General features: G+C 46.4%; 1 protein-coding gene across 1 annotated transcript; it reads left to right on the forward strand.

Moving 5' to 3' along the window:
• Positions 1-24740: 24740 nt before the first annotated feature.
• LOC138740733 (proteolipid protein DM alpha-like) lies at positions 24741-100476 on the forward strand. The gene is made up of 7 exons (XM_069893804.1): positions 24741-24911; positions 57798-57984; positions 75123-75279; positions 76962-77130; positions 78380-78453; positions 87081-87146; positions 99981-100476. The coding sequence occupies exons 1-7, from the start codon at positions 24908-24910 to the stop codon at positions 100059-100061; spliced, it is 738 nt and encodes a 245-aa protein (XP_069749905.1). The 5' UTR covers positions 24741-24907; the 3' UTR covers positions 100062-100476.
• The last annotated feature ends 43703 nt before the right edge of the window (positions 100477-144179 follow it).

Here is a 144179-nt window from a genome sequence, read left to right on the forward strand (position 1 = left end):
AGCCTTACATTAAATACAATAGCGAAAACCTACCGGGGACAAACATTACCTAAGTTGATGGAAGGAGAAGGAAAGAAAAGAATGGACTCAGTAGAATTTCTGGTGTATTTTTGTTGAATGACAACATTGTCTGATTGGCTTATTGCAACCTAGATTGTATACCTAAAATGGATGAGAGGGGGGGGTGGGGGGGTGGCTTGGGAGGAGGGGGGGGGGGGAGAAAAAGTCACTGTATATGTGTGAAAAAGAAATAGTGTATATCATGACTAATGTGATTTATGGTGTGAAGAATAAAAATTTTTAAAAAAAACAAAATAAAACACTGATCCAACAGTTCTGGCTTAGACCTGTTAATCCTTTGTGGTGTCATGGACAAGCCTGTACCTCGCATTGATTACCACAGTCATACCGGCCTGACACAATTCGGACCAGCACCACTCATCAATCATTAATCCCAAATCCGAACCCCACCTCTATCTCGCTTTATGAAGACCCCATTTGGAGCAGGAAATACATTGTTGAAATTGTGTGATTCCCCTTCAAATCATGGTCTCTATGTCACTGCCTAAGCTGTTCAAATGACATTAATTGTCCCTGCTTGTAACAGTCCTCTACACTGATGTCATTCTGACGCCAGGTGTCCAGGGTCTTGTTACCTACTGGTTTGGAGTCAGTGGCATTTTTGGGGACAGTCGAAATTTTATTCCTAAAGATTGATCAATGTTATTCCAAATATGAATAATTTGCTTTTATCTGGGGCTGTCTGTTTTTCCAGATATCAATTTGGCATCCCATTTGTAAATAAAGTTCTCTGCTACCCTCTCGCCCCCCATGTGCAGCCCAATTTGTACCAGGATGGTATCTCTCCCCCACCACCCACTCCAAAGAGTGAGATGTACCTCGACTGAGCTGCCCAATAACATTTTTCAAAGTTTGGCATCCGCAATCTGCCCAGACTATAATCCCAGGTAAATTTCTCCATAGAGACCCTGGGTATCTTTCCATTCCATTCTTAACCGTGAGATCAGGGTTTGGAAAAAAAATCCCTCGCCAATGCCACAGGCAAGGTCTGAAAAGGATACTGGAGCCTTGGCAACAAGTTCATTTTCACGCAGCTGACCCTGCCCACCAGCATTATGGGCAGGGACACCCAACTGTTTAGATCCTCCTTGACCTTTCTCAGCAAGGGGGTATAATTTAATTTGTACAAATTATTTAGATCATTATCTACTCTGACTCCTAGGTTCTTAATCCTGTTTTGGGGCCACTTTAGATAACTGTTTTTTTTTGTTTGCATTGGCTATAATCACTTCCTATAAGTGGCATAGTCTCAATCTTGTCCCAATTAATCTTGTTCCCAGAGACTTCCAGAGTAGAGCACATCTTGGGGAACGAGTTTACTGGGTCTGTCAAATATATCAGTACATCATCGGCAAATAAACTGATGGTGAAAAATGTTTGAAAGTGATTAAACTCGCACCATTCTGTGAAAAGTGATGGAATGCAAAGTATGTAGATTAGAGCTTGAGAGTAGACAGTACTGGCTAATGGGCCCCTTCTTATCTCGAGCCCCAAGGATGCAAGGATCTGGTTCAGGCTGTTACAGTGACCTAAGGTAGTCAATAGCAAGTACTGCGCTTGCTTAATAGAGACATGCATATTAACTTAGATGCCCTTAAGGAGGGAATGAACTAATTAACATAACATGTGACGTTTGAAGAGGGAGGAACTGAGTGATACCTGGATTGATGGCAGGGAGAAGGAGAATGTTGTAATGTATTGGGATTTTGATTGGAAGAAGGTAAATGAAGGTGGGGTGATGTTGAGCGCGGGACTGTACAAAGGAGTGATGATTCTGAACCTCCGGTATGTCTCCAGACCAGGGACACCCGACTTTGCAGACTCAAAATAAAGCTGAACCTGTTCTCCAAGACTTTGTCTCCAGAGTAGTGATTGTGAACACTTTATATTTCACAAGCTTGGGGACTCATCCGGGATCCTCAACTCCCACCGCTTGATGACTGGCTATCGAAGAATGAGAAGGTGCACCCCACTGATTTCAATGGTCTCCGATTTCCTTGCTTGCCGTCAGCAGTTTGAGCGAGTGAGGAGACTCTGGAGAACAGGACCTACGAAAGCTCTGGAAGAGGGAGTAGTTCGGTCGGGGCAACTCTCGTGCAGGGTAAGAAAAATTGACTATTAAGTACTACTCGGGCAACTGGGATTCTGTCAGGAGTGAGTGATCTGACAGGGATATGGGTAATAAGTGTTCCCGAGAGAAGAAGGGACTCCAGAGTAGGGGGGTCCCGGGATTGACATTCAGCCTGATAATCCATGGGGCGGATGTTAGGAAACTGGTGTCAGGGAAGGACCCAAGGAAAGACTAAGGAAACTATGATAAAGTTTTGTTATTACAAATGGCCTCAGACTCCGATTCTGGGGTCTTCGGTTTGGTGGCCCTGAAGATGAAGATTGGATATGTCAGAAATTAAATTGATTTGTAAATGAAAGAAGCCCTCCAGACCTGAAGGAGTCAGATTATGCAGCGTGTTGGATCCGAGTGACCGAATTGTTTAAGGTTGCTGTGAAAAAATGAGGAGGAAGACCTACCTCCTTGGGATCCTTTGAAGCACCTGCCCCCACTGTATGACAGTCAGAGGGGAGGGGAGAATCACCAGGATGCTGGTGATATCCCTCCCGAGGAACACCAACAGGTGAGAGAGACTGATGAGGGGTAGAGGCCTGTGCCCCAGAGCTGGAGGAGGCAGGACAGAAGAGCTCAGACAGGCAGGAAAAACATGAGAAAAATAGAAACAGACCTGTAAAAGGATCAGGTCAGAGACCAAGGAATGTCTCCGGGGAGATTTCAGGGAACTCGGCAGTCCAGGACCGTGGTTGAATAAGAGCTCAAGGAGCTCAGTTAAGAGTCCAGGGAACTAGTCCGGTCAGGGACCGTTAGAGTTTTTCTGTGTATGTGTTCTTGGGGAGCTCAGGTTTTGGGAACCTGAGGTACAATGGGGAATTGTGTAGATACAACTATCTGGAGGTTGAAGATATAATTAGACAAGTTTCTGAGACATACTAGGGAGAGAAGGCTGGCCGTTGGGGGGGTACTTGGGATGATGAATTCATTAAAGAGCTCAATGGAAAATGGCGCCTGTTAGCACAAGAAAGAAAAGAGATAGGCTTGCAGGTTGCCAAACTAATGCTGTAAAACTTGCAGAAGGGGAGACAGTAATTCCAGAAAGAATGTGCACATAGAAAGGAGCAGGACAGGAAAAATCAAGAAAGGAAAAAGCAAAGGGTAGGCAGGAGAAGCCTCCTACACAGGAGGATAAACAAAGACTACGTAGTCAAATGAAAGTCCTAAGGCTGATGGAGCAGGGAGAGATGAGTGACCCTGAGTACTCCTTGGTGACCCCTAAGGACCACCACTAGCATATCATCTGCCTGTATCTAGACACCCAAAGTATTTTCGGATACTGTTAGTGCTCGAACCCAGAGCAATAATAAATCATCTGGCCACTGTAACAAAGAAGTTAAGATTTAAAGTCTGTGGAAAATTCTAGAAGCTTTTGTTAAAACACGTTTGTCTGTATTGGTACAGTTAAAAAATTAAGCTGTTCTCAGTGAGGACAGAGAGAACTCAGCATAAAAATATAAGATATGAGCCAGGCAAATTGGCAGGAAGCCCAGAGGAAGAGATAACACAGCCAGTTTGTGCAGAATACTACAGAGCAGAGAATGAAGACAGCCAGGAATACTCTTAAGGAGGCCACACAAGATACTAATTTGTTTGCAATTTAAAGTGAGCACATACCCATGATAAAGATGTGATTTCTTAACTTAATGAGGCAGCAGATAAAATATCTACAGGGTTATCAAGATTGGGACCCCAAAGATTTAGTTCAACATGAGTTCTCTTCAATGAGCCTTATACCTTCCATCCAGAAGATTTGACTCCACCAGAGAGATGCCTCTGATAGAGAAATTGAGCGATGGAAATGTTCCGGTTGTTATTATATTGATGTACTTGAGTTTTGGGTAACCCCAGCAGGCAGGGTGTTACTATTGTGGGAAAGTGAGGCATTTAAAACAGGAATGTCCCAAATTAAAGAGGGAAAGGGATGTTATCCCTCTGATGACTTTTGGGGAGGATTAAATGTATCAGGGGTTTCTTCCAGCTGGGACCCAACAAAGAGGATGCCGTTTTTCTGGTGGACACAGAGGCCACTGGATCATCATTAAACGTTATACTGGAGGGAGTTAGATTCACTAGTCCACAATTAAAGGTATCAAGAGTAGGGGGGGGGGAGTCATGAAGACCCCTCTGATCAAGGGGGTTTGTGTGAAGAGTATTAACAGAGGGAGGCAATTGAAGACCTGATTCTGGTTCCTCAAGCTGGGGTGAATCTGATGGGATGAGATATGCAAATTAGACTAGGAGTCGGTACCGTATAATGGTGAAATTGTACCCGTTGAGGGAAGATGATATCTAGGACATTTGGGACATTTGGGACTGTGTCTGGGCCGGAGAGGGAAACAGGGGAGGACTGCAAATAACCCCACTCAAAATAACCCTAAAGGAGGAGTTCCAGCCAGTACAAGTGAAACAGTATCCTATTTTGGTAGAAGGACGAAGAGGTCTTCAGCCGGTTATTGAAAATTTGCTGCGAGATGGAATGCTAGAAAGTTACATGTCCCCTTATAACACCCCTGTCCTCCCTGTACGGAAAATGGATGGGATATTTCTGCTTCGTCCAGGATCTACGAGAATGAAATAAGTTTGTTCAGACTTGACATCCAGTAGTCCCAAACCCCGATAACATATTGAATCGAATTCCCCCGGAACACGAGTGGTTTAGTGTTGCAGATTTGAAAGATGCATTTTGGAGTTGCCCCTTGGATGAGAATAGTTGGGACTTGTTTGCATTCGAGTGGGAGGACCCTCACTCGGGAAGAAAACAGCAGTATCGATGGACAGTCCTCCCCCAAGGGTTTACAGAATCTTCCAATCTATTTGGACAAGTTTTAGAGCAAGTATTAGAAGAACACTCAAGCACTACAGGAACAGTTAATACAGTATGTAGATGACCTGTTGATTTCAGGAACATAGGAAAATGAAGTTTGTAAATCCACCATTGAGTTGCTAAACTTCTTGGGAGAGAAAGGGCTAAGAGTTTCTAACAACAAGTTGCAATTCGTAGAACAGGAAGTAAAGTATTTAGGACACTTCATTAGTCAAGGGAAAAAGAGAATCGGACCTGAACGAATTGCTGGTATCACCTGTCTGCCTATACCTAAAAATCAGAAGGAAATAAGGAAGTTCCTCGGATTAATTGGGTATTGCCAACTGTGGATAGATAAATACGCACAGAAAGTCCGATTCTTATATAAAAAACTAGGAAGCGTAAAAGAAAATGTGGAGTGGAACCTAAAGGAACAACAGGAATGTAATCGCTTGAAGAAAGACTTGATTAATGCTCCAGTCCTGGCTTTGCCTGATATTAATCAGCCTTTCCACTTGTTTGTAAATGTGTAAAAAGAGATAGCTTTGGGAGTGCTAGCTCAGAAAAGAGGAGGCCAGAGACAACCTGTGGCATTCCTCTCAAAAATGTTGGACCCAGTGTCACGAGGGTGGCCGGAATGCATTCAAGCAGTAGCAGCTATGGCAGCATTAGTGGAAGAAAGCCAAAAATTTACCTTTCGAGGGAGTCTGATTGTATTCACCCGCCCACACTGTCAGAACCATTTTAACTCAGAAGTCTCACAGATGGTTGACAGACTCGAGAATTTTAAAGTATGAGGCAATCTTAATGGAAAAAGATGACAACAGATAAAAGTCTGAACCCTTCACAGTTCCTGTACTCGTCAGGAGAAGATAAAGAATCAGAGGACTCAGGGCACAACTGTAGTGAGGTGGTCGAGCTGCAAACGAAAAGTCGAGATGACTTAGAAGAGGAGCCCCTCTCGGAAGGACAACGGTGGTTCATAGATGGATTATCAACCTGTATAAATGGGTAGAGATGCAGTGGATATGCTATCATTGATGGAGTTACCGGAACCGAAGTGGAAACTGGGCGTCTGCCCGGCAGCCTGTCTGCTCAGTCCTGCGAGTTGTATGCCCTAATGAGAGCCCTGGAACTGTTGGAAGAGCAGGAAGGTACCATATATACAGATTTGAAATATGCGTTTGGAGTGGTACACACATTTGAGAAAATTTGGAAAGAACAAGGGATGATAACAGCAAGAGGAAAAGAACTGGTTCATGAGCAACTAATTGTAAAGACTTTAGAAGCATTAATCAAACCAGAAAGAATTGCCATAGTACATGTACCAGGACATCAGAAGGGGAACTCACCGATAGCTCTTCTCAGAATTCGGACAGCCCCATGACAAGAGATTAGAATATCCCCTTACGAGATGTTATTTGGACTCCCATATTTGCGGCGGGTAGAAGGAATACCTACAGTCGAAAGTAATGATGTGTTTTTTAAGGAACTATTTACTGGCAGTCTCTCGTTCTCTTGCAGATTTAAATGCCAAGGGTCTGTTGGTGCAGAGCCCTCCTCTGGATTTCCCTATCCACTCTGTGATTGCTGGTGACTAGGTCCTGATCAAATCGTGGAAAGAAGAAAAGCTTCAGCACCAGTGGAACAGACTATTGTCCACTGTTGTCCACAGAAACAGTGGTCCAAACGAAGGAAAAGGGGTGGACATACGCTTTAAGAATAAAGGGATGAGTGGACCCATCACCAGCCACAGAGGAAGGAAAGAGGAGTAAAAAGGGACAGAAAAGAAAACTACAATAATGAAACTTTTACGCTTACTATTTCAATTTGTACTTATATATATCATAGCTTTGCGTGTATAACCTAAAAATTATTTTATCTCTCTCTGTACTAATTATGCTAAGAACCAAAATCATACAGATTGTTGGGTATGTGCGAAAATACCACACTATGTCAAGTCAGGAGTCCCCTTAGTAGCAGTCCCTCTCTCCCCACACAAATTATTTGATATATATACCTTGCCCAGCAACAGGGATGCAACCACTGAAGATAAATACAAAGGGTGGTCTATATGTCCAAAACCAACAAAGTCAGCAACTACTCAGTCTGGAGAGTTGCTTCCTTTTGAGGAACCAACTAGGAGTTTCCAATTGCATGCAGAATTGGACCGTCACAAGACTGCGAATCCCGCAGCCTGTAAGTAGCACATATTGGGTGTGTGGTCATAAAATTTATTCATGGTTACCCGGGGAAAAGGAATGTTGGGATCGGACAAAATTTTTTAAAGTGGATGTTGTTTCCTGGCCTATTTAATTCCCCATGTCCATGTTCTTAACCAGCTACCTGCAATAGTCTCGTCCCATGGGCAAGGCAAAAGAAAGGTGACTGAAGGCGATCGTCTCATGTGGATGTTTTTCCCAACATATGGAGCCACATGAGCTGGGGTTGAGATTCAAGAATTAGCAATCACCCGAGATGAACTAGTAAATGATACGGACCTGGCACCTGGGGAAGTCCAATCCCAAGTCTAGGCAATAACTACAGAAATGGCCACCATGCAACTTATAGTCCTCCAAAAATGCATGGCCCTTGATTTTATTTTAGCAGAGAGAGGGAGGACTTGTGCTTTAATTGGCTCTGAATATTACACATACATCCCGGATGAACCAGCTAATATCTTGGATTTGGCGGTCCATATTAAAAAGTATAGAGAGAAGATCCGGGAGGCTGGAGACAAATATCAAAAAGGAGGTGTATGGGGTGATTGGACATGGGGAGAATGGAATTTTAGAGGTTGGGGGCCATGGTTAATGCACCTTGCTATATATGGTTTAATGATTCTAGTGGGCTTATTTATTGGATTAGCCATTCTATAATGTATTATCACTGGAGTATTTTGCTCAGCTACTGGAGCGAAGCAGGTGGTATTAAAAAACCCCATGGCAGATGAACAACGACAAATTCAACTCATGTTACAACAATTTGAGGAAACAAAAGGTGAACAATAATGCAGTTTAATCAGAAATATATGGTAAAGAGAAAAAAGGAGGAATTATGAAAAATGTTTGAAAGTGATTAAACTCATACCATTCTGTGAAAAGTGATGGAATGCAAATTATGCAGATTAGAGCTTGAGAGTAGACAGTACTAGCTAGTGGGCCCCTTCTTATCTCGAGCCCCAAGGATACAAGGATCTGGTTCAGGCTGTTACAGTGACCTAAGGTAGTCTATAGCTAGTACTGCACTTGCTTAATAGAGACATTAATATTAACTTAGATGCCCCTAAGGAGGGAATGAACTAATTAACATAACATGCAATATATGAAGAGGGAGGAACTGAGTGATACCTGGATTGATGGAAGGGAGAAGGAGAATGTTGTAATGTATTGGGATTCTGATTGGAAGAAGGTAAATGAAGGTGCGGTGATGATTTTGAACCTCTTGTCCAGACCAAGGATACCTGACTCTGCAGACTCAAAATAAAGCTGAACCTGTTCTCCAAGTCTTTGTCTCCAGAGTAGTGATTGTGAACACTTTATATTTCACACTGATCTTGTGTTCTTCCTGGCCTACTTGAAAACCCTTAATGTCTGGATGCTGCAGAATGGCCTCAGCCAATGGCTCCATAACCAGTACAAACAGAGCTGGAGATAGTGGACAAGCCTGTCTGGTTGATCTTGTGAATGGGAAGGCTGAAGAAATTTGCTCGTTGGTCACAAATTTTGTCTTGGGCGCATGATATAGCACCCTTATCCAATTAATAAAAGTTGGTCCTAACCCTAATTTCTCCAGAACTTTAAATAAAAAGTCCTACTCTAATCTAGCAAATGACTTTTCTGCATCGATAGCCATGGCGAGACTCCTCTCATTTCTGGTTTGTGCCAGATGTATTATGCTTAGTAGTCTGCCCACATTGTCAGCCTCCTGTCTTTTTTGTACAAAGCCCATTTGATATTTGTTAATTAGTTCTGCAAAAATACTTCACCAATCTATTTTCCAGGGCTTTGGCTATTATCTTATAGTCTGTGTTTAATAGCAAAATAGGTCTATTAGAGGACGACTTTAATGAGTACTTACCTTTTTTCAAAATTGTCAAAATGATTTCTGTCGAGAAAGGTTCTGGGAGTTTGAGTCTCTGTTGCTTTATCTATCACCTCCATATAAAGAGTTATCAACAGATCTTTGAATCCCTTGTAGAACTCAGGTGGAAACCCATCCTCACCTGGAGATTTGTTGATTCGAAACAAATTTAATGCGCTCACTATTTCTTCTTCTATGAAGGGACAGTCTAGGATTTCCTGTCCTTCTGGATCCAAGTTTGACAACTCTATTTAGACAGGAACTCCCCAATTTTATTCAGCCTCCCTTCTAATTCTGATCTATATAAACCTTCATAAAATTTCCAGAAGGTGTCATTAACTTCCTTTGGTTTGTAAGAGATCCTGCCATCCCCTGTTTGTATTACATTGATTGTTCTTGAGACTTTCACTGTTCTCAACTGCCATGCCAGGACCTTATGGGCTCTCTCCCCCAATTCATAGTATTTTTGCCTTGACCGAATTATCACTTTTCAATACTTTATGTTTGGAATGTGGTACACCTCATCTTCGTATTTGTTAAAACTCTATATTGGTCTTCTGAGCCCAATTTTTTGAAAGTTTTTTTCGAGTCAAGCGATTTCTTGTTCCAATGTGCTCATCTCCCTCTCATATTCTTTCTTTATTGGTTTAGTATATCCAATTATTAGAACCCTCAAATATGCTTTGAGGGTGTCCCATAAAAGGAATTTTATTGTAGTGGAGGTGCAGTTGGCCTCACAAAACAGATCTACTTGTGTTTTTATAAAACTACAAAACTCCGGTTTCTTTAACAGCAGTGCATTAAGATGCCATGTGTATACCATCTCCTGCTTATCCAGCATCTCGATCTTGATTACTAAAGGCAAATGATCTGAGAGTAGCCTTGCCATGTATGCACCTTCCATTATCCTACCCTCTCTATGAGCTCAAACCAGGAAAAAATCTAATCTAGAGAAGGAGTCATGTTGCTTTGAGTAGAAGGAACAGTCCCTCCCCCTCAGCTGCTTCCAACTTCACACATCTATTAGATTCAGCTCTCTCATACCGCCAATAGCGGCATGATCTCCATTTGTTTTCACTATTCTTTTTGTTGGCTTGTCCAAAACAGAATCCAGACAAAAGTTAAAACCACCCCCAATTAGAACATTCTCTTTTAATCTCAGGAAAATGTCCTGCATAAATTCATTAGGGTCCATTATGAGTATATTATGAATCTACCAGTTTTATCTACTGTCACACTTTTCCCTATCAGAATTGCCACCCCCTTGCTTTCGAACCAAATGAGGAGGCCAACACCTGGCCCACCCCTCTCTCCTTAACTTTTGGTACTCTGCTTCTGTTAAATGAGTTTCCTGGAGGAAGGCCAGGTCCACTTCTATTTTCTTTATGCGTGCCAAGATTCTTTTTCTCTTAACCATACTATTCAGACCTTTCACATTAAAACTTGTGAACCAGGGGTTATCATAACAGTATTTTCATTGTACCTCTGCCACCCTTAGACCCCTCTGCCATCCTTAGACCCCTCCTCATCAGCCATTTTCCCCCAAGCACTTGAACCGTACCAGACCCTAGGGGGTAAAACCTAAAACTAAAATAACTAACCACTCTAAAGTAAGACACATATACAACTTAAGGTAACATGTTTCACTAATAAGAGACAACGGCAACAACAAGGACAAAGGTAAAAACTAAGGTAATGAACCAAAAGAAAATAAAGAGAGACACAAACACCATTTACAGTCATGCATTTTCTTAGTCCCCTATTACCCTTCCATCACAGCTTTTTCAGTTGTTACAACAGCAGGTTGTGCAGTTCACCCCACTCAGTCTCCTCCAATCCCTCAAGAAATTGCAATTGTAACATTCACTTCTGTTTTCCATAACCTCATTTTTCAAATCTTCCTTTTGCTTAAACACCAGAATAAATTACAGTTCACAATAAGTCCATATATCTCTTAAAGATAGTTATTGTCTCGATTTTGGCTCTTCTTTTTACTGTTAGTGTGGGTAAATCTGCCATTTGTTGTGCTTTCTCTAGGTCGGTGTCCTGGGTAAACTTGTACCTCTCACTTTGTTCGCTTTAGATTGGTCACAGTGTTTGAGCTACCGAAAGAAAACAGAGACACACTGAGAGCACTTCAGTTTATACAAATCTTTATTACAAAATCTTAAGCTGATTTCAAACTACAATATGCAAGCCCTTCCCAATTATACTTATCAACGCCTGAACTGGTCCCAACTCCAAAAGCAAGGCAACGACCGCACACTTGTAGCAGCTTCTCCACTTCCCCCAACCAGGATGTTCGTTGGACTCTAGAAGTTCTTCTTCTTGCTGAGAGACTTTACCACCCCTCAGAGAGTCTGAAACTTCAGCAGCGGGACCACGGCTTATATTACCTATTCTAGCTTATCACTTTGAATACAAGGATTTACTTAACTTCAAGGCCTCGCCTGATAGTCTGCAGCCAACAATCCCATCAATCTCAAACAGCAACCGGCTAACAAACAGGAAGATTAAACGTTCTTGGTACCAGATGTCTTTTTGTCAGATAACTGCATCTCTGGGCCCCATGGTGGAATTTAGCTTTTGCCTGCTGATTCTTACATTATTCTCAAAGAAGGTTACTGATACTCAGCCTTGCACAAGCAAAAGCAAGGTCTAAATTCTCCATTACATTCCACCCCTTGGTTGCAGTCTGTCACTTACGAGACCTAACAAGCATTCAAGTACAGAAGGAGTGAAAAAGAGAAACCAAAACTACAATAATCACAAAAATAAGCAATAATGCGAGCAACCAATGGAGAATAGTGTGGGCCAATCCCTCAAATGTTCCAGTTAATCATGAAAAGGATTCCAACCAAGGATTAAACTATCCTTGTGGGCCACAATACCCAGACGCTGAAGCTCACGAACAGATTTTGAAACATGCTGAACAATATCAGAAATATTAATGGAGAAATCGGGCCGTGTCCCCCACGGGCAGCTCCCTCAGAACGTCCATGACATTACAAATCCAATTGCTGGCATCAAAGCAGCTGCTAAGCCAGATCAGCAGGAGCACAAGATGGAGGACCTGGAACAAAGAAGCCTGACATATGTCACTCATGATGCCATAAGTGTTCAGTATTTAAACAAATTAAACCATCCTGTCCCTCAATAGCTATCCACCGAGTGTTACCCTGAGCAGGTGTCAGTATTTCCTCTTTTGCAGGAGGGCCACTACCTGGTGGTGCCACCCATACCTTTTGTCCAGCATTCTCTAGCTCAGAAATGGGGGGCAATGACTGTTATTTCCTCTGGAATAGGCTGTAGTTCAGAAGCGTGAAGAAGTCGGTGGAAAGGTATACCTCCCTTTAAAGGGCGATTATTCAAATTGTCGACTGCCTGCTGCAGCACATGGCACCACCCCTTCAGGGTCCCCAGAGGTGTTAACAAATGAATTTGTTCCTTCAATAAGTCGTTCATTTGTTCAACTAACCCGGGAGTTTGCGGGTAATAAGCAATATGGTGGACCCATAAGATACTGTTGTCATTTGCCCAATCACAGATTGCCTTCCCGGAGAAGTGCGAGCCATTATCAGACTGAATCTCCTCTGGTACATCATAACGTGAAATTAAATGGTTTAGTCCTTGGATAGTGCTAGCTTGGTCAGCCGTCTTGGTGGGAAAAGCAAAAAACCAGGCCCGAAAAGGTGTCAACCATTACTAGAACGTAATATTTACCCATACAGTCTGGCATGGGGCCCATGTAATCAATTTGCCAGACCTCAGCTGAGCGAGCTCCCCATCTTATTCGGCCATGTGGACCAGGAGGAAAGGTGCGGGACTTTACAAGCTGGCATGCTGGGCATGTATGCATGACCATGCAGACATCATCCTGATGGACAGGTAAGGCATTTGTACGGGCCCACATAGCTAATCCCTTCTCCCCCAAATGGCCACTCTGTTCATGTGCCCATGAGCCAGGGGGACAGTATTGGCGCAGCTGATAGTGGCAAGCTGATCTGCTACTGCATTATTTTGTGCCATGTTCGTTGTCACATTGGTATGGGCATCAACGTGATATACGGTTATCTCACGGTGGTGGGAAGCATCCCACAACAGCTGCCACTGTTTGCCCCATACTGGGTGGTCATGTATCAGCCAGTCGTTCTTTTGCCAATTAGACATCCATACCACTAGTCCATTAACCACAGCCCAGGAATTGGTAAACAGGTGAAGAGGGTGATCATGGGGATCTAGTGGTAAAGTGACTGCTTTCAACTCAGCATACTGGCTGGAGCCACCATACCCCTCCTCCGATAAGCGAGTTCCTGACCTGGGATGGTAAGCCACCGCCTTCCACTTCTGTTTTCGTTGCACCCACCGGCTGCTACCATCAGTAAACTAGGCGTCCTCTCGTTCTGCTGGAGTGAGCAAATCATATGGTTTACCCCACTGAACTGGGGAAGGGGGTAGGGGAGGGGGCAAGGTGGGTTCAACGTCCTCATGATGAGACTGAAGATCAGCCACCTGTTCGTGTATGCGGCACATCCCTTCAGGCCCTCTGGTCGCGCGACTCTGAATATACCACTTTCATTTAACAATAGAAGACTGCTGAGCCCGCCCAATCTTTAGATTAGCTTCATTAGCCAGGACCCAGTTCATTATTGGAAGTCCAGGTCGCAACTGAACATCTGCATTGCCTGTCATTCTTTTAGTCTCCAGCAGGGCCCAGTAACAAGCCAGTAACTGTTGTTCAAAAGCAGAATAACGAGTGACAGCCTCAGGCATGGTTCGTGATCAGAATCCCAGTGGGACTCAGTGGCCCTCTTGTTTCTGCCAGAGGCTCCAGGAGGCCACATCATCAGTAACGGAGACCTGTAGTTCGTAGGTGGTATTTGGGATGTGGGGAGAAATGGGCAGGGCCTGAAGAATAGCCTGCATGGCGGACTGGAACGCCCTTTCTTGATCATTACCCCATAAAAAGTCTGTTTTATTTCGGGTAACTTTATATAGAGGATGTAAAAGCAACGCCAAATGTGGAATATGGCATCGCCAGTATCCCAATAACCCTAGGAAATGCTGGGTCTCCGTTTTACTAGTAGGAGTGGCCAAGACTGCAATCTTATTGCGATCTTTATCGGGAACTACCTGTTCTCCAGCATGCCACTGAATTCCAAGGAAAATAACCATCTGGGACAGGCCCTACACCTTGGCAGGGTTAATGGCCCACCCTCTTTGCATCAGGGTATCTTGAACACTCTCCATACCTTCCTGTACCATCTCTTCTCTGGCCCCTTGAATCATCACATCATCAATATAATGGTGAATCGAGAGAGAAGGCGATATTGGCACCGCCTCCAAATCACAGGCAATTAAGCTGTAGCAAATAGTGGGAGAGTGTACATAGCCCTGAGGAATGCGGGTGAAGGTATACTGGCACCCCTTTCAGGTAAAGGCGAACTGATCCTGTGAGACCTCAGCTATAAGAATACTGAAGAAGGCATTAGTGAGATCAATGACAGCATACCATGTTCCCGAGTTCCCAGTAGCAATGTTTTCAATAAGGGTAACAATGTCTGGAACTGCCGAAGCAAGTGGTGGGGCATGTTTGTTCAAAAAACGATAATCAACTGTCATTCTCCAGGAGCCATCCAGCTTCTGGACCAGCCAAATAGGGCTATTATTAAAGGGTGGCGTTGTAGGCCTCACTATCCCTTCTTCTTACAAAGCATCGATGGTGGCAGTAATGTCTTCCTGCCCTCCAGGGAGGCGATATTGTGGAATGCATACTGGTTTCGGTGGGGGGAGGCACCATCACAGGATCCCACTTAGCCCGACACACCATTAGTCTTTTTGTAATAGTCCGAATTCCAAATGCAAATCTCCCTTGGCTAATATTAAGGGCCATATTGATTACCCAGGATGCACTCGTCAGTGGCAGCCACCAGAGCATGTAACCATACAGGGGAAGGGACATCACCCACCGTGGCGCGGACTTTTATTTCCTTTGCCAGGGTGATCGCTCCTCCCATCCCCTCTATTCAAAATGTCGGCCCAGTCCAGAGGACGGGGTTATCAGGAATCACCGACTGCTCTGGACCGGTATCGACCAAGGCCAAATTTTGGCGTCGTTACCCCCACTCCAATGGTATGTAGGGCCACGGGTCCCCGTGTATCTGCCGTATCTCAATGGAGTGGACATGGGAATCCCGCATGCACCCTCTTAGTAGGATTCGGGAGCTTCCAGGACCACATGCTCTCTTATCCATAAGAGCCTTTTTAACCAATTGTTATATCTCATCGTGGGTAACTGGAGCAAGGGAAGCTGGCTCGATAGGAGCAGCAGTGGGAGCAGAAGGCACAGCTGGGCATGGAGGACTCAACAGCTGGGGATGATGTTCCCCTGCCTTCCTCTTATAAAGGCCATAAAGGACTGCAGTAGGTTTCCCATCAATATCACTTTTAGGTACGCCTAACTTTAACAAGGTTAGAAAAAAGTCCTTCCTTGTCGGTCCGTTATTAGCAGCAGCCCCTCTCCTTTCATCCTGCTTGTCTGATTTAACCTGGGCTGTACGTGAGTGGATTTTACCTCCCAACTCTAATTCTCGAAGCCCAGATAAGGCGTGCACTGCCTCAGACACAGGGTGCCCAATTAGCGGAGTAGTTATGGACAGAACAAGTCCCCGTACAGTGGGTTGGGCGGAACTAACCAATCAGGTAGGCATTCAGGCCGTGAACATCTCTTCGTCAGGGCTCCCCCGCCATGTACCCACAGCTTCAAACACCCTGCATACAAGGCAGAGGTCAGGGCCTGTTGACGAATTACTGCTATACCCTCCTCTGGGGTGCCCCAATTATTATGCAAATGTAAATCCCAATCTACTGGTGACAGGTATACTCGTAACAGGGCATCCCCTAGAGTGGCAAGTAAGTAATCCACCCCTCTCCTTCTACCCCGTAGCTCAGCAGTGACCCGGATATCAGTAGTCAATATTTCTAATCCCAACAATTCCTCAGGGGTCAAATATACATTACCTCCTCTATGTTCCCAAACACGCAGGAGCCAGGCCGCCAGAGTTTCTCCCGCCTTTTGCCTAAATCGATCTCCAATGTCGGCCAGCTCTTTTATAGAGAAGTCTCATATCATTGACTGCTCCCAACCCTTGTTCCCACTTTGGCCCACAGGGCCCCCTACCCAGTGGACGGAAGGAGGCTGAGGCCATTCCATAGTGGGGGCCATTGAGAATAAGCAGGGGTTCGTGTACCTTCCCCTGAGTCCGCTTGGGAGGCGGGGCATCTATCCCTTCAATCTCTTCAATTACATCATCCCTCTTTCCATCTTCGTTTGTTTAGGAAGTCCACTGCCTTACGGGGTGGGCGTGAACAGTGGGTGGAGAGGGGAGTACGTCAGGAACATGCCGAGGGGTATCTGCATTATTACCATGGTCATCATTCTAGATATTCCCATCCCAATCATCAATTACATCAGGATCGTCACCGTTCCTTATCATGGCATGAATACGATGTGGATCGGGTTCGACCCCTTGCCTTTCCTTATCTGCACAGAGCTGCTGCCGGAGTTTAATATTACAGCAGATCGTTTGGACATGCTTATCTTCCCATTCTTTGGCTCAGTCCTGAATGGTGCGAACAATCTCGCTCATTATGGAACAGCGTTGTCACATGGCTTCTATCTCCTCCTCTAGTTGCTCTCTCGTGCTGGGATTCTACTTCTCGCTGAACTAATTCTGCTTCACACTGAACAGCACAGTGTAAGGTTGTGGCCAGCAGCCAAAAACCGTCCGTCAGCGTCTCCTTTTTTATCAGGAAATTTACTTTCTCGAAGGAGAGTGGCAACCCGCTCTCCCAGAGGCGCACTTGATGGATCTAACCTCTCATTCCAACTAATGGGTGGTCCCAACAAAAACAGGGTTTTGGCCAACATGCCAGACCCATCGTCTTTGGAAGTCCATCCTGGAATCAAGAACTGCTCAGGGCTCACCTCTTTCTTTCGGTGAAACATCTCGAGACCAATCCTGCTGACTACGCCAATTGTTCTGGGTAAACTTGTACCTCTCACTTTGTTCATTTTAGATTGGTCACAGTGTTTGAGCTACCGAAAGAAAACAGAGACACACACCAAGAGCACTTCAGTTTATACAAATCTTTATTACAAAATCTTAAGCTGATTTCAATCTACAATATGCAAGCCCTTCCCAATTATACTTATCAACGCCTGGACTGGTCCCAACTCCCAAAGCAAGGCAACGACCGCACACTTGTAATAGGTTGTCGGGACACCGGTAGCAGCTTCTCCACCTCCCCTGACCGGGACGTTGGTTGGTCTCTAGAAGTTCTTCTTCTTGCTGAGAGACTTTACCACCCCTCAGAGAGTCTGAAACTTCAGCAGCAGGACCATGGCTTATATTACCCATTCTAGCTTATCACTTTGAATACAATGATTTACTTAGCTTCAAGAGCTCGCCTGACAGTCTGCAACCAACAATCCCATCAATCTCAAACAGCAACCGGCCAACAAGCAGGAAGATTAAATGTTCTTGGTACCAGATGTCTTTTTGTCAGATAACTGCATCTCTGGGCCCCATGGTGGAATTTAGCTTCTGCCTGCTGATTCTTACATTATTCTCAAAGTAGGTTACTGATACTCAGCCTTGCACAAGCAAAAGCAGGGTCTAAATCCTCCATTACAGTCGGTAATAAATTTCATTCCCCCTCCCACCCCAGTAACACCATTTCAGGGTGCCTCAGCACATACTTATGACCCTTCTGTTTGATTAGCCTTTTTGCTGGCTCTGGCACCTTTCTCGCCTTTAAGAGGGTCACACTGATGTCGGGGTAAAAAAAAAATCATTATTCCCCTCTATTTCCAAGGGATTCCTCTCTTTTTTTTTTATAGCCCCAATTGTCGCTGCCCTCTGTATTTCTTCCCTGTCCTGGTACCGCAGTAATTTTACCAGGACAGAGCATGGACCTGGTTTTGGAAGGAGGGACCTCTTTCAACCCCACTATTTTAATATTGTTACTTCTACTGAGGTTTTCAAGGGCATCTTTCCTCCCAATAGCCAGTCTCTTTCCTTCATCATGGTATTTCTTTCCCTCCCCATACTATTAATGATATCGGTTTCCCCCACTCTTTCCTCAACCTCTGATCCCCTTCCCATTAATCCTGAAATGGCTCCCTGCATTTTATTCAGTTTTCCCACCAGCCATTTTCTCCATTGAATGGGAAAGCCCATCTTCCATGAGGTTGAGTGCTTTAATTGTAGTACACAGCGAGGCTGTGACCCTCCCTGTCTGCTTTGCCTCATTGAGGCTTTTCTCCTGAGTCCCAGGGCTCCTCAGGGGCTCCCTTCTCCAGCTCCATTGTTGCTTGGTATCTCACCACGGATCCCGACCAACTCATTCCTGTTGCTGTCACTCTCCTCCTCTGCTGGAATTCACCTCCACAGCCAACCTGACACTGCCTGAATTGGCCTCAGCCGTAGCTCCACTTGACCTACGGCTGGATCAGTTGCCAGGATTCATCTCCACGTCAGGCCCGGCACTGCCTTGCTCCTCTCCATCCACCGCTCCACTTGATCCAGGGTTCGACCTGCCGCCGAAGGTCAGGCAAGCTCTGGCATTTTCCTCGAGGTCGGGCCTATTAATTACTCCTCTCAACCCCTCTGTGTGTTGGCTCAGGCTCATCTCTGCAGTTCTCGGCCCCCCCACCTCGCGCCTGTCACACCTGTCGGAACCGCCGCTTGGATCCCCTGCGCTACAGGGATACATGCTCCAATGCTCCTGCTGCAGTAGGTGGGAGGGATTCAAAACCTCTCTCTCCCTCCACTTCCTGACCTGGGACTTTCTACCACTGCCTGACAGCCTGGGGCTACGTCCGCTCTCAGGACTGGGCCCTCCTGCTGAGCAGCAGGCTGCACACTTGAAGTGGCCTTTCTTTCCGTGAGCCTTGACACAGTCCCACCATTTTCCTTTTAACGAGGCTCCTCCACACTCGTCTTCTGTATCAAAGTTGCTTTGTTACCATCTTTTGATGTGGACTTGCCTTTCTTCATCATTTTTATATTCTCAGTGTGTTTCCACATCATTTCTAGTGATTCTTCTGGTTTCCTTCCGTTAATTTTCTTTCTATCTTGGGAGCTCTGGGATTCTGCCTCCTATTCTCTCCATTTCATGTGACCTCCTCCTGGGTGAGAGGATTTAAATCAGAGCACTATAACACCAAAGACAGTATAAATGAGTAGTTTATGGTCAATATGGACTGTGGGCCAACTTCCTTACTCTGTCTAATCTGTGTATTGCTGTTCTTGGCCCTCGGCTGAGTTGACAGTGGTGTAGATGCTTGTGACCTTGCAGTGATGTGGTTTAATATGAACTACTGGTTTTCTCTGATCCCATTCACACTCTCATCTCCTACATCCATCAGTCAGGAGATGCAGGAGTTTGAAAACACAAGCTCTCAGCTTCAAGGACAGTTTCTTTTCCATTTTATTAGACATTTGAACTGGCAGGTGATGCTCTGATTAACTGCACTTTTCTCTGATGCCGTTGTTACGAGACCAGAGGACCCCAAAACCCAGCAGCAATAGATATTCACCAAGACAAATGGTTACTTAAACAAAAATTGCTTTTAATTATTTTTAAACATGAAAATAGAATCAAACTTTAACTTATCACTATTGACTTACTTAACCTAACTTAACCCCCTTCTAATTCTAAGCACATATGTATGTAATATGTGTGTAAGTTCAGAAAAGTTCTTTGGTTCACAGTCCAATCTCACTTCTCATTCCTCCAAGTTCACTGGTTGCAGGCAATTCTTATACTGTGCACAGAATTTAATATTTATGAAGTTCACCAGGCTTTGGTGTTTGAAAGGTAAATGGATAGCACTCAGGAAGGTTCTTGTCGGTTTACAGAGATATATTTGTTGTTCTAGGACATCCACAACTGATGTACTTCCATCAGCCACTTCAGTGTCTTGCTGATGAAACTTGCCCCTTCAGGGTTCTCCAGATGATAACCTCTTCTTTCAGGTCACGATAGAGTTCCTATTTGTTTCCCTTATTCCAAGTGAAACATTAGACAACCTGTCCTCTCCTCTTGCATGAACCACAAAGGCTTGACCAGACCATCTTCCAAATAAGGCTTTCCACAAGCTTGCCAGCTTGTCCTGTTCCAATCCCAGCTGTTTCTGCTGGCTGTAACACTGTAGAACTCTCTCTCTCTCTCTCTCTCTCTCTCTCTCTCTCTCTTAGAGAGAAAGACTGTTTAACTCTCCCTGCTTGAAAAACTACATGACCCTCTTAGAACAGCAAGTTCTCTTCCAGGCAATCTGCAGCTCTAACATGATCTTTCATCTGTTGGCTTTTGTAAACAACAATCTATTAGTGAAGTCTCTTGAGCACTCTCCAAAACTTTTGCAAAAGATGTGTAGCCGATATGTCTAGCATTAGACATAGCATAAGCTCCAGTATTTCAAATAAGATCTGTTTTATAATGTTTGTTTGTGACCTACTCTAACAAACCTTTCCTAATTTATCTCCCAAAAACATACTCTGTCACACCATATACCCTGAACTTTAGTTTTATTGCAACATAGTTTTTATTATAACATAGTTTTTATTTTTCCACTACCTGGCAGGATAGCACATAAAACAAAGTTTCTCACTGCATCTCAGTCAAAGTGATGGGGACTGGACCTATGTCTCACCCATCACCCTCCTCCCAGGAGAACCAGAGATAATGGGAGGCCATTCAGCCCCACATTCTACTGCCTTTCATGGAAGAGTGAAGCACAGGAATAAACCCTTCAGCCGGAACATGATGATCAAGTTAATCTGAATCTCCATTGCACTGCACTGCATATGCACTCCATATTCCTCCTGCCCCTGCACAGTCATGTGTCCATCTAGAATCCTCTTAACCATAACTATTGTGTCTGCTTCAACCTCTTGTCGATTCCCCTGAACTGCTGGCCACTTCATCGTCCATTCACAACATTTACTCCGCATCCCTTTTAGCAGAGCCATGAAGCCATCAAATTATACAGCACTGAAAGAGGCCCTTCCACTCACTCAGCTTCTGTTGGCCATCTAATACAGTTTAACACTGATCCCAATTTCTATTCTCCCCATTTTCTCATCACCTCCCCTGGGGTTCCACACACATACTGCTCTTTATGGTGGCAAATTAATTCACTGACATGCACATCTTTGGGGTGTGGTGGGAAATTCACACAGTCATGGGGAGAACATGCAAACATCTCCCAGACAGTGCCAGAGATCAGGTTCGAACCTGAGTTTCTGAAGCCAAGATGCAGCTGTGCATCAGTTTAGAGATCACAGAACCCTAAGGCATGAACTAATTTACCAAAGAAAAACTGGTCTGATAAGAAACTGTTAACAGCAAATGAAAATGGGCTTCCAAGAGTTATTTTTGGAAGGGTGTTGGACCTGTTTCCATGGTATCCCGTTCAATGCAGCTTGGAGCAGCTTTTCTTGTCTGTAAGTTCAGTCCCAGAGTTTTCATTGAAGAGGCCAATAAAATGGACACCATGGTAACATTGCATGTGAAGAACAAGAATGAGCCTGTAAGAATGCAATGTTCCCACTCTGCACACCCAATGAAAGCACCCAAAATGTTATCAGTGTTGATCCCTGCAACAGACCGTGACTGACCTGATGTTGCCCGACCCACATTAGCCTGGGTTTTCTTGGATTTTCCATTCTGCCTTTAAAAGGATGAACATTCACATTTTTTTGGAGCAGAAGTGTCCAAAGGCTAAGAACCCTTCAAGAGAGGAAAATCCTCCACACCATAGTTTAAATTGGCTGACCCTTTATTGGGGGACAGACAGCTATGTATCCAAACTTGAGTATGGCTCAATGTTCAGCTGGTGGAGTGTCCATAAGCATTGTTAGTGCTGTGTTCCATTAGTAAATTGTTGCATCAGTACTGTGTTCCATCGGTGCTGTGCATCTTTGGTGCTGTGTTCCAATGGTACTATGTTCCATTGGTGCTGCGTATCTTTGGTGCTGTGTTCCATTGGTAAAGTGTAGCATTGGTACTGTGTTGCATTGGGGCTGTGTATCTTTGGTGCTGTGTTCCATTGGTACTCTGTATCTTTGGTGTTGTGTTCCATTGGTGCTGCGTTCCATTGGTGCTGCCTTCCATTGGTGCTGCGTTCCATTGGTGCTGCATTCCAATGGTGCTGTGATCCACTGGTGCTGTGTTCCATTGGTGCTACATTCCATACGTGCTGCATTCCATAGGTGCTGCATTCGATTGGTGCTGTGTTCCATTGGTGCTGTGTTCCATTCTTCTTTGGCTTGGCTTCGCGGATGAATATTTATGGAGGGGTATGTCCACGTCTGCTGCAGGCTCGTTGGTGAATGACAAGTCCGATGCGGGACAGGCAGGCACGGTTGCAGGGGTTTCAAGGGAAAATTGGTTGGTTGGGGTTGGGTGTTGGGTTTTTCCTCCTTTATCTTTTGTCAGTGAGGTGGGCTCTGCGGTCTTCTTCAAAGGAGGTTGCTGCCCGCCGAACTGTGAGGCACCAAGATGCATGGTTGGAGGCGATATCAGCCCACTGGCAGTGGTCAATGTGCCAGGCACCAAGAGATTTCTTTAGGCAGTCCTTGTACCTCTTCTTCGGTGCACCTCTGTCTCGGTGGCCAGTGGAGAGCTCGCCATATAACATGATTTTGGGAAGGCGATGGTCCTCCAGTCTGGAGATGTGACCCACCCAGCGCAGTTTGGTCTTTAGCAGCATGGATTCAATGCTTGCGGACTCTGCCAGCTCGAGTACTTTGATGTTGGTGATGAAGTCATTCCAATGAATGTTGAGGATGAAGCAGAGACAGAGCTGATAGAAGTGTTCTAGGAGCCGTAGGTGATGCAGGTAGAGGACCCATGATTTGGAGCCGAACAGGAGTGTGGGTATGACAATGGCTCTGTACACGTTGATCTTTGTGTGTTTCTTCAAGTGGTTGTTTTTCCAGACTCTTTTGTGTAGTCTTCCAAAGGCATTATTTGCCTTGGCGAGTCTGTTGTCTATCTCGTTGTCGATCCTTGCATCAGATGAAATGGTGCAGCCAAGGTAGGTAAACTGGTTGACTGTTTTGAGTTCTGTGTGCCCGATGGAGATGTGGGGGGGGGGGGGGGCTGGTAGTCATGGTGGGGAGCTGGCTGATAGAGGACCTCAGTTTTCTTCAGGCTGACTTCCAGACCAAACATTTTGTCAGTTTCCTCAAAACAGGACGTCATGCGCTGGAAAGCTGGCTCTGAATGGGCAACTAAAGTGGCATCGTCTGCAAAGAGTAGTTCACGGACAAGTTTCTCTTGTGTCTTGGTGTGAGCTTGCAGGCGCCTCAGATTGAAGAGACTGCCATCCGTGTGGTACCGGATGTAAACACCGTCTTCATTGTTGAGGTCTTTCATGGCTTGTTTCAGCATCATGCTGAAGAAGATAGTAAAGAGGGTTGATGCGAGGACGCAGCCTTGCTTCACGCCGTTTTCAATGGAGAAGGGTTCAGAGAGCTCCTTACTGTATCTGACCTGACCTTGTTGGTTTTCGTGCATTTGGATAACCATGTTGAGGAACTTGGGGGGGCATCCAAGGTGCTCTAGTATTTGCAAAGCCCTTTCCTGCTCACGATGTCAAAGGCTTTGGTGAGGTCAACAAAGTTGATGTAGAGTCCTTTGTTTTGTTCTCTGCACTTTTCTTGGAGCTGTCTGAGGGCAAAGACCATGTCAGTAGTTCCTCTGTTTGCGTGAAAGCCACACTGTGATTCTGGGAGGACATTTTCGGCGACACTAGGTATTAGTCTATTAAGGAGAATCCTAGCGAAGATTTTGCCTGCAATGGAGAGCAGCGTGATTCCCTTGTAGTTTGAGCAGTCTGATTTCTCGCCTTTGTTTTTGTACAGAGTGATGATGATGGCATCACGAAGGTCCTGAGGCAGCTTTCCTTGGTCCCAGCAGAGCATGAAAAACTCATGCAGTTTGGGATGCAGTATTTTGCCACCAGCCTTCCAGACCTCTGGGGGGGATTCCATCCATACCTGCTGCTTTGCCATTTTTCAGTTGTTCAATCCCTTTTCAGTGCCAACCGCTCAGTCCAAAAATCCACCCTGCTCCAGCTCCCTCAACAACCCTTGAGTCTAGAGCTGGATGAGGTCCTTACTCGGGAAGAGTGTTCCATTGGTGCTGCATTAAATTGGTGCTGTGTACCTTTTGTGCTGTGTATTTTTGGTGCTGTGTTCTATTGGTGCTGTGTATCTTTGATGTTGTGTTGCATTGCTGCTTCGTTCCATTGGTGCTGCCTCCCATTGGTGCTGTGTATCTTTGGTGCTGTGTTCCATTGGTACAATACTGTAGTAGTTCTTGTGGTAATTGGCGTGGTATTGATCAGAACGTTGTGTCCATAGTCAGGGTTTAGTGGTGCCGTGACGGTGCCAGTGTGGGTACCGTGTCGTGTTGGTTCTGTGTTCCATTGGTGTTCTGTTATGTCGATCAGTCTTTGCTTAGGGCTGATCAGTGACCTGTCCTGTTGGTGTACCGGTGGGGTTGTACTCTTCTGGTACTGTACATGGGTTGTGAGTCGTGCCAGGCTGTGTTGCAGTGTGTTCTGGAGCTCCGTCCTGCTGGTCCTGTGTTTTCTGTAGGGACGGTCGCCGTGTTTCGCTGGGCTGAGTCAGTGGCAGGAGTGAAGTGTTTCACTGATTCTGGTCAGGTTCGCGGCTGAGGGCCAGGCTTGCTCATGAGTTGTGAGCAGTAAGTGTGCGAAGGGATCGAGCGGCTGGGACATGGGTAAGTGGGGACGGGGTTACGGTGTCTTCAACTAACTTTTCTCTGCATTGTACGGAATCGCACGTCCCCACTCCATCCCACCATCCCCTTCCATCCCCCGTCTCCCCCACCCCCTCTCCCCCACTCCGTCTCCCTTAACACCCCCACCAACGTCGCCCCACCCCCGCTCTCCGTTTGCCCTCTCCCCGTCTCCCCACCAACATCTCCCATCTTCCTCGTCTCCCCCACCCCTCCCAAACATTCCCCGTCTCTTCCAACCACTCCCAAACCTTCCCCGTCTCTCCAACACCTCTCCCTGTCTCCCCGCCCCCTCTCCCCTCCTCCCCCAGCCCATCTCCCACCATCCCCCTCTTCTACATTCCCCGTCTCCCCACCAACATCTCCCCGCTTCCTCGTCTCCCCCACCCCCTCCCAAACCTTCCCGTCTCCCCTAACACCTCTTCCTGTCTCCCCACCACATCTCCCCTCTTCCTCATCTCCCCCACCTCCTTCCAAACCTTCCCTGTCTCCCCACCCCCTCCCAAACCTTCCCTGTCTCCTTTGCCCCTCATCTCCCTTCTCCCCATCTAATTTCTCCCCATTTCCCTTCCCCGTCTCCCTTGCCTTTCTCCCCATCTCCCTTCTCTCCCACGTCTCCCTTTCCCGTCTGCCTTCTCTCCCCGTCTCCCTTCTCTCCATCTCCCTTTTCCCCATCTCCCTTCTCCCCATCTCCCTTCTCCATCTCCCTTCTGCCCGACTCCCTTCTCCCCATCTCCCTCCTCCCCGTCTCCCATCTCCCTTCACCCCCGTCTCCCTTTGCCCACCTGTCTCCCTTCACCCCCCGTCTCCCTTCGCCCCCCTGTCTCCCTTCGCCCCTCCGTCTCCTTTCCCCATCTCCCTTCACCCCGTCTCCCTTTACCCCATCTCCCTTCACCTATCTCCCTTCTCTCCCCATCTCCCTTCTCCTCCAGTCTCCCTTCTTACCCCCTCCTCCCTTCTCCCCACCTCCCTTCTCCCTGCCTCCCTTCTCCCCATCTTCCTTCTCCCCATCTGCCTTCTCTCCCCGTCTTCTTTCTCCCCGTCTCCCCATCTCCCTTCGCCCCCTCTCCCTTCGCCTCCCTGTCTCCCTTCGGCCCCCGTCTCCCTTCGCCCCGTCTCCCTTCGCCCCCTGTATCCCTTCACCCCCTGTCTCCCTTCACCCCCATCTCCCTTCCCCCATCTCGCTTCTCTCCCCTTCTCCCTTCTCCCCCTGTCTCCCTTCTCCTCCCCTCCCTTCTCCTCCCGTCTCCCTTCTTACCCCCACCTCCTCCACATCTCCCTTCTCCCCTACCTCCCTTCTCCCCATCTTCCTTCTCCCCGTCTTCCTTCTCCCCGTCTTCCTTCTCCCCCATCTTCCTTCTCCCCATCTCCCTTCTCCCCATCTCCCTTCTCCCCGTCTCCCTTCTCCCTGTCTCCCTCCCCCTGTCTCCCTTCTCCCCTGTCTCCCTTCTCTCCCGTCTCCCTTCACCCCCGCCTCCCTTCACCCCTGTCTCCCTTCACCCCTGTCTCCCTTCCCCGTCTCCCTTCCCCCATCTCCCTTCTCTCCCATCTCCCTTCTCTCCCATCTCCCTTCACCCCCGTCTCCCTTCACCCCCGTCTCCCTTCACCCCTGTCTCCCTTCCCCGTCTCCCTTCCCCCATCTCCCTTCTCCCACCATCTCCCTTCTCCCACCGTCTCCCTTCTTTCCCCATCTCCCTTCTCTCCATCTCCCTTTTCCTCCCATCTCCCTTCTTACCCCCGCCTCCCTTCTCCCTGCCTCCCTTCTCCCTCGCCTCCCTTCTCCCTCGCCTCCCTTCTCCCCTGCCTCCCTTCCCCATCTCTCTTCTCCCCCCACCGTCTCTCCCCTCCCCCATCTCCCTTCCCCCCATTTCTCTTGGAGGGGATGTGTGGTATATGAGGAATAGCAGAGTTGATGAACAGTCTGGGCAATCATCACCACTCTCTGCAGCTTCTTGTTTTCCTGGGCAGAACAGTTTCTTTCCATGCATTGACATACCCCGACGGAATGAAGAGGTTGTTGAGGGCTGCAGGAGACATGGTGAATTTTGCAGCCTTCTGAGGACACTGGTGCACTTTCTTGGCCAGTGTCAATGTGGATGAAACAGGACTGGTCACTGGGGAATTTAACTGTTGGTAACTTCAACCTGCCGACGATCTTCACCTGGGTCCTGTTTGTTTGGGCTTGGGTGTGACCTCCACACCTCCCCAGGTCTAGTGGCTTGGTCTGACATTGAGGGAGAGTTTGTTGCCCTGGTACCATCACTTGTCCCTGTATTTCCCTCTGTCCTCCAACTCCCGTGGGTGGATACCCATTCTCGTTCCAGGAGGAATGGGATCATTCCACTGGACATGCTCGAGCCCATGCCAACAATAGCCTCTGTCTGTCTGCCCCTTCTCCTTCTTTGTCAGGTCTCTCAATCCTAATGTTGCTTGCCCTTGAAGCACACCAGCCCCACCTTCCTCCAAGTGATCTCAGGGAGAGTGGAGCACTGCCTTGCCAGAACCTTATTCCAACACTGAGCTGGGCAAAGGTTTTCCTTGCGGAGGCCCTCACTCGGGCAGATTAGCTTTTGCTCCTGATTCCAGTCTCTCGAGAGTCACAGTTCTTTCCTCTCTGGAGTGGACAGTGGGGCCCTGTGAGTGTGTGCGAAGGGCAGGTGTTTGTGGCTGGCTAACTATCCCACAGAGTGCTGCCTTGTTGAAGGAACTGATATGCCAGGGAGTTGTTGTGTGGGCTCTCTGTGCCTCGGATGGAACTGTTGAATGTTGACTTGGAGATGGGACCCCTGGTTCTGCTCTGGGCAGAATCCCAATAGTTTCTGAACTAAATTATGCTCTTTGTTTGTTGTCATGATTCCCATAATGCAGAGGGACCCTACCAGAACACTGAATAAAGGAATTGTTCAGGATGTGACAGACCAGATTTTGGGAGTGCAGTTGCTGGGGCATTAACCCTTCACTAACTGAACTTGGGGCAGCAGGGGGTGGCGAGATGCTTTCTAAAATCAGAATTGTGGAACTGGGGTTCCATGTCAGGGTTATTCCATCATTTCCCTCTCAGCTACTGCCATTCCCAAATCAGGAGTTCCCAATGGGAATCTGGTGCTGGCGGCTGGAATCAAGGGAAGGACAACAACATGGGAGAGGGCAGGAGAGGGTGAGGTGACTTGGGAAACGTGTCCCACATGCTGGAGAGCATCACTCATCTGTGGATCGTCCAGTGTGAGAGGAGGGGGCTAGGAGGAGAGAGGGAGGGGGAGAATAAAAGGGGAGAGAGAGAGCGAAAAGGGGAGATGGAGAGAGGGGAAAGGGGAGATAAGGGGTGAGAGTGAAGAGGAGTGAAGTGGGAGAGAGGGAAGAGGAGAAAGGACAGGTGAGAGAGGGAAGGGGAGAGGGAACAGAATGACAGAGGGGGGAGAGAGGGAGAGAGAGCACACAAACGGCAAGAGGGGGAGGAAGGGAAGGGGAGAGAGGGGATGTGAGTATTGGAGAGAGGGAGGAGGCAAGAGGGATGAAGAGAGACAGAGAGGCAGAAGGAGAGGAGAGAGGGAGGAGAAAAGGGGAAAAGATGGGGAGAGAGGGAGTGAGAGAGGCAGAGAGAGAGGGGAGGGGAAGAGAAAGAGAGAAGGAGAGGGAGGGGAATAAAGGGGGGAAAGAGGGGAGGGAGAGAAGGAGGGAGGGGATAAGGGGATAGGGGAGAGAGAGAGGGAGGGAGGGGGAGAGAGGGAGGGAGTGGGGAGGTGAGATACCACCCAGTGCAGAGTAAAGTTAGTTTAAGACACTGTAGCCCCGTTCCAACCCACTCTGCCTCTCCCACTCCCTTTTTGCTCTCGAGAGGGAAAGGGGTAGGGAGAGCTAAGAGGGGAAGGGGGGAGAGATAAGGGGTGAGAGGGGTGAAGCAGGAGAGAGGGAAGGGGAGAATAGGTGAGAGAAGGAAGGGAAGGAGAGAGGAAGGACAGAGGGGAGGGAGAGAGAGAGAATGGAGGTGGAGAGAGAGGGGTCAGGAAAAGGTGGAGGGGAGAGGGGGAGAGTGTAGAGACTGCATAGTGGAAAGGGAAGGGGAGAGAGGGAGGAGGAGAGAGGGAGGAGGGGTGGGGATGAGAGGGAGAGGGAGATAGAAGGGAGAAAAGAGGGAGGGGAAGAGGGAGGGGAGACCATGAGTGGGAGAGGAAGAGAGAGAAGGATGAGGGGAAGAGAGAAAGAGAGGGGGAACAGAGAAAGAGGAGGAGAGATAGAGGAAGGGGAAAGTGGGAGTGGGAGAGGTAGAGAGAAGAGGAGAGGGAGGAGGGGAGAAGAGGGGAAAAAGGGGAGGGAGGTAGAGAAAGATGAGCATTATGCCATGTGGGGGGATAGGCAGAGGGAGCGAGAAAAAGAAGGGAAGAAGCAAGAGGCAGGAAGGAGAAAGAGAAGGAGGGTTGGAGATGGAGGAGAGTGAGGAGGGGAGGATAGACCAGAGGGTTGGGGAGAGGAGCAAAGTGTGAGGGATGGGAAGTTTCTGGGAGAGGGGCAGAGAGCAAAGGGTCTGGGATGCCCTCTCTGGTGTAAGAATGGAGTGAATCTCCCACCCTGCCTCTGCAGCATATTGAAACTTATAACCACATAATGATTACAGCATGGAAACAGGCCATCATGGTCCTTCTTGTCTGTGCCAAAACATTTACCCTCTCCTACTCCCACTGACCTGCATTCTGCCCATAACCCTCCATTCCTTTTACATCCAGATACCTCTCCACATTTTTCTTAAAAGATAATATAGTCCCTGCCTCCACCCCCTCCACTGGAAGCTCATTCCAAACAGACCCTGCTCTTTGAGTAAAGAACCTTCTGCTTGTGTTGCACATAAACATTTGTCCCTATTTGTCCTCTAGTTTGAATCTCCCCTCTAAATGGAAAGAGTCTATCCTCATCTACTCTCTCTATCCCCCTCAACATTTTAAAGACCTCTATCAACCACCCCACCACCCCCCCCCCCCCCCCACCCCCTCAGCCTTCTATGCTCCAAAGAATAAAGATCTAACTTGTTTGACCTTTCTCTGAGGTTATCCATTTTGGGGGCAATAATAGGAAAGCTGAGTATTATTTAAATGGAGACAAGCTAGGGAGTGGGGAGGAGCAAATGGATCTGGGAGTACTTGTTCACCGGTCACTGAAGACTAGCATGCAGGTTCAGAAAGCTGTGAAGAAGGCAAATGGCATGTTGGCTTTCATAAAGAGGGGATTGGAGTATAGGAACAGAGATGCCCTTCTGCAGTTGTACAGGGCCCTGGTGAGACCCCACCTGGAGTAATGCGTCCAGTTCTGGTCTCCAATTTTGAGGAAGGACATACTAGCTATAGAGGGTGTGCAGCGCAGATTTACAAGGTTAGTTCCAGGGATGGCGGGGTTGACATATGCTGAAAGGCTAGAAAAACTGGACTTGTATCCGATGGAGTTTAGAAGGATGAGTGGGGACATGATTGAGGTATACAAAATTATCAGGGGGATAGACAGGGTGAAGTCGGATTACTTGTTCCCAATGATGGGGGAGACGAGGACTAGAGGGCATAGTTTAAGAATACAGGGTAGGCCCTTTAGGACGGAGATGAGAAAACATTTTTTTACCCAGAGAAGTGTGAATCTGTGGAATTCTCTGCCACAGAGGGTGGTAGAGGCAGATTCGCTGATTATGTTCAAAAGAGAGTTAGATAAGACTCTAGTGGGCAAAGGAGTTAAGGGTTATGGGGATAAGGCTGGAAAGGGGTACTGATGGTAGTGATCAGCCATGATCTGTAAAATGGCGGTGCTGGCTTGACGGGCCGAAGGGCCTACTCCAGCTCCTATTGTCTATTGTCTATTGTCTATAACTTAGGAGCTGAAACCCAGGTCTCATCTGGTGAATCTTCTCTCTATTCTGTTCATGCCCTTGCTATGATATGGTGACCAGAACTGAACACAATATTCCAAATGTGGCTTCACCAATGCCTTGTACAATTTTAACATTACCTCCCAACTCTTCTACTCTATGCTCTGATTTGTAAAGTCTGGAATTCCAAAGACCTTCTTCACTACTCAACCCACCTGAGATTCCATTAACTGTGGACCATTATTCCTTGATCTCTCTGTTCAATTGCATTCTTTAATGCCCCATTATTCACCATGTATGTCCTATTTTGATTAGTCCTACCAAAATGTAGTGCCTCACACTTGTCAGCATTAAATTCCATTTGCCAACTTTCAGCCCACTCTTCTAACTTGCCCAAATCTCTCTGCAAGATTTGTAAACCTTCCTCATTATCCACAACACTACCTATCTTATTATCATCTGCATACTTACTAATCCAATTTCCCACCCCATAATCTAGATTATTAATGCATATTACAAACAACAATGGACCCAGTACAGATCCTTGATGGACACCACTATCCACTGGACTCCAACCTGACAAACAGTTCTCCACCACCACCCTCTGGCATCTTCCATCCAGCCTCTGTTGAATCCATTTTACTACTTCAATATTCACACCTAACCATTGAACCTTCCTTACTACCCATCCGTGTGGGACCTTGTCAAAGGTATTACTGAAATCCATATAGACAACATCCACACCTTGCCCTTGCCAGATTTCCTTCTAAAAATTCAATAAGATTTGTCAAACATGAGCTTCCAGCACAAATCCATGTTGAACAACATATTGAAACTTCTCCTTTCTCAGGAGATCAGGACCAGGTCTCATTCAGTTCTCGCTGCTGTGAATATGATATTTTGAGATTTCCTGTGCAATTTTATACAAAATGAAGGGGAATTTGTTGGTCATTTCTGTTTAACCAGGCATAACATGGACTGCAGAGCATGTACTGTGACAGGACCACAGTAGGTCGAGCAGCATCCGTGAGAGTGGATGAACAGTCAATGATCCAAGGTGCATCTCGACCTTCTGAGTTCTCTGCTCCAGATTCCAGTGTCTGCAGTCTCCTGATTCAGTCCTCACTGGATAAAGTTCTTTAAACAGTGCCGAGATGGAATAATTTCACTTCTGAGAGTGTGATCATTTATATGGCTCCTTGTCATCAGACAAATTATCCAGAGGAATTTTACGGAAGCATGGGAAATATTCTCCCTTCAGTCAGAGAAATATCAGACAAACTGAAAGGGGCGATGAAGGGGTGGGAGCTAAAAGCTTGATCAACGAGAGAGGGGATTAAAACATGATGGTCGAGTGCAACACAAATGTGCTGGTGAAACTCCACAGTCCCACTCCGTGGGAAGTAAAGGTCCCCTGACGCCTTTGTCAGGAATGTGGAAAATCAAGCAGATACCTGAATGAAAGGATGTGGGTGGAGGGAAGGGGAAGGGAGAGGAGCACAGGCGAGATACAGGTGGGATAGTAGAAGAGAAAGATGCTGCAAAATGATAGTGGGAGGGGGGCAGAGGGGGCAGAAAGACGCTCTCTGATAGAAGGGAGGAAGGAGGCTAGTGAGGTGGGAAACAAGAGGGATTGGGAGAGGGGGCATCGGACATGGGAAAAGTTGATACGATACAATGTGGTTAGAGAAAGCCTCCCTCCCCCTCTCCAATTTGCAGGTGGTCTTGATTTGGTAGTGCATGAGGCCATCTCAATGTGTCAGAGAGGATCTAAAGCAAGATTAATTAAAATGAAAGGAGCTGGGATGAGGTTTCAGGAGGGAATGCCAAAGCTTTGGGCCCCAACAGCTGTAGGAACATGCTGCTGATGGGAGTTAGGATCTTTGAGTGATAGAGGCAACCACTTCTACAGAGAGTGCTCCACCCTTCTGCTCTACACACATTTATCTGGCCTCCTGGCCCTCAGCCCCCTTGGCACCTCTTGCCCCCTCAGCCCTCGGCCCCTCCTGCCCCTCGCCCCTCCTTCCCCTTCTACTCAGCAAGTGTATTCGATTCCAACTTCTCTCGGGTGAAAGATTGCTCCCTCTGTTCCCTTCTGAATTCCTGCCTCCCATCTGAAATCTCTGACTTTATCCACTAGAGAAAGGTTCTTAGATCGATAGAATTGAATTCATTGAGATTTATTGTCGCCAGCACCAAGATGCATTAAAAAATCTTATGAAATAGAAAAAAATCTATTATAAAATCTTTTATCCATAATATACAAATCTATCAAGTAAAAATATACAGTTAAAAAAAAACAGTCTATCCCCTGGTTTGGATCGTCAGGTGGCAAAAGGTGAAGGGGTATTGGGATCAAGTGGAGGAGCAGGTAGTGTTGAGGAAACAGGGCAGATGCAAAAGGATTTGGACAGATTAGGAGAATGGGCAGAGAAGTGGCAAATTAAAAATACTGTCGGATAGTGGACGGTCGTGCACTTTGGTAGAAAATATAAACAGGAGGACTATTTTTTAAATGGGGAGAAAATTGAAAATACAAAGGAACCTGGGAGTCTTCAAATCTGGAGGTGATCTTGCAGGTTGAGTTGTGAAGAAGGCATTCATTTCTAGGGAATAGAATATCGGAGCAGGGAAGTGATACCAAGGCTTTATAAGGTCCTGGTGAGACCTCACGTGGAGTATTGTGAATGGTTTTGGGCTCCTCATTTAAGAAAGGATATTCTGATGTTGGAGAGGGTTCAGAGAAGGTTCAGATGAATGATTCTGGGAATGAAATGTTTATAGCACGAGGAGCATTTGCCAGCTCTTGGCCTGAATTAATTGGAATTTAGGAGAATGATGGGGATCTCATTAAAACATTTTGAATGTTGAAAGGCGTGGACAGAGTAGAAGTAGAAAGGTTGTCTTGGACAAGATGGCACAACTGCAGGATTAAAGGGTGTCCACTTAGAACAGAGATGTAGAGAAATTTCTTCAGCCAGTGGGTGGTATATCTGTGAGGGTGGTGAATCTGTGGAGTTTGTTGCCACAGGCAGTTGTGGAGGCCAAGTCTTTCAGGGAGAGATTGATAGGTTTTTGATTAGCCAGGGCATCAAATGCTATGGGGAGAAGACCGGGCTGTGGGAAAATGGATTAATTCATGATTAAATGGCAGGGCAGACTCGATAGGCTGAATAGCCTATTTCTGCTCCTAAGTCTTATAGTCTTATGGTCAAAGGTCTGGAGAAGGTTACTTTTCTGGTTGGCAGTGGGGATGGGAGGGGGTGACCTGTTGCCAGTGGGGATGGGAGGGTTGACCTGTTGCCAGTGGGGATGGGGGGATTGGCCTGATGCCAGTGGGGATGGGAGGGGGTGACCTGTTGCCAGTGGGGATGGGGTTTGACCTGTTACCAGTGGGGATGGGAGGAGGTGACCTGTTGCCAGTAGGGGGCGGGGAGGTTGACCTTTTGCCAGTGGGAATGGGATAAGGTAGCCTGGCTGATGAGCTGCCACACAATGGAACTTTGGATGAGCTAAATCTCAAAAAGGGTCCTGAGTCACATACTGGGGAAAAAACCCTTCAGCCCAACTTGCCCATACTGACCAAAGTATCCCACCCACTCTAGCCCCACCTGCCTGTGTTTGACCCATGTCCATCTATGCCTGTCCTAGCCATGTACCCATCCAATCTTTTCTGAAATGTTGCAATAGTACAGGCCTCACCCATCCCCTCCTGTCACACCTACCACTCTCTGTGTAAAATCATTAGCCCTCAGGTTCCTGTTAAATCTCTCCCCCTTACCTGGTTTCAGATTCCCAACTCTGGCCATAAGACTCTCTGCGTTCACACCGACTGTCAAGTTTTGCTCTCTCGACCCCAGCATCTGTGACGTTCTTGTTCAACTCCATTCAGATGCTCCACTGTGAAGTCTCTTTGAGGGATGCCTATCCTGAAGAGGTTCTCCTCCTCTCTTCGAAGGGAGTTCTCTGAGCGTGCCTCTCACTGGTTTCCCCCCTCTGTTATCCCCATTGCTCCCACGTTGGACGCTGCGTGACCTGCTGAATTTCTGCAGCACGTTCCTGTGTTGCCCCTGACCCCAGCATCTGCGGACTTTCTGGTTTAGTTCTCTGCATGCACTGATCTCCTGATTTTGTACAACTCTGAGATCACCCCTTGTTTTCCTGAGCCTTTTGTATTTGGGCATCTGCTGATTTTTGGTACTCCCAAAGGGCCCATGCCTGAAACACTGGTTACTTTTTATGTTCTATGGGTGCTGCGTGACCTGCTGTGTTTCTCCAGCATGTCTGCAGACTGCACTAGACCTCAGACTTCAGACTGCAGACTGGAGACTGCACTAGGACCTCAGCAAGTGAGGTTCTTGTTTACCTTGTGACCTACCTCCAGCTATTTGTCTTCACAGAAATGTTGCATCAAAGGTGGCCTCTGCTTTCAGAGAATAACTTTCCAGAGGGGAGGGGGACAATTGATGCATTAGGAGGAGGGTGCAGCGGGGGAGGGGGGTGGCAAAGACTGAGATCTGTCAGAGTGCAGAGTGCGTGAGCATTATTCTCATGCAATGTTCTGTTATTTTGAGGTATTTCAGGGAAGGTCAGAATGTGTGAGAGAGGGAGGGCTCCCTATCCCTGAGCCCACCAGGCACTTTTCCCAGTGAACACATCTTGCCTGCGTATAACACAACCCTTCATTGCTGAGGTACCTGTTCCACAGGTTTTCCTGCACACCAGCCTGTGCACAATGCAAATATTGGGCCCTCTTGGCAATCTGTATCCTGTCGCAGAGATGGTTGTGTGCTCTCAGTGCTCCGGAACAGATTACTGGGAGCGAAGGTCAGGCACGAATGGGGAATTCTTGCTCATTCTGAAACCCTTCACTCCAAATGCACTGGGTTCAGGTTAATCAAAGGTAGATGGATTGATCGTGAGTTCTATCTGGCCCAATATGCAAACTCTCAGAACATTTACACCAATCCCATTAGACCTCGATGCAATGTGTTTTCTCTCCCATAGGAACATACACCACAGAAGCAGACATTTTGACACACCTTGTCTGTATCAAACTATTATTCTGCACCCAGTCCATAGCCCTCCCATTCATGCAGATGTCCAAATTATTTTAAATGTTAAAATTGAGCCCGCATTCAAAACTTCAGCTGCTCATTCCACACTCCTACCACCCTCAACGTGAAGTTCTCCCTAATGTTCCGCTTAAACATTTCATCTTTCACCTGAAACCCATATCCTCTCATTCTTGTCTCACCCAACCTCAGTGCAAAAAGCTTGTTTGGTTTTACCATATCCATACCCCTCATAATTTTGTATACCTGACCCCTTGGTCCATGCCAAGTGAGGTGGTCCAGGCTGTGTCTGATGAGGGGTCCAAGCCCAGTGAGGGGGACTAGACTGTGTCTGATGAGGGGTCCATGCTAAATGAGGGGGTCCAGGCTGTGTCTGATAAGGGGTCAATGCCAAATGAGGGGGTCTAGGCTGTGTCTGATGAGGGGTCCATGCCAAATGAGGGGGTCAAGGCTGTGTCTGATGAGTGGTCCATGCTAAATGAGGGGGTCCAGGCTGTGTCTGATGAGTGGTCCCTGCTAAATGAGAGGGTCCAGGCTGTGTCTGATGAGGGGTCCATGCCAAATGAGGGGGTCTAGGCTGTGTCTGATGAGGGAGTCTAGGCTGTGTCTAATGAGGGATCCATGCCAAATGAGGGGGTCCAGGCTGTGTCTAATGAGGGGGTCTAGGCTATGTCTGATGAGGGGGTCCAGGCTGTGACTGATGAGGGTTGCATGCCAAGTGAGGGGGTCTCGGCTGTGTCTGATGAGGTGTTCATGCCAAATGAGAGGGTCCAGGCTGTGTCTGATAAGGGGATCATGCCAAGTAAAGGGGTCCAGGCTGTGTCTAATGAAGGGTCCAAGCCAAGTGAGGGGGTCTAGGCTGTGTCTGATGAGGGGTCCATGCCAAATGAGGGGGTCCAGGCTGTGTTTGATGAGGTGTCCATCCCAAATGAGGGGGTCCAGGCTGTGTTTGATGAGGTGTCCATCCCAAATGAGGGGGTCTAGGCAATGTCTGATGAGGGAGTCTAGTCTGTATCTAATGAGGGATCCATGCCAAATGAGGGGGTCCAGGCTGTGTTTGATGAGGTGTCCATCTCAAATGAGGGGGTCTAGGCTATGTCTGATGAGGGAGTCTAGGCTGTGTCTAATGAGGGATCCATGCCAAATGAGGGGGTCCAGGCTGTGTCTGATGAGGGGGTCTAGGCTATGTCTGATGAGGGGGTCCAGGCTGTGACTGATGAGGGTTGCATGCCAAGTGAGGGGGTCTCGGCTGTGTCTGATGAGGTGTTCATGCCAAATGAGAGGGTCCAGGCTGTGTCTGATGAGGGGTCCAGGCTGTGTCTGATGAGGGGGTCTAGGGCTGTGTCTGATGAGGGGGTTCAGGCTGTGTCTGATAAGGGGTCCATGCCAAGTAATGAGTCAAGACTGTGTCTGATGAGGGGGTTTAGGCTGTGCTTGATGGGGGATCCATGCCGTGAGGGGGTCTAGGCTGTGTCTGATGAGGGGGTCTAGGCTGTGTCTGATGAGGGGTCCATGCCAAATGAAGGGGTCCAGGCTGTGTCTGATGAGTGGTCCATGCCAAATGAAGGGGTCTAGGCTGTATCTGATGAGGGGTCCATGCCGTGAGGGGGGTCTTGGCTGTGTCTAATGATGGGGTCAAGGCTGCGTCTGACGTGGTGTCCATGCCATGTGAGGGGGTCTAGGCTGTGTCTGATGAGAGGTCCATGCCAAATGAGGGGGTCTAGGCTGTGTCTGATGAGGGGTCTGTTGCCATTGAGGGAGTCTAGGCTGTGTTCCATAATGCAGGGATATAAGATTGTCATGTGCTGGGAGGAGAGCAGAGAGAGTGATTGTGAGAGTCCGGCTGGCACAGGTGGTGCAGACCTGAGCAATGGTTCCTCAGCCTCACCACAGGCTGACACGGCCACTGCTGGAGTTCTGATTGCACATTTGCTCTCTGCATCACAGGGCACAGGGGACACGCAATCGGGTTGGTGTAGGGTTGTGGTGTCTCCCCAGGACCTCTTCCTGCTGTCTGACCAGGTCACCAAGCAGAAGGAGCTGTGAGTAAGGAGTGAGGCCTGGCCGTGTGGTTCGAGGGACGCTGAACTTCAGGGGGATGTCAGAAACACTGCATAGGGTTGAGAGGGAAGTGCATGGATGAGCTTACAATGGACAAACACATGGAAATTCTTACTTGCTGCAGCCAAACATATATTTGAATAAAAAAACACAACTGAAAATAATAATTACAGTATTGTATTTTATGGGATTAAAAAGAGTCAATAAACACAAAGACAGTAAATATTCACAGCCTGATGGTAGCTGTGAGAAGAAGTATATTCATAACCGACCAGGTAACGGTGAGGAGTTCTAAAGGCTGTTTATGTGTCTGCTGCAAAGATGTGTAGGTGTACATCAGGAGGAGCTGGTGTCTCCACTCCTCATCCCACATCAGCTCACTCCCACCCATCTCACATCAGCTCACTCCCACCCATCTCACATCAGCTCACCACACATCCCACACCAGCTCACCCCCACACATCTCACACCAGCTCACCCCCACACTCCCCCATCTTGTCCCACACCAGCTCACCCCCACACTCCCCCATCTTGTCCCACACCAGCTCACCCCCACCCATCTCACATCAGCTCACCCCCACCCATTCCACACCAGTTCAACCCCCACCCATCTCACACCAGCTCACCCCCACACATCCCACATCAGCTCACCCCCACACTCCCCCATCCTGTCCCACACCAGCTCACCCCCACCCATCTCACATCAGTGCACCCCCACCCATCTCACATCAGCTCACCCCCACCCATTCCACACCAGCTCAACCCCCACCCATCCCACACCAGCTCACCCCCACACTCCCCTGTCCTGTCCCACACCAGCTCACCCACACCCATCTCACCAGCTCACCCCCACACCGGCTCACCTCAATCCCATCAGCTCATCCCCAAACCTCCCCCCAGTCCTGTCCCACACCAGCTCACAGCTCATCCTCATCCCATCATCTCACCTCCACCCATCCCACAGCAGCTCACCACGACACCCCCCATCTCATCAGTTTAACTCAACTCTCCCATCCCACACCAGCTCACCCAGGACTCACCCCCCATACCATCCCACACCAGCTTGTCCCCCAGTCCCACCAGCTCACCCCCACCCATCCCACACCAGTTCACCCCAACATCCCCCATCCTGCACCAGCTCACCTCCCGCATCCCACCAGCTCACCCCCACACTCTCTGTCCCCCTCCAGCTCTCCCAGGATACGTGCTGGGTTCTTGAGCAAACAGCAAGGAGCTGGAAAGACTCAGTTGTTTGGTCAGCCTCCGGGGTTTTGGAGTCACTCCCCTGAATGGTGAAGAGTTCCTATTGGAAATGTTGACCACACCCCTCCCTGGATGTTGCCTGACCTGCAACAGCTCCTCGCAGTTTGTTCTGGATCCCATCACCTATGGCCTCTGTGACTTGCTGCATATTGAGTGCTGACATGTTTGCATTTGGAACTGACCCCACCAGGAGGGCTGGAGTGGTCATATGTCTGGACTTTGGGGGCAAGGACTGTGGCACAAGTAGCTGGGGGAGTTGTAACCCTCCTCCCCTGGAAGTGTCTGAGGCAGGCGGAGACTGGTGCCATGCAGTATGTCACATTGCTGACTGCCCCTCTCTCACTGAGTGGCGCTGCCTTGACCTGCTGTTCAATGGTGCTTTTGTCGAGGGTCAGGGTTCAAAATCAGCCACCTCCCCTTCGATGAGCACTGTTTACCCTCTGCAACAGAGCTCCTCAGTCCCTGCACTCCCTCAAACAAAGCTCATTCTTCCTTGGGACCTGCCCAACTCCGCCCAGCCCGAGTTATGCATGCAGCTTCAAATATGTTCATTCATCTCCCCAGCTCGTCCCCGCATTTGAAGAGAAACTGTGCCTTCTTTCCCGACGATGGAAGTGCCCTTTAGCTGCTGACCTTCTGCTTTCCCCTGACCTGCTTTTTCGAGGCCCTCATCATTTTGACACTGGATTTCTTCTGTGCACCTCCACGTCTCCATCACCCTTTGTCAGTCTTGGGGTAAGGTGAGATGAGAGGTATTGCAGCTGGAGAAAATGTGGGGATCTTCATTACGATAATTGACTGTCTCTCTCTCCATGGATGCTGTTCTCATTTTCTGTATTCTGCATACGTTTGGCTTGATGGGCAGGTGCCATTGTTGACATCACACAGGACGAGAACAGAGAACATTACAGCACAGTGGAGGCCCTTCAGCCCACAAGGCTGTGCCGGCCCATGTGAACCTACTCCACAACAATCTGACCCTTCCCTACCTCACACCCATCACCCTTTGTTTTCCTTCCATCCATAAGCCTGTTGTACCAGCCTCCACCATCACCCTGGCAATGCATTCCATGCAGCCACCACGCTCTATATATAAATAAAACATACCTCTGACATCACCCCTAAACTTTTCTGCACCCACTTTAATCAAATATATTTTTTTAAAATTTAAACAGGCCCTTCCAGCCCACGAGTCTGTATCACCCAATTTTTGCCCATTTAACTTACAGCCCCATCAAGTTTCAAACGGTGGGAGGAAAACCCACACAGACATGAGGAGAATGTCCAGACAGCACGGGATCCGAACCCTGGACCCATGCACTGACGTGGTAAAGGCATTGCCAACCTCAGGAATTTGCTATTATCGGTCCAGAAAAAAGGTGTTGGCTGTCCAGCCCATCCATTAAGTCCCTCATTAAGTCTCTTATTGTCCTTTGCCACTCTAAATAGAATAGCCCCAGCTCTGTTAACCTTTCATGTGACATGTTCTCCAATCCAGGCAACATCCTGCTAAATCTCCTTTGCTCCTTCTTCAAAGCATCTACATCTTCCAGATGCAACATAGAACACAGAACACTACAACTCAGTACAGGCCCTTCAGCCCTTGATGTTGTGCTGACTCGTATATCCCTAAAAAATGTACTAAACCCTCCCTACCCCGTAACCCTCTATTTTTCTTTCATTCAGGTATCTGTCTAAGAGGATATTCAATGCCCTTAATGTTTCAGCCTCCACTACCATCCCTGGCAAGGTATTCCAAGCACCCACAAACCAACGGGCCCATCCTTCCACCTCTTCATCCAGGTCATTTATAAAAATCACAAAGAGCAGGGGTCCCAGAACAGATCCTTGCAGCCACTAGTCACCAACCTCCAGGCAGAATACTTTCCTTCCACTACTTTGCTTTCTTCCTACAAGCCAATTATTTATCTACACAGCCAAGGTTCCACTGATCTCATGACTTTCTGGATCACAAAGCCATGCTGACTATCCTTGAGTAGGCTGGACTTCTCCAAATGCTCATAGATCCTATCCTTAAGAATTATCTCCATTAGTTTTCACACCACTGACATTAGACTTACTGGTCTGTAATTCCCAGGATTCTCTCTATTACCTTTTTTAAACAAAGGGACTATATTTGCCATTCTCCAATCCTCCAGAACCTTGCATGAAGCCAGAGAGGATTCAAAGATCATAGATATTGCCCCAACTATCTCTTCTCTGACTTCCCACAGCAGCCTGGACCCAGGAACTGATCAATCTTGATGTTTTTAAGAAGATCCACACTTCCTCTTCCCTAATCTCCACATTTTCCAGCCCACAGGCCTGTTCAAATTCAACCTCATCCTGATCAAAGTCCTTTACTTTTGCGAATACTAGACACAAGGTATTCATTTAGGACCTTATCAACCTCTTCCACCTCCAGGCATATGTTGCCTCCTTTATCATTTAGTGGCTCCACCTTTATTCTCCTCATCCTTCTGTTCTTTGCATATGCATAGAACACCTTGGGCTTCTCCTTAATCCTACATGCCAGGGCCTTCGAGCTCTCCTGTTCTTTCTTAAGCTCTTTCCTGTCTACCATATACTCCTCATGAGCTCTTCCTGCTTCTTATATCTAATGTACAGCATTAAAAGGCATTAAAAGAGAAATTAGAAAAGCGTGCAATAAGGGAGCAGCTGTCATTATGGGAGACTTTAATTTGCATATAGATTGGACTAGTCAAATTGGTAAAAATACAGAGGAGGAGGAATTCCTTGAATGTTTACGGGACGGTTATCTAGACCAATATGTCGAGGAACCAACTCGGGAGCAGGCCATTTTAGATTGGGTATTATGCAATGATAAGGGGCTAATCAGCAATCTTGTTGTGCGAGGCCCTTTGGGTAGGAGCGATCACAATATGATCGAATTCTCACTCGACATGGAGAGTGATGAAATTAAAACCGAGACTAAGGTCCTGAATTTAAATAAAGGGAATTATGATGGTATGAGACGGGAGTTGAGTAAGATTGATTGGGTGGTGTTTATGGGGGAGTTGACTGTGGATAGACAATGGAAAGCATTCACAGATCTAATGGAGAAATTGCAAAAATCGTTTGGCATAAAAATAAACCAAAAAAGGTGACTCAACCGTGGATAACAAGGGAAATTAGAGACAGCATTGGGTCCAAAGAGAGAGCATATCAATTGGCCAAAAAAAGTACCGCAACTGAAGATTGGGAGCAGTTCAAGATGCAGCAAAGGAGGACAAAAGGATTAATCAAGAGAGCAAAAATAAATGACGAAAGTAAGCTTGCGGCAAATATAAAAACCGACTGCAAAAGCTTTTATAAATATGTCAAGAGGAAAAGATTGGTGAAATCCAGAGTAGGTCCTTTGCAGTCGGAATCAGGGGAATATATAATGGGGAATAAGGAAATGGCAGACCAATTAAATTCTTACTTTAGTTCTGTTTTTACAAGAGAGGATACAAATAACCTCCCAAGGATGTTGGGAAACATAGAGACTAATGCAAGGGAGGAGCTGAAAGAAATCAGTATCTCTAAGGACATGGTCTTAGGGAAATTGATGGGATTGAAGGCAGATAAATCCCAAGGTCCTGATAATCTACATCCTAGGGTACTTAAGGAAGTGGCCATTCAGATAGCAGATGCTTTAAGAATTATTTTCCAGAACTCGATAGACTCAGGATCAGTACCCATGGATTGGAGGGTAGCTAATGTTACCCCACTATTTAAAAAGGGGGGGTAGAGAAAAAGCGGGGAATTATTGGCCAGTGAGCCTTACATCAGTAGTGGGCAAAATGATGGAATCCATTATTAAGGATGTAATAGCGGAGCATATGACTAGCAGAGAAGGGATCAGACGGAGTCAACATGGATTTACAAAAGGTAAATCGTGCTTGACAAATCTATTGGAATTCTTTGAGATGGTGACAGGTAAAATAGATGGGAGAGAGCCAGTGGATGTGGTGTACCTGGACTTCCAAAAGGCCTTCGATAAGGGCCTGCATAAACGACTGGCTTCCAAAATCAAGGCTCATGGGATTGGGAGCAAAGTATTGATGTGGATTGAGAACTGGCTGGCAGGTTGAAGACAGAGAGTTGGGATAAATGGCTTGTTTTCTGAGTGACAGGCGGTGACCAGTGGGGTACCACAGGGATCTGTACTGGGACCCCAGCTGTTCACAATTTACATTAATGATCTGGATGAGGGGATTGCAGATGACACTAAGCTAGGAGGGGTTTTGTGCATGGAAGAGGGGGTCAGGAAGCTCCAGTGTGATTTGGATAAATTGAGGGACTGGGCAGATACATGGCAAAGGCACTACAATGTGGATAGATGTGAGATTATCCACTTTGGTCATACAAACCGGAGGGCAGATTACTATTTGAATGGCAATAGATTAAGAGATGGGGAAGTGCAGAAAGACCTAGGGGTACTTGTACATCAGTCTCTGAAGGCGAGCATGCAGGTACAGCAGGCGGTTAAAAAGGCAAATGGTATGTTGGCCTTCATATCAAGAGGGTTTGAGTATAGGAACAAGGATACCTTACTGCAGCTGTACAGGGCCTTGGTGAGACCACACCTGGAGTATTGTGTGCAGTTTTGGTCACCTTATCTAAGGAAGGATGTTCTTGCAATGGAGGGAGTGCAGAGGCGATTCACCAGGCTGATACCTGGAATGGCAGGAATGACTTATGAGGAAAGATTGCGCAAATTGGGATTGTACTCCCTGGAGTTTAGAAGATTGAGAGGGGATCTCATAGAGACATATAAAATTCTGGCAGGACTGGACAGAATGGATGCAGATGGGATGTTTCCAATGATGGGAAAATCCAGAACCCGGGGCCATGGTTTGAGGATAATAGGCAAACCATTTAGGACCGAGATGAGGAGGAATTTCTTTACCCAGAGGGTGGTGAATCTGTGGAATTCATTGCCACAGAGGGCAGTAGAGGCAGGTTCATTAAATATATTTAAGAGGGAATTAGATCTATTTCTTCCGTATAAGGGTATTAAAGGTTACGGAGAGAAGGCGGGGACGGGGTACTGAACTTTAAGATCAGCCATGATCTCGTTGAATGGCGGAGCAGGCTTAAAGGGTCGAATGACCTACTCCTGCTCCTATCTTCTATGTCTATGTCTACACTTCCTTCACCTTCTGGATTAGTTGCCTCACCAGTTTCATCAACCGCGGTTTCCTTTTTCTACCATCTTTTGCTTGTCCCAGTGGGACAAACCTATCCTGAATCCTGCACAAGTGATCACTAAACTTCCTCCACATGACTTCTGTCCTTTCACCCTTGAGCATCTGTTTCAATTTACTCTTGCTAGTTCCTGCCTCATCCCTTCATAATTAGCCCTCCCCCAGTTAATCAATTTCCTAGTTTGACTGTTTTTATCTTTTTCCATAGCTATGTTGAAATTAAGGTTGTGGTCGCGATCACTGAAGTGCTCCCCTACCGAGAGGTTCACCACCTGACTAGGTTCATTCCCCAGAACCAGATTCAGTGTGGCCTCTCCTCTAGTCAGCTGGTCCATGTACTGTGTCAGGAATCCTTCTTCTACACACCTGACAAATTCAGCCCCATCTATCAGTCAGTAGGTGCCAGTCAATATTGGGGAAGTTGAAATCACCCATAACTACACCCCTGTATTTCCCACACCATTCTAAAATCTGCCTGTTTATCTGCCCCCTTGGTATCACTGGGGCTATTTGGGGGCCTATAGACCACTCCCAGCACAGTGACAACTCCCTTCCTATTTCTGACTTCCACCCACACTGACTCAGTGGACAATGCTCCAAGTGTGATCGAAGCAGAGTTTTATAGAGCTGCAATATTTCCTCATGGTTCTTAAACTCAGCCTCCCGACTAATGAAGTCCAATTTAATCACCCTTTCAACTTTCATGGTGATACACCATCAATGACTCCAAAAGACTGAAGGTGAGCAAACTGATAGGCTTTTATTTACTATAGAAAAGTCATGTCCATGTTGCTCAATTGTCCTGCACTGGGGAAGGGGCAGTGGAACAGGTACAGGTACAGGTACAGTCAGTCAATGGATGAGCCCAAACAGATAAACATATTCACCTCTTGTTTTTTTAAGAGTCCGGAAGGGTGAAGAGGTGATGATACAGTTACAGATTAAGTCTTTCAGGTGGTCTGGTTTCTCGCCATGACCGTCGTAATTTGGGCACAGTGGCGAAGGCCTGTGCCGTATGGAGCACCTGTGTGCAATCATTGGCATTGGGCTGGTGGGTATGTGGTGACGAGTCTGCTGTATCCTCTGTAGGGGGTGAGGAAATATGCCATGGCCCTGGTGCATTGTGGGTAGGGGTGAGAGGGTTGGTGTAGGGTGATCAGTGATTATCTCCTGAGTGCAAAATCCCTAATGGAGACAGTGTCCTCATGCCTGCCAGGGTTCGCCACGTAGGCGTATTGGGGACTGGTGTGGAGGAGGTGGACCCTTTCAACTGAGGGCCAGACTTATGGCTTTTCTGAGGCTTCTGGAAGTAGAACTAGCCCTGAGGACCACGCCAGCAGCATGGTCCCTGTCGCAGATTTCCTGGGAAAGGAAAACAAACGTTTGGGCAGTACTACATTCGTGGCAGGGACCTGATGGAGTGGAGCACCTCTGGGAGAACCTCTTGACAGAGGGTGACTGGGAGGCCCCTAGACTGTGGGGCTAGGAGGACAGCCTTCAAGGTTGTGGCGTTCTCCCTTGTCACCTGCCCATTTCCCCGGGGGTTGTAACTGGTGGTCCTGCTCATGGCAATGCCTCTGGCCAACAGGTACTGGCTCAGCTCGTCACTCATAAAAGTGGACCCCTGCTCACTATGGATATAGCTGGGGAAGCCGCATAGAGGGAAGAGACTGCGCGGGGCCTTGGTGACTGTGACAGCTGTTATGTCAGAGCAGGGGATGGGAGTACTCATCAATAACATTGAGGAGGTACTCATTGCAGGGGACCTTTGAAGTCGATACTCAGTGTTCAAGGAATGGGTGGCCTTTATCAACTGTGCCCTGTCTGACCAGTAGAAGCGTGGTTTGCGCTCAGTGCAGATCTGGCAGCTTTTGGTCATCAACCTGTTCTCTTCAATAGAGTACAGCAGATTATGGGCATTGACTAAGAGGAAAAACCTGGTAACTCTGGGGTGGCAGAGATCATTGTGAAGGGCTTAATTGTAGGTGGACAGTTCAATTCTCCACCTCAGTATCTTGTCATTCTTGATCTGTCCCTGCTGCTGATTGTTGAACATGAATGCCACAGCCCAATTGTCAGTCAACAGGTTGACTCGTTTACCATCCAGGTAGTGTCTCCAGTGCCGCACTGTCTTGACAATGGCGTGGGCCTTCTTCTCAACAGAGGAGTGTCAAATTTCAGGGCCCTGGAAGGTACACAAAAAAAAAGCGACTGGTCTGCCTGCAGGGTAGCAGCCAGAGGGAAGTCTGACTCATAGTAGCCGCTGCATCTCCGCCCGAATAATCTGCGGCCCTACTACACCATCTACTTTAGGTGACAACGGATTTACGGTCAGGGGTGAGATTGGCGAACAACGGTGGAGGGGTGATTTTGACCCTGGAAAGTCTGCGGATGGTGCATGATGAGTGACTGGGTTGCTGGCTGTGTGCGATGGTTGGGGCTCCTGAAGGGTAGGTGGACTGCAGAGGGGTGATTTGAGAAATGCTGGTGACAGACAGTGAGGGGTGGATGGGACTCATCAAACTCCATCATTAGGCTTTTAAGGTGTCATTGAGAATCAAATCCCAGAAGCACGGCAGCGCAGAGCTGCGGCATCACCAACAGTTTTCTTTAGTCCAGACATGGAAGTTACAGAAGTCAGCAAGATCCACAGCCAGTGGAGATTTAAATATGAAACTGATTGTAGAAACCCAGTGCCTTTTTGCCCGTGTCATAATTTGGGCCCAGACACACTCTGGTGGCTCGGATACGTGCTCTCTGGGGGCTCAGACACGTGCTCTCTGGGGCCCTGTGAGGAAGATGGGTTCTTGATCAGGGAAGATTGGAGGATTAAGTGAAAATGCAGGAGAATGGAGATTAAAGGGATAGAGGCTGACTTGCGGAATTCCTCCCACAGTTTTTTTCCTCCAGATTCCAGCACCTGTAGCCTTGTGACTGACTGATGACACACATTTCTGGCTCAATATTGCTGATCTATTTTCCTGTGAACTAAGTCCACAGATTTCCTGTAGAGTGCGTTATTCCTACAAACCTCAGTATAAAAGCCTGAGGAAAAATCTGTAAACAAGTGGAATCACAGCCAATGGCTGACTTCACTTGCTTGTACCTTGATTCTTCCTCAGGAGTTTGTGGAGGAGCGAGTTGAGTTGTTCAAGTGAACTGGTACGGACTTGAAGGGCCAACATGGCCTGTTTCTGTGCTGTAAACAGCTATATGGTTATATGTTTAGTTAATAGAATGGAAGGGCAGTCTCAATGGGTCGAATGGCCTAATTCCAGTCACTTGTCTCACAGTCTGTCACTGCTCCCAGATTTGCCCAGGAGAAGAGGTTGCAGCTTTCCTTTCTTCCGACTTTCAAACCTTGCAACACGCTTCATTTTAATTGATAATTGTTCTCACTTATTGTCATACACAGTGTACAACAGATGCACTGACATTTTTACTTGCTGCAGCTGTTAAAAGAACAATAATCGTAAACTAAATTTAATTTAAAAAGGCAATAAACACAAAAGACGATAAATATTCACAGTAATCTAGTGAAACATGGAAGTCTGTGACTCTGTGATTGTAGTAAACACACTGAAATGCTGGAGGAACTCAGCCGGTCTTTTCAGTGTCCATAGGAGATGAAGATATATTGCCGACGTTTCGGGCTTGAGCCCTTCTTCAAGGAATAACCTAGTACATGAATTGGGAGGATTAATGCTCCTAGATTTCAAAAAATACTTTTGGGCAACCCAATTGAAGTTTGTAACCTCCCTCTTTGATGGAGGTATAGCGGCCCACTAACTGGGACACAACCCAGTACCCAAGATGGCTGACAAATGCGCAGACCCTGTGGGGCCAATGACCTTCATCCCAGGTAACCACACGCACAACGGGAAACAATGAGCAATGGTGGGAATGCTGACAATCCGAGGATGGCACTGCTGTGATGTCACTCCTTTCGTTGGCAGCGGGCAGAGAATATAAGCAGAGCTGCCAGTGCAATAAACTAGTCTTCAACTTTTACTTCTTGGGTGTGTGCCATTCTTCCCACATTACATTCGTGTCCCCAGCAGGTCCAACTACCAGTTGGACCCGAAGACATCGGATCAAGTGGCTCTTCATGCAGTTTCGTTGAAGTTGCCAATGTTCTGGGTGTCAATCACCACTGACAACATGTTATTACTATGTGGTGAGCTCGCTCGACCAAGACATGGCAGCAAGGGTCGTTGACTTCCTGCAGCAGCCTCTGGAGCAAGACCAATACGATGCCCTCAAGGAGCTATTAATCCGATTGTTTGGGCTCTCATGGAACGATCATGCCGCCCGATTGTGGCGTATGGGCGGTTTTGCCCTCATGAGGGAAAAGCTTGCTTTTGTTGAGGTTAACAGGCCTTGCCTGCTCTTTGAGCAGATTTTCCTGGAGCAGGTGCCTGAGGATATCCAACTCTTGCTCGCCGATGAGGACTTCAGCGACCCCAGGAAAGTCGCATGATCGTTCCATGAGATCCCAAACAATCGGACGTGCTTTGGAGAGTGAAGAAAGAAAATGGCACCTCATTGGAGCAGATTGCTAGGCCCCATACACAGCCAGCAGCAAGACCACAGCAAACACAGAGGCAAGTGGACCCCTCCCTGACTGAACAGTATTGCTACTATCACCAACGATGGGGTGTGGGGTCTGTTGATGCTGCCCACCCTGTGCTTTCCAGGGAAACACCATGGCCAACTGCCATTAATGGCTGCAGCAGTTGGCCAATGTGACAGCCTCCTCCATGTGTGGAACGTGCTTCCTCATTGACACCGGCGCTGAAATAAGTGTCCTCCCCTCCACCTCGGCCTACGACACCTGGAATGGCAAACCGGGCCCGGTACTGAGGGCAGCGAACAGCACCACCATACGAATGTTTGGCACCTGTTCTGGCACAATTGCTGCTGTGGCACAACTGCTCCTGGGAGCAGACTTCCTGTGAGCCCACTTCCTGCTTAGTGGACCTTAAAGGGCAGCGATTAGTGCATGCCAGGGCTTTTCAAACAACGCCCTGCCCTCCCCCCCCCCGCCCCCACCTCGACTCTGTTACTCTGTCTGACAGTGCATTCACGAGAATCTTAGCGGAGTTCCTTTGATCGAAGCAGCATAGTTTTCCTCTGCTGAACCGAAGCATGGGTAAAGGCACCAGATCCTCACCAAGGGCCCCCTACTCCATGCCAGGCTGTGCCGCCTTCCCCCCCGAGAAGCTTACCCTCACCAAGGGGGTTTAAAAAATGGAAGAGCTGGGAACAGTGCGGCATTCCGACAGCCCTTGGGTATTGAAGACAGCAGGAGGATGGAGGCCATGTGGTGACTATCACCACATTAATGAGGCCACCACATCCAACATGTGCCCAGTGTCTCGCATCCAAGACTTTACCACCAACATATAAGGGGCACTTGTAAAAGTTGACCTCATCAGGGGCTATCACCACATCCCAATCCATCCCGATGACATCCCTAAAACCACCATCATTACCCCTTTCAGACTCTTTGAATCCGTGTCATTTAAATGACCATACATGACCACCGTGACCAGCAACATGCCAACAGTGTCCACACTTCCCCAGGACTGTGAGGAGCATGGGGCTATCCCAGGGTTAGGAGAGGCACCATGTAAATGCAAACACTGCTCTGTGTGGTGAAGTGGTGTTTAAGTTGGCATTTCTGGCTCCTGTTAATCTCTATCCAAACTGTTTTAAATTCCTTGCACACTGAGTCCTGAGGGGGCCGATAACCCATGACCAGAAGCTACCCTGCAGTGCCGATCTTCTCCTGGGTTTGTGGGATGGAGGACAGGACTACTTTGTGTTTGACTAGCCTATATGTGCGTTGCTGACTATAAGGAGTTAGTGCATCCTTCTACAGCAGCCCGCAGGCTCCCCCTGCTGACAGTCATGTGGTTAGACCCGCAGGCCTGTCGAGGATTGAAACTGGTCTCTGCTGACCATTTTACTCACCAGCCCTCAACCCTTTTTCCCACATTCAGACTTTTATCTCTTGCATGTTGCCTTGGTTCCTCTGAAACATGTCGGACTTCACACCTCATAATTTCAAGTCACCTCTCAGCCTCTTTCACTCCAACACAAGCCCAGTTGATCCAAGCTCTCCCCCATGATAATTGTCCTCCAATGCAGACTGCATTCTGGTGAATCGCCTATGTACCCTCTCCAGTGTAACCACATCCTTCATCTTGTGAGGTGACCAGAACTGCACATTGTTTCTATTCGGGGGGAGGGAGGGTCACTAGGGAATCTAATGGGGGGAGTCACTACGCGGGGGATATGATGGAGGGGCAGTCATTTCTCAGGAATCAGGCATGTTTTTCTGGCAGACGTTGAACCTTTGGATGTTGCTTGCTTCTTCCATGGGACAGCACTATGGTGCAGTGGGTCGAGCCCCTGCCTCGCAGGTCCAGGGTTCCTGTTTCCATCCTGACCTCGGGGGCTGTTTGTGTGGAGTTTGCACATTCTCCCTGTAGTTGTGTGAGTTTTCTCCAAAGTCGAACGGGGTGGGGAGGGGAGAAAGTTAAATTTGTTGAAATTTGGGAGAATGAGGGGGGATCTCATGGAACCATTTTGAATGTTGAAAGGTGCAGACAAAGTAGACGTTGAAAGGCGCAGACAGAGGAGGCTTTATTTAAGATTTTCAAATTACATAGAAATAATACATAAAAGTTAAAACAAAAACACTAAAAACCCACCCCTCTTCCCTCCCTCCTTCAGCTGTAAAAAAAAACATATCAAATAATTACAAACTTAAAAACAAACTGTACAATATTTCAAGATATTTCTAAACCCATACATTAGAAATAATACATAAAAGTTAAAACAAAAACACTAAAAACCCACCCCTCTTCCCTCCCTCCTTCAGCTGTAAAAAAAAAATATCAAATAATTACAAACTTAAAAACAAACTGTACAATATTTCAAGATATTTCTAAACCCATACATTAGAAATAATACATAAAAGTTAAAACAAAAACACTAAAAACCCACCCCTCTTCCCTCCCTCCTTCAGCTGTAAAAAAAACATATCAAATAATTACAAACTTAAAAACTTAAACTGTACAATATTTCAAGATATTTCTAAACCCATACATTGAAAGTAAGGTGACCACATCTGAGCAAAAAAGAATAATTATCATGCAAATTATTTTTTCCATATAAATATAAGATCTCAATTCATTATGCCAATGAGCTACATTAACTTCTACATTATCTTTCCAAGTAATTGCGATACATTTCCATGCCACTGCCATTGCTAAATGAACAAAACCTATCTGAAAGTTATCCAACCCCAACCAATCAGCAATACAATATAACCCAACAAAAAAAATTCTGGGTCTAACGGCAATTTAATCTTAAATAATTTTTCAAAAAATACTCTAAATTTTTCCCTATTTATCACAAGACCAAACTGCATGTAAAAATGTTCCAGTATGTAGTCCATATCTAAAACATAAATCCGAATTATTAAATCCATATTTTTTCAATTTCTCAGGGGTCAAATACAATTGATGTAAAAAATTAAAATTAACCAAACTATATTTTACATCAAGTAATTTAGTCACCCCATCATGACACATAACCTCCCAATCCTCCTGAGGTATATAAGATAAATTACCTTCCCATTTATTTCTAGATTTATCTAAATTTTGTTTATTCATATTATCTTATAATAACACATCAGAAATAATACCCTTTTTTAATGTATGAGAAATCAAAAACTCAAACTTTGTTAATTCAGGTAATTTAATTTCCTTTCCATAATTAACTCTTATCAAAGCTCAAACTTGATTATATACAAATAAAGAATTAAATGGTATTCCAAATTTTTCTCTAAGTTGATTAAAATTGACCTTCAATTTGTGTGTTTTTCAAAGTCTGATGTGTAGTGGAATAAAGGGAATTACCGCAGCAAGAGAGAGGAACTGGCCAAAGTGGATTGGAAGGAGGCTGTACTGGGAAAGATGTCAGAGCAGCAATGGATGGAGTTTCTGCAAGAAATGAGGAAGATAAATACAGACCAAAAAAGAGGAAATATTTGAATGCAAAAATGTCACATCTGTGGTTGATGAGGGAAGTCAAAGCCAATGTGAAAGCAAAAGAGAGGGCAGAGAGGGGAAGAAAAATGAGTGGGAAGATGGAGGATTGGGAAGTTTTTAAAAACTTGCAGAAGGCAATGAAAAAACTCAGGAGGGAAAAGATGAAGTATGAAAGAAGGCTCACAAATAATATCTAAGAGGATACAAAAAGCTTCTTCAACTACTATATCTGCATAGGAGATGTAGGAGCAATAGAAAATGATGCTGGGGAAATGAGGAGACTGGAGTGGCAAATGAAATATAATGTTGGAAAATGGATGCTCATGCACTTCGGTAGAGAAAGTAAACAGGCAGACTAGTTTCTAAATGGGGAGAAATTGAAAATCCCCAGATACAAGGGGATCTGGGAGTCCTCGTGCAGGGGAACTTGCAGGTTGAGTCAGTGGTGAAGGAGGTAAATGTAATGGATTCATTTCAAGGGGAATAGAATGTAAGAGCAGGAATGTGATGTTAAGGTTCTATAAGGCACTTGTGAGGCATCACGTGGAGTATTGTGAACAATTTTTGGCTTATCATTTAAGAAAGGATGTGCTGACATTGGAGAGGGTTCAGAGGAAGTTTTCACAGATGATCAAGGAATGAAAAGGTTATCAAATGAGCAGTGTTTGACAGGCCTGTCTTCATCGGAATTTAGGAGAATGAAGGGGGATCTCATTGAAACATTTTTAACTTTGAAATATATGGACAGAGTAGATATTGAAAGGTTGTTTCTCATGGTGGGAGAGTCTAGGACAAGAGGGCACAACTTCAGGATTGAAGGGTGTCCGCTTAGAACAAAGATGCGGAGAAATGTATTTAGTTGGTAGTTGGCAAATCTGTGGAATTTGTTGCCACAGGCAGTTGTAAAGTGCCAGGTCATTGGCAGCTCTTGATTAGCCAGAGCATCAAAGGTTTTGGGGAGAAGGTGGGTCAGTGGGGTTGAGTGGGAAAATGGATCAGCTCATGATTAAATAGTGGGGCAGACTCGATGGGCTCAATGTCTATTTCTGCTCCTGTATCCTGTGGTATTGTAAGCAAAATCAGGCAGGTGTCTGAATAAAAAGATGGGGTTTGGGGAGGAATGAAAGTGCTGGGGGAAGAGCACAATCTAACATGCAAGAGTTCATGGGTGTATTTATGCGAAGGTAGAAGAAAAAGCGGAGAAGTTATAGGGGCGAGGATTAGGGAGCTGGAGGGCCAGAGAACAACTAGGTGGAGAAACAAACCCTTTGGCCCTTCTAGTCTGTGCCAAATAATTATTCTCCCTAGTTTCACTGAGCTGTACCCTGACCATAGCTCTCCATATTCCTCCAATCCACGTACCTGTCAAAATACTTCTTAAAAATGAAAAGTGAGCACGCATTGACCACTTCAGCTTCTTTGTGAAGAAATTTCCCCAATGTTCCTTCTAAACCTTTCCCCTTTCACATTTAGACCCATGTCCTCTGGTTTGTATCTCACGTACCCTCAGTGGAAAAAGCCTATCTTGACCCCCTACAATTTTAAATACCTCTATCAAATCTCCCTTCATTCTTCTATGCTCCAGGGAATAAGTCCTAACCTGTTTAACCTTTTCCCTGTTACTCAGTTTCTGGAGTCCAGGGGACATCCTAGTAAATCTTCTCTGCCCTCTCTCAATCTTATTGATGTCTTTCCTGTAGTTAAGTGACCAAAACTGCACACAATACTCCAAATTTGGCCTCACCAATGTCTTATAGAACTTCACCATAACATCCCATCTCCTGTACTCAATACTTTGATTTATGAAGGCCTATATGTCAAAAGCTCTCTTTTCAGGGAATTATGAATCTGTATTCCAAGATCCCTCTTTTCTACCGCACTCCTCAATGCTCTACCATTTACAGTCTATGGTTTGTCCTTCCAAAATGCCACACTCTTATCTGTATTAAATTCCATCTGTCATTTTTCAGCTCATTTTCCAGCTGGTCCAGATCCCTCTGCAAGTTTTGAAAACCTCTTCACTGTCCACAACACCTCCATTCTTTGCATAATCTGTAAACTTGCTGATCCAATTTACCACATTATCATCCAGATCATTAATATAGATGACAAACAACAATGGTCCCAGCAGCGATCCCTGAAACAAACCAGAGGTCTCCAGTCTGAGAAGCAATCATCCACCACTACTCTCTGGCTTCTTCTGTCCAGCCATTGCTGAATCCAGTTCACTATGAATACCTTGCGTCTGAACCTTCCTGATTAACCTCCCATGTGGGACCTTGTCAAAGGCCTTATTAAAGTCAATGTAGACAACATCCACAGCCTTTCCTTCATCAACTTTCTGGGTAACCTCCTCAAAAATCTCTATAAGATTGGTTAAACATGATATATCACGTACAAAGCCATGTTGACTATCCCAAATCAGTCCCTGGCTATCCAAATACTTGTATACCTGATCCCTAAGGACACCTTCCTCTGACTTAACCTACTACTGTTGTCAGGTTCACTGGTCTATAATTTCCAGGGTTACTGTTGGAACTTTTTTTAAACAATGGAACAATGTGAGCTACCCTTCAATCCTTCGTCATAACATCCGTGGCCAAGAACATTTAAAATATTGAAGCCAGGGCCGCTGTAATTTCTACACTAGCCTCCCTCAAGGTCTGATGAAATATCTTGTCAGGCCCTGGGGATTTAGCCACCCTTTGGTTACCTCCAAGACCTCTGGGTGTCTCCAGCATGTTTGTGTATTGCACCTGACCCCAGCATCTCCAAGTTTTGTTGTTCAACTCAGTACCTTGTCCACTGTAAGTAGTTTTGGCCTCAAGCCACTCAGGAGGCAGGAGACCCTGAGGTATGAGGACTGAGTTCTTTGCTGGGTGGGAGATACTGGAACATCCAGATACCTAAACACTCCAAAGAGCCTGGCTGTGCGAAGAAGGCAGTGGTAAGTTTCCTCTCTGTCTCTGTCCAGAAGTGGCTGCCAAGATATAGGAAATGATCTGTATTTTCCAGGGCATTATCAAGGCTTAGATCAGCCACTGTCTATTTTTGTTCAGTGTGGGTTCTTTCCTTGTTTGGGAAGGCTGAGTATTTATTATTAGTTCAAAAATAACTTCTGCCCATAGATGGAACTTTTGCTTTTTAAAAAATTTAGCCTTGAAACTAAAATGTTAATGACAGTAAAGTTTCCCAAAATGTGAGGCACTGACCATTCCCCCAACTTGCATTGCCTATCTTTGCTCCTGTACAGGGCTGCATTACACACTCAGCAATGCGTGGTAGCAGCCAGCAGAGGGTGCTGTATTTCTGAAATATCATCAGAGTAAAATGTCATTTCTTCTGGGAAAGAAAATAAAATTTCAAAATCCTCCACTTTTTTTTTGCTTATGACTGGTTAAATCTGCAAAACTGAAGCAATTATCAAATGACACATATTTAGGCTCTGGAACAGTGTGAAAGGAGAAAATATTCCTTTAAAAATGTCAATGATGGTGTTCAGAGACAGCAACTGATGAATTGTTACAAATGGATAGGTTGAGTTCAGAGTCTTCCTGTATTTGAAGGAATGTAAGATCTCACCAAGAGCACGGCTTACAGTGTTGTGCTCTCTTTAGCTGTGAAATCGGAAGACCCCTGATGAGAAGTTGCATGAGAAAGATGAATGAGAGGTGATGATGTTCACAATAGGAGTGATGCAATGAATGCTGGCAGGTTCACACCTGGGGTGATGGGATCAATGCTGGATGTTTGACTCCTCAGAGCCTGCAGTAATGGAAAAAGTGTATCCACTCAATGTTGTCAATCCCCTGAGTTCCCACTCTAATGCTGAGAATGGGGTCCCTCGTTGGAAGGTGCAGTGGGTGTCAGACAGGGCTCTTGATGAGAACAGACTGTCCTCATGGTCCTCATGGTCATTTGCCTTAGTTTGGGGTGTGGGGCAAGATGGTTAAGGGGAAGTGCTAGTTCCTGTGATCCAGCATATGCTGTGGTTGATATGGTGGGGGGTGGGAAGGTGTGTGTGGAGGATGGAACCAATACGGGTGGGTTGGCAGAACCTTCGTTCCAAGCATCACCTCCATTTTCCAAACCAAGCCTTTCACACAGAGTAGGGAATCAGTAATGAGAAGTCAGAGATTTTAGGTGAAGGGGTTGGGGGGAGAGGTTTTCAAGACACAAACATGCTGGAGAACTCAGCAAATCATGCAACATCTATTGGAAATAAAGGACAACTAATGTTTTGGCCTGGACCTTTTGTCAGCTACAAGGAAGAACAGGCAGGCAGGCAAGGGAGAGGGGATGAGGTGAGGTATGCCATCTGTGCTCTATGATTAGCATGGGATTGCTTAAGGTGAGCTGCGAGTGGGAAGGTAAAGTTGAGAATTGTTACTGAAACATTTAGCTTGAGAAAAATTGTCATTGGTCCATTTCCTTTGGAGTTATGAAACAGTGCACATAATGAGTCAATAAAAGACGATTAAAACAATGGTTTTCAAACTTTTTCTTCCCACCCACATCCCACCTTAAGCAATCCTTTACTAATCACAGAACACCGATGGCATAGGGAATATTTAAAGTGGGATGTGAGTGGAAAGAAAAAGGTTGAGAACCACTGAGGAAGGGTGAAGAGCACAGGCCAACAGGAGAGATTTAACAGGAACATGGAATGTTACAGCACAGCAGAGGCCATTCAGCCCATGATGATATACTGACCTCTGCAAAGCTACTCTACAACAATCTAAACCCATTCTAGCTCACAGCCAAAGTTATGGTTTTTCTTTCATCCATCCAAGCGCTTATTTTTTAATGTCCCCATTGTACAAACCCCCATTACAAACCCTAGCAATGGCTTCCAGACACCCACCACTCGGTAAAATATCGTACCACTGACCTTAGGTGGGTGTATGGATCGGGCTGTGGCATGAGGCGAGGCATGGAGGGAGAAGGAGGTGAGGCATGGAGGGAGGAGATGATGAAGCATGGAGGGGGAGGTGGTGAGGAATGGAGGGAGGTGATGGTGGGACATGGAGGGAGGAGGAGGTGAGGCATGCAAGGTGGAGGTGGTGAGGTGGAGGGAGGAGGTGGTGAGGTATGGAGGGAGGAGGAGATTAGGCATGGAGGGGGAGGTGGTGAGGTATGGAGGGAGGAAGAGGTGAGGCATGGAGGGAGGAGGTGGTGAGTCAGGTATGCTTGCAACATTTAGGAAACATTTCGATGGATTCATGGATAGGATAAGTATAGAGGGATGTGGGCCAAGGTGAGACTAGTGTGGGGGGGGGACATTTTGATTGGTCGGGCTGAAGAGCCTGTCCCACACTGTGTGATGATGACTGTGCTGGCCTCCCTTGCAGGTTGCTCGCAGTGTTGTGCACGCTGTCTCAGGGGGGCCCCCTACGCGTCCCTCATCGCCACCATCCTGTGCTTTGTAGGTGTGGCCGTGTTCTGTGGCTGTGGTCACGAGGCCCTGACTGGGACTGAGAAGCTAATCGGCCAGCACTTCTCTCAACATTTTGTGGACTATGCTCTCCTGGCGACTCTGTGAGTAGCTCAGCCTTGTTCCCACTGCCTCACCCCCGGAGCAAGGGAGGGAGGGAGAGCTCCAGGAGCAAAGCGAAATCCATTTTTTTAAAAAGGAGGGGATCAAAGTGAGAGTGGGGGCATGGCAAGATGGCATAGGGTGAAGACGTAGGAGCCTATCTCTCCTCAGCTTGAAAGTTCAGAACCTGAATTTAAAAACGTAATATATGTTTGAAAACTTTACGAAAAGACTATATGATATGAGAAGAAATTGATTAAGAGAAAACAAGTTTGTTAGAAATTAATGTACCTTTAAAGGAATTACTCGAGACAAAAATTGAGAACAAAGAACATTTATTACAACAACAATGCAAAGTTGGGTGCTTCCCCTTACCCTGGGAATACACACACATACTGGGGCTCACCCAACTTTTATACAGTCAATTTCAGTATCAAAGTGCCCTCCCCCTTACATTCTTCTGCCCCCTGGATGGGTTTGGCATAGGTAATCCTTCCTGCCTACGTGCAGTTTCAGTACACTTGGAGGACCAGGGGGTATCCTGTGGGTGTCCCATCATGTCATTGTCCTTATTCACACCTTCCTGATTCTCGGGGCTACAGTCTCTTGGTATGCAGAGTTGACTCATCCTATCTAGGGTTGGCTAATTTAATATGTATAAATCTGTGTAAGGTTAGCTAATTAGATATGTAGGACTTGGTACTTCTATCTAGGGCTAGGAGACCTTTATCTGATCCAGACTACCTCAACTTCCTACATTCTATTGTACCTTACCATTCCTTTTCTTAGTCTTATGGTGGCTCTTGTCACAAAGAAGATTCTTATGTTAATCGTGCTGACTCTGCTTTCCTGCATCCTAATCCCCAAGCTCATCCTGTTTGTACTGGTTACAGCCATTAACTGATGAATTTTAGTTTCTTCCACGTTCATAATTTTAGATCAATTTTCCCATCTCTCACAATCCTCACTTTTCTTTTAGATCAGTAATACTGATCTTTCAAGTGTAAGGTGTTGTTTTACCCAGCTGGTCAATAACCGAATTGTAATACCTGTGTAAAGTCTTTAGGTAGGGGAGCACCATGAAGGTCAGAGTAGCGAGTCCAGCTGCTTATTAGGGTTGCGAGTATCAGGCTCCAGTTCTCAGTAAAGAGTCTAGTCCATCCCACATCAGTCCGAAGTTGCCACGTCTGAACATGGGCATGGGCAGATTCACGTTGAAACATTGAAGCAGTGTCTTTTAATCACCCGACTTTGGTAAGCATTGTCCTGACGAAGTCTGTGAGAAACGCTGCCTTCAGCAGCGAACGAGTAGCAGTAGTCAGGCGGTTCCGTTGAATTGTGGCTAGTATCTGATGTCCTCTTCAGCCCCAAACCCTAGGGCCACCGATCTCCAAAGGCTGTCTGGAGTCTGATATTGAGGTGCCAAGCAGCTCACGTTGTTGGTAACTGGTGCTCCCCTTCACGGGGTGATGAAAAGAGACCAAGCTGGGGGGGGATTGTTTCTCTTGATTTAATTGTGTTTTGCAGCTTGCCTGTGAGTCTCTCCCTGTGTGTGAAATGTACATTGATTAATCACTATGTAGGCTGTTAACTGACTATCGCTACTGTGTTCCCCCGGTCCGTATTGAAAATGCCCTAAATCTATGCCCTGTCTACACTATAAAGTAGCACAATTGTAACCTCTGCTGCCCCTATTCCAGGAGGACTTAAAACATAGCGAGTACTGAAGTGACATATACAGTTAACAAACAATACCCCAATAAATTAATAAACAGTTAAAAAAATAAACAGTTAAAAATACAACAATAAATGTAACATTACGGCACTTTGTCACGGCGCAGTGTAAGTTTCAGGTCTGAAGGATGAGGAACTGCACGCCAGGTTGAGGGTTGAGTCTGTGTGTTGTGATGTTGTGGTTCGGAAGCTGGTTTGCTTCTTTGAATGTGGGTCCAGCCTTTCTCTCTTGTTCTTACTGCGGTGTCTGTAATTAAAAGTACACAGTAGGGACCATCCCAGGCAGGTTTTAGTTGATCCTCTTACCATGCTTTTACATATAACCAATCACTAGATTTTAATAAAATGAATAACAATCTGACTTTCCTTTGTGTTAGTGTAAAAATTGTAAAATGAAACACAAACCATATTTGCATGGGTTTTGAATATGTTAGACCTTATTAAAATGCAGTTGGAGCTGCTTGTCTGTATGGGGCACAACCCTCCAATTTGTTAGAGTGAGTACATAACAGACATTGCAGCACAAGAGCCCCTGCAAGAGAACTTGAAACATATTCAACCTTTAGTTCTGCCTTCAGAACACAATTAGCCATAATGATTGGGTGAGTGATATTAACTGTATTGTAACTGAATTTATTTTAAAATAGCCGAGTGGGAATAAGACATGTCTTTGTTACTGCCGACGGCAATGGATTTGACGATTATTTAACATCGCTATTGTAACAACCATATTCCATATAATAACCATATAACAATAACAGTACGGAAACAGGCCATATTGGCCCTTCTAGTCCGCACCGATTTACATGATACTCCAACTAGTTCAACCTACCTACTCCCTGCCCATAACCCTCCAACCCCCTCACATCGATGTACTCATCACTGCCACTGTAATATAGTTGAACTAACCGCTACACTACCCAAAGTGAAACAAGAGCCCATGCATTTTCTGACTAAAGGTCACAAGTGCAGCCAACAGACTACTTCAAGGCACTTTCAGCCTTGCTCCTCTGTGCAGCCATGTAATCTTTGAGAAGAGGCAAACATAACCAAGGGCATTAAGAGGGTAAAAATCTGGCAATTTTCTCTCCACAGAGAGCATTGGGGAGCTTCGAACCGATTGTTGATTTTGTAAAATGAAGTTGAACAGGCTTGTACACATTTTCAGACTACTTGTGCAGTGAGTGCCATACACCATGGTCTTCTGATTCATTGGTGAGGAGGTGATCAGTAAGATGCAGCATGGAAGCGCTTGCTCAAAGGCTGGAGGAAAATTAGACTTAGACCTAGATTTGTCAGAATGATAAGAGTTTATCTAAAGCTGGCTGTAGATAGAAGAACATCACAGGTGCTCCTCAAAATACGATAGGGTTGCGTTCCAGCAGACCCAGCATAAGTTGAAAAAAAATCTTAATTGGAGACGTACCTTGTCTAACATTGACAGCACTGTATCAGTCCTCATACTGATCCCGCTGCCCCACTCTCTAACCACAGCGCTGTATCAGTCCCCATACGGATCCCGCTACCCTGCTCTCTCCCAACAGTCCCTGTAAGCTTTCCGAAAATGTGATTAACCAACGAGGCTACAAAAAATTCACCGTAGAGGAATTATCAAAGTTTATTGGAAAAATCAACGATGCTTGTGATGACTTTTAACACATTATATGAAAGTAAATGACAGTCATGATATTGTGTCATCGTAAAATCATAAGTAGGGGAGCACCTGTATTACCTTTCATATTTTTCCAATGTTGATTGCACACACAATCATTTAAGTACCGGCTAGTTTCTATAATATTGTACTTAAAGTTTTGCTGCATGAATCCTGGAGCTTGTGGAGTCATTAGTGAATCAAGAAATATTGGTGCCATGCCAATTTCTCTGTACCATGCCAATTTCCCAGTCCTGAAGCCGGGACGTAGTGAATAGTATCAGGTACAAGATCTGTGAGTAATTAATGCTATTATTATTCCTATGCGCCCAATTGTTCTGAACGATGCCACCAATGTAAATCATATTCCACCTATTGCAGTACTCACACACCACCATAGACCAGTTCGCAGGTTTATTTCTCCATTAACCTGAATCCAGTCGCGCAAGGTTTACCTCCGTGATTATTTACAATGTAACTTCCGCACTACCGGATTTAAATATAAACCTGATGAATGGGGGAAAGTTATCATGAATTAAATAACAGTGGCAATACAGAGAAATTGTGCTGAGGCATTAATTTCACTCCGGAGGAAAATGCACCAGAGAAATGAATGATTAAACTTATAGGAATCCCCATAGGAATCCCCAGAGGTATCTTTATTCTCCAGAGGTGGGTGATCTTTAAACTCACGGACCTTGACTGCTGAATGTGTAGAAGAAATGTACTAAATCTATTGATAGGGCTCCATACCTCTAACTGCAAGACAAGAGCCTGAAGCCTCAATTTCAAGTGCCACAGTGCACTTAAAGGGACATGCACACTCCCCCTTCAACTGGCTGATCCAGCCACTTTACACATCAGATCCTTTCTTTATCTTACATACACTTAAAATAAGATGTGTAGAACTCACCCTATTTGCGCAAACATTTCTCCCTGCAAATGTTATAACATCACTCAACTCTCAGGTACTCCCTGTGCAAAATCACATTTGAATACAATTTATTTCATAAATTGGAATTAACTGGTAGTTAAATTCGCTAATTCTACAGTATTGAAAAACGATCATTTATGACATTTAATTTTTTAGCATGAATTTTAATCAATATTGGTCAGTGATTGAAGTGGGAAGTCGTGATTTATGAAATTATCTCTGGTCTCTACTCTCCCACTCCCGACGCTTCTCCGAACATTCAGGAGCTGGCACACAGTCCCTGCCTTTTTCATGTTACTCATCTACTATTCCTTTAACTGCTTGCATCAAAATGTTAGCCTTTGCTTTCTGCTTATCCTCAGATGTCTGGACAAATGCTTTTTGTGTGATCTGTAGAAGCTGGGTTATTCCCTGCTCATGCCAATTTTCTGTCTTTTGTAATTTTCTCCTAATGTCTGGGGCTGAGTTGGTAACAAAACCTGTTAGTACCAATTGTTCCCCTGCTGGGGATTCTATGTCGAGACCCCCATATTGCATACATATTTGGTTCCAAAAATTGGTCTAACTGTTCGGCACATCCCTGGGGATCTTCTATCAGGGAGGTCAGTTCTTTCTTAAAGTTATGCACTTCAGTCACATTTACAAAACCGAAACCCCCTCCCATGGGAACCTCCCGCAGGGGTCTCATCCAGCTAACTTCTAGCTTATTATTTCTGACACTGCCCTTTCTTCCAGTAGGTTACGTACCTCCGTACTGGTCAAGGGCACATTTACCTTCGTACTGGTCAAGGGCACATTTACCTGCCCTTTCTTCCAGTAGGTTCTCACTCTGTTCTAAATTACAACAATCTCTCTCTCCTGTCAACGGAGATGGTAATCGAGCACTTTGTGAGCGAGTTACCATACCACTCCTATTCTCTTCTCTTTTCTCTAGCTGTGGGGGATGAGGGGAAGGTGCAGAAGGGTAGGTCATAGGAGGGGAAGGAAAGATAGGAGGAGCCGGCATAGGAGGAACATAAGGTGAAGGGAGGGAATGTAACACATCCCACCCCTGTGATTCAGGGACAAAAGGTTCCTCCTCTCTCTTATCCCTGAATTCTTTCTCATTCAAAACCAGTTGTTCAATGGGTCCCTTGAGCCAGCAGGCTGCATATTCCCTGCTCTCAACATTGTCTCTCTGGTTTTGATAGAGCCAGATGTTCAAAGCTTGACACATCCATTCATCCTCGTATCCGAACTTTGGCCAGTACACGGAGCTCCCTTTAACCGGGCATTTAACCCATTCAATACAACAATACCTGACCATTGTCAGTTTGTCTTTCCCACGGGTCTTTCCCGTGCCCCACTCAGATAACATCAACCCAAGCAGGCTGTACGTAGCTATCTGGTGTTCACATCCTGAACCAGGCCTCTCTTCCTTGCTACTCATTATTCCCATACTTACAAACAAGTAAAATTCCTCTTACCGAGTTCCAGTAGCAATGCTCTAGCGCGCTTCCTCCCGTCGTTTGTTCTCAATGCCTCTTCTCGGATATCACTCGCTTCTTCCACTGACCAGCCACCCGTCGCCCGTGAGTCCAGCTGAATCAGCCGGGGTGCACCTACTCTCGTTGTCGGGGTACTCTGTCAGTGGAGGAAGTGTGATCCCGGACGAGCCCCCATTTGTTAGAAATTAATGTACCTTTAAAGAAATTGCTCGAGACAAAAATTGAGAACAAAGAACATTTATTACAACAACAATGCAAAGTTGGGTGCTTCCCCTTACCCTGGGAATACACACACATACTGGGGCTCACCCAACTTTTATACAGTCAATTTCAGTATCAAAGTGCCCTCCCCCTTACATTCTTCTGCCCCCTGGATGGGTTTGGCATAGGTAATCCTTCCTGCCTACGTGCAGTTTCAGTACACTTGGAGGACCAGGGGGTATCCTGTGGGTGTCCCATCATGTCATTGTCCTTATTCACACCTTCCTGATTCTCGGGGCTACAGTCTCTTGGTATGCAGAGTTGACTCATCCTATCTAGGGTTGGCTAATTTAATATGTATAAATCTGTGTAAGGTTAGCTAATTAGATATGTAGGACTTGGTACTTCTATCTAGGGCTAGGAGACCTTTATCTGATCCAGACTACCTCAACTTCCTACATTCTATTGTACCTTACCATTCCTTTTCTTAGTCTTATGGTGGCTCTTGTCACAAAGAAGATTCTTATGTTAATCGTGCTGACTCTGCTTTCCTGCATCCTAATTCCCAAGCTCATCCTGTTTGTACTGGTTACAGCCATTAACTGATGAATTTTAGTTTTTTCCATGTTCATAATTTTAGATCAATTTTCCCATCTCTCACAAGTTCAACATTCGAAAAAATTACAGTTTAAGAAGTTGGAAAAGTTGAAAAAATGGGCCTGACTGAAGATTTGGAATCTTGAACTCAAGTGGAGATGGAGCTGAAGAGTCAGCGACCTGTGAGAAACAGAAGTACCTTCACAGAATTTGCTTGAGACAAAAATTGAGAACAAAGAACATTTATTATACAACAATGCAAAGCTGGGTGCTTCCCCTTACTCTGGGAATACACACACACACTGGGGCTTACCCAACTTTTATGCAGTTTATTTCAGTGTAGAAGTACCCTCCCCCTTACATTCTTCTGCCTCCTGGATGAGTTTGGCATTAGGCAATCCTGTCTACCTACATGTTTCTGTGAACTTGGAGGACCAGGGGGTATCCTGTCTATGTCCCATCATGTCATTGTCCTTGTCCTTATTCACACCTTCCCAACCCTCAGGGCTTACTAACTATTATATACCTTAGACCTTTATCTTATTCAGACTTAACTTTACTTCCTACATTCTATTATCTACCCTTATCCTATTTATACTGGCTTTATTCATTACACATATATCCATACTAGCTTTCTTCATCTCTCATATTTTTATATTAGTTTTACTCATCTCTCACAATCCTCACTTTTCTTTTAGCTATGCTTCGTGAATTCTCAACTGGAATGTATTACTTGTAAACTTGGTCTTTTTCCCAGCAAGTCAGTAAACGAACTGCAGTCTCAGCATCATCAGACAAAATTTGGGAACCATACGTCCTTTGGGTTATAGTGATCTGACGAGGGGTCCGTTGAATTAAATACTGCACACAAGTCTTTAGGCAGGGGAGCAACATAATGGCCAGAATATTGAGTCCAGCTGCTATAAGGGCTGTGGGTATCAGACTCCAGTTACCAATAAAAAGTCTATTCCATCATACACCGGACCAAGGTTGCCAAGTCTGAACCTGGGCATGGGAAGATTTTCTCCTGAAGAAGTGTCTTTAACTGCCTGATCATTGTGAGCATTGTCATTAACCAGTCTTTCACAAACGCTGCCTTCAGCAGCCAACGAGTAATCGAGAGCCAGGCGGTTTTGTTGATCTGTGGCTCGTATCTGTCGTCTTTCTTCAGCCCATAAATTCAGGGCCATCTCTGTCTGTTCGGTGATGATCTCCAAGGCTGCCTGGAGTCTGATTAAATGATTTAAATGCCAACCAGCTGTGCTGTTCTGGAGCAGCTTACGTTGTTTACAACTGGAACTCCCCTTACAGTGGTGGTTCTTAACATTCTGAATGTCTGTGTGACCCAAAGGATGATTTACAGGAGACCAAGTTGGGGAGGGGTGTTTCTTGTCACTTAACCTGTGAGTTGCAGCTTGTCTGCGAACATAAGCATAAGTATCACTGAACCTGTGAGTTGCAGCCTGTCTGTGAACATTAGCATATGTATTCACTCTACCTCTGCTACATGTACAATCCTGACTAACATTCTGTCTGTCATTGTCCCACCATCTTCTTTGTGCTATCCCTTTAAAACTCCTCTTTTTAATATCTGTAGAGGCCGGAATACAAACCAAGTCTACTCCCCTAGGGCCGTTCTATTCCCCTGGTCCATGTTGGGATCCTATATTAACCCATACTAAATAAGGTACCCCACTATGACTATACTCTATACCTGCGCCCTGTCTGCATTCTATTTTTTTTTTTTTTTAATTTTTTTATTTTTCACACCATAAATCACATTAGCCATGATATACACTATTTCTTTTTCACACATATACAGTGACTTTTTCTCCCCCCCCCCCTTTCCTCCCAAACCACCCCCCCACCCCCCCCTCTCATCCATTTTAGGTATACAATCTAGGTTGCATTAAGCCAGTCAGACAATGTTGTCATTCAACAAAATTACACCAGAAATTCTACTGAGTCCATTCTTTTCTTTCCTTCTCCTTCCATCAACTTAGGTACTGTTTGTCCCCGGTAGGTTTTCGCTATTGTATTTAATGTAAGGCTCCTATACTTGCTCGAATATTTCAATATTATTTCTTAACCTATCTGTTATTTTTTCTAATGGAATACATTTATTCATTTAAATTTAGTAGTTTCTTCCTTTTAATTTGGTTATGTATTCCATTAATATTTAAAGACATATAGTTCAGCGTAGCCCTTTTATATTTTGTTTATCTTCTCTTTCCGTTTTTCCATCATTACCTTTCCTCCTTTTCCATTTCTATTTTCTTATTTTCAACTCTTTATAAGACAACATTCCTACAACATCCAACATTTTCCTTATTCTCCTATTTCTATCTTATTTATCCCCAATCTCCCCTTCCCCTCCTGAGTTGTCCTTTATCCCTTGTCGGACAACCACATCTCCCCTCTCCATTTGGATTTGCGAATCCACTCGCAAGCGTCAACTGATTTTGCAGTGACCGCTATTTCCCCCCACCCCGCCTCCCCCAGAAAAGATTTCACTTTTCATATGTCACAAAGGTCACTCTTTTAATTCCCTCCTTATTCTCTCTATTCCATTACCTTCCCTTATTAATTCTTGTCTATACTATCTATATTTTCCTCTAAGTACAGATACATTTATGTATGCTCATTGTCTCTATTCACTCTTATACCTCTTTACCCGCATACATATCAATCGTGATCATTTTTACTCTCATTACCCGTCTTCATCCCTCAGTCTATTTTTGTCTTTACCCACATACATATCAATCGTGATCATTTTAACTCTCATTACCCGTCTTCCTCCCTCAGTCTATTTTTGTAATTGTTCTGCAAATTTTCGTGCTTCTTCTGGATCCGAGAATAGTCTGTTTTGTTGTCCTGGAATAAATATTTTCAATACCGCTGGATGCTTTAGTATAAATTTATACCCTTTCTTCCATAAAATCGCCTTTGCTGTATTGAACTCTTTTCTCTTCTTTAGGAGTTCAAAACTTATATCTGGATAAATGAAGATTTTTTGCCCTTTATACTCCAGTGGTTTGTTGCCCTCTCTTACTTTTTCCATTGTCTTCTCCAGTACCTTTTCTCTTGTAGTATATCTTAGGAATTTTACTACAATAGATCTTGGTTTTTGTTGTGGTTGTGGTTTAGAGGCCAATACTCTATGTGCCCTTTCTATTTCCATTTCATGCTGTAGTTCTGGACATCCTAGGGTCTTAGGGATCCACTCTTTTATAAACTCCCTCATATTCTTGCCTTCTTCATCTTCCTTAAGGCCCACTATCTTTATGTTATTTCTTCTGTTATGGTTTTCCATTGTATCTATTTTTTGAGCTAGTAGTTCTTGTGTCTCTTTAGTTTTTTTATTAGATTTCTCCAATTTCTTTTTTAAGTCTTCTACCTCCATTTCTGCTGCTACTGCCCGCTCTTCCATCTTGTCCATTTTCTTTCCCATTTCTGTTAAGGTCATCTCCATTTTATTTATTTTCTCTTCTGTGTTGTTTATTCTTTTTCTTAAATCCTTAAATTCCTGTGTTTGCCATTCTTTAAATGACTCCATGTATCCTTTAATAAGAGCAAGTATATCCTTTACCTTGCCTTTCTTTTCTTCTTCTATTTCTCTGTACTCTTCCTCTTCTTCTTCCTCTGGGTTGGCCATCTGTTGTTTCTTTGGTGCCCTTTCCTCTTCTTTCTTGTTTCTATTGTCTTCTGTGGTCTCTTCTTGCTGCAGGTGTTCTGCAGCTGTCGTTGCCAGCTGGGGAGATCGACTCCCCAGCTGGTCCCCCCTCCCGTCGGTGTGTTGTTTTTCATTCGCATCGCGCATGCGCGAAGTATCGCGCATGCGCGGTTGCGCACTTTTACTCGGCTCTGCGAGCCATTTTTGTAGTCCATTATTTACCGACCTGAGGGAGCGGGTTTCTCTCTCCGCAGCGGGCCTCTTCGGACAGGTAAGGCCTTCACCTTTTTCTTCCTTTGTCTTCTCTTCCTCTCTTCTTACCGTTGCTTTCGATTTTTCTTTTTTTGTCGCCATCTTCTTTCCACCTTTATACTCACTTTTCTGTAACTTTTATTTCTGTGCCTTTGTGTTTTTCTTTGTTTTTCCCAACTTTTCTGGAGAGGGCTGGAGTTCACCGTCCGGCCACTACTCCATCACGTGACTCCCCTGTCTGCATTCTAAAGGTAAATAATTGTCCCTCCGCTGCCCCTATTCCAAGAGGACTTAATACATTGTGAGCAATTTGGTGATTTCTCAAAAATTGGGAACCAACAGGTAAACAAAACAGCAAATGGTAAAAACAACATTACAGTATTTTTTCCCGGCGTAGTGTAACTTTCAGATCAGAAGGATGAAGGACTGCACGCCAGGTGGAGGGTAGATTATCAATGTCTTCAGTCCGTGGATCAGCAACTTGTTTAATTCATTCTATGTGAGTCCACCCCTTTTCTTTCATTCGCACTGTAGTGTCTGCAATCAAAAGTACACAATAGGGGCCGTCCCAGACAGGTTTTAGTTGGTGATCTTGCCATGCTTTTACATATACCCAATCACTAGATTTAATAAAATGAATAGGATGCTCCAGGGATGGGTTTTGAGCTAATAAACCCTTCCGTTTTAATTCGTATAAAGAGGCAGAAAGTCCCTTTAAATATTTGGATATGTACTGATCATTAGCCTCAGGGGTAGGGGTATTAAAAGATGACATACAAGGTTTGAGTATACCATCTTTTACCAACTGGTCAATTACTGGCTGCAGCCCCTTTCGGCCAGCCATAGGAATTGGGTACTGTTATCGTCTAATTACTTGCTCAGGATCTTTTAAAGTAACTTGCAGGGGAGGAATATCTAACACTTCTCTATTGCCTCTTTTTGCCCATATTCCAGGATTTATTAGTTCCCGATCCTCCTCAGTTAATACATACAATTGAACCCCGATACCTGATTCCAGTGGCCTGGTGCTGATAGCCAATTGGTTCTGTAAATCTCGTCCTAACAAACAAACTCCAGCTTGGGAACAAGTAAAATATCCTCTGTTATTATCTTTTCTCCCATTTGTATTCTTACATCCCTTAATACAGGGAGCGTAAAATCTCTTCCTCCTACTCCCGAAATCATCACTGTCCCCTCAATCTTAAAACCCTCGGGTGGTTGTAAAATATTAGACCGGGCTGCCCCAGAATCTACTAAAAAGGTCATCTTGTCACTGTGGGGTCCTATGCTTAAATTTACCAATGGTTCTCCGTGCAGCCCCACAGTGTGTATTGACTGAGAACCGTGATCCCCCCCATTCATAATCTGCTTCCATCAGTGCGTAAGATCACGTCTCCCTGGCTCGCATTGGGCATTCTCTCTTAAAATGTCCCTCCTTTTTACAATGGTCGCAAACTAATGCTCCTGTTTCCCAATTCCTACCTGGATTACCACGAGGTCCCGGGAACAGTCGTCGTCCCCGGAATTCCCCTCTACCCTTGCCCCTGCTCTGGTCTCTACTCTCCCACTCCCGGAGCTCCTCCCAATGTCCAGGAGCTGGCACACAGCCCCTACCCTTTCCTTGCTGTCCCTCCATGACTTCCTTGACTGCCTGCATCAAAATCTTAGCCTTTCCTTTCTGTTTATCCTCAGACCTCTGGACGTATGCCCTTTGTGCGATCTGTAAAAGCTGTGTTATTCCCTGTTCATGCCAATTCTCAGTCTTCTGCAATTTCCTTCTAATGTCTGGGGTAGAATTTGTAACGAAGCCCGTTAATACCAATTGTTCACCTGCTGGGGATTCTATATCCAGACCCCCATATTGCTGTATGGCCGTACGCAATCTATTCAGAAATGCAGAGGGGGTCTCCTCGGGACCTTGGGGAACCTCAAATGCTTTCTTAAAATTCTGTCCCTTTGGAACAGATTCCTTGATTCCTTTTATCAGATTAACCCTATATTCCTCCATTAATGTGCGACCATCATTAGTATTCTTATCCCAATTTGGTTTTGCCAGTGGGAATTTAAGTTCCCCAGGTATCGCCTTTGGTCCCCCTTGGTGTTCCCTATCCCAGACTCTAATCCCTGCCTGGTGAATCATTCCACGTTCATCCAAAGTGAACAGAGCCCTAAAGATCGATGATAACTCATTCCATGTATATATATTTGGTCCCAAAAATTGATCTAATTGTTCGGCACATCCCTGAGGATCCTCTATCAGGGAGGTAATTTCTCTCTTAAAGTTACGCACCTCCGTACTTGTCAGGGGCACATTTATGAAACCGAGACCCCCTCCCACGGGAACTTCCCGTAAAAGGTCTCATCCAGTTAATTTCTGGCTTATCCTCTCCTTTATCATTTCTAGGTTCCTGCTCTCACACTGTTCTGAATCAAAGTCTCCTCCCTCTTTTGTCAATTGAGGTGGTAATCTAGTACTTTGTGAATGGGTCATCATACCACCCCTACTTTCTTCTCCTTTCTTTAGCTGTGGGGGAGGAGGGGAAGGTGAAGAAGGGTAGAGCATAGGAGAGAGGGGAAAGATAGGAGCCAGCATAGGAGGAGCATAAGGTGGAGGAAGGGAATGTAACAGATCCCATCCTTGTGTTTCAGGGACAAAAAGTTCCTCATCCTTCTTGTCCTACATGCCTTTTCATTCAAAACCAGTTGATCAACCGATCCACTGAGCCAGCAGGCTGCATATTCTCTGCTCTCAATATTATCTCTTTGATTTTGATAGAGCCAGATGTTCAATGCCTGACACATCCAGTCCTCATCGGATCCGAACTTTGGCCAATATATCGAATTCCCTTTTATCGGGTTTTTAACCCATTCCAGACAGCAATACCTGACCATGGTCTGTTTGACTTTCCCGCGGGTTCTCCCCGCACCCCAATCAGATAGCATTAATCCTAACGGACTTTGCTTAGTTATCTGATCGTCCCGTCCTTCCTTAGGACTATTTCCCTTGCTACTCACACCTCCCATACTAACAGGTAAGTAAAATTCCTCTTACCGGGATCCAGTAGCTATTCCTAGCGCGCTTTCTTAACGTCCTCCCGTCGTTTGTTCTCAATGCCTCTTCTTGGATATCACTTGCTTCATCCACTGACCAGTCACCCATCGCCCGTGAGTCCAGCTGAATCAGCCGGGGTGCACCTACCCTCGTCGTCGGGCACTCTGTCAGTGGAGGGAGTGGGATCCCAGACGACCCCCATTTGTGAGAAACAGAAGTACCTTCATAGAATTTGCTTGAGACAAAAATTGAGAACAAAGAACATTTATTATACAACAATGCAAAGCTGGGTGCTTCCCCTTACCCTGGGAATACACACACTTGGGCTCACCCAACTTTTATGCAGTATATTTCAGTATAGAAGTACCCTCCCCCTTACATTCTTCTGCCTCCTGGATGAGTTTGGCATTAGGCAATCCTGTCTGCCTATGTGCTGTTTCTGTGAACTTGGAGGACCAGGGGGTATCCTGATCTATGTCCCATCATGTCATTGTCCTTATTGTCCTTATTCACACCTTCCCAACCCTCAGGGCTTACTAATTCTTATATGCAGAACTTGCTGACTCTGTCTAAGGCTTAGAAGACCCTTATCTTATTCAGACTAACTTTACTTCCTTATATTCTATTATCTACCCTTATCCTATTCATACTGGCTTTATTCATTACACATATATCCATGCTAGCTTTCTTCATCTCTCATATTTTCATATTAGTTTTACTCATCTCTCACAAACCCATATCGGCAAGGCTGGCTACAGCGACTGCATCGTCTATGCGTAGAGTGACACAGGATGGCGCCACCGCTGCCGCATCTTTGACGACAGTGGCGTGCGTGGATCAGCTGCGTTGGGCGCGTCGAGTAGCAAGGCCGAACATGGGCCGGTGGGAAGACACGACACGTCTCTTGTGACTGTGTCTTTAATGCAGTACACGAGAGACGTGCCAGGGACAGCCTACCAGTGCTATGTGTTCGCTGCAGGGACGCGGGCAGAGGTGCGCATGCGCAAGGCACTCAAACAGGTGAGAGCTGCGGGGGCTGCCGACCAGCGTCGGGCTGAGAAGATCAGCACAACGTTGAGTTTCTGTGAACTTGGAGGACCAGGGGGTATCCTGACCTGCAGCCAGCCTGAAGAAGTCCAGGAAGCTGAGCTACAACAAGAGATGGAAGAAGAATTAGAACATTATTTGGAGGCAGAAGGCAATCAATTACAGTCTTGTTTGTATTTAGAAAAATTAACACATAATGTAAAAAGTAATTATTCTTTTTTTATTGATATGTGGGGATTATATTTGAAATGTATGGCTATAGAAATTAATTAACTATAATAAGTTTGGTGCATCAATCAGGGAATACTGGGTTTTGTTGTAAGTTTTTTTGGGCGAGGGAGGATTGTGGGAAGTTTTTTTAAATGTTTTTTAGTCTTTTTTTGTGTTTTGGGGAGGGGGAGGGGTTATGGTAATTTTATGTTTTTTTCTTTGTGTGCAATTTGAAAAGTTAAATAAACATTTTTAAAAAACTGCGAGACCTGGGTATCCTACCCCAATGGTGAAGCATTGACCAAGACCCTCCCTGATCCACTATTTCAGCACCGTCTTGTCTGCTTCCCATCTTTTCCTTCCCTGTATTGCCTGTACCTGATTGCATTTGAGTTTTGTAGGAGCTGAACCTCTGCTGCCCCTCCTGGGTGGAGAATTGCAAAGATGCACAGCCATTGGAAGTGGTTGATCTCCCCTTCTCCTGACCCTCACAGGCCGAGGAATCCTCCCTACCCATCGAGCCCCGAAGAAGGTCTGTGTGATGAAGATTGTGCTAGTTTCCTTGCAGGTTTTTTGCAGGTACAGAGACTATCAAAACCCAGTCAGCCTTCACCTGAGGGTTGGAAGAGTGATGAAATGCCTGCAGTCTTCATCACCCTGGGTTAAGGAAGGGGCGGGGGTAGAGAGTATTAAGATCTCTTCACCAGCAGTGCTGCTGAATGCTCCCCTTGGAGGTTATTATCATCTGCCTCCCTACACATATGCATATGTATGAAACAGCATTTCTCCAGACCACGGTACACTCACACACTCTCATACACACACACTCTCATACACACACACACTTATACACTCTCACACACTCATACACACTCACACACTCTCATACACACTCTCACACACTCTCATACACATTCTCTCACACACTCACACACACACTCACAAGCTCTCGCACAAACTCTCACACACACCCTCACACACCCTCAGACACACTCTCACACACACTCACACACTCTCTCACACACTCACACACTCATAAACACTCACACTTTCTTAAACTCACACACTCATACACACTCTTACTCTTTTACAGTCTCACACTCTCATACACACTCATACACCCACACACACATACTCTTGCACACTCATACACACACACCCATGCACTCTCATACACTCTCACACAATCTTACAGAATCACACACACTCTCATACACACTCACACACTCATAAACACTCACACTCTCATGAACACACACACTCACAGACTCACACTCACTCACACACTTGTACACCCTTACACTCACACACTCTCAGGCACTCACACACTCTCACACTCTCACACATTCTATCACACACTCACACTCACACATTCACACACACACACTCATACTCAATCACATGCTCTCACACCCTCATACACTCACACACACTCTCACACACTCTCATACACACTCACATTCTCACACACTCTTATGCACTCATACATTCACACACTCATACATACGCACACACTCTCACACTCACACACCTCAAACACTCTCTCACACACACTCTCATCCACACTCACACACTCTCATACACACTCTCACACACACTCATTGACACAAATATAATATAAAGTAAATATTTTGCAGTAATTTACTTTGTTACAGGACACTGTTCATCAATCTCACAGCCTGTGGGAAGAAGCATTCCCCAGCCTGGCTGACCTGATATTGGTGCTCCTGTGCCTCCTTCTGATGGTAGTGGGTCTGTGAGCTGGATGGAAGGGGCACTTAGTAATTATTTGAGCCCGATTTAAGTAGCACTCCTGGTGAAAGTGGTCAGTAGAGGGAAGGGAGACCCCAGTGATCTTCTTGGACATTTTGATTATCCTCTGTATTGACTTCCAGTCTGATGGTTTGCAGCTACCATCTCCACACAGTGATGCAGCCGAGCAGGACCCTCTCAATTGTGCTCCTGTAAAATGTTGCCACAATGGGGGCCGGTAGCCTTGTCCTCTTCAGCATCCTTAGGAAGTGAAGGTGATGCTGTGCCTAACTGACTAATGAGGAGGTGTTGTGGGTCAAATCTTATGTGAAAACCAAGGAGCTTTGTGCTCTCCACTCTCTCCATGACAGAACCAATGATGTGCACTGGAGATGTGCAGAGTGCCCTTCCTGGGGAGAATGCTTTGGGAGCCTCATCCTCCCTGGCTCATGCACAGGTAGTCCCAGAGCCAGGAGGAGGTGCCCATGTGTTGGGGTCTTTGTTGAAGTTGCCATTACCCTGCGCTGCCCACTGTCTCCATTGGTCACAGGGTCCAGGTTTTCCAGTATGTAATCTATGGAACAGCATCTTTCTTCTTCCTGTATGGAGTGCTGCTGCTGGCTGAAGGATTCTACACCACCAGCGCAGTCAAGTCCGTGTTCAGGGAATTCCGGACCACCATGTGTGGCAGGTGTGTCAGTGCCATGGTAAGTTCCTCCTTGGCTTGGGTACCCACCACTTCTGATGTTCTCCTCCCGTGTACAAGATAACATGGAAAACTTGGGTCAACTCTTGGGTCCGAACCCTTCATCGAGGCTCCTGGGACCTAACAGAAAGTTTTGACCCAAAACGTTGGCTGTTCTTTCTCCCCCACTGATGCTACTTGATCCACAGGTTGTGTGTTGGTCCATGTAGGGTGACTGATGGGACGGTGAACAGCGAGGAATGTTCTCAAAGCTTTCAGCAGGATCTGGACCAGCTGGAAAATGGCTTGAAAAATTACAGAAGGAATTTACTGTGGAAAAGTGTGAGGTGTTGCACTTTGGGAGGACAAACCAGGGGAGGACTGTGGAAAAGTGTGAGGTGTTGCACTTTGGGAGGACAAACCAGGGGAGGACATACACGATAAACAGTAGGGCACTGAGGAATGCAGTAGAACAGAGAGATCTGGGAATACTGATGCATAATTCACTGAAAGTGGCATCAAATGTGGATAAGGCTGTAAAGAGATCTTTTCAAAAAAAGGCTTTCATAAATCAAAGTATAGGAGTTGAGACGTTACGGTGAAGTTATTGGTGAGGCTAAATTTGGAATATTGTGTGCAGTTCTGGTCACCTAACTACAGGATTAAAAAAAAATTAGACATACAGTCCTGTAACAGGCTAAAACGGCCCACAATTCCGTGCTGGCCAAATTGCAACCCATTAACCTACATTCTGGTTCATTTTGAACGCTGAGAGGAAACCCATGCAGACATGGGGAGAACGTACAAACTCTTTACAGACAGCAAGGGATTCGATCCCAGATCCAATCCCGATCGCAGGTGCTGTAAAGGTGTTGAATTAACCATTACACCAGCTATGCCACCTGCGGTTATCAATAAGGTAGAAACTGTGCAGGGAAGATTTACTAGGATGTTGCCCAGACTTCAGGAACTGAGTTACAGGGAAAGGTTAAACAGGTTAGGACTTTACTCCCAGAAGCATCGGAGAAAGGGGTGTATTTGATAGAGGTTCCCAAAATTATGAAGGTGTCTTGATAGAGTAAATGCTAACAGGCTTTTTCAATTGAGGTTGGGTGAGACAAGAACTAGAGGACATGGGTTAAGGGTGAAAGGTGAAATATTTAAGGGAACATCTTCATGCAGCCAGTGCTGGGAGTATGGAATGAGCTGCCAGTAGAGATGGTGGATGCAGGCTCAGTTTTGATTCAGAGGTTGGTATATGGATGAATGCGTATGGAGGGCTGTAGTCCAGATGTGTTGAGGTGGAATAAATAGTTGACGCGGACTGGATGGGCTAAAGGGCCTGTTTCTTTGGTGCAGTGTTGTATGGTGGTGAAGGATGGGGGCTTGGGAGGGGCTGGCAGAGCAGCATTGGGGAGTAAGGACAGTGGGGAGTGGTCCACACTGCAGCCACAGTGCTGTTCTGAAGGGAGGAAGGGGAGAGTTCAAGGCAATGGATGGTGTGCTCATCTCGCTAGTTCTGGTTGGTCCCATCCTTCACACTGGAGAATTGGTGTCAAGCTGACCTCCTGATTGTCCAGGGCTTTAAATCTGCTAGGTGTCAAGGCTCTCCTGCCATTGCACACCACCCTCCCCCCCCACCACTTCATGTACTCGTCATAATGATCTTTGCCCAGTTTGAGCTGACCTCTTCTCTTCCCGTAGTTCATCTTCATGACCCACATCCTGAGTGTGATCTGGATGGGAGTCTTCGCTTTCTCTGCCGTGCCCGTCTACGTTTACTTCACCTTCTGGTCCTCCTGCCAAATGGTCAGACACATGACAGAGAATGGGACAGGGTTTGATGATGTCTGCGTTGATGCCAGGCAATACGGTATGGATTGTTTCCATGTGCTCCCTCTGCACAGGTTGCAATGTTGTGTCTGGTTCCCAGTGCAAGGGGCAAGATCACCATAACCAGCCAGGGGCAGGGCATGGGTCACCTCATGGGACATCCCACTGGACTGAGAGGTGTGTGGAATGAGCTTCCAGGGGAAGTGCTAGAGCAGGGACAATGACAACATTCAAAAGATGTTTAGACAGGTACGTGGATGGGAAAGGTTGGAGACATATGTGCTGAATGTAGGCAAATTTGAGCAGCTTGGTCAGGATGGTCTGGTTGGCTGTAAGTCCTATTTCCATACTGTATTTGACCATGATCTCAGACTTCAAGTGGATTAGTTATCATGCAACTTGTAACATGGATAGCCAGAATATGAAGGTCAGGTTGAAAATCCTGGGTGCTGTTCAGAGGAGGATTGGGAGAGCATCACCTCACACTCACCCATGTCGGATGTCTTCGAGTATCTGCTTCTCTACTTGAATATCTCCAGCCCAGGTCTACCTAGCCCAGGGTGAGCAGCTGCTGTTTTGGTTAGGGTCCAATTTATTGTCAGACGACTGGAGATACTCGTTCATACAAATCTAAGTATAGTCTAGACTTTCTGGACTGGGGTAATTGGGGGGTTGTAGAGATAATGGTAAAAAGATGTTGAGGTTACACTCTGATCATGATGTGCCATCATGAATGTTAAGAATGATCTTCCCAAGGCCCTTCACACAACCCCCCTTGAAATGCCAGTTGATGAAATAGACAAAGACGATGTGGTCAAACAATAATCATGGCTTTTATTAGCAGAAATTCATGGAACAATAATGAAAGACAATAGGTGCATATACAGTTAAACCCAAGGGGAGTGTCCTTAACAGTAGAGATAATGCATAGCCAATGTTAGTACAGCAAGGCTCACCAGAGGGGAGACATTCACCCCACCCCTCTTCAACATTCACCCTTCCTCCTGCCCAAGGCTCCATCTTCCTGAAACCCTCAACACTGAGTTGGGTGGCTCTTTGCTGAGCTGAGGTTCGAGAGTGCATGAAGCGTGTCTGGATATAATGGTGACCTGTTGAAATGACTGGATATCAATGGGATTGGGTGGTCTTCACCCATTACATCTCGTGCTAATTTAAGCTAGTCTTCATCAGATGCATGACTGAGTTATGTGTCCACTAAAGCACTCATAAAATGGGTGCAATGAGAGTTATTTTTGCTGGTATTAAAACTGGTTCTCCTGCTTTTGTAGGAATCTTGCCATGGAAAGCCAGTCCAGGGAAGATCTGTGGCCTGAACTTGGCCAATGTATGCAACACCTCTGACGTAAGTGGTGCCTGATATTGGATTGCTGTTTTCCACTGTCAGGGGTGGCACGAGCTTAGAAACTCTTCCACCCGCCTGCCCTCTCACACATGGACTGGCACTTTGGATCCACTCCTCTGTGATCTGAGCTCCACGTTACACGAACCGCCACCCTCACCACGCTGCCCCATGTTACAAAAACTGCCACTCTCACCACGTCGTCCCACATTACAGGAACTGCCACCCTCACCACGCCACCCCACATTACACAAACCGCCACTCTCACCACGCCACCCAAATTTGCAGAAACCACCACCCTCACCATTTCACACCACATTACAGGAACCACCACTCTCACCACGCTGCCCCACATTACAGGAACCGCCACTCTCACCGCACCACCCCACGTTACAGGAACTGCCACTCTCACCGCACCACGCCTCCCCATGTTAAACAAATCTCCACCCTCACCACACCACCCCATGTCACAGGAACTGCCACCCTCACTACTCCATCCCACGTTACAGGAACCGCCACCCTTACCATTCCATCTCACATTACAGGAACCGCCACCCTTACCACTCCATCCCATGTTACATGAACTGCCACTCTCACCACTCCATCCCATGTTACACGAACCGCCACTCTCACCACTCCATCCCACGTAACATGAACTGCCACCCTCACCACTCCATCCCACGTAACATGAACCGCCACCCTCACCACTCCATCCCACGATACATGAACCACCACTCTCACCACTCCCCACGTTTCATGAACCGCCACTCTCACCATATAACCATGCAACCATTTCCATCACAGAAGCAGGTCAGTTTGGCCCTTCTAGTCCACGCCAAACAATTTCTCCCACCTAGTCCCACTGACCCGCATTTGGCCCATAACCCTCCACACCTCTCCCATTCATATACCTATCCAAATTTTCCTTAAATATTAATATCGGTCAGAAGCTCATTCCATACCCCCACCACACTCTGCGTGAAGAAATTCCCCCTTATGTTTCCCCTAAACATTTCCTCTTTTACTCTCAATCCATGCCATCTTGTTTGAATCTCCTCCACTCTTAGTGGAAAAAGCCTGTCCACTTTGACTCTATCCATCCCCCTTATAATTTTAAATATCTCTATCAAATCACCCCTCCACCTTCTACGCTCCAGAGAATAAAGTCCCAGCCTGCTCAACCTTTCCCTGTAACCCAAACCCTAAAACCCCAGCAACATTCTCATAAATGTCCTCTTCACTCTCTATATACAGTTTATATCCTTCCTGTAATTCGGTTACAAAACTGCACACAATATTCCAAATTTGGCCTCACCAATGCTTTATACAATTTCAACATAGCATCCCAACTCCTGTGTTCTACACTCTGATTTCACCACCCTCTCCACATGCAATTCAACTTTCAGAGAATTATATTCCATGACCCCTAAATCCCTTTGTTCCATTGCACTCTTCAATTGTCCACCATTTAACCTGTGTGTCCTATTTTGATTAGTCCTACCAAAATATATCACCTCACATTTATCAGTATTAAACTCCACCTGCCATCTTCCACCCCACTCTTCTAACAATCCTACATCACCCTGTAAGCTTTGATAATCTTCCTCACTGTCCACAACACTGCCAACCTTTGTATCATCCGCAAATTTACTAATCCAATTTTCCACCCTGTCACCTAGATTGTTAAACAGCAGTGGACTCAGTACCAATCCCCGAGGCACTCCACTCGATACCGGCCTCCAATTCAACAAACAATTTTCCACCACTACTCTCTGGCATCTCCCATCCAACCAATGCTGAATCCATTTCATTACTTCATCATTAATACCTAATGCTTCCACCTTCCTTACTAACCTCTTATAAGGAACCTTATCAAAAGCCTTACTAAAGTCCAAATAGACAATATCCACTGCCTTCCCCTCATCAACCTTTTTAGTAACTGCCTTAAAAAACTATAAGATTTGTTAGACATGATCTACCAGGTACAAAACCATGCTGACTACTCCAAACCAATCCCTGTCCTTCCAAATAGTTGTAAATACCATCTCTAAGAACACTTTCCATTAATTTACCCACCACTGACATCAGATTACCAGGTTTACTTTTGGATCCTTTTTTGAACAGCAGAACAACATGAGCCACCCTCCAGTCCTCCGGCACCTCCCACGTTGCCAGTGACATGTTAAATATTTCTGTCAATGTCCCCACTATTTGTTCATTAACATCCTTCAGCATCCAAGGGAATATTTTGTTAGGACCTGGAGAGTTATCCACCCTGATCTTTTTCAATATAGCCAACACTCACTCCTCATTAATCATTATATTATCAATGAGCTTCCAACCATATTTATTCACTTCATCTGGCTCAATATTCTGTTCCTTAGTGAACACTGAAGAAAAAAATGTTTTAAAATCTTACCAATCTCCTCTGGCTTCTCATGGAGCTGACCCACCTCATCTTCAAAGGGTCCAAATTTATCCCTCACTATTCTTTTTCTTTTAATGTACCTTTAGAAACCCTTTGGATTTATTTTTACTTTTCCTGACAAAGCAGCTTCATATCTCATTTTAGCTGTTCCAATTTCCTTAAGTTTTTATCTATTTTTAAAAATTTGTTTACACTCCTTATATTCCTCAAGCAATTCATTCATTCCTTGCTGTTTATACCTGTTGAGCACATCCCTCTTCCTCTGAACCAAGTTCCCAACATCTTTTCAAAACCAAGGCTCCCTACAGTTTCTAACCTTTCCTTTAACCCTCATGGGGACAGACCGACCCTGCCTTCTCAGAACTTCTCCTTTGAACATCTTCCATTTATCTGCTACATTCTTCCCTGAAAATATCTTATTCCAATCCACACCTCCTAAATCTTTTCTCATCCCCTCGAATTTTACTTTCTTCCAATCAAGAATCTTAACTTTTGTCCCACCTCTATTCTTTTCCATCTCTAGCCCAAAACTAATAGTATTGGGATCACTAGACCCAATGTGTTCCAACACAAACCTGTCACCTGACCTACCTTGTTCCCTAATAGGAGATCCAATACCACCCTCCTTGAGTTGGTTCTTCTATGTATTGATTAAGAAAACTTCCCTGAACACACTAAACAATCTCTACCCCATCCTGCCCCATACTGAATGGGTGTCCCAGTTAATGTGCAGAAAGTTGAAATCTCCCACAACTACCACCTTGTGTTAATGACTCATATATGCAATCTTCTTACGAATCCTCTAATTCTCTCAGCCCATTTGGTGGTCTATAATACACTCCCATTAATGTATTCATGCCTCCGCCATTCCTCAATTCTACCCAAATAGCCTCGCTGGACGATTCCACCAAACCATCCTGACACAGCGCTGCTGTAATGTAATAAGCAATGCAACTTGTACACAATTTAACCACCACCACCACCATCACCCCCCCCCCCCCCATTCTATTATGCCTAATACAACAGAATCCTGGAATATTTAACTGCCAAACATGTTCTTCCTGCATCCAGGTTTCATTGATGGCCACAATATCGTATTTCCACGTGGCCATCCACTGCCTTAAGCTCATCCTCCTTATTTACAACACTCCTTGCATTAAAATATATGACCTTGAGACCCATATACTCCTTTTGTTACCATCTTCCTTCACCTTCTTCCATATATAATCATATAATTTATTTTTACAATATGTACCTTCCATTCTCGATGTTCTTCCTCCCTACTCTCTCTACTCTCATTCTGATTCCCACTCCCCTGCCAAATTAATTTAAACCCTCCTGGCTGCCAGGATATTGGTCCCCCTCCAGTTCAGGTGCAGCTGGTCCCTTTTGTACAGGTCAGACTTGCCCCAGGTGAAATTCCAATGATCCAGAAATCTAAACCCCTGTCCCCTGCCCCAGCTCTTGAGCCACACATTCATACTCCACAACTTCCTATCCCTACCCTCACTAGCACATGGCATAGGCAGCAACCTTGAGATTCTAACCCTTGTGGTCCTGCTTTTCAACTTCTTCCCTAACTCCATGTAATCCCATTTCAGGGCCTCATCCCCACTTCTAACCATGTCATCTGGCTACTCGCATACCCCCCCCCCCACCCCCCCCCACCCCCACCCCCACCTGTAGACTCAATCAGACACATCCCTGACCCTGGCACCTGGGAGGCAACATACCAACCAGAGCCCTGATCTCATCCAGTAAACGAACCAGTGAGTTCCCACTACAAGATCCCTTCCCTTTTCCCCCTTCCCTTTGGAGCCAAGAGTCCAGCCCCTGTGCCAGAGACCTGACCACTGTGACTTGCCCCCCACAGATCATCGCCTCAAAAGTATCCAAAGCAGTATATTTGTTGTTAAGCGGAATGTCCACAGGAGTATTCTGCATTGCCTGCCTCTCCCCTTTCACCCACTCGCCCAGTTCCCTGACACCTGACTGTTCTGGGGGGGCCGCCTCCCCATAACACCTACCCATCACTGCCTCCACCTCCCTCATGATTCACAGTCCATCCAGCTGCAACTCCAGTTCCCCAAAACAGTCTCCCAGGAGTTGCAACTGGACACACCTTTCACAGATGTCATCATCAGGAACTTCTGTGGTGCACGTGACCTCCCACAATTGGAGCACAGATGACCCAACTGCCTCCATCACCAGCCTCTTTATTTAAATCAGACTAATTAAAGATAAACTTAAAACAAACTTCCCAAACCTGACCTCACAGCAAGGGTTTAAAATAGCCCTTCCTCAGCCTCCACTCACTCCTTGGCATCTCTTTTATCTCACCCTCCTTTTATTGGCCCTCTCCCAATTAACTTAATTACTCTCTCCCACAAATCAACTCCCAGCTGTTTCTCTGTTAAAGGACTCACCAACCACTTACTCCTAACACTCCATCTCATGTGATCACGTGCCGACCCACGTTACATGAACCGCTACCCTAACTGTGCTGACCCCCATTACACGAACCATTATCCTAACCTTGCCGACCTATGTTACACGAATCGCTACTCTAACCGTGCTGCCCCACGTTGCACAAACCTCTACCCTAACAGTGCTGACCCATGTTACACGAACTGCTACCCTAACCATGCCGCTCCATGTTACATGAACTGTTACCCTAACTGTGCTGCCCCACGTTACAAGAACCGTGACCCTAAATGAGCCGCCCCACATTACGTGAACCATGACCCTATATGGGCCGCACATGTTACGCGAACCGCTATCCTAACTGGGCTGCCCCACGTTACACGAACTATTACTCTAACTGTGCCGCGCCCACGTTACATGAACAGTGACCCTAAACTGTGCTGCCTGATGTTTGAGAGTTTTCAGTGACCATTAGATAAAGGATCAGAAACAAGCTGTTAAAACCATTGTGTCTCTCCCACCATTTAATCATGATCTTATCGATTTTCCACTCACTGCCAGGCTTTCTCCCCATAACATTTTGGGTTAAGCTATCAATCTCTACCCAATGACCCAGCCTCCACAACAAATTCCATAGATTCACCATCCTCTGTCTGAAGAAATCCCTCCACATCTCTGTTCTAAATGGACGCCCTTCAATTTTGGATTTGCGCCTTTTTGTCCAAGACTCTCCCATTGTGGGAACTGGCCATTCTATATCTACTCTGTCCACGCCTTTCAACATTTGTAATGATTCAGTGAGACCCCCACCCTCCTCACTCTTTTATATTCCAATGAGTATATTTTCAGAGCCTTCAAATGTTCCTCATATCAAGCTCAAATTCAACCGTTTATACAGCGTTCTCCTGTCCTTGGTGCAAAACATTCAAACACACAATAAGACATAATGCTTGGTCAGAAAAATGATACATACGTAGGACATACATAAATATATATATATATATATATATATATATATATATAAATTAATCACTGACAAAAGGCAAAGGAGGAAAAACCCAACACCCAACCCCAACCAACCAATTTTCCCTTGCAACCGCTGCAATCGTGTCTGCCTGTCCCGCATCGGACTGGTCAGCCACAAACGAGCCTGCAGCTGACGTGGACTTTTTACCCCCTCCATAAATCTTCGTCCGCGAAGCCAAGCCAAAGTAAGTAAAGATTAATAAATAGTAGAATCTCAGAGAATGAGCATTCTCACTGCTCATGGGAAGAAGCTATTCCCCAGTCTTGTGGTGCTTGCTCTGATACTCTTGTATCTCTGCCCTAATGGGAGCATCTGAAAGATGCTATGTACAGGGTGGAAAGGTGCCCTTTTCAGACAACGATCCCAGTAGATCATATCGACGGGGGAAGAGGGAGACTCCGGTGATCCTCTTGTTGATTGTCCTCTATATACATTTCTCTGCAGCAACTGTACCCCACTGTGATCCAGCTGGTCAGGACGCTCTCAATAGCACTCCTAAAGAGTTTTGACATAATGGTGGCCAGTACCCTTGGCCACCTAAGTCCTCTCAGGAAGTGCAGTCGCTGTGGCATCTTCCTGACAAGTGAAGAGATGTTGAGTGTCCACAATAGGTCACGAGTTAAGTGAACTTCAGGGAACATGGAGTCTCCACTCTCTCCACTACAGAGTTGTTGCTGTTCAGTTGAGGGTGGTCACTCCTGGTCCTCCCGACGATCATCTCTCCTTTGTGTTCTCCACGTTGACTCAGTTTATTATTCTTGCCCCATTTCATGAGGTTTTCCACCTCTTCTCTTTAGTGCATCATCTACAAAATTCTTGACTCTGTTGGAACTGGATCTGGCAATGCAGTTACGCGTCGTTAGCCTGAACAGGAGCGGGTTGAGCATAACCCTTTCAACCTCGAATCATCCTCGTGAACCTCCTCTGAACCCTCTCAAACATTTATACATCCTTAAATGAGGAGCCCAACACTGCTCACATACTCTATGTGAGGTCACACCAGGGCCTTATAAACCTCAACATCACATCCCTGCACTTACATTCTTACCCCCATCTTGAAATGAACTCCAGCTTTGAATTTGCCTTCTTAGAAAACATAGAAACATAGAAACATAGAAGATAGGAGCAGGAGTAGGTCATTCGACTCTTCGAGCCTGCTCCGCCATTCAACGAGATCATGGCTGATCTTAAAGTTCATTACCCCATCCCCGCCTTCTCTCCGTAACCCTTAATACCCTTATACTGAAGAAATATATCTAATTCCCTCTTAAATATATTTAATGAACCTGCCTCCACTGCCCTCTGTGGCAATGAATTCCACAGATTCACCACCCTCTGGGTATAGAAATTCTTCCTCATCTCAGTCCTATATGGTTTGTCTATTATCCTCAAACCATGGCCCCGGGTTCTGGACTTCCCCATCATTGGAAACATCCCATCTGCATCCACTCTGTCCAGTCCTGCCAGAATTTTATATGTCTCTATGAGATCCCCTCTCAATCTTCTAAACTCCAGGGAGTACAATCCCAATTTGCACAATCTTTCCTCATAAGTCATTCCTGCCATTCCAGGTATCAGCCTGGTGAATCGCCTCTGCACTCCCTCCATTGCAAGAACATCCTTCCTTAGATAAGGTGACCAAAACTGCACACAATACTCCAGGTGTGGTCTCATCAAGGCCCTGTACAGCTGCAGTAGGGTATCCTTGTTCCTATACTCAAACCCTCTTGATATGTAGGCCAACATACCATTTGCCTTTTTAACCGCCTGCTGTACCTGCATGCTCGCCTTCAGAGACTGATGTACAAGTACCCCTAGGTCTCTCTGCACTTCCCCATCTCTTAATCTATTGCCATTCAAATAGTAATCTGCCCTCTGGTTTGTATGACCAAAGTGGATAACCTCACATTTATCCACATTGTCGTGCATTTGCCATGTATCTGCCCAGTCCCTCAATTTATCCAAATCACACTGGAGCTTCCTGACCCCTTCTTCCGTGCACACAACCCCTCCTAGCTTAGTGTCATCTGCAAATTTAGAGATATTACATCCAATCCCCTCATCCAGATCATTAATGTAAATTGTGAACAGCTGGGGTCCCAGTACAGATCCCTGTGGTACCCCACTGGTCACTGTCTGCCACTCAGAAAACAAGCCATTTATCCCAACTCTCTGTCTTCCACCTGCCAGCCAGTTCTCAATCCACATCAATACTTTGCCCCCAATCCCATTAGCCTTGATTTTGGAAGCCAGTCGTTTATGTGGGACCTTATCGAAGGCCTTTTGGAAGTCCAGGTACACCACATCCACTGGCTCTCCCCCATCTATTTTACCTGTCACCATCTCAAAGAATTCCAATAGATTTGTCAAGCACGATTTACCTTTTGTAAATCCATGTTGACTCCGTCCGTTTCCTTCTCTGCTAGTCATATGCTCCGCTATTACATCCTTAATAATGGATTCCATCATTTTGCCCACTACTGATACCTTCGATATCAATCTTGAGGATCGCAAATCCCTTTGGATCTGGGAATTTTCCAGTTTCTGCCCATTTAGAAAATAATCTGCCTGATTATTTGTCCCACCCACGTGCATGACATATACATTCGAGTGGATGGAGGGAGATTTCAAATCTCTGTTGCCAAGGTGTGAGTGGAAGAGAAGGTCTAACTGAACTGTGACCCTTGTATATCCCCTGAGAATTGCTCTATAATGACATGCCTTAAGCCGTCTCTCTATGTTTGGCTGCAGTTGGAGCTGACCTATTACTTGTTCATCGCCACATTTGCAGGAGCTGCAGCAACAGCTATTGCATTGGTAAGTTGCAAAGATGAGGATGACTGGGAGCTGCAGTGCTCAGCTTCCCATGGATGTGGAAAGGTTGAGTCTGGGCATACAACTGAAGCCATCATCAAACAAGGAAAAGAGGAACAGGAGGAGGCAACTTTAAAAAATGTACTGGGGTCATAGGTCAACTGGGTGTAATTGGGGAGCACGGGTCCAGAGGTTGTAAGGGGAGGACCAAAGGTAAGAGGATACAGGAGGGAGGGTAGATGAGAAAGTAACTGCAGACCTCTACATCCCCACTGACTCCATCACTTCCCAACTGACCCTTCCCTTCCCCACTGACCCCATCGCTTCTCAACTGACCTCTCCCTTCCACACTGATCACTCCCTTCCCAACTGAACCCTCCCTTCCACACTGACCTCTCCCCTCTCCACAGATCCTTCCCTTCCCCTCTGACTTCTCCCTTCTTCACTGACCCCATCTCTCCTCCACTGACCCCATCCACGTTAACTTCATCGCTTCCCCACTGACCATTCCTTCCCCACTGAATCCTCCCTTCCCCACTGACCTCTCACATCCACACTGACCTCTCCCTTGCCAACTGTCCCTTCCCATTCCCATTGATCCCATCGCTTCCCCACTGACCTCATCATTTCCCTACTGACCCCATTGCTTCCCTCCCTTCCCCATTGTCTCCTCCCTTCCCCACTGTCCCCTCCCATCCCGACTGAACTCTCCCCCAATGATCGATCCATTCCCCACTGACACCTCCCTTCATCACTGACCTCTCCCTTCGCTACCGACCCCTCCCTTCCTCATTGTCATCTCACTTCCCCACTGACCTCTCCCTAACCCATTGAACTAATCGTTTTCCCACTAACCACATCGCTTCCCTACTGACCCCATTGATTCCCCAATAACCTCTCCCTTCACCACTGACCTCTCCCTTCCCCACCGAACCTTCCCATTCCCACTGATCCCATCGCTTCCCCACTGACCCCATCGCTTCCCCACTGACCCCATCGCTTCCTCACTGACCCTTCCATTTCCCACTGATCTCTACCATCCTCACTGACTCCCAATGACCTCTCCCTTCACCACTGACCTCTCCCTTCCCCACCGAACCTTCCCATTCCCACTGATCCCATCGCTTCCCCACTGACCCCATTACTTCCCCACTGACCCAATCGCATTCCAACTGACCTCTCCCTTCCCCAATGATTCCTCCCTTCCCCAGACCCCATTGATTCCCCAATGAACTTTCCCTTCCCCACTGACATCTCCCTTCCTCACTGAACCTTACCATTCCCAATGACCCCATTGATTCACCACTGACCTCTCCCTTCCCCACTGACATCTCCATTCCCCACTGAAACTTCCCTTTACCACTGTCCCCATTGCTTCCCCACTAACTCCATCGCCTCCCCACTGACCACATCAATTCCCCACTGACCTAATCACTTCCCAACTGACCTCACCCTCCCTACTGACCCATCCCTTCCTATCTCCTCTCCACTGACATTTCCCTTCCCCACTGACCCCATCTCTACCTAACTGACCTCTCACTTCCCCACTGATCCTACCTTTCTCCACTGAAACCCTTTATTCCCCAGTGACCTCTGCCTTCCCCACTGACCCCTCCCTTCCCTACTGAATGTTCCCTTCTCTTCTGAAAACTCCTTACCCCACTGACCACTCACTTCCCCACTGAACTCTCCCTTCCCCACTCACCCCATCAATTTCCCACAAACCCAATTGCTTCTCCACTGATCACATTGATTCCCCACTGACATCTTCCTTCCCCACTGACCTCTCCCTTCGCCAGTGAACCCTCCCTTCCCACTGATCCTTAACTTCCCCACTTACCTCTGCCTACCCCACTGATCTCTGACTTTCACACTTACGCTTCATATCCCAACTGACCTCATCACTTCCCCACTGACCCCATTGATTCCCGACTGACCTCTCCCTTCCCCACTGACAACTCCCTTCCCCACTGAAACTTCCTTTTCCCACTGACCCCATCGCTTCCCAACTGACCTCACCCTCCCCAGTGACCCGTCCCTTCTGCCACTGACCTATCCCCTCTCCACTGACATCTCCCATTCCCACTCACCCAATCTCTACCTAACTGACCTCTCACTCCCCCACTGATCCCACCTTTATCCACTGACCCCTTTATTCCCCACTGACCACTCCCTTCCCTACTGAATGTTCCCTTCCCTGACCCTTCCCACCGATCTCTACCATCCTCACTGACCCCATTGCATCCTCACTAACCTCATAGCTTTCCCACTGACCCTTCCCTTCCTCAGTGACCAATCTCTGCCCCACTGACCTTATCGCCACCCCACTGACCCCATCACTTCCCCACTGAACCAATCGCATCCCAACTGACAACTCCCTTACCCAGTGATGCCTCCCTTCCCCACTGACCCCTTCCTTCCCCATTTACCCCATATCTTCCCAACTAACCTCTCCATTCCCCACTGATCCCTCCCTTCCCCACTGTCCCCTTCCTTCCCCACTGATGCCTTCCTTCCCCACTGACCTCTCCCTTCCCCTCTGATCCCTCCCTTCCCCACTGTCCCCTCCCTTCCCCACTGTCCCCGACCTTCTCAACTGACCACATTATTCCACACTGACTTCTGCCTTCCCCACTGTCATGCTTTTCCACTGATCTCTGCCTTCCCCACTGAACTATCCCTTCACCACTGACCTTTCCCTTCCCCACTGATACCTCCCTTCCTCATTGACCTCTCATTTCCCTACTGACCCCCCCCCCCTTCCCCACTGACCTCTCCCTTCCACACTGGACTCTTCCTTCCATAATAACCTCTCTATTCCCCTCTGACCCTTCCCATTCCCACTGACCCCATCGCTTCCCCACTGACCCCATTGATTCTCCATGAACACCATCGCTTCCCACACTGACACCATTGCTTGCCCACTGACCCTACCCTTCCCCATGGTTCCTTCCGTTCCCCTTGGACCTCCATTTCCCACTGACCCCTCCCTTTCCCACTGACCCCTCCCTTCCTCACTGACCTATCCCTTCCCTACTCACCCCTCTCTTCCCCTCTGACCTCTTCCTTACCCATTGACTCTCACATCATTTTCCCACTAACCACATTACTTCCCCAATGACCTCTCCCTTCCCCACTGCCCTCTCCTTTCCCCACTGATCTTTCCCTAATCCATTGAACCAACTGCTTTCCCACCAACCAAATTGCTTCCCACTGACCCCATTGACACCCCAATGACCTCTCCCTTCCCTACTGACCTCTCCCTTTCACACTGACCTCTCCCTTCCCCATTGACACATCCCTTTCCCACTGACTCCATCGCTTCCCCACTGACCCCATTGATTCTCCACAAACACCATCGCTTCCCCACTGACCCCATTGCTTCCCCACTGACACCACCCTTCCCCACTATTCCCTCCCTTCCCCTTGGACCACTCCCTTCCCCACTAACCCCTCCCTTTCCCACTGACCCCTTCCTTCCTCACTGAACTATCCCTTCCCTATTCACCCTTCACTTCCCCACTGACCTCTCCCTAACCCATTGAACCAATTACTTTCCCACTAACCACATCACTTTCACACTGACCCCATTGATTCCCCAATGACAACTCCCTTCCCCACTGACCCCTCTCTTACCCACTAACTTCTCCCTTCCCCACTGACCTCACCATTCACCACTGTCCCTTCCCTTCCCCACTGAACCCTCCCTTACCCACTAACCTCTCCCTTCCCCACTGACCTCTCTCTTCACCACTGACCCTTCCCTTTCCCAATGATCCCATCGCTTCTACATTGAACTAACCGTTTCCCCACTGACACCATTGCTTCCTCACTGTCGCTCCCTTCCCCACTGACACCTTACTTCCCGACTGACCCCATTGCTTCCTCACTGACCCCTGCCTTCTCCATTGACCTCTCCCTTCCCCACTGATGTCACCCTTCCACATTAACCTCTCCCTTCCTCACTGACCTTTCCCTCCCCACTGACCCCATCACTTTCCCACTGACCGCATGGCTTCCCCCTGACCTCACCCCTCCCCACTCACCCTTCCCTATCCCACTGATCTCTACCATCCTCACTGACCCCATTTCTTCCTCACTTCCCCACTGGCCCTTCCCTTCTTTGGTGACCTCTCTCTTTCCCACTGACCCCATTGCCTCTACACTGACCCCATCACTTCCCCACTGACCCAATCACTTCCCAACTGACTACTCCTTTCCTCACTGACCCTACCCTTCCCCACTGACCCCATCTCTTCCCAAATGACCTCTCCATTCCACACTGACCGTTCCTTTCCCAATGACCTCTCCACTCCACACTGACCTCCCTTTCAAATTGACCAAATGCACTCCCCCACTGACCTCATCGCTTCCCCAATTATTCTTCCCTTCCCTACTGACCCCTCCCTTCCCACTGACCCTTTATTCCTCACTGACCTTTGAATTCACCACTGACACCTCCTTTCCCCACTGAACATTCCCTGCCCCACTTACCACTCACTTACCCAAGGATGCCTCTCTTCCCCACTAACCTCTCACTTCCCCACTGACCTCTCCATTAACCACTGATGCCATTGCTTCCCCACTGTCCCCTCCCTTCCCCAATGACCCAATTATTTCCCAACTGACCACTGCCTTCCTCACTGACCCTACCCTTCCCCACTGACCCCATCTCTTCCACACTAACCACTCCCTTCCACACTGACCCCTCCCTTCCTCACAGACTTCTCCCTTCCACACTGACACTTCACCACTGACCTCTCCCTTCCCCACTGACATTTCACTTCCACACTGACCTGTCCCTTCACCACTGAACCTTCCCTTTCCACTGATCCCATCGCTTCCCCACTGAACTTATCATTTCCCCACTGATGCCATCACTTCCCCACTGACCCCATCACTTCGCCAATGACCCCATTGCTTTTTCACTGACATTTTGCTTCCACATTGACCTCTCCCTTCCGCATTGACCCTTGCCTTTCCCACTTATCCTGTCACTTACCCACTGACCCCATCACTTCCCCACTGACCCTTCCCGTCCCCACTGATCCCTTCCCTCACCACTGACCCCTCTCTTCCCCACTAAACTCTCCCTTTCCCACTGACCTCTCCATTCACCACTGACCCTTCCCTTCTCCACTATCCCCTCCCTAACCTCTCCCTTCTCCACTGACCACACCCTGTCCCACTTACCTCTCCCTTCCCCACCTAACCCTTCCTTCTCCACTGTTCCTATCCTTCCCCACTGACCTCTCCCTTCCCCACTAACCTATTCCTTCCCCACTGATCCCATCGCTTCCCAACTGACCTCTCCCTTCCCCACTGATCCTTCCCTTCCTCACAGACCCCTCTCTTCCAAACTGACTTCTCCTTTCACCACTGACCCTTCCCTTTCCCAATGATCCCATCACTTCCACATTGAACTAACCGCTTCCCTACTGACGCCATTGCTTCCTCTCTGTCTCTTCCCTTCCCCACTGACACCTCACTTCCCGACTGACTGCATTGCTTCCTCGCTGACCCCTGCCTTCCCCACTGACCTCTCCCTTCCCCACTGATGTCTCCCTTCCACAATAACCTCTCCCTTCCTCACTGACCCTTCCCTTCCCCACTGACCCCATCACTTTCCCACTTACCCCATTGCTTCCCCACTGACCCCATGCCTTTCCCATGGACTTCTCCCTTTCCCAGTGATATCTCCCTTCCACACTAAACTCTCCCTTCCCCACTGAATCTTCCCTTTCCCACTGACCCCATCACTTTCCAACTGAACCAATTGCTTCCGAACTGACCCCATGGCTTCCCCCTGACTCACCCGTCCCCACTGACCCTTCCCTTTCCCACTGATCTCTACCATCCTCACTGACTCCATTTCTTCCTCACTAAGCCAATCGCTTCCCCACTGGCCCTTCCCTTCTTTAGTGACCTCTCTCTTTTCCACTGACCCCATCGCTTCACAACTGACTACTCCCTTCCTCACTGACCCTACCCTTCCCCACTGAACAGATCTCTTCCCAAGTGACCCAATCGCTTCCGAACTGACTACTCCCTTCCTCACTGACCCTACCCTTCCCCACTGACCCCATCTCTTCCCAAATGACCTCTCCATTCCCCACTGACCATTCCTTTCCCAATGACCTCTCCACTCCACACTGACCTCCCTTTCAAATTGACCAATGCACTCCCCCACTGACCTCATCGCTTCCCCAATTATCCTTCCCTTCCCTACTGACCCCACCCTTCCCACTGACCCTTTATTCCTCACTGACCTTTGAATTCACCAATGACACCTCCTTTCCCCACTGAACTTTCCCTTCCCCACTGACCACTTACCACTCACTTACCCAATGACCCCTCCCTTCCCCACTGACCACTGCACTTTTCCACTAACCCCATCACTTCCCCATTAACCCCATTGATTCTCCACTGACCTTTCCCTTCCTCACTGACCTCTCCATTCTCTACTGACCCTTCCTTTTCCCATTGAGCCCATCGCTTCCCTACTGACCCCATTATTTCCACACTAACACCATCAGTTCCCCACTGACCCCATCTCTTCCCCACTGACCCTTCCCTTCCACACTGATCCCTCCCCTCCCCAATGAACTCTCCCTTCCCCACTGACCCCTCCCTTCCTCACGGACCTCTCTCTTCCCCACTGAACCCTCCCTTCCCCACTAACCTCTCCCTTCCCCACTGACCTCTCCATTCATCACTGACACTTCCCTGCTCCTCTGACCTCTCCCTTCACCACAGTCCCCTCCTTTCCCCACTGACAACTCACTTCCCTACTGACACCATTGCTTCCTCACTGACTCCATCGCTTTCACACTACTCCATCGGTTCCCCATTGACTCCATTGTTTCCCCACTGACCTCTCCCTTCCCCATTCACCTCTCCCTTACCCACTGACCCCATCGCTTACCCACTGACCCCATCACTTCCCCACAGATCCCATTGCTTCCCCACTTACCCTACCCTTCCTTAGTGACTTCTCTCTTTCCTACCTACTCCATCACTTCACCACTGACCCAATCACTTTCCCACTGACCCATCTCTATTCCACTGACTGCATCACTTCCCCACTATCCTCTCCCTTCCCCTGACACCTTCACTTCTTCAGTTACCCTTCCCTTCCCACTGACCTCATCACTTCCCCAGTGACCCCATCGCTTCCCCACTGACCCTTCCCTTCCCCAATGATCCCTCCCCTCCCAAGTAACCCCTGCCTCTATACTGACCCCTCCCTTCCCAACTGACATCACCCTTCCCCACTGACCCCTCTCTTCCCCATTAACCTCTCCCTTCCCCACTTACCTCTCCATTCACCACTGACCTTCCCTTCCTCACTATCCCCTCCCTAACCTCTCCCTTCCCCACTGACCTCTCCCATACCCACTGACCACACCCTGTCCCACTTACCTCTCCCTTCCCCACCTAACCCTTCCTTCTCCACTGACCCTTCCCTTCCCTACTGACCTCTCCCTTCCCCACTGATCCCTCCCTTCCTCACAGACCTCTCCCTTCCACACTGACACTCACCACTGAGCTCTTCCTTCCCCACTGACCCCTCCCTTCCCCACTGAACTCTCCCTTAACCAATGACCCAATCAATTCCCACTAACCCTATCGCCTCTCCATTTACACTGACCTTTCTGTTCCCCACTGACCCCTCTTTTTCTCACTGACCCTTCCCTTCCCCAATGACCACTGCACTTGTCTACTAAACCCATCACTTCCTCATTAACCCCACTGATTCTCAACTGACCTCTCCCTTTCCCATTGACCCCATCGCTTCCCTACTGACCCCATTGCTTCCCCACTGACCCCATCACTTCCACACTAACCCCATCAGTTCCCCACTGACCCCATTGATTCCCCACTGACCTCTCCCTTCCGCACTCACATCTCCCTTCCCCACTGACCCTTCCCTTTCCCACTGATCCCATAATTTCCCCTCTGACCCTATCGCTTCCTCACATATCCCTCCCCTTCCCACTGACCCTTCCCTCTGCACTGACCCCTCCCTTCCCCACTGACCCTTCACCACTGACCCTTCCCTTACCCACTGACCCCTACCCTCCCCACTATCCTCTCCCTTCCCCACTGACCACTCCCTTCCCCCACTGACCCTTCCCTTTCCCACTGACCCCTCCCTTCCCCACTGTTCCCTCCCTCCACACTGACCCCTCACCCCCTCTGACCTCTCCCTTCTCCACTGACCCCTCCCTTCTCCACTGACCCCTCCCTTCCCCACTGACCTCTCCCTTCCCCACTGACCCTATTTCTTTTCCACGAACCCCATCGCTTTCCCACTAACACCATTGATTCTCCACTGACCTCTCCCCTACTGACCTCTCCCTTTCCCACTGACTCTTCCCTTTTCCACTGACCCTTCCCTTTCCCACTTACCTCTACCTTCCTCACTGACCCCATCACTTCCCCACTGACCTCATTGCTTCCCCACTTACTCTTCCCTTCCTCAGTGACTTCTCCCTTTCCTACCTACCCCATCACTTCTCCACTGACCCAATCACTTTCCCATTGACCCATCTCTTCCTCACTGACTTCATCGCTTCCCCACTATCCTCTCCCTTCCCCTGATGCCATCACTTCCTCAGTGACCCTTCCCTTCCCCACTGACCTCATCACTTCCCCACTGACCCCATTACTTCTCTACTGACCTGCCCTTCGCAACTGACCCCATCGCTTCCCCACTAACTCTTCCTTTCTCCACTGACCTCCTTTTCCCACTTAATGGGACAGAGTGGATCTCTTTATTGAGAGGGAAAGGAATGGAGTGGGAAAAGCGACCCGGGTAGTGGAGTAAGTCACAGAAATTGAAGTTGATATTAATACAGTTTGGTTGGAGTTTGCCTAGAAAATTGGTTCTCAACCATTTTCTGCCCACTCGCATCCCACTTTAAGTATTCCCTGAGCCATCGGTGTTCTGTGATTATTAAAAGGGGTTGCTTTAGGTGGTCTGTGGGTGGGAAGGGAAGGCTGAGGATCACTGCTCAAACTGAAATATTTTGTTTGAGAAAATTGTCATTGGCCCATTTTCTTTGAAGTTATGAAACCGTGCAGATAATGAGTCAATGACTCTCTTCCCCATTGACTTCTCCATTCACCACTGACCCTTCCCTTTCCCACTGATCCCATAGCTTCCCCATTGACCCCATTGCTTCCCCTCTGACTTCTCCCTTCCCCACTGGTTTTCAAACTTTTTTCTTTCTACCAACATTTCTTTCTTCTTTGGCTTGGCTTCGCGGACGAAGATTTATGGAGGGGGTAAAAAGTCCACGTCAGCTGCAGGCTCGTTTGTGGCTGACCAGTCCGATGCGGGACAGGCAGACACGATTGCAGCGGTTGCAAGGGAAAATTGGTTGGTTGGGGTTGGGTGTTGGGTTTTTCCTCCTTTGCCTTTTGTCAGTGAGGTGGGCTCTGCGGTCTTCTTCAAAGGAGGCTGCTGCCCGCCAAACTGTGAGGCGCCAAGATGCACGGTTTGAGGCGTTATCAGCCCACTGGCGGTGGTCAATGTGGCAGGCACCAAGAGATTTCTTTAGGCAGTCCTTGTACCTTTTCTTTGGTGCACCTCTGTCACGGTGGCCAGTGGAGAGCTCGCCATATAATACGATCTTGGGAAGGCGATGGTCCTCCATTCTGGAGACGTGACCCATCCAGCGCAGCTGGATCTTCAGCAGCGTGGACTCGATGCTGTCGACCTCTGCCATCTCGAGTACCTCGACGTTAGGGGTGTGAGCGCTCCAATGGATGTTGAGGATGGAGCGGAGACAACGCTGGTGGAAGCGTTCTAGGAGCCGTAGGTGGTGCCAGTAGAGGACCCATGATTCGGAGCTGAACAGGAGTGTGGGTATGACAACGGCTCTGTATACGCTTATCTTTGTGAGGTTTTTCAGTTGGTTGTTTTTCCAGACTCTTTTGTGTAGTCTTCCAAAGGCGCTATTTGCCTTGGCGAGTCTGTTGTCTATCTCATTGTCGATCCTTGAATCTGATGAAATGGTGCAGCCGAGATACCACCTTACTAATCACAGAACACCGATGGCATAGGGAATACTTAAAGTGGGATGTGAGTGGAAAGAAAAAGGTTGAGAACCATTGGGTTAGAAGGAATTTAAGTTGTCATTCCTCCAGTTTGTGGGTTGTCTCAATTTGAAAATATGAGGCAGTGGACAGACGTCAGTGTGGCATTGGAGTGTGGAATGGAAATGGATAGTCACTGGTTATTGCAGTGAACAGATTGAAGATGATCAATGAAGCAATCTGCCAGTCTATGGCCACAACAGGAGCATTGGATGCAGATTCACAAATGAAGTGTTGCTTCACTGGGAAGGACTGTTTGGGGCCCCGAGTCGTGGTGAGGGAGGAGGTGTGGATGCAAATGGAGCACTTCCTCCCCGGTTTCTCTTGCTTACCCTATCCCTCCGTCTTCTGGCCTCAGATTACCATGCCCTCCCCTTCTTTCTTCTATCAGAGAGCTACCCCCATCACTTCTCAGCTTCTTCTACACTCCACCATTATCCATCTGTGACTTGGTACCTGTTAGCTTGTGCTCCTCTCCTCTTCCCCCCCCCCCCCCACCACCCCCACATTTTTATCCAGGTATCTGCTTGTTTTTGCTTATACCCAATGAAGGGGCCAGGCCTGAAACGTTGGTTACCCTTTGTTTCCGGTAGATGCTGCATGACCTGATGAGTTTCTCCTGCATATTTGTGTATTGAGTAACGTGCATGCCCTTGCTGGTCAGGGTGTTGAGTATGGAGCTCAGGAGGTCATGTAACAAGTCGAAGTTTAGTCCGGCTACATTTGGATATAATGGGCCATTCTGATCGTTCCACCTGGAAGCTTTAAAGAAGGTGGAGAAGGGGTTCATCAGGAGGCTGTCTAGATTGGGAAGTATGAGCATTGGGAGAGGTTTGAGAAACTTGGGTTGTTTTGCCCAGTGTCAGAAGTTGAATGTAAACCTGATTGAAGTTGATAACGTTATTAGATGTAGGGGGTAGACAGTCAGAATCTTTTCCCAGTGTGTAAATGACAACTACTGGAGAGCACAGGCATAGGATGAGAGGTACAAAGTGTTTCCTTACGCATGTGGCTGGATCATGTTGTTGGGGAAGGCAGGTGTAACAGCCCTGTTTAAGAGGTATTGGTCAGGCATTTGGACAGGGAGGGGTTGGAGGGACATGGGCCAAGAGCAGGCAGATTAGGCAAAATTAGCAATGTAGTCAGTGCAGCCATGCGAAGCGGAAGGGCCTGTTACTGTTCTGTGTTCTGTTTGTGTTGGTGAAATCTGCAGCTCCGGCAGGGCCATGTCCACAAGTCACATTTCCTTGGCCTGCAGGAGATGATTTAGCGTAGCATTTCTGGTTGCTGCTCTTTGACAGCTGGCACAGGGAAGTCCATGGGAGCTGCTTTTTGTGAGTTGACCAGCAGTGTCCTGGGCTGATGGACAGCTGGTGAATGCAGATAACACTGCAATCCAGATAGCACAGAGAACCCACAGAGAGTTAGCACAGTGTGATTACAGTGCCAGTGGTCTGGGTTCAAATTTGCCGCTGTCTGTCAAGGGTTTGCACATTCTCTCTGCGTGTGAATCCACCAGGCACTTTGTCTTCCTCCCACCCTTCAAAGACATATGAGGTTAGAGAGTTAATTGGTCACATGGGAGTCTTTGGATGGTGCAGGCTGGAGGGGCCTGTTACCATGCTGTATCTCCAAATTAAATACAATGTGAGGTGGGGTATCTGGTGGACGGTGAGAATATCTGGCCCTGGAGAGTTATTGATCAGCTGGTAAAATATAGGAGAGCAGTGGCAGATAGAATGGAATCCAAATAAGTGGTAAGTGATGAGCTGAAAAAGGGCCTCAGCTCCTCGATGCTTCTCATGGCCCAATCAGACACTGGGTGTGGGAAGCATTGAGAGGCAGAAAGGTGGTGCTGCACAAGGATGCTGATGGGGGTTGCGCAAATGATGATGAATCAGGCTGCTGAGGTGCTGACCCTTCATTAACCAGAGCAGGGAAGGTTGACATATCAATGGTGAGGGCATTCTGGGACAGACGCAGGCCCACCATGTCCACGAATCCCACTTGTCCATACACACCACTTCAACTTGACCAGGAGGCACAGGTGCTGATGAGAGGTGCGAGAAGTTTCAAGGGGAGGCAGGGAAGAGCCTTTTCTCCCAGGGGAGTTTGGATTCAGGAATAAACTAGGTCAGAGGGGCAGGGGGAGGGATAGAAGGTATCAGGACAAATGCTGGAATGACCACAGAACAGAGGGCTATGAACCAATGGGGATAGTATGCACAGATTGGACCAAAGGGCCTGATTCTGTGCTCACTGTTGTGTGAGTTGCATTTTATTGCATAAACTGAATAACTTCAATGCTTTTTCTTTTCCTCCCACTCTCCCTTCACCACTGACCTCTCCCTTCACCACTCTCTCCCTTCCCCACTGACCTCACCCTTCCCTTCTGACCCCTCTTTCCCCACTGACCCTTCCCTTCCCACTGTCCTCTCCCATCCCCACTGACCCTTCCCTTCCCCACTGACCTCACCCTTCCCCACTGACCCTCCCCTTCCCCACTTACCTCTTCCTTCCCCACTGACCTCACCCTTCCCCACTGACCTCTCCCTTCCCCATTAACCCCTTCCTTCCCCACTGACCCTTCCCTTCCCCATTGACCTCTTCCTTCCCCAATGACCCCTCCCTTCCCCACTGACCTCTCCCTTCCCCACTGACCTCTCCCTTCCCCACTATCCTCTTCCTTCCCCACTAACTTCACCCTTCCCCACTGACCTCTCCCTTCCCCAGATGACCTATATGATGTCCTCGACCTACAACTATGCTGTTCTGAAGTTTATGAGCCGAGATAACTGCTGCACTAAGTTTTGACCTTCTTGCTGCCACACCTCAACCTCCCACTCCTCTGCCTCTTATGCATGACCATATCCAGGGAGACCATGGAGTGTCTGAAGGTCCTTCCTAGCCTCTGACTCCTAGGGAACAGCTGTTGAGGAACTTGAACCTCCCCTGTGACCTCCACATAAATGGAGCGTTGCCTAGAGAATACACATCTAATACACGGAGCACTTCTAACTGCTGGTCTAGTATTAAAACAGCTTGTGCGATATAACATTTTTTCAATGTAGAGCCAAAAATGTCAGCAGAATCTGGCATTGGAGCTAGTTGTTGTTAAATCTGTCTTTGCGCAGATAGTGGTGGATTTTGTTTTCTCATGTGCCCAGGGCTTGTCACCAGACTCTGCATGACTTTAAAACAGTGGAAATAAAACTGTCAGCCACCCGTACTGATGAGGGTGTTGTGAGTTTGTGGCGCTACCCAAGTTAACAGTCCACCAGTCACCCACTGGCAGCTGGAGGGAAGGGGTGTGGTTCTGTAGTCTGGTTTGGGTCAATATACATGCAGCAGAAACAGGAGTATGCAATTCTGCCCCTGGTGTCAGCTCTCGCTTTCAATAACATATTGGCCGATCATTAGCTGGTCACCGCGTTCCTGCACTGACCTCATATCCCTTGATATCTAAAGATTTGTTGCTGTTTTGATTATGCCCAGTGATCATTAACAGTCCCCTTCCTCTACCTCTTATTCTGGGACTCGTCTCTCGGTTTCTAGCACCCACCCAGCAAATGCACTTTTGCTGCATCCACACAGTTGGGAGATTGTGTGGATCAATGAGACCTGCTCCCCCCCCCCACCCCTCCCATCCTTCTAACACCTGAAGAATAGAGGCTCAGTCTGCTTAATCTCACCTTGGGACCGTCCCCACCCTCACCCAGGAATTGCTGCCCATACTGTAATTACATCCTTCCTTGCAGAGGGGGAGCAGACTGGGTTCACGGTGCTCTTGTCTCATCCGAAGTCGAGATACCTCTGATGTTGTTCAAATCCTCTTGCAATAAAGGCCAACTGAACAGGTGCGTTGGTAAACTCTCATTTCGTCCACAGCTGTCCAAGGGACTTTTCCATCTTACTATTAGAGGAAATGTCTCCCAAATTGCATGTCCTTGTATTTTCCAACCTGGCATTCCATTCAGCTTGTTCCCCCCACTCCCCCACCCCCCTTCATTTAGCCTGTTCATACCTCATGAAACCATTCTTCATCCTCCTTGAAACCCACACCAGTGCACAGTTACTTGTAAATCTCATCAGCAAGCTTGGATACCTGGTCCAAATATGAGTCTCAGAATTTTATATCAGGTAACAGGCCCTTTGGCCTATCTTGTTCATGCCAGCAAGTTATCTACCATTGGCCCATATCCTTCTACATATTACCAACCTAACCTTCTGGATTCACAAGCTTTCTGATGAAAAAACATTTGCTTCAAGCCTAAACATTCCAGGTACATCAGATCTCCAGCATCCACAGTTTTGTGGGAATTTTACAGATTTGTCTCAACATCTAAACCACAGCAAATGCCAGAGGCCACATCTGTGTCATACCTCCTTAGATAAAGCCCTCAATGTGGAAATAACCTAATAATCTGACTGTTAGCCAATCCTTTGTTCATGCTGAGATATTCAGCATGAATATAAATCACTGTTTATTGCTTAAAATTATTGATTATTTTTTAGTAGTGTGACTTTTTTAGTTTTCCCAACTGAAGTTATCTATCTCTGCCATCGAATAGAGTTGCCTCCTTCCAACCTGTGGGGGACATTCCAGAGTTTCTGGGATTTCAATCCATTGTCTCTACAGCCACCTTTTACAACGGCTTGAAGTTCAGGTTACCTGGTTCTGGAATGTATTGCTTTTCACTACCCATTAATTACTTCAATACTAATTTTGTTTTGGGCTCCACATTCTCCAAAATGTATATATTTTTAATGATCTGCTTTAGGGAACACAGGTACACAACACCTGTGGCTTTCTCTCTGCCACTTCCTTATTCCCAAACTAATCTCTGCTGAGGAGAGACCTTTAGTCTGAATCCTGGGAGTGTTCCAAGATGCTGGAGGATCGCAGCCAGTCATGCAGTGTCCATAGGAAGTAAAGATATATTACTGGCACTTCGAGCCTGAGCCCTTCTTCAAGGTATAAGCAAAGATGTCAGGAAAGCATCAGCTGTCAGAAGTGGAGAGGGTCAGGAACTTCAAATTCCTGGGTGCCAACATCTCTGAGGATCTGTCCTGAAGCCTCCACATTGATGCAATCACGAAGAAGGCTCGCCAGCTGTTAAACTGTGTGAGGTGTCTGAGGAGATTCGATATGTCTTTGTTAGAAATAGAAGTACCTTTAAAGAAATTGCTCGAGACAAAAATTGAGGACAAAGAACATTTATTACAGCAACAATGCAAAGTTGGGTGCTTCCCCATACCCTGGGAATACACACATACACTGGGGCTCACCCAACTTTTATACAGAAAATTTCAGTATCAGAATACCCTCCCCCTTACATTCTTCTGCCCCCTGGATGGGTTTGGCAGAGGCAATCCTTCCTGCCTACGTGCAGTTTCAGTATACTTGGAGGACCAGGGGGTATCCTGTCGGTGTCTTCTTATGCCATTATTCCCATTGTCCTTATTCACATCCTAGCCCTTGTCCCCATTCACACCTTCCCGACTCTCAGGGCTACAGTCCCTTCATCTGCAGGGTTCGTTAATCTTGTCTAGGGTTTACTAGTTAAATATGGAGAGCACTCTTGCTGGTTTGCATCACTGCCTGGTACGGAGGTGCCAACCCTAAAGACAGGAATAAACTTCAGACGGTTGTTTACTCGGCCTGTGACATAACAGCTTCACTCTATCAAGGACATCTACATGATGTGGTGTCTTATAAAAGCAGCCTCTATCTTCAAATTCCCCACCACCCAGGCCAGGCCCTCTTCACTCTTCTACCATTGGGAAAAGTATACAGGAGCCTAAAAAGGAGCACTCAGTGGCGCAAGGACAGCTTCTTCCCCGCTGCCATCAGATTCCTGAATAATCAATGAACCAAACACACTGCCTGACATTGTCTTTTACTTGCACTATTTTATTTATTTTCTAAGGTGGTTTATATATGCACTGAGGTGCTGGTGCAAAACAATGAATTTTATGACATGTTCATGCTAATAAATAATGAATAAAGACTGAAGAATGGGAAGGGGAGGAGTCCAGGCCAACAAAAGGATATGATCAGAGGAGAGGTGAGAACTGATTTTGGCTCTGTGAAAGGAGACGATGGGGGGGTGGGGGGGGAGGAAAGAGAGAGACTGAACTGGGGGAAAGGTGGCAGGGGGAAGAAAGGTTTAACAGAAACCAGAGAAGTTGATGTTCATTCTATCTGGTTGGAGGGTGCCCAGATGGGTGTTGTTCTTCCAATTTGTGGTGGTCTCAGTTTATTGTGGTGGACAGATCCGAGGTGCTCAACAAAATGATTTTCCTTCGCTGTGCCTGGTCATCAGGGGTGTGACATTCCCCACCCCCTCAGGGGAACTTTCTCTCACCCCACCCCCTCAGGGGGACTTTATCCCACCCCACACCCTCAGCGGGACATCCCTCCTGCCCCAAGATTCAATTTATTATCATAGTAATAAAACAAGGTGTCGTATTACATGAAATTTCTTTTTGCCTGCTGCAGGGCAGACAGATTCACCACCGGCAGGAATTACCTAAATGCCTCTTACAGTCAGATTTATTGTCAGAGAGAGATGGAGAGAAGCAAAAGAGAGTCCCCCCAGAGTCACCAAGTGTCTGTAGATTCGCCTCCAGAGCTTCCGCAGCCCCCTCAGCTACACAGAGTCCAGTCCAAACCACAGGTGACCTGAGCTCTAGATCTGAACCTCCAACATGGTCAGGGTCCGTTCAGACCCCTCAGCACCTCCTCATATCCTGGTTCTGATACCTAGTGCCCCTTCAGCCAGTTCGAGCCAGTTTCCAGCCATCTGCAGATTGGCGTGAGTCTCCCAACAGCAGTCTCCAGTATCCCATGGCTTTCACGGGTTCCTTGCCTCAGGTCGCCAGCAGCCAACCGCATGCATAGGCCCCTCAGCTGCAGAACCCTCTCACTGGTTCGCCGCCATGGTCACCGTCCCTGTGGGTCGTCTCCTCCACTTCTTCTTCTCAGACGGATTGGGGGTGATCTTCCTGTCCTTGGGTGCCCTGCTCCAGTCCTCCCCGAGTCTGCAACCCCTCGTAGCTGCTGCTCATTAATAGGCACCACCATCTTGGATGAAGACCTGCAATTGTGGGATTTCAAATAAAAACCCCGTTATCTCCCTCAATGGGCCGTTCAAAACCCATGTGGAGACGATGACAATGGACTTGATGGCTGGACCCTGCGGGAGTGTGCATCTCTGCTCCCTCACTCCCTGCACGTCCGCAGTGCTGTCATCTTTACAACGAGACATTCCTCATATCTCACCCCCTCAAGGGGACATTCCTCCCACCCCACGAGCAGTCTGAATTCTCTCCCTGTCAGTGAGATTACAGGTGCTGAGTTCGGCCACTTGCTGTCATCTCTGCTCCCACGTGACCTCTGATGCTGCTGAATCTGGCGCACCCTCCATGGCGCGTCCTCTGAGAAGACCCCTCCTCAAGGCTATTGGTCTGGCAGTGTGGAACTGCTGGTGAAGAGAGGAAATTCTGGGCTGATCTCCTGAGCCTAGATCAGAGAAAGGCCATGGATGGGGGAGAATTGAGCATGCATGTCCTGAAGTTCAGACAGGGATCCCAGACGAGAAAGCAAGGTTTTGGGATTTGGGCAGGTCCTCCAAATCTTTGGGTTCTGGAATCTGGACTAAGAGCACAGGAAGCTTCCCTTTCTCCCTGTCTCCCACCATCCGCAGCACCACCTTAAGCATTGGAATGAAGACGAGACAATGCGTTTGGTGGTTAAGCAAGGAACACAATCAGTAGGGTGGAGACGCAGTGGCTTTTCCCTAGGGTGGGAGTCGCAAACACCAGTGAAGGGAGTGAAGTTTAGGGGCGATATCAGGCGTAAGATTTTTTTTTACACAGAGACTGTGGGTGCCTGGAATGCTTTGCCAGGGGTGGTGGTGGAGGTTGTAACATTAGGGGCATTTAGACAGACACACGGATAGAAGGTTAAGGGGTATGGAGGGTTTAATAAATTTTAAGGAATATATGGGTTGGCACAACATTGAGGGCTGAAGGGCCTGCACTATGCTGTAATGTTCTATGAAGGAGCTTCTTCACACGCCCCCACACAACACATCTCAGCAGGGGGTACCAAGGAATGGGGCAAGGAATTGGACCAGACCTGTGTAATCTGTGGTGGAGGTTTTGGTGGTGGTGTCTGTCCCATGGCAGTGCCAGTGAGCAGAGACCTGCTGCTCTCTGGGGTGGAGGAGGGTGGGTGGCTTTCAGCCTGCCAGTAGGGACAGATCCCCAAGGACTGCAGGACAGGGGCATGGAGGCTGTATCTCACAAATTCAATCTACTGGCTTGGGGACACTGCCCTGCAGATCAGAGCCCTGCAGCAGCCTCTCACCTTTGTGAGGCTCCCCTCCAGAATGCAAACGATGGCTCATACTTCCTACAAACTGTTGTTGGATGTACAGGCAACGCCTAGGCTCTAAAACCAGCCAGAGAGGGCATATTAACCAGGATCCACCCTCCTCATTACACTTGGTTCTTGTCCCAGCTTGTTTTTTTAGACCATCTGCTGGCTGGTTTTTAAACAGCATGAACTTTTCCTTATGATCCACACAGGGGCCATTCTGCCCATTGTGTCCATGCTGGCTCATTGGAATAATCCTGTTCCTCCCCTGAAGCTCCCTTTAACCCATTCTTCCCCCCAACCCAGTGACTCCCATTCAAGCTGCAGCTTTGCCTGCAATCCAGACAAACTGCAGCACTGTTCACATGGAGTTTGCACATTCTCCCCATGAGATCCCCAGGTCATGGTGCTCTGGTTTCCTCCCATGTCCTCAAGACATGTGGGTCAGTGTGTTAATCGGGTTACAGCCCAGTGTGTAGGCAAGGGGTAATATTGGGGGAAAATAGGTTACAGGAAGCATCAAGGGAGGAACAGGATTGTTCCATTGAGCCAGGATGAACATGATGGATAGAATGGTTCCCGAATGTATCAGAATGAAAAGTTCATGCTGTTTAAAAAAAAACAGCTGGCAGATTGTCTGAAAAACAAGATGGGACAAGAACCAAATATCATGAGGAGGGAGGCTCCCAGTTAATCTGCTCTGTAAACTGCTTCTTGCATGTGGGAATGCTGTCCCCATCCAATCAACAAGGAAGGGTTTATGCTGAAGTAAATATTTAATCCTGTTTCCCATGTCAAGCCTGGGAGCAGACATAGCGCTAGGGTTTGGTGACAACCTGGGAACAGCCCCTGGAAAACCATCCAGGAACACCCCTTCCTAATCTCTCCACACCGAGCTCACCTCTCCACTCCAAATGTATTCATTCATGCCACTGCCTGCACTGCAGAGCTGTGGACTGAATCATACAAACAGCACCAGGCAGGCCTTTCACCCACAGAGTCCTCCCAACCTTCACCAGCTGTTGTTACTCAGATTGATTTTATTCTCCCCACGTTCTCACCCTCACCCGCACACTGGGGCCATTTTACCCCCACCCACACATTTGTAGGGTGTGCAAGGAAGCTGGAGCCTCCAGGGTAGGCTCCTCCCCTTCACCCTCCAATCTGTCACCCCAGGTGCTGCTGGAGGAGAGTGTCTCCCCCTGCACTGAGCACAGAAACCCGGGTGGTAAACACCCTGGGGTTTGCCGGTAGGAGACCCTTCTCTCCAACACACCGCTCACCTCCCCCACCCCTCCCACCTCTTCTCTCCCATCCCTTTCTTTTTCAATCTTTTTAATAATAAATATAGTTCATTGAAGAAAAGGGAACAAAACTGAAAATATGATAACACGTATGAATATATCAAGATAAAACTTCAAACAGTATAAACTCGGTCCCCCTCCACTGCACTGGGTGAAGACATAAAAGACATAAAAAATATACATATATGTATATATAAACCCACCTGATCTACTCTATTGAAAAGAAAACTAATCAAAAAAAAAATCTGAGCATATATCCTGAGGGTTACATATATTTTGTAGATTTTGAATCATATGGTGAATCAAAAACAAAGGTAAGACTATCTCTCATCTGGAAGAGCGAGTACATCTAATCTAAAATTAAAAACAATTACGTCAAATGAAAATAAGACATAAAAGGTCGCTATTTATCTTCAAATTTCACCAATGAATCAAATACACGATATCTAATTTTTCTAAACTTAAACAGGATAAAATATGAGAGTCTTTCCATTTGGATAAGATGGTTCTTCTAGCCAACAATGTAGAGAAGGCCAAAGGTCATTGCTCAGGTACAGAAAAACTCCCTCTGTCCGGTTCAATAACCCCACAGAGAGCAGTTATTGGACTGGGTTGTAGCTCCCCCTGAAATACAGTGGAAAAGATATTAAAATTTTCTAAGGATGGTCAAGACCAAAACATATGTGTCAATGTAGCAATATCAGATTTGTATCTGTCACAAGTAGGGTTAATATTAAAAAAGATACAAGCCATCTTATCTTTGGACATGTGAATTGGATTAATGAATGTTGGGCACATATTGAAGATGTATTCACCAGTTTAAGAATCTTGTCCCAGTTAAAAATTCTCTAAAAAGGGTCTTACAAGTTCCATTTCCCAAGCCTTAACATGATGTACTGGACGTAATTTCAATAATCTATCATATATAATTCCAATTAATCCTTTCTGAGAAGGATTTGATTGAAAAATATTATCAACTATATTTGGTGGTATACAAATGGAAAGTCTGGTAAGAGGGTATTTAAGAAATTATATAATTCTCCAAAGGCTAAAGTGATCACAAATAGACAAATATCAAAATCTTTTTTGTTGGAAAGATCATCGAGACAAGGATATCCATTATCTCTTTTTTTATTTACATTGGCTTCAGCTGAGGTGATTAGAAGTGATAATGAAATTGAGGGCTTTAAGATACATGATAAAGAACATAAAATTAGACTTTTTGCAGATTATGCAATAAATCTTAATGATCAGTTGGAAGAGTATGGGTTAGTACCAGATTAGTATCAGGTTACAAAGTAAATATTGATAAAAGTGAAGTGATGTCAATGATTGAGATAGACAATGTTCAAGTTAAGAAAAGGGCAACATTTAAATGGCAGACTGGTGCAATTAAATATTTAGGAATTAATGTTGATAAGAATTTAAATAATTTATTTAAACTACATACCTTTATTGAGGAAAATTAAAGAAGATTTATTAAGATGGAAGGATTTGCCAATTTTTTTTAATAGGAATTTCTTTAATTGTGCGAAGATGAATATCTTTCCTAGAATACAATACCTTTTCCAATCTTTACCAATTTTTTTACCAATAATATTTTTCATGATTTAAATAAAAATGTAAGAACATTTATTTGGAGGGATAAAATGCCTCGGGTGCCATTGGAAAAATTAACATAGAAATTTGATCAAGGGGGACTTTGATTGCCTAATTTTAAAAATTATTATAAAGCAGTTCAATTTAGATTTTTGTCTTCCTGTTATCAGACCGATTAAAAGATTGCATGGGTGCAAATAGAAATGAGTAAAATAGGAGAAAGTAATTCTGAACATATTTTGTATAAATGGCATGGAGTTATTAAAAGGAAAACCTGATCCACCAATTTTGAAGCATAATACTCAACATGTGGAATGGAGTTCATGTAGAAAGAGGAACAAAGAATTCTCAGTTGGTGAAAATTGTATTAAATCAAAATCCTTTCATTCCTTTTATGGGTTAATATCATTATTTCAATGTTTGGTAGAATTGTGAAATAAAAAAAAATAAGGGATTATTTTTTGGGATTTTTTTGACTTTTGGTGAAATGAAAGATTTAATTAATATACCACATAATGCTACTTTTTTCTTATTATCAACTTAAATCATATTTAAGAAGAAAATTAAGGAGGAATTTTAAATTACCAGAACAAAGTCCATTTGAATATCTAATAATAGAAATTACTATTGAAAAATTTATTACTAATATGTATATCAAATAACAAGAGTCTATTCAGAAAAAGGATTTATTCAAATCTAAATCCAGATGGGGAAAAAAAAAGATTTAGATAAACAGATTCAAGAAGAAGTAGGGTCAAAATTATGTTATGATGGTGTAACTAATACAATTAATGTCAGATATCAAATGGTACAATTTAATTTTTTACATCAATTATATATATTTTTTTCTTCTTCTTTGGCTTGGCTTCGCGGATGAAGATTTATGGAGGGGTAATGTCCACGTCAGCTGCAGGCTGCGGGACAGGCAGACACGGTTGCAGCGGATGCAAGGGAAAATTGGTTGGTTGGGGTTGGGTGTTGGGTTTTTCCTCCTTTGTCTTTCATCAGTGAGGTGGGCTCTGCGGTCTAATTATATTATTCTCCATACAAACTACATGCATATCATTTGAATAGTTCTGATCAATGTTTTGGATGATAAAGAAGTAGGATCTTTCCTGCATGCAGTCTGACAATCTGAAAAGGTAGAGAAGGTTTGGAAGGGTATAAATATTTTATTGGTAAGAGTTCTGAAGATGCAAATTTTGAGGATCCCAGAGTATTTATATTGGGAGATATTTCCCAATTGAAATTAGATATTTATCAAAATAAGTTTTTAAGTGTAGCAGAAGCAATAGCAAAGAAATCTATAGCTGTAACATAGAAATCTGGTCCTTTTGTGGGGTTGAATAGATGGTGAACAGAATTATTAAATTGTATCCCATTAGAAAGAATAAAGTATAATTTACAAATTTAATGAGAAAAAATTGATAAGATTTGGAAACCCTACATGGATTTTATTGCTACGACTTTACCTGCAGCATCCACCAATCCCCCCTTCCCCCCACCAATCCTCCCTAATTAGTTATGGTTTGAGATTGTTATGTAAACTGCAATTAATTAATTAAAAGATATAAGTTTAATCGGCAGTCTTTTCTTTTTCTTTTTTCTTTTTCCTACTTTTTTTCGGGAAGGTGGGCGGGGGTGGGGGAGAAAATATATAAAAACTGTATTACTTTTGTGTCATAGTTTTTATTATTCTTATGCTATGGAGAAATATTGTATATGTTTTGATGCAAATAGAAAATAAAATAAAAAAAGAAATTTATAATCTGTAAATATCTAAAAAAAGGATATTTGTTAAGTTATATTTACTTGCCAGCTGTTCAAAGGATATTAAACTCTACCTCACTGTCCACAACACCACCAATCTTTGTGTCATCCGCAAACTTGCTTATCCAATTTTCTACTCCTACATCCGGATCGTTAATATATATAACAAATAATAGTGGACCCAGGACCAAACCCTGAGGAACTCCACTAGTCACCGGCCTCCAATTGGACAAACAATTTTCTACCACTACTCTCTGACACCTTCCATCCAACCACTGCTGAATCCATTTCACTACCTCCTTATTTATACCTAATGCTTCCACCTTTTTTAACATAACATAAAACATAACAATTACAGCACGGAAACAGGCCATTAGGCCCTTCTAGTCCGCACCGAACCAAACACCCCTTTCTAGTCCCACCTCCCTGCACAATGCCCATAACCCTCCATCTTCTTCTCATCCATATACCTGTCCAACCTTTTCTTAAATAATACAATTGACTCCGCCGCCACTATTTCTCCCGGAAGATCATTCCACACGGCTACCACTCTCTGAGTAAAGAAGTTCCCCCTCATGTTACCTCTAAACCTCTGCCCCTTAATTCTTAACTCATGTCCTCTTGTTTTAATCTTTCCTCCTCTTAACGGAAATAGTCTATCCACATCCACTCTGTCTATCCCTTTCATAATCTTAAATACTTCTATCAAATCCCCTCTCAACCTTCTACGCTCCAAAGAATAAAGACCTAATCTGTCCAATCTCTCCCTATACTCTAGATGCTTAAACCCAGGTAACATTCTGGTAAACCTTCTCTGCACTCTCTCCACTCTGTTTATATCCTTCCTATAATTAGGCGACCAGAACTGCACACAGAACTCCAAATTAGGCCGCACCAACATCACCTCCCAACTCCTATATTCCATGCAATGATTGATAAAGGCCAGCATTCCTAACCTCCTGTGTGGAACTTTGTCAAAAGCTTTACTAAAGTCCAAATAGACAACATGCACAGCTTTCCCTTCATCAACCTTCTTTGTAACCCCCTCGAAGAACTCAATCAGGTTTGTCAAGCATGATCTACCCCTAACAAAACCATGCTGATTACTCCCTAGCAATCCCTGTAACTCCAAATATTTGTAAATACCATCCCTCAGAACACTTTCCATCAACTTGCCCACCACAGACATCAGACTTACAGGCCTATAATTCCCAGGTTTGCATTTGGACCCTTTCTTAAACAGAGGAACTACATGCGCCACCCTTCAATCCTTTGGTACCACCCCCGTGGCCAGTGACATCCTAAATATCACTGTTAATGGCCCCACTAACTGTCCACTAGCCTCCCTGAGTGTCCTAGGGAATATTTTGTCCGGTCTGGGAGATTTATCCACCTTTATCTTTTTTAACACAGCCATCACTACCTCTTCGGTTATCCTTATATGCTTCATGACCTCCCCACTATTTTTCTTTACTTCAACTGGTTCAACATTTTTTTCCCTAGTGAATACCGAGGCAAAGAAATCATTCAAAATTTCCCCCATTTCCTCAGACTTCTCACTCAGCCTACCCTCGCTATCTACAAGGGGTCCAATTTTATCTCTCACTAATCTTTTACTTTTAATGTACTTATAGAAAGCCTTTGGATTTATAGAAACCCTTTGGAGTTTGAGTTGGAAAAGAGAGAGTGTTGAGTTAACAGCTCAGACAGTCAGTGTGTGGGATACTAACAAGTAATTGAAAAGTGCAATCCAGGGAAAACTGTTTGAAACTGATGAAAGCAAGTTCCAGAGCAGTAGATGACTGGAAGTGCTATCTGTCTGATGCTTCTCTTGAAATAGAGGAAGGAATGGAACTCTGTGGTAGCTTGTAGAAAGAGGTTACCATCTAGAAGACCCTGATGGGACAAGTTTCATCAGTGAGACCCTGAGGTGACTAGTGGTGGTACTGTTGGAATCTAGAGGTTAAAACATTATGAAAGAAATGATTAATTAATAATTTTATATTTACTGCATGGTTCAGGGAAAAAGAGGAATGTGATTAAGTGGCAATCACAGCATGGAGCAAAGTTGGCTGAGCAAAATTGTCTGCTCCCAAATACAGGGAGAGGAAATGCATAAAACGATGTAGGAGGAATGCTCAAACTGAAGGAGGTGGGGAGTAGCACAGGAGACACAGGCCAGACCAGAACAAAGAATGGCCTGCAAGAAACAAAGGGAATGGAAAACCAGTCTAGGAGGAAGATTAAGGCATGAGGAGGTGTTAAAGAGTACAGCAGAAATTGGCCAGACAGGAACAGAATGGTGATTAGAAATATCTGGGGATGAATTAATTTCTGATCCAATCAACAGGATAGTCTGGCCTGGAGGATTAAGATGGGAGTGCTACACCCCAGATATCTGCAAAACAGGAGATGACTTGTGATAACCCTTATGCAAAAAGATCTAGCAAAGGAAGACAATTTTTGTTCTGTATGATAATGAAATCTAGCAAAGGAAGTCAACTTTTGTTCTGTATGATAAGGTTGATCTATATAAACTGAGCCAACTGGACAATAGGGGTCAGTCTTGGGGAGTAGCTCACTGTGCAGGTGAGCTATGAACTAATGATTGACCCAGAGCTCTGTTAAGTTTTATTCTTGTGCTGTGTAATAAATTGACTGTTGAACCGAATACCTTCTCCTATCACTTCATTCAAAGACTACACATAGACTAAATTAAGAGTAAGGTAAAGCCAGAGTCCGACAGTACCTCAGTTGTGAAATCCTGGAGCAACTAATATCTCTCTCTGCAAACCCTTCGAGAACCTTCCTGTGCGGTAAACATTTTCCTTTCAAGCACCAAGCCTAGTGAACATTATACATGTTAAATTCTGTGCACAATTTGGTGATTGCCTGCAACCAGAGAATTTGGAAGAAGGAGAAGTGAGATTGAACTGTGAACCAAATAACTTTTCTTGAATTTACACACACATTGCATACAGGTGCACTTAGAATTAGAAGGGGATAAATTTGGGTTAGTTAAGTATAGAGTTAAGTTAATGTTTGATTCTATTTTCATGTTTGAAGTTGATAAAAAAATAACTTTTGTTTTGAAAGCCACTTGTCTTGGTGAATGTCTATTGCTGCTGGGTATTGGGGTCCTTTGGGCTCATAACAGAATGAAGAGTTTAATGTCATTCACAGAAGTACAATGTGCAGATGCATTAAAATTCTTACTTGTGACAGCCACAGAGGTACATATAATACACCAACTCCAAGAGTGAAAATTTAAATAGTCACAAATACAAAACTGAACAAATATTAAAGAATAGAGAAATAAATGTTCACAGTTGCATTTAATGCAAGAAGACAGAGTGACATTTTGGTATTGCAGACAGTTCTGTTAGGTTGAAGTTGGAGTAACTAGTGCCTGATCGCTCTTTTATTTATGATGCATATTTTGAAACATATAATTAATGATAAAACTTAAGAAACAATTAGAAAACAATACATACATGATATTTTAAAATAATTCCATATGACCCCCTAAACCCCCTTCCCTTACCCACCCACCCCAACCCAGCCCCCTCTAACCTATCCCAAAAGGAAGAAAAAAGGAAGAGAAAAAAGAAAGAGATCACCCGTAACAACAAAATTCATCAGTTAATTACCATGGCTTGGAGTAACACCACCACTGTGCGGCAAGGGGATTTAAAAATTCAGCCTGTGAGAGATGATCTAAAAATATGAAGATGAGGAAACTAGTATAGATATATGTGTAATGAATAAAGCCAGTATGAATAGGATAAGGACAGATATTAGAATGAAGGAAGTAATTAGTCTGAATAAGATAAGGGTATTCTCGCCTTTTAGACAGAATCAGCAAGTTCACCAGTATGAATAAGATAAGGATAGATAATAGATAATAGAATGGAGGAAGTAAAGTGTGAATTAGAACAAAGGCAGGTTTGAGAATAAGGACAATAAGGATAATGACATGATGGGACACCGACAGGATACCTCTGGTCCTCCAAGTTCACAGAAACAGCACGTAGGCAGACAGGATTGCCTAATGCCAAACTCATCCAGGAGGCAGAAGAATGTAAGGGGGAGGGTATTCCTATACTGAAATGAACTGTATAAAAGTTGGGTGAGCCCCAGTATGTGTGTGTATTCCCAGGGTAAGGGGAAGCACCCAACTTTGCATTGTTGTATAATCAATGTTCTTTGTTCTCAATTTTTGTCTCGAGCAAATTTTGTGAAGGTACTTCTGTTTCTCACAAGCCCATATAATCCAAATACGGGCTCCAGGTTTTATGCTAAAAAATATATTTATCAAGCAAATTATGTTATCCTCTCCAATGAAAAACAAGACCTCAACTCTAAATGCCATCTCTAAATACTCAAATCAGTCTCATTTTTCCAAATAAATGCCAAACATTTTCTAGCCACAGCTAACACCAATCTCAAAAATGCAATTTGAAATCTATTTAATTCTAAATCAAGCTCTTAATATTACCCAACAAAAATACAAAAGGATCTACTGAAAATTTCACTTTCAGAATAACTTCTAAAAATTCCTTAAGTCTATTCCAAAAAGATTTTACTGATTCACATGACCAAGTTGAATGTAAAAAAGAACCTACATCCTTATGACATCTAAAACATAAATCTGAAGAAATAAAAATTATATCTCCTTAATTTTTCTGGAGTTAAATCTAATTGATGAATAAAATTATAAAGAACTAATTGATACCTTACATTTACAATTTTAGTCATACTATCCCTACATAAATTCATCCAATCATCCTGAGAAATAAGCATACCTGATCGCTCTTGGATAAAAACCTTTCTTAATTCCAGAGGAGCTGGTCTTCTGAACTTTCTGTCCGAAGATTGTGACCAGGGTGATAAAGGTCCTTTACATAGAAATATAGAAACATAGAAAATAGGTGCAGGAGTAGGACATTTGGCCCTTCAAGTCTACACTGCCATTCATTTTGATCATGGCTGATCATCTACTCAGTACCTGCCCATATTCTCTGATCCCCTTAGCCACAAGGGCAAAATTGAAGTCCCTCTTAAACATAGATAAGGAACCGACTTCAACTTGTTCCTGTGGCAAAGAATTCCACAGATTCACCACGCTCTGAGAGAAAAAAAAATTCTCATCTCAGTCCTAAAAGACTTCCCCCTTATCCTTAAACTGTGACCCCTGGTTCTGGTTTTCCTCAATATCGGGAACAATCTTCCTGCATTGAACCTGTCCAATCCCTTAAGAATTTTATGCATTTCTATAAAATCACCCCTGCCTCAGTCTTCTAAATTCCAGCGATTATAAGTCTATTCGATCCAGCCTTTCTTCATATACAAGTCCTGCCATCCCTGGTATCAATCTAGTGAACGTTCTTTGCACTCCCTCAATGGCCAGGATGTCTTTCCTCAGATAAGGAAACCAAAACTGTACACAATACTCCAGGTATAGTCTCACCAAGGCCCTATTCACCTGCAGTAGAACCTCTCTGCTCCTGTACTTGAATCCTCTTGCTATGAATGCCAACATACCATTCACTTTCCTCACTGCCTGCTGTACCCACATGCTCACTTTCAATGACTGGTGGACAGCAACACCCAGGTCTCATTGCATCTCTCCTTTTCCTAATCAGACACCATTTAGGTAATCTTCTCTCCTGTTCTTGCCTCCAAAGTGGGTAGGCTCACATTTTTCCACATTATATTGCATCTTCCATGCCTTGTTCTACTCACCTAACTTGTTCAAGTCACCCTGCATCCTCTACACAGCTAACCCTCCCACCCAGCTTCATGTCATCTGCAAACTTGGAGCTGCTGCTTTCTATTCCCTCATCTAAGTCATTGATATTTATTGTAAATCACTGTGGTCCCACCACTGAGCCTTGTGGTTCCTCACTAGTCACTGCCTGCCATTTGGAAAAGAACCCATTTATTCCTACTCTTTGTCTGTCAACCAATTCTCTATCCACCTCAGTACCATCCCTCCCATACTGTGTGCTTTAAGTTTGTACACTAATCTCATGCAGGATCTTGTCAAAAGCCTTCTGAAAGTCCAGATATACCACATCCACTGGTTCTCCCTTATCCACTCTACTAGTTACATCCTCAAAACATTCCATTAGGTTCGTCAGACACGATTTTCCCTTCATAAAACCATGCTGACTCTGTCCGATGATATCACTACTTTCCAAATGTGCTGCAATCGCATATTTAATAACTGACACTAGCATTTTCCCCACCCTCCCGTCTTAAAAAGTAGGGTTACGTTTGCCACCCTCCAATCCTCAGGAACTAATCAAGAATCCAAAGAGTTTGGAAAAATGATCATTGATGCATCCACTATTTCTTAGGCTACTTCCTTAAACACTCTGGGATGCAGACTATCCAGCCCTGGGGATTTATCTGCCTTTAATCCCTTCAATTTACCTAACACAAACTCTTGACTTGCATTTATTTCCTTCAGTCCTTCCCTCACGTAAGATCTTCCATCCCCTATTATTTCCTGGAGAGTATTTATGTTTTCCTTAGTGAATTCAGAAGTAATTCAATGCAAAGTTGGGTGCTTCCCCTTACCCTGGGAATTAGTTTGCCATGTCCTTGTTCCCCATGATCAACTCACCTGTTTCTGACTGTATGGACCCACATTTGTCTTAACTGATTTCTTTCTCTTTACATATCTAGAAAAGCTTTTGCAGTCATTTTTTATGTTCCCTGCCAGCTTTCTCTCATAATCACTTTTATCTTTCCTAATTAATCCTTTCGTCCTCCTGAATTTCTCCCAGTCCTCAGGAATTCAGATTTTTTCTGGCTAGTTTATATGCTGCTTCTTTGTATTTGATCCTCTCCCTCATTTCCCTTGTTAGCCACGGATATACAACCTTCCTTGATTTATTCTTTTTCCAAACTGGGATGTATAATTGTTTTCATCCAAGCTATCTTTAAATGATCACCATTGCATTTCCACTGTTAGTCCTTTAAGTTTCATTTGCCAATCTATCTCAGCCAATTCACTTCTCATATCATCATCGTTTCCCTTCTTTAAGTTCAGAACCTTTGTATTTGAATTAACTCGGTCACTCTCCATCTAAATGAAGAATTGCACCATATTGTGGTCACTCTTGCCTAAGAGGCTTCACTCAAGATTGTGAACTAACCCTTCCTCATTACTCAGTACCCAGTCTAGAATGGCCTGCTTCCTCATTGGTTCCTCGACATGCTGGTTTAGAAAACAATCCAAGAAATCCTCTTCCTCTTCACCCTGAGCAATTTTGGTTCACCCAATCTACATGTAGATTAAAGTCACCCATTCTAACTGCTGTCCCTTTGATGCATGCATTTCCTAATTCCTGTTTAATGCCATACCTAACCTCACTGCTACTGTTAGGTGGCCTATACACAATTCCCACGAGCGTCTTCTGCCCCTTAGTGTTTTGCAGCTCTAACCATATCAATTACACATCCTCCAAGCTAATGTCTTTCCTTTCTATTGTGTTTCTCTTTGGCTTGGCTTCGCGGACGAAGATTTATGGAGGGGGTAAAAAGTCCACGTCAGCTGCAGGCTCGTTTGTGGCTGACAAGTCCGATGCGGGACAGGCAGACACGATTGCAGCGGTTGCAGGGGAAAATTGGTTGGTTGGGGTTGGGTGTTGGGTTTTTCCTCCTTTGCCTTTTGTCAGTGAGGTAGGCTCTGCGGTCTTCTTCAAAGGAGGTTGCTGCCCGCCAAACTGTGAGGCGCCAAGATGCACGGTTTGAGGCGATATCAGCCCACTGGCGGTGGTCAATGTGGCAGGCACCAAGAGATTTCTTTAGGCAGTCCTTGTACCTTTTCTTTGGTGCACCTCTGTCACGGTGGCCAGTGGAGAGCTCGCCATATAACACGATCTTGGGAAGGCGATGGTCCTCCATTCTGGAGATGTGACCCATCCAGCGCAGCTGGATCTTCAGCAGCGTGGACTCGATGCTGTCGACCTCTGCCATCTCGAGTACTTCGACGTTAGGGATGTAAGCGCTCCAATGGATGTTGAGGATGGAGCAGAGACAACGCTGGTGGAAGCGTTCTAGGAGCCGTAGGTGGTGCCGGTAGAGGACCCATGATTCGGAGCCGAACAGGAGTGTGGGTATGACAACGGCTCTGTATACGCTTATCTTTGTGAGGTTTTTCAGTTGGTTGTTTTTCCAAACTCTTTTGTGTAGTCTTCCAAAGGCGCTATTTGCCTTGGCGAGTCTGTTGTCTATCTCATTTCTATTGTGTTTACCTCCTCTCTAACCATCAACACTACCCCACTTCCTTTTCCTTTCTGTCTATCCCTCCTGAATATTGCCTACTGCCTGCTGACTGTATTTCCTGAGCCTTGGGACTGCTGCTTCTGCACCAGGACTACCAATGGGGCAGCTCAAAAATCTCCCTTTAAAACTGCACCTGTCTTTCACAATGAGGTGGTTCAAATGAATGTTGAGGGAGTTAAAATCTCCCATTACTGTAAAGGTTACATTTTTACATAGCTGTTCCTCATTCTCTTGCTGATCATTGAGGGGTTTCTGGTGTGTCCAGCAATGTGATTGCATTGTTTATTTTCCTAAGGTCTATCCCCTAGTCTTTATTTGAAGTGCCTTCTTGGATAGAACTTCTTTCTCAGTATTTCACCCTTTTATATCCTCCTGACATCCCAGATGATTCCATCACTGGCATGTTGAGTTGCCAGTCCCACCCTTCTTCAACCCTGACTGAGTTGCTGCCATAAGACCATATTCCCATGATAACACTGCATTCCCAGATAGATTCCTTGCATGAAAATAGATGGGATTTAGCCTTGCATTCCTCCTCAGTGCTTTGTAATGCCTACATCTGCTCTGTCTAACACTGATTTAATTTCTCATTCATATTTGTCTGTACCTTCTGCTCCAGCAACTAAACATCTCTTTGTGACTTATCCTTTGATATTGTTGACCCATGGAAAAATATGCTGGCTGTCCAGCCTATCTTTTATAATCATATTAAGTCGCCTTTCATCCCTTACTGTTCCAAAGAGAAAAGATCTAGCTCTAACAACCTTTCTTCCTGTGACATGCTCTCCAATCTGGGCCACATCCTGGTAAATCTCCTCTGCACCTTCTGCAAAGCATTTACATCTTTCCTATATGAGGTGACTAAAAATTAATGCAAACTCGAAGTATAGTCAAACCAGAGTGTTATAGAGCTGCAACATTACCTCACAGCTCTTCATCTCAATCCCCCCTACTAATGAAATGAAGGCCAGCAAACCACATGCCTTCTTAACTACCCACCAACTTCCGCAGCAACCTTGACGGACCTATGGACCTAGACCCCAAGACCTGTCTTTTCATCATCACTGTTAAGAACCCTGCCACTTACCATGTTCTCCACCTTCAAATTTGATTTTCCAAAGTGCATCTGGTTTGTACTCCATCTGCCAGTTCTCCATCCAACTCTGCATTCTATCTATATTCTGTTCTGACATAGACAACCTTCTACACTATCCACAACACCTCCAACCTTCATGGATCTGCAAACTTACTGGCCCACCCTTCCACTTCTTCATCCAAGTCATTTTATAAAAACCACAAAGAGCTGGGGTCCCAGAACAGATCCCTGCAGAATGCACTAATCACTGACCTCCAGGCAGAATATGTTCCATCTACTACTACCCTCTTCTATTTTTTGCAGGCAAGCCAATTCCAAATTCAATCAGCCAAGGGTCTTTGAGTCCCAAGCTTTCTGAATGAGCCTACCAGAAAATCCATAACATCACATCAATTTCCTTTGTCACCTCCTCAAAAAACTCAGTTAGGCTTATGAGGCATGACCTGCCCCTCACAATTGGCTGTAAATCCTGTTCCTAACAATCTTCTCAAATAGTTTGCCCACCACTGACATAAGACTCACTGGTCTATAATCTTCAGGATTCTCCCTCTCATCACTCTTAGACAAGGGGTCTACATCTGCCATTCTCCAACCCTCTGGTGGACAGAGAGAATGCAAAGATAATTGCCAATCCCGCAGAAATCACTTCTCTTGCTTCCTGTAGTAACCTGGGGCACAGGAGCACAGTTACCATAGCGGCTACAGCCCCAGCGATCAGGACTGGGCTTCAAATCCAATGCTGTCTGTAAAGAGTTTATACATTCTCCCTGTGTTTCCATGGGATTTCTCCGGGGGTTCCCGTTTCTGCCCACCATTCAATACATACCGGGGTTGTAGGTCAATTGGGTATAGTTTGGTGGCATAGGCTTGTGGACTGAAAGGGCCTGTTACCATGCTGTATGTCTATTAAAAATTAAAAATATCACATCCATTCATGGAGACCTATCAAATCCAAATGGTTTTCAGAAGATCCAGCACTTCCTTCATCTTAATCTCAACCTGCTCCAGCAAACATGCCTGTTCTACACTGACCACATATTAACCAAGATCCTTCTCCCTGCTGAACACTGGAAGAAAGTTAATTTATAATGCCCCCCTTCCCTCTGTTGTCTCCATGATCCCCCCCTTTTACTTGCCCTCTCACCATTCTTTTGTCCTTCACATCTGTGTAGAATGCCTTAATCCTACTGCCAAGAAATCTGAGACCCTCCCTAAATGCTCTCTTTAGCCATAATCTCACACAACTGCCCCTTCTGCTCCTAACACTGTTACAACTTTCTCAATAACGGATTCCAGCAATTTCCCCGCATCTCACAGTCAAAGTTCAAGTTTATTTTCAGAGAACAATCCTGAGATTCTGTTTTCCTGCAGGACCAGGCAGAATTTCTAATTTCTCTCCCAGTAACCGTCAATTGTATTCAAATTAATACAAATTGTAAACAAACAGACTGTGCAAATACAGAAATATAAATATTCAGTAATAATAATAAAGCAAAGGATGAGTCCTTAAATGAGTCTCTGATTTGCAATTATGGTGCGGGATGGTTGAGGGATAGCAACTATTGCTGAACCTGTGGTCCTGCACCAGAGTGGATCCTTGATGTTTGCTGCTGCACTCCGACAGCAGCATTCCATGGGGATTTATTTGGTGGTGGGGAGGGTTTTTCCTGTGATTTGTATTGATTCCATATTTTGGATTTATTGTCAGAGTATATTAAATAACATCACATACAACCCTGAGATTCCTTTCTCCTGTTGGCGAGGCAGAATTACCACTAATCGGTCATGCAAAAACAAAACGAATTCAACGTACACATGTAAACAAATAAAGAAATGTAAACAAATGCAATTCAGAGAGGAAAAAATAAAGTACACAAGTAAAAATCCTTCAATGAGTCCCTGATTGAGTTTGTTGTTGAGGACTGATGATGGAAGGGGAGCAGCTGTTCCTGAACCTGGTGGCATCAATACGTCTTTCCTGATGGCAGCAGCGAGAACAGAGTGTGTGCTGGGTGGTGTGGATCCTTGATGATTTCTGCTGCCCTTCGATAGCAGCGTTCCCAGTTAAATGTTCTCGCTGGTGGGGAGGGTTTTGCTTGTGATGTCCTGGGCTGTGTCCACTACCTTTTGCAGAAATAGATATCACCTGATAAGCTGAATCTTTAGGAAATTCAGCCAGCAAACAGGCCATTCAATTCACTGAGCACACACTGATCATCAAATACCCATCAGCACTCAACCTCTGGAACCCCTGCTTTATTCTCTTCACACCTCCTTTCACACACATAGGGGAGGTTTAGTGCAGCAGACCCAGTGGTCTTTGGGATGTGGGAAGAACCAGAGAACCAAAGGAATCCCGTGCATTTCCAGGGAGAATGTGCACAAACTCCACACAATCAGGACCAGAGATCAGGATTGAGCCTGGCTCTTTGCTGCAGTGAGGGTGCAGCACTACCCGCTGCACCATCAGGCCAGTGATATTTGGATCATGAATCTCGAGCTCCCTGTACTCTCTCCCCTTTTCTGAATGATTGTTTCCTTGCTGCCTGTGAGAACCAGCTCTCAAATCTGTGGCCTTTTTGGAGATAACAACGAGGGCAACACAGTTAGCGTAACAGATTTATAGCGCCAGCGATCGGGACAAAGGTTCGAAACCCACACTGTCTGTAAGGAGTTCGTACATTCTCCCCATGTCTGCGTGGGTTTTCCCCGGGCTCTGGTTTCCTCCCACTGTTCAAAACATACCAGGGTATAGGTTAATTGGGTGTAATTGGACAGCCTGTTACCATGCTGTATGTCTAAATTTAAATTTAAAATCTAAATTTAAAAAATTTAATTTAAATTTAAAACATTTAAAAAAAATTAAAAATATTCCTTTCATCCTTCTTCAAGTCCCATGGACCCAAGTCCTCATCTGGCAACTTATTGCCTCTCCATCCAATGACTTCCCCATTCCCTCCCCTGCTCCTCACTCCCTCCCCACTCCCTCCCTCACTCCCCACTCCCTCCCCACTCCCTCCCTCACTCCCCACTCCCTCCCCCATTCCCCATTCCCTCCCTTGCTCCCCACTCCCTTTCTTGCTCCCCACCCCCTCCCTTGCTCCCCACTCCCTCCCCACTCCATCCCTCGCTCCCCATTCCCTCCCTTGTTGCACTCTATAATTTCTATGAGGCTTTCAGTGGCTTCTTTTGTGAATTCAGGTGCAAATCTTTGCTAAATTCTCTGCTATTAGTTACATTCCCAGTTCTCCAGCCTCAGTTATTAAAAGTGGAATTCTGGCAATGTTATCATTTTCTGAAGAGTTAATAAAAGATTCTTTCTATGTTTCTCTTGTATTTTTATTTCCCTTTTTAAGGGAAATTATGGGGGATCTTTTACTGAATTCTGAAAATGTCACTGCTTTTCTTGGCAATGATACCAGTATTTTCCTTTGACCTATCTCTATCTCTAACTTCTCTTGTCAGCTAGATTTTGCCTTAAAGGGCCATATTTTTGTAAAAAAACATGCATCAGTTATTTAAATGTCAGCCACTGCTGGTTTCCTGCCCAAACATTCAGCTCCCAAATGATCACAGCCAACATTTTAAACTGCAACATCATGGGAGCTTCAAACTCAAACAATGTTACAATGTGGAGGCTTTAAACTGCTCACAGATACCACTGGAGTTTTAAAACCCCAGCCAAATATCAAGAAGGATTTAATGGACAGGACTCGGACAATACAACTACCAACAGCAGACCCACAGGCCAGGTAAAGAAGACCCAACCATGGGGTGCAGAAGGGGGGTGGGCCTACAGGTCAGGATGAGATGCCGGGAGCTGAGGCTTCCTCCTGCCATCCTCCTGGCCAACGTCCAGTCCTTAGAGAACAAACTGGATGAACTCCAAGCCAGACATCAGAGATGGTTAACCATGGACCGTCTGGACACGGAACTGAAGCCCAAGGGGTACACCCTCCATGGTGCTGATTGAACACTGGCACCTGGAAAAACCAGGGGAGGTGGCGTTTGTGTCATCATCAATTCATTGTGGTGCACAGACATGACAGTTGTGTCCCAGTCCTGCACCCCCGACTTGGAACATCTAGTGATTAAGTATTGCCCATTCCACCTGCTGAGGGAGTTCACCGTCATCATCATGATCGCAGTGTACATTCCGCCCCAGGCTAACGTCACTGGAGGGACTGAGCTCTTTGATAAACAGCCATGCGACAACACGTCCTGATGCCTTCCCGATCATTATGGGAGATTGTGGCGCGAATAATGACCACTCACAGGCACGAAGCAAGAGTCAAAAGCTTTATTGATTAGAAGACCCAGACGTGCTTCTACCTGCTGCTGGCTCACGTCCAAGGCAGGTATGAGGGAGGAGACTAAGGCTCTCGTCTTTTATTAGGGGATCTTTTGGGGAGGGGCTACAGGTACAGAAGGCGGGCCAGTCTGCCCAGCCCAGTGAGGACATGCTCAAAGGACCATATTCCACCACATTCACCCCTCGTTTTTCTGAATGAAGGTGGTGTGGAATGGTGTGGACATTGCCCCACACCGAGGTGGTGTGGGGCGATGTCTATTGGCACGGGTCTTGTAGTCCATACAGTTCAAAGGTTCAACTGCTTGGCAGTTTTATTCAGTGCTGAGATCCCCGAAGAACTGCTGCTGTATCGTTAGTTCCAGTGGAACAGTGAATTGTTTGCTCAGCTGGATGTTGGAGGGTTGAACAGTGTCAGTGTGTATCAGGTCCGTAGGAGGAGGGAAATTTGTTTGTAACTCAGGGGATCTTGTTAGAGGTGGGATCACGAGTTTTCCTGCCAGGGTGATCCCTGGGGCACCTCCCATGCTCACGCCAGGTCCTGGATGGACCCTCTATTTTTCCATCCGTCTGGGTACCTTACCAGCACTTATTGGGGGTTCGCATGCAGGAGGTGCCCTTCCTCAACCAGTGGGTCCACCTTGTGCGTTCTGACATGCTTCTGGAGAATCATCAAAGCTGGGATAATCAGCTAGATCAGCAGCATGGTTCCCAATGTCAACGTCTTAGGGAAGGAGAAGAATTTTACATGTGGCATTGCATTAGTTGCAGTGCAAAGTAGGAACTTGGTGGCATTCAGCAGTTCTAGAAGGACCTCTTGCAACTGGGATACAGGCATCCCTTTCGACTTAGGGGCCAAAAGGGCTGCCTTCCAGTTTGTTCCATTCTCCCTCTCCACCTGCCCATTCCCACAGGGGGTTGCAGCTGATGGTTCTGCTCGTATCTATGCCCCTGGAAAGGAAGTATTGCCACAACTCCTCACTTATGAAGATGGATCCCCAGTCACTATGAACACATCTGGGATATCTGACGGTGTGAATACTGTGTGGAGGGCTTTAATGACCGTGGATGTGGTCATGTCGGGGCAGGGGATGGCGAATGGGAAACGTGAGAACTCATCCATGATACTCAGGAAGCAGATGTTCTGATTCATGGATGGGAGGGGCCCCTTGAAGGGCTGAGTGGCCTTGATGAGTTGGGCTCTTTATGGTCTGTAAAATTGCAGCTAGCATTCCGCACAGACTCCGCACAACTCCTAGACTTCCTCCACTGAGTGGGGAAGGTTACAGGCCCTCACAAAATGGTAAAGCCTTGTGACCCTGGGGAGGGTATGGAGGCGATCAACGCACCCTAGCACAGGTTCCCCTGGACAGGGTATCACGTGGCTCATTAAGCTTGCCCGACTGGTACAGGATCTCATTAATGTAGATGGACGCTCAATTCTCCACCTCATGATCTTGTCATTTTTTATTTTACCCCCTGCTGTTTATTGTTAAACATAAATGTGGCGGCTCTCCAGTCCATTAGCAGGTGAATGGTATGTCGGCCGAGTAGTGCCTCCAGTTGGTGAACGCTGCCACTATAGCCTGTGCCTCCTTCTTGATGGTGGAGTGGCTGTGTTCAGGGCCTTGGAGGGTATGGGGGAAAATGCCACTGGCCTGCCTGCTTGGTTCACTGTGGCGGCCAGAGCAAAATCGGAGGCATCACTTTCCAGTGGGAATGTGCCAGATTCATCAATGGCACATATCCCCACCTTGGCAATCTCATCCTTGATGCCGTCAAAAGCCTTAGGGGGCTCTACTGATGGGGGAAAGGTCGTAGTTTTCACCACGGGGTGGGCATAGTTGGGGATCCACTTGGCATAATACAAGAAGAGCCCTAGGCACCTTTTTAAAGCCTTGGGGTCCTGTGGCAGAGGTAATTCCAGAGGAGTGGAGGTGATGACACCTGCTCCACATCTACCCCAGGATTGCCAGCCACTTGGTGATAAACGCACACTTTTTTTTATTATATGTGAGATTGAGGGCCTTTGTGGTGCTCAGGAACCTCTGCAGGTTCTCGACGGGTTCTTTCTGGTCATGGCCACAGATGGTGACATTGTCCAGATATGGATACGTAGCCTTTAGTTCATTGTCATACACCATGCAGTTCATTTCACTTTGGAACACCATTTGTGAGGCCAAATGGGATCTGCAGGAAATGGTAGAGTCGGCCATCGGCCATGGCCAGTCTTTTGGGAAAATCGGGATTTGGTGGCAGGCTGATTTGAAGTCTATGTTAGAGAAGACCCTATATTTGGCAATTTCGTTCACCATATCATCTGTGCAGGGCAAAGGGTAGGTGTCCAATAAGGTGAATCAGTTGAGGCGACAGCGTGGTCAACACGGAGGCTGCCATCTTACCAGTCAGGCCTCCCCTTCGACAGCAATGACAATGACCCGATCCTGGCCTCCATGACTCTGAACCAGGGCAGCCCTCATCCGATTGCCCACTCGATGATGGAAATCGAGGTAAACGGAAACAAGGATGAACTGCTTGTCAACAGTGGGAACACAGAGAGCTTTATCCACCCGGACACTGCCCAGAAACTCTCTCTGTCTGTCAGACCCATGAGCGGCACCATCTCTATGGCTGCAAAGGACCAATCTGCGGAGATCTGGGTGTACTGTGTAGCGTCATTAATGATGGGGAGTGAATGTTATGATCTTTCATTTACTTGTGATGCCACAGCTCTGTGTGTCGATACTACTGGGTCTTGACTTCCAGGGCCAGTTTAAGAGTGTAACAATGGTGTTCAGAGGACCGCAACGACCCATAACGGTACACAACTCCAAACTCACAACCCCCTCCCCCCGACAGCCAGCCTCCACCTGTGGCCTCTCCACTTTCCGCATATCCCCTCCATCACTATTCGAGAACCTGACCCCAGACTGCCGGCCTATCGTGACGAAAAGTAGGCACTGAGGATTGGGCATTTATAAAGTTTGAGGTGCAGCGACTCCTGGCGGAGGAGATCACTGTATTCCACCACATTCACCCCTCGTTTTTCTGAATGAAGTCCGGCGAGGTGGTGTGGGGCAATGTCTATCGGCACGGGTCTTGTAGTCCATACAGTTCACAGGTTCAACTGATTGGCAGTTTTATTCGGTGCTGAGATCCCTGAAGAACTGCTGCTGTATCGTTGGTGGCCGTGGCAAGTTCAGGTTGTAGTGGTCAGCAGCGGAAGCAAACCCCGCATGGTGATAGATTACAGCCAGACTGTCAGCCGCTTCACCCAGCTAGATGCTTACCCCCTCCCCCGGATAACCGATATGGTCAATAAAATAGCCCAGTACAAAACAATTAACATGAAATCGGCATACCTCAAACTCCACCTTCGCCCGGAGGACCACAAATACACTGCCTTCAAAGCGGATGACAGGCCTTATCACCTCCTCAGTGTTCCCTTTAGAGTCATTAACGGAGTCTCAGTGTTCCAAAGGGAGATGGATCGGGTGGTAGACAGGCATAAACTGACAGTGACGTTCCCCTACCTGGACCATTACCAGCAGGACCACGACGCAAACCTGGGGAAATATCTCAGCACAGCCAAGTCCCTGAATCTGACTTATAACAAGGAGAAGTGTGTGTTTAGTACCACTCGCCTGGCCCTCCTTGGATGCATTGTCCCCGACTCCGACTGCATGCATCCCCTTATGGAGCTCCCGATACCACATAATTTCAAGGCACTGAAACAGTGTTTGGGGTTCTTTTCTAACTATGCCCAGTGGGTGCCCAATTATGCCGATAAAGCCTACCCCTTACAAGCTTCCCCTTATCGTCAGAAGCCTGGATGGCTTTCAACCAAATCAAAGGAGACATCACTAAAGCCATGATGCATGCCGTGGACTAATCCATTTCATTCCAGATGGAGAGCATTGGTCACCACTTTTAACAAGGCACAGTAGCATTTTTTTCCCATACCTTCCACAGCCCTGAAATAAGGCATCCCTTTGGAATGGCTGAGTATCAATTTCAAGAGACCCCTGTGTAATGCGCGTCGAAAGAACCAAAGACTTGTTGATCCAAACCAAGGCTTTTATTAACTAAAAGACTGGAGTATATCACAAGTAGGTCAACCAGTCCAGAATGACCTGGTCTGGCTAGGAACAATCCTTTAAGACCTGCCAGTAGGTGTGGCTACACTCTCAGCCAATCACAGTCATCCTACACTACCATCTGTACATATGTATATATACACATTGGTGATAGAATCTGTACTATCACACCCTGCCCTCAACGAATAGGAACGTCTATTTCCTTAACATCATAGACGAGTTCTCCAGATTCCCGTTTGCCATCTCCTGTCGTGACATGACCTCTGCCACCTTTATCAGGGCACTCTGCAGCATATTCACCCTCTTTGGGTACCCGGACTATACTCATAGTGATCGGGGGTCCTCGTTCATGAGCGACGAGCTGTGGCAGTACCTGTTGGCTAGAGGCATATCCACTAGTAGGACCATGACCCCAGGGGAAACGGCTAGATGGACTGAGAAAATACCAGGCGATCCTCTTGGCCCTTAAGTCCCACTGCCAGAAAGTCCTGCCAGAGGCACTCTACGCCATCTGATCCCTCCTATGCACTGATACAAATATGACTCCTCATGAACACATATTTTCCTTCCCCAGGAGGTCGGAAACTGGGATCACTCTGCCACTCTGGCTCTCATCTCTGGGACCCATCCCGCTGAGGAAACACACAAGCGGCCATAAGACTGACCATTGGTGAAAGACGTACAGCTCCTGCACGCTAACCCACAATACACTTATATCCAGTACCCCAACGGCTATGAGGACACAGTCCCTGTCTGGGACCTGGCATGTGCCGGAGACACCTACCTAACCCCAGCCCCGACCACCACATACACACACATCGACCCCTACATGGACGGTGCAGGCTATCAATGCCCCCGGGCACCCACACCATATGCCCGGAACCCTCGCCCTGCTGAACCGACCACCACGACTGCCCCAAGACAACCAAACTGGACCCCCTACAGTGACAGCCTTGCCCCCCACCTCAAGACACTTGCCCAGCAATGGAGCCAACCAGCACACCTCTGGCTGCAGAGAAAGCCACCTGACCAGCTGAACCTCTAGGACTGGGTCGTTTTTTAAAGAAAGGGTGAATGTAGTGATACGTATGTACTATTCTGAGCTGTTCTGTGTATAAGTAGATGGCCCACCCACTGAAGACTCAACCCCACGTAACCTGCCCATAAAGGTTGACCTCCCTGCCCCCTTTCATCCATTCGAGCACATGGAGTTGAGTCAGCTGAAATCTAATGTGTATTAAAGTCTATTGTTCCTCACTCAGCCTTTGGAGTCATTGATAGAGCATATCATCCATTAATCATCCCTTGATATAATTCCCTGTTGACTGCAAGAAATGCTCCACGTCTGCCCACACCTCACCCCTCCCCTTCATTCAGGGCCCTAATCTGAAGAGGTCATCTACTGCATCTGGTGCTCCTGTGGTGGCCTCCTCTATAGAATGGATGCAGATTGGGAGATCGGAGCTTTGCTCTGCCCATTGCAACAACAAGGACTTCTCAGTGGCCAACCACTTCATTTCCACACCCCATTGCCACATCAACATGTCTGTTCATGGGCTCATGCCTTGCCAAATCGAGGTCACTTGTAAATTGGAGAAACATCTTATATTCCAACCGCAATTTCTGTTAACCCTCTCCCCTGAGTCTCTCTCGTTCCCTATTTCCCTTTTTTCTTCCCTCCATCTCCACCCCTTCCCTTCCTTCTCCTATCTGAGAGCTACCCTCTTCCCTTCTCAATTCTCATCTTCATTCTCCTCCACCCTCCCACATATCCACCCATGAGTTCTGACCTAGCCTGTGCTCCTACCCCTCCTCTCTCTTCTCCACCCCATCCCCCCTTTTAATTCAGACATCTACCTGTTTTTTTCTGCTACCTGACAAAGGCCACAGGCCCGAAATGCAGGTCACCCTTTTCTTCCTATGGATGTTGCTTGACCTGCTGAATTTCTACAGCACGTTTGAATACTACTGTGGTGATATATTAATGTACATATTAGTTTATTAAAGCTGTCTTATACTCACACTGCTGGTGTGGTTATTGTCAGTACAATTTAATAAACTAATATCATAGCTACTAGGATGGAAGCTGCTCCTGCTCCAACGCACATTCCCGACCACCTGGAGTCTCTTCATGAGGAATAGAATCTGGGGACAACCAGCATGCATGTGCATCCGAAGTCAGAGACCGTTGTACGGGAATCGTGGTGGAATGCGGGGAAGACCTGTGGTACAACAGGGCAGGTAAGAAATGGCCAAGAGCCCTGCCTGCTCTTGGCACCTGTACCTGTTCACCGGTACAGGTGCCCCCAACCCTAAACCCTGGTTTGATCAGAAAGGGGCCACTACAAGCGCAGGTAGAAGGATCTCCACAAGTTGTGCTCCCGATCGCCACGTATGTGCACAATTCCCGACCACTCCAGAGCCAGGGAAACCATCACTCCCCCAGCAGTAGTTTCCCCAGAACCACAGAGACCTGACGCTACTGCTGGGATTTCCCCCCTTTTTTTTTTTTTCTTGGCTTGGCTTCGCGGACGAAGATTTATGGAGGGGGTAAATGTCCACGTCAGCTGCAGGCTCGTTTGTGGCTGACAAGTCCGATGCGGGACAGGCAGACACGGTTGCAGCGGTTGCAGGGGAAAATTTGTTGGTTGGGGTTGGGTGTTGGGTTTTTCCTCCTTTGCCTTTTGTCAGTGAGGTGGGCTCTGCGGTCTTCTTCAAAGGAGGTTGCTGCCCGCCAAACTGTGAGGCGCCAAGATGCACTGGCGGTGGTCAATGTGGCAGGCACCAAGAGATTTCTTTAGGCAGTCCTTGTACCTTTTCTTTGGTGCACCTCTGTCACGGTGGCCAGTGGAGAGTTCACCATAAGCCCGCTGCAAACAACCCAAAGCCAGAGACTCAGCCAACAGCCCCAAGCACCCAGGTTACTCCTCCAGCAGACACAAGCCCCACAGAGACTCGATCAGCAGCTCCCAGTACCCCAGGGTCTGCTCTTGCTACACCTAGACCCAGAGACCACGTGGAGACCGGGAACAACCCTCGGGGTGCTCCCACATGACCTAAGGGACCAGAGACTGTGGCTTAGCCATGTGCTGCGACCAGACAGGCTGGAGCTCGACCCCAGAAATCCCGGAGCCGGCACGCACTTTGGTCGCTGGCAGAGATGCTTTCTGAATTATGTGAGGGTGCTGAGGGATTGGATAAAGAGCTATTAATACTGCTGTTAGCCCAGCTGGGAGACCACCCTTACTCCCTTATACAGGATGCCAGATCCTACCAAGAGGCAATGAGCACTTTACAGTAAGGGGCATAGCAAACTCCACTCCCGGTACAGGTTCATGAACAGGTCACAACAAGTTGGGGAGTCTGCCAGAGACTTTATACTCTCTCTGAAAGACCTGGCGAGAGGCTGCAACTTTAAAGCAGTATCATCTCAGGATTATGCGGAGGACATTATTAAGGACAGAATTGTTGCAGGCATTCGGACCACAGAGACGAGTCGTCGATTGCTAGAGAAAGGAATGGTGGGGCTAGATGAGGCAGAGACTATTGGAGAAGCTTTAGAAAGCACCAGGAAAGAATTGGAGGAGTACTCACAGGACTCTGGGGCTGGGACTCACACTGCTGGACTCTCTAGCCCACACATGTCAAACTCAGGCCCACGAGCCAAATTTGGCCCATGATATAATTATATTTGGCCTGCAAGATCATATCAAATATGTATTAGAGCTGGCCCGCTGGCCGCCGCGCCAGTATAGCGCATGCACAGCTAATACTACAAATCCCAGAATGCTTTGCAAATGCATTGCCGCCGGCCCATCAGCCCGCTAATCGCCCCCACCTCCTCTCTTTACTTTCATTAGGATCTGCGACCTGCCGCCTAACTCACATGTAATAAACCCCTTACGAAAAATGGCCAAACGAAAGACAGAAAACAGGATAGGTGGGAGGCAAACTGACAAACCTGTTTGTCATTGAAGCAAATTGTTATTTTTTTGACTTGTTGGCTTGTGAAAAAAAAATACATTTAAAAGGAGCTTAAAGGCTATAGAGAAATATTATTTATTGAATATTTTATTTCTCATTTGTTAATGCTTCTTCTGGAAAGAGTTTAACCAAAACTATTATTAAACATTTATTTTAATAAGAAAAAATTTAACATTACATGTGTTGAAAGAAGAGAAAACATGCAGATGTTGTTGAAATTTTTCAATAAATATTTAGTTTGCCCCACGACTTAGTCCAAGTCTTTAATTTTGGCCCTCTGCGAATTTGAGTTTTACACCCCTGCTCTAGCCCCATAAAAAGAAAAGTATGCTGCCTCACAGGAATTCACAGCAGCAGCACCTTGAGAGTCCCAAGTGCTTTTTCTGTGGACAAAGAAAGCACCTCAGAGCCCTCTGCCCTGCCAGAGAAAATGTCTGTTCCAACTGTGGAAAACGTGGGCATTATGCAAAAGTCTGCAGAAGCCCCAAGGCCATAGCCAAGGCCCATTCCCATGTTTATGAGAGGCAAGAAAGCTCTTTCTCCACAGACAAATAGAAGAAGAAGAAGAATGCCATGTGCAGCCAGCCAATTTGGACAAATGCTACAGAGCAGAGGATACAGTCTTCAGGAGATGAATATACCACTGAGTACTATCGGATGGAAGGACACGAAGAACACACCAGACTTACTTCCCTATGCATGAATCAGGCAAATCCACACAATTTACCTGATGTCACTGTGTGCATCAAAATTAATGATGTGAGGGTAAATTGCTTAATAGATAGTGGAAGCACTGAAAGTTTTATTGACCAGGGGTTAGTCAACTGCCTTGCCCTCCCCACACGCCCGAGTGAGCACTGGATCCTGTTAGCAGCCAGCACCCTTGCGGCTGAGGTAAAACAGTTTTGCAGGGTTACTCTAGAAATCCAGGACACAAAATACAAAGGGTTCAAATTACTAGTACTCCCTCACCTCTGTGCCCCGATACTATTGGGGTTAAATTTTCAGTGCCAATTAGAAAGCATTACAATAGTGCACAACGGGCTTCAACCCCCCACTATGCCTTTTGAAGAAACAACACTGCAGCCTATCTGTCCTGAGCATAGAACCCCCTCCGCTGTTCACACACCTGACCCCAGAATGCACACCAATAGCCACAAAGAGCAAGGAGGTACAGCCCGAGGGACAGAGCCTTCATTAGGACAGAGGTCCGCAGGCTACTACAGGAGGGCATCATAGAGCAGAGCACCAGCCCCTGGAGAGCCCAGGTGGTTGTAGTAAAGTCAGGAGAAAAACTGCACATGGTAATGGATTACAACCAGACTATCAACAAATTTACACAATTCGATGCCTATCCCCTCCCATGCATGGCAGACATGGTCAACAACATTATGCAGCATAAGGTGTTCTCCACCATAAACCTGAAGGCAGTATACCACCAACTGCCCATGAGAAACAGTGATCGCATTTACACAGCACTTGAGGCAGACGGCAGGTTGTATCAATTTCTGCAACTCCCCTTCAGTGTCACCAATGGAGTGTCCTTGTTTCCGAGAGAAATGGACTGAATAGTAGATGAGTTCCAACTGAAAGTGGTGTTCCCCTACTTAGACAACGTGACAATCTGTGGCCACACTCAGGAGGATCATGACACGAATTTAAAATGCTTCTTCCAGGCAGCCGAGAAAAGGAACCTAACATACAACAGGGACAAATACATCTTTAATGCCAGGAAGTTGCCAATCCTGGGCTATGTAGTGCAGAACAGGGAAATCAGCCCAGACCCAGCCCGTATGCACCCTCTCCTAGACCTCCCAGTGCCACACACGCTGAAAGCACTAAAAATGTGTTTGGGCCTGTTCGCTTACTACGCCCAATGGGTCCCCAACTACGCCGACAGGGCCTGCCCACTTATAAAAGCCTCAGTTTTCCCACTGTGCCCAGCAGCCACCAGGGCATTCAGGGACATTAGGGACCATATTGCTAAAGTTACCATGCGGTCCATAAATGAGTCGATCCCATTTCAAATAGAAACGGATGCATCCGATGTGGCTCTGGCAGCCACCCTAAACCAAGATGGATGACTGGTGTCTTTTTCTCATGAACCCTACAGGAGTCAGAGGTAAGACACTCAACAGTAGAGAAGGAGGCCCTAGCCATTGTGGAAGCAAGTAAGGCACTGAGGACATTATCTGGCATGCAAACACTTCACCCTCGTCATGGACCAAGGGTCTGTGGCTTTTATGTTCGATAACCAGAACAGGAGAAGAATTAAGTACGACAAAATCCTGCGCTAGCGGATAGAATTGTCTACATTTAACTACGACATTCTATACCGCCCCAGGAGACTCAACGAATCCCCGGACGTGCTGTCCAGAGGCACTTGTGCCATCCTTAACCACACGTCCCAGTTGCAGAGCTTGCACAATGAGCTGAGCCACCCGGGGGTCGCTAGACTGTTTCACTTCATTAAAACCCAAAACCTCCCATTTTCAGTAGAGAAAGTGAGGTCAGTGAACAAGAGCTGCGCCATCTGTGCGGAATGAAAACAGCAATTTTACGGGCCAGAAAAAGCCACCCTGATAAAAGTTACCAAACTTTTGAGTGCCTCAGCCTCGATTTTAAAGGCCCAGTCCTGTCTGATAATAGAAATGTCTATTTCCTAAACGTAACAGATGAATATTCCTGTTTCCCTTCGCAATCCCGTGTTTTGATGTATCAGCAGCCACTGTTATAAAGTGCCTCCAACCCATCTTCAGCATATTTGGGTACCCGAGCTATATACACACAGATGGGAGAGCTGCATTCATGAGCGCAGAAATATAGCAGTACCTGCACGAGAGAGGGATTGCTACCAGCCGCATTACGTTACAATCCCAGGGGGAATGGACAAGTCGAAAGGGAAAATTCCACTCTCTGGAAAACGGTCCTTTTGACTTTAAAAGCAAAAGACCTGCTGTTACTAGATGGTAAGAAGTGTTGCCAGAAGTCCTACACTCTATACGTTCTTTGTTGTGTACTGCCACTAACATGACCCTACATGACCGTATCTTTTCTTTCACAAGGAAAGCCACGATCAAGTGGAGTTGAGGCATTACATTCGTAATGTACACATTCGTCACATTCCCAGATGGAAGAGAAGATTTGGCGGCCACCAGGAATTTCGCACCAGATGTGTGAACAACACGAAGGAAACACAGATGTCTACGGATCAACAAGGAGCGCAGCAGCAGTCACTAGAACAGTCGTCCATCGAGTCACCCCAGAGGACTATACCACCCACCCTGGAAATCCGGACCCTGGGTATGCCTACCGTATAAAATATCACCACCCTAGACTTGATGGCAGGAACTAATCCCATACAAGAAGATCCCCAGCCCACATGGCCACATGACCATCTAGTACTTTCCACACCCAAACCTCCACCAAGAAAGGCAGACCACACTCCCCACCCCTATACCACTATCGAGGAGGTCCAGAAGGTAACGGAAGCCATGAAAAACTTTTGACTTATGAACTTACAAACAAAGGAAGGAGGATGGCGGGGGGGGGTGGGGGGGGAGAAATAACAATTTTTTAAGGGGGGGGTGAATGTGGTGATATATTAGGTACATATTAGTTTATTAAAGCTGTCTTATACTTGAACTGCTGGTGTGGTTATTGTCAGTATAAGTACAATGCCACTCCCACAGCCTCTGAACAGTTCTCCCATCAAGTATTTGTGGATCCGTTAACCACAGCCTTCTATGCTGAGATTACTCAAGTCCGGAAACCTCTTCAATGCTGCCAGTGCCTCTACTTTCACTGCTGGCTCTCCCAACATATTCCAGGTCAAAAAGATTGACCAAAAACATAGATCTCCTCAGATGCCCCATTGTCCCTTTGAGTTACGCCGGAGTCCTGGCTGTTGTTGCTGTGTGGGAGAGCCTGGGGGCAATTTGCGATGAAGAACTCCAGCAAGAGCCCTGACCACTTGCTTCAAAATGACTGATTGGTGTAGAGGAGAATGGGGAGGGAACAGCTGGAGTTTCAGTCAACTCCAGAATCACAGAGACTGTCCAGGAGAAAGCCACTCCCTGTCCATGAGAGGAATGGATCGGGTGAATGCCCAGTCTTTTGCCCAGGGTAGGGGAATCAGTAACCAGAGAACAAGGGTTTATGGTGAGGGGGAAGAGAACTTCTTACCCAGCTGACTAACATGTCAGTCTGGGCATGGGCTTCCTCAAGTTGGTTTCTTGAATTTGAATGCTGAGGTCCAAGGTGCCCCAGATTTGCGGGAGACTTGTTCCCTTTTTGTTTCTAAGTTCCCTTCCTTTAAAATAAGTCCCATGTAAAGGAAGTTGTCACAGTCAAGACTGAAATGTGTGGGAAGATCAAAGAAGGTTCAATAAATTTGTGAAAAAAAGCTGGGGTTAGAAATTGCTCGGTGTAAAACTTTTGTGGAAGTAAATCCATAATCTAAAAAAAGGGATGGTGACCACTGAGGTAAAAAGAACTTGGTCCAGGAATAGAAGTAAAATACAAAAATCTGCAGACACCATGGTTGAATGAAAACACAATGCTGGAGAAACTCAACAGGTCAAACAAAGTCCTTTATATAACAAAGTAAAAAATACAAAATTGACGTTTCGGGTTTGAACCAGGTAGATTGATGAAGAGCTCAAGCCATCCGGCACCTCTCCAGTAAAGTCAACGTTGTGGCTGACTCTCCCTCTCGCCCCACCATCTGAACCTTGTCCCCCGGGCTAGACTACTCCCAGAGAGCCCAAAAAGAGGACGTGGAAATGCAGGGTTTCCGCCCAGCCATCACCGGCCTTTGCTTTGAGGACATCAGCCTGCCTGTCAGCTCCGACACACTGTTGGGCGATGTTTCTGCTGGCTCACCGCGCCCAGTCGGCCATGGCAACGGAGACACCAGGTATTCCATGCTGCCCACGACCTCGCCCACCCATCCATAAAGACCACAACTCATATGGAGATGGAAAGGTTCATATGGCACAGTTTGAAGAAGTAGGTCTTCCAAATGGCCTTCGATTGCACCCAGTGATAGACCTCCAAAGACCACCGATATGTCAAGACCCCTGTCCATCAGTCTGACCCTCCAAAAAGGTGGTTTGAGCATATACATGTCGACGACATGGGACTGCTACTTAACTCCCAGGACGCCTGGTACCTGCTAATGGTGGTAGACTGTACCACGAGATGGCCAGAAGCTATCCCACCAAAGACACTGATTCTAGCACCAGGGCACTGCTCACGCATTGGATTGCAAAGTTCTGGATACCAGCTCATATTACCACTGACTGAGGGGCACAGTTTACATCAGCACTGTGGATACAGCTGGCAACTCTGCTAGGCATTAAGATGCACTACACTGCTGCCTACCACCACAATCCAACGGCCTCGTCGAACGCTTCTACCGCCAACTGAATTCAGTTCTCATGGTACATTTAACCGCCCCCAGCCAGGTGGACGAGCTCCCCTGGGTCCTACTGGGCATCCGAACTGCACCCAAAGAGGACCTGCTGGCCTCCTCCGTGGAATTGGTGTATGGCATCACATTAATCATACCCGGTGAAATCTTCCCACCATCCCAAGACTTAGATACCGGGGGGAGAACAGCATTGCAGAAACTACAGGACAGGTTAGCCTCCTTGACAACCCCTCCGCCCACCCTCACACCATGGGCACCAGCCCACATCCATTCCTCAGGACTTATTAACCACAGATCTTGTTTTTGTTCACATTCCGCCATCCTCCATAGTATAAGGGCCCATAAAAAACTTTCACGCTGTATATTGGAGTTAGGGAGGAACTATTCACAACTGACCGGATGTAGCCCACACCAATGACCTTGACCAATGGAGGAGGGTTCGGCAGCTCTTGCGTTGTATTCGTTGGGGTATCGGAGAAAGAGGGGGATCTCATAGAGATATTTTGAATATTGAAAGGTTTTGACAGAGTGAATGTTTCCCCTGATGGGTGAATCGAGGACAAGGGGGTTATCGTCTTAAAATTAGAAGTTGTCCAATTAGAATTTCTTTAATCAGAGGGTCGTGGATCTGTAGATCTCACTGTCGCACAAAGGCCAGATCACTGGGAGTATTTAAACAGGAAATAGATAAGCATCTCATTAGTAAGGGTATCAAGGGATATGGGGAAAAGGCTGGAAATTGGAACTAGGTGGGAGCATAGTTTAGCTAAGTGTAGAGTCACGGAACAGATTTTATGGGCCTAGTGGCTCGCTTCTGTTCCTTTATCTTGTGATCTTGTGATCTTGAACCACGAGTTCCAGAACTCTTTCTCACTACCTCCAATCAGGGCCTCAGTGCCTCAGGAGATTCGGTTCAGGAGGAAGAACCATCCCCCTCCGTCATAAAACTGGAGACCCTACCACCCACTGCAACTCTACTACAAAGGGACCAGGAGCCCCAAGGAGTCCAAGGCCCACCAGTGCTGAGGTACTCCTCCAGGATTTCCAAACTCCCCGGATCATCTAAATCTGTAAATAATTGTATATATTCTGATTTTGTTTTTGTGCTGAGTCCGTGTTCTCTGTCTTCATCCACAGGCCCTAATTCTGCAGAAAGGTGTGAACTGGGATTCACTGGTGATGCATCCCCATCTGCTCACACCTAAACCCTGAGCCCTACTGAAGACCATTGTGAGACCCTACCCTTTGTTATAAGCCAATAAAAGCATGTGTTCTCCCTCCAGTTGTGAGATCTTTTATTTGCGCTACACTCACTCCTATTTAAGGGGCCCAAATTTGAACACAGTTACTCCAAATGAGGTCTCACCAGTAGATCTTCACCACCATCTCTACTTTATTTATAAGGAATGCCAACATAGCAGTCACTTTCTTTAATGCTGATCCAATCTGGAGGTTAATCTTTAGGGTGTCCTGCACGAGGACCCCCAAGTCCCTTTGCACATCTGAATTTTGAATTTTCTCCCCACCCAAATAATAATCTGCCTCTTTATTTCCTCTTCCAAAATACCCATACATTTCTCAAAATTTTATCTCATCTGCCATTTCTTTGCCCACTCTCCTAAACTGTCTGAGTCTCTCTGCAACCTTTCAGCTTCTTCAACACTTCCTGCTCCACCACCCATTGTGGTGTCATCTGGACACTTGGCCACAAAACCATTCAATCCATAATCCAAATTATCAATGTACATCAGCCTCACTGGTCTGATCCTGGCTCCTTGACACCTTTCAGAGTTTTTGGCCCTGACTCCTGACCATGAAACACCCCTGTACACTGATCCCACCCAAATCCACACATTCCCTTCAACTTCCCCCTCCCAAGATCAACCCCTTGCCCACACACTGGGAACAAGTAACCCAGCCACGCACACATCTTTGGGATGTGGGAGAGAACCTACATGGTCATGGGAGGACATATGATAGACAACGCCAGAGGTCAGGCTCAAACTTGGGTCTCTGTAGTCTGGTTACTTCACAACATGGCTGTCTCTATTACTTTCACAACATGGCTGCCACGATTACCTTCATAACATGGATATCTCTATTTCCTTCACAACATGGCTGCCTCTGGAACTTTCACAACATGGCTGCCTCTGGGGTCCCTGAGGCATGGAAGTAAACCCCGTATGGTGATTGACTATAGCCAGACAATCAACCGCTTCACGCAGCTGGACTCATATTCCCTTTACCGGATCACGGGCATGGTCAATTAGATCTCACAGTATAGGGTGTTCTCCACCATTGACCTAAAGTCGGCATATCACCAACTTCCCCTTCGCCCAGGAGACTGACTGTATACTGTGTCTGAAGCAGATGGCAGGCTCTACCACTTCCTCCTAGTACCCTTCGGAGTCACCAATGGTGTCTCTGTGTTTCAGAGAGAAATGGAATGGAGAACACAAAAAAACTGTTGGCCACGTACCCCTACCTCAGGGAAGCAGAGAGAGGGAAATCTCGTCCAAACCACTGTCCTGAAGGAGAATCAACAGTTGGGGTGGGGGGTGGGGGTGGGTAGGAAGGTCATGGAGGCTTTGGAGGGAATTCCTGAGGACACAGACCCCATCCCACAACCCCATGGGTTCCTGTACCTCATGCCAGTTCTGTTCCAAGCCTTGGTTCCAACTCTCAGGTGTAACCTGGATGGGGTGACTGCACAGCCTTTAGCAGTCCAGTCCTCTAGAATTCCCCCTCCCACACGCACCCACACACATATTGATACCAACCGATGCACAAACTCCAAATTGACTCCTGGGGGAGTCATGGTGTTCAGGCCCAGGGTGGGAAGCAGGTGAAGGTAAGCATGCTGGTGCTGGTGGAATCTTGCTGTGTGAGGAAGGCGGCTGCTCTCTGCTGTCGGAGGAAGTGCTGAGTGAGTGCACTGTGTCAGTGAGAGGCAGGAAGTTCTGACTTGACATTAAATCTCCCTGCCTCCTTCTGCTTTTTCTGTGTTTTATCTGTTGAGCATTTTCTTCCAGAATGTTCCTTTACTGCACACAAATGCCAGGCACTGCCCACACATTGTGAAAGAAAGGCTTTGTGTGTTGTTGATTCTAGTAAGCCTCCTCCCCTCGGATCTCCATGCTCTCCCCACAGACTAGGGGCCTAGCCTGGTTTCACTCAGCCTCAGCCAGATATGGCTAAATCTCAGACCCACCCCCCGAAATCCCTTTCCCCATTATGTCGCTCACCTTCTCCAGCACACTTACTGAAGCAGCAACAGGAGCTTGAGGGAGGGAGAGGCAGTTGAGAAATAGCAGCCACAAAGATCGGAGCGAGCAAGAGGGCCTCTAGGTCTAGGCCCCAGCTGTGGCATGGGAACACTGTGGGGAGAGCTGCTGATGCACGGTTCAGGCCTGACCTCCGCTGCTGCCTGTGTGGTGTTTGTACATTCTCCCTGTGACCGTGTGGGCTACCCCAGGGACACTGGTTACCTTCCATGCCCCAAAGATGTGTGGATCATGGGGGAATTGTCACCAGAGTGTGGGTGAGGCAGAGAATATGGGAGGGAGATGGGAAAATAGGGAGAGTGGAATGGGACAAGGGAGTGTGCACCTTGATGGAATGTAGGTACAGCAGGGTCCTGAGGGGGTAGGGTCAGTAGGAGATGGACCGGCAGAGGGCTGTCATGGCCACATATCTACACACATGTGTGTGTGTGTGTGTGTGTGTGTGTGTGTGTGTGTGAGACATACTAACATGAAAACACTCACATCCATACACACACACACACACACACACACACACACACACACACACACACACACCTTACTCTCCCTACACACACGCATATTGATACCACATACCGATGCACATACACACACAGATGCATGCATCCACACCCACACATACACCCCCCCACACATACACACACATACACACACACACACAACACACATATACACTATTATGAGCTCCCATTTTAATAAAATGGGATTATCACTGTAAGGGATAGTATAGACAAGAGAGACTGAATGCTCACAGTTAACATTTAACATTTTACATAAGCACAACACAAGTCACAACTCAGCGATAACTCGAGACATTGGAAGAACTGAGGGAGGGTTTGTCACAGTCTGTTCCAGAATTCGATATATTTTGCATAGAAATTGTGATTTTGCAGGGAAGAACAATTCTGATGCTGGAGAGGAAACAGCTTTTTAAGCAGCTCTTTGTAGCACATTCGATGACTACTTACAGACGCGATCAGGGCCAAAGGCATTTTTGATCTAAATATCCAACCTGCCCCCACATGAAGCTGGCTCTGTGCTTTCAGGGCAGGTATGGGGGAGGAGACCAGGGCTCTTGGCCTTTATTAGGGGTCTTAGGGGAGGGGCTACCTGTTCCACAAGCAGGCTAGCCTGCCCAGCTCAGTGGGGAATGTGCCCACAGGACTGTGTTCCACCACATTCTTGTGGCCAGCCATTTGTGGGATTCAGACCAAAGCCAGCTCTGTGAATGACTGGGCCTTTTCAGTTGATTGACCTGTGCCAGGAGAGTCTTTTTGGGAAGCAAAGTGCTTCATTTTGATTGTGACTAACAGTGGAGGTCACTTGGAGAGACTGCTTCATTTTAAGAATGACCAGCAGTGAAGTTCCTTAGAGAGACCAGTGCCAGGGTGTTGGAAGCTTCATGGAGGCTGCCCAGTTCGAGTCTCGCCTACAAAAAGACCAGTACTTTTATGACCACAGATCAGGTGAACATTTCTTCAAAGGCAATGCAAGGAGAATTTGTGAGTCTGTAGCAGCTACAACTCCAGTCTCCCCATCAGTTCAACATTAATTCTGGGCATCAAATTTCAAAGGCCTACACTTCAACACTGAATTTAAAAGACTGGTCTTTGTGGCGTGATCAATGACCACTCTCAGACACGATGCCACAGTCAAAGGCTTTATTGATCAGATGACCAGACATGCCTCTACCTGCTGCTGGGTCATGTCCAAGGCAGGTATGAGGGAGGAGACAAGGGCTCTCGGCCTTTATTAGGGATCTTATGGGAAGGGGCTACAGGTACAGAAGGCCCAGTGAGGACATGCTCCACAACAAACTTTAAATTATCTTAGATTTCAGTCTGGACTATAATGCTATGGGTGTATTGCACCTCCCACCCCCCCACCCCCACCACACACACGCACACACACACACCCATCCTGACCTGGTTACTTTCCTGAAGGACTTCCTCCCCTCTCTCCACAGATGTTGTGCAGTTGTTTAATCTGTCCAGAAGTGAACATATGGGGAGAAAGTCGTCCCTGCGGTCTGGTTAGTGATTTCTAGCAGAAACTACTTCAATCATTTTAAATAACTTGGAAATTGATGCTAATGTTTAATATTGGTTCTTTCACATGAAAACATACTTCCTTATTGGCCAAGACCATTTAGAGTTATGTAGAATAAAATAAATTTTACTGTGCATCTAATTATTTAGTGTCACAGTAAAATTGATATCAAGTGGCAGAGCCAATCTGAATGTAGTTACACACAAGTCAAAGGACAGGCCTTTAATCGGCTTGTACAACAAGTCAACAAATCACGCATCGCTCGCTCTGTTTGTTAACTAGTTTTGGAAATTTCAGAAAGGTCAGGAGTTCTGACGCACTGCCTGGAGCAGAGTGGTTTCCTGCAGGGAGTTCTCTCAGAAACAGGAAGCAGGAGCTGCCGAAATAACTTGAATTAAGATGCATGTTCCCTGCAACCGAGGGTGAGGATCACTGAAAGTAGGAGGGGAGCAGACAGAAGGAGGCAGCAAAGCAGCGAGTTCACTGGGACATTTCTGTTTTTACTATTCGATTTGGGATTCTATTCTCCTCATTGAAAAAGAGAGAGAGCCTAGTCAGTCATTTTATAGAGCTCTGCTTCTGAGATTCTCCCTTCAGATGCACAGCAGGGAAGGGCTCCGGCCTGGAACGTTTTCTGCCTTCTGCTTTCTGCAGGTACTCCCTGACCTGCAGAGTTTATCCAGCAATTTTCTGTGTTGCACTCGAGCCTAGCATCTGCAGACTTTCTTGTTTAAAAACTGCAGACGCTGAGATCTAGTTAAGGACACCAACGTGCTGGAGAAACTCAGCATGTCACGCAGGGTCCAGGGGAAGTAAAAGGCAGTGGATGTTTCAGGTCTGAGCCAATTGTCAGGCATGCGGGAATACAGGCAGAGGGACGAATAAAAGGGTGGAGGGAGGGAGGGGGTAGGAGGAAAGATGATGGGCAATCTGCTGAGTTTCTGCTTCTTGTTGGCATACTACACTCGACCCCAACCTCTTCAGACCTTGTTTAACTTAGTCAAGGATTTTGCTTTTGGACAAATGCTTCTCTTTATGTTCAAGACTCATTAGAACTGAAGGAAAAGTCATTCCACCCTGTGAGTCCATCCATACAAAGCAAACTGTCAGCCCAAACCTGTCCCATTTGCCTGCATTCAGTCCTTAGCCCTCAAAATGTTCCCTATGCTTGTACCTGTCTAAATGTCCCTTCATGGTTCTACTTGTCCCCAATTCCTCTACTTACTCCAGTCGCTCATCCACACACCCACCACCCTCTGTGTGGATAAAGTTGCCACTCGAGTCTCTTTTAAATCTTCCTCCCTGTAGCCTAGATAAAAGCCCAC

The sequence above is a fragment of the Narcine bancroftii genome, chromosome 8 (genome assembly GCF_036971445.1).
Source record: "Narcine bancroftii isolate sNarBan1 chromosome 8, sNarBan1.hap1, whole genome shotgun sequence".
In the NCBI taxonomy this organism is placed as follows: Eukaryota; Metazoa; Chordata; class Chondrichthyes; order Torpediniformes; family Narcinidae; genus Narcine; species Narcine bancroftii.

Bases quoted from the DNA above. Each gene is read 5' to 3' on its own strand.
- LOC138740733 (XM_069893804.1), top strand. The intron at 57,985-75,122 runs GTGAGTAGCTCA...CATTGGTCACAG, and splicing joins TATGCTCTCCTGGCGACTCT to GGTCCAGGTTTTCCAGTATG. The intron at 75,280-76,961 runs GTAAGTTCCTCC...CTCTTCCCGTAG, and splicing joins GCAGGTGTGTCAGTGCCATG to TTCATCTTCATGACCCACAT.